The 140,625-nt window shown below is 41.5% G+C and overlaps 2 protein-coding genes and 1 long non-coding RNA gene across 4 annotated transcripts; 2 read left to right on the plus strand and 1 right to left on the minus strand.

Annotated features, from left to right (window-relative positions):
- Positions 1-316: 316 nt before the first annotated feature.
- Positions 317-84,926, minus strand: LOC118233009 (zinc finger protein ZFPM2-like). 2 transcript variants are annotated; one of them, XM_035428302.1, is made up of 8 exons: positions 83,953-84,926; positions 65,850-65,999; positions 60,761-60,853; positions 43,812-43,939; positions 33,053-33,164; positions 4,835-5,044; positions 4,087-4,311; positions 317-3,661 (listed from the first exon to the last, which is right to left on the minus strand). In XM_035428302.1, exons 1-8 carry the CDS (start codon positions 83,990-83,992, stop codon positions 1,188-1,190), a joined length of 3,432 nt encoding a protein of 1,143 aa, XP_035284193.1. In that variant the 5' UTR covers positions 83,993-84,926; the 3' UTR covers positions 317-1,187. The 2 variants fall into 2 exon arrangements, with proteins under 2 accessions (XP_035284193.1, XP_035284194.1); XM_035428303.1 differs by lacking the exons at positions 65,850-65,999; positions 83,953-84,926 and having other exon boundaries at positions 60,777-60,853.
- Positions 84,927-98,401: 13,475 nt separating this feature from the next.
- Positions 98,402-102,031, plus strand: LOC118232723. The gene is made up of 3 exons (XR_004766380.1): positions 98,402-98,501; positions 98,962-99,252; positions 101,692-102,031. It is a non-coding gene; the product is annotated as an uncharacterized LOC118232723 (long non-coding RNA).
- An 8,953-nt stretch (positions 102,032-110,984) lies between these two features.
- LOC118234130 (low-density lipoprotein receptor-related protein 12-like) lies at positions 110,985-125,335 on the plus strand. Its single transcript, XM_035430496.1, has 7 exons — positions 110,985-111,783; positions 116,954-117,010; positions 117,834-117,969; positions 118,867-119,069; positions 120,884-121,985; positions 122,972-123,104; positions 123,264-125,335. The coding sequence occupies exons 1-7, from the start codon at positions 111,708-111,710 to the stop codon at positions 124,167-124,169; spliced, it is 2,613 nt and encodes an 870-aa protein (XP_035286387.1). The 5' UTR covers positions 110,985-111,707; the 3' UTR covers positions 124,170-125,335.
- The last annotated feature ends 15,290 nt before the right edge of the window (positions 125,336-140,625 follow it).

The following is a 140,625-nucleotide window of genomic DNA, read 5'->3' on the forward strand; positions in this document are numbered from 1 at the left end:
TCAATCAACCAATCAATCAATTAATTGATAAGCATGTTGTGTATTATGGCATTAATAATCAGATCATCACACAGCTCTTTATAGTGGTAACTTTCTAAGGACAATAATGAAAAGTGTATCAATTGACTAGCATCATGCCTGAGTTTGATGATGACATACTCCTAACTGATTTTTCTTACATATTAACCACTTCCACATCTTCTGAAGTGCCGGGAGTACAAAATTAACTTCAGAGATGTATATATATAACTGGACATAACTGGATATGCAATCTTAAACTCTCACAAAGGAAAAATGAACAGTCCAACACAGGTCATCCTGAGGATTGGTATTTAATATGCCACAACATCGAAATAAAAATGTCCAACAGTTCCGGAATTTTATTCCACCCATATACATGCATAGCAACAATGTTTTCAAGAAATATTTTTATTCCCATTATTAGGATATTGAATGAATCATTTTTGCTCCCCTCGATCCTGCCTAATTGTTCACCAACGACCAATATTCAAAATGTATTTCATAGGGCCACAAATCAGATTTGAGTCCTTCATTTATACGTAGCTAATACTGCTTTTAAAAAAGACCTTTTTTTCTTGAACAAAATATTGGCGAACAGAAATAAGTACTTTACAACAATGTTGTCATCCACACAAAAACAGTCATTTTAGCGCTGGAGAAAAAAGACGGGGCAAATACATACATAAATACATACCCAAAGCCTTAAAAGAAATGCTTTCGCTGAAAAAAAAATTTTTTTTTTACACAGACATTACCCCAAAAACATTTTCAGAAAATGTGTAGTTATTCAAGCTACAAATTGTATTTATGCATATACAAAAGAAAAAAAGAAGTTACAGCAAAAAAGAATATACAAGTGCTTTTGCAGCTACGTTTTTGTCGGAACGCATACCGGTTGCATTCCGTGTCTATCGTTTAATTGACGTTACAATGTAAACAATGTGTGTTGCACAAGAACAATACAAACAACTCATATACCTTTAATTATAATTTAACATCACTACTCCTCTTAATACTGATTTAAAAATAAATAAATATGGCAAAGTGGCACAAATAGTTTTGTTTTTAACCTATGATTTTGCGCTGTTTTTAAATAACAGTAACTTGATTGTCCACAAGCAGCATGTAAAACAGTGAGACGCACCGAGGCAGAGGGGGGCGGAAGTTCATTTCACGCGATCGGCCGCGTGCGACAAGCAGTAGAACTTCTTGTGAGTGATGAAGTTGGAGAGGCTGCTAAAATGGATGTCGCACACGCGGCAGTATTTGTTCCCGCCGGCGGCCGGCGCCGTTCCGTTCGTCGCGCCCTTCGCCGCGGGGGGCGCCGCGTCCTCGGGCGCGGGCGTTTTCGGGGACGGGGAAATGTTCTCGTTGGAGTCCGAGGGAATCTCTGCGTCCCGCGGGGGCGACGGCCGGCCGTCCGGAGGCGGGGGGTCGTGGGGGAGGTTCTCCTGCTGCGGGGCGGCCTCGGGTTTGTGGACGCCGTTCACGCTCGCCGCCAGGCTCCTGTTGTTGGGCAGCAAGGGCAGCAGCTCCTTCCCGGGGTGGGCGAAGCCGTTGGGCGTCAGCCGGTCCTTCCCGCCTTCGCCTCCCTCGCTTTGGCGCTGCTCGTCCCGCGCGCCCTGCTCGTCCCGCGCGCCCTGCTCGCCCGCGCCGCCGTTAGCGTAATCGGTGGGCTTGATCCCGTAATACGGCAGAATGTCGTCGGCGCCTTTCAGCTTCTTTAGCGCCTGGGGGTAAAAGCAGTGGGGCAGGAACGCGGCCCTGCTCTCCTCTTTCAGGGGGAAGAGCGGAGTCTCGCCGGCGGCCCTGAGCGCCGACAGGGTCCCGGAGTGGGAGGGGAAAACGTTTCCGTTTTGCACGCCCGGCTTGGAGTTTCCGTTTTTATCGCACTTCGCCGGGCTCTTATCGCTATGCCGTTCGAATTTTACGGCTGGAAACACTGCCGGGTCCAGGCCGCCAATTTCAGGCTGCTGAGCGGCTCCAGGGCAGAAGTTCTGCTTGTGCGTTAGGTAATCCTCCACTTTGTTAAAGCCAATCTTGCACACCATGCACTCGTGGTAGTCCATGAGCCTTTTGGGGGAACTGCAGGTTTTGTCAGAATGCGGGGAGCACTTTTTGCTGAGATCGATGGGAGCATCTGCTACTTCCTGCTGATCGATCGCATTGCACTTAGACACCAGCGCTGACTTTGCAATGGCGAAAGAAGCTTCCAGGTGTTTCGGGACCATTCCCGAAAACATATTGCACTGCGGACTGAACGGGTTTTCGGGGCTGTCGACCGACTCTTGGGACGCACAGGGACTTCCAAAGGCAGGCAGCATCAGGAAACCGGGCGACCTGACCTGAGCCAGCTTCTGCTCGTGGTCTGGGAGGCACATCTCGTACAGCTTCTTCCGCTTGCGTGTGCGCAGCGTCCTCTGCGCGGCCATTTTGTTCCCGGCGGCCGCGCGCTTGGCAGGAGGGTCGTGGCGGGAGGCGCAGTAGTACTGCTTGTGGACGATGTAGTTCTCATGGCGGCTGAACGTGATCTTGCAGGCTTCGCAGTTCGTCTTGCCGGAGTCGCCGTCGCTTTCCGCGGGGGGGGCGGTCGGGCTGTTTGAGTTCGTCCGCACGCCGTTCGGCTTCTCCTCCGCGCCGGGGGGCGTGGAGGATTTTTTTACCTGCCCTGAGAGCTCCTTATCAGGCACTTTGACGCTCCCATTGATCAAGTGCGAAGCCGACGAGTTCGACCCTGCAGACTGTATGAGACGACTGTCAGCCTCAGACAGCTGGGGCCCATTGAGCAAGCTGACTGAACCGAGTCTGCCGTTCGGGCTTACGGTCCCCGTCACCTTGTCTAGGCCGCTGGGGTAAGTGGGCGACTTGGCCAAGTCCTGCCAGCGGCTGTTGCAGTAGTGCTTTTTGTGGATGAAGTAGTTGTCCAGATTATTGAAAGTGATGTTGCATTCGAAGCATGTGGCCCCTTTTGGCACGAGAGGGCTGTACATCAGAGGGGGGTAGGCGTTAGCTCCGTGCTGCAGTCTGCGGTGCACCAGCTCGGACATTTTGGCCAGTATCTCCGAGGCCTGCGGGGCCATCGAGATGTCCTGGGGGAAGGGGAACTGAGACAGGAGGGGTCCCACGGGAAAGGCCGGGCCCACGCTGGCCTGGACGGGCGAGGAGGCGGGCCGCGGGCTGGACGGCTCAGACTTCACCCTGGGGTACAGGAAGCCGGCCTTGCCTCCCGGGTTGCCGTCCTCCTTCTGGCCCGAGAACTTGCTCATCTTCTCCGCCCTTTCCGACTTGGCGCCGGGGCAGACCTCCTCGTCCCGCGCGATCTTCGGAGGCCGGAGGACGTCCCCGCAGCGCGCCAGCTCGGCCCTCGTTCGCCGCGGGCCTTCCTCGCACGCCCGCGGGGAGAGCTTTCCGTCGGCCTCCCTGTGGAGCCCGCCGCCGCCGCCGGGCCGGTGCAGATCCTGGTGCTGCGCGAGCTCCACGTGGCTCTGGAAGCCGACATGGCAGCGATTGCATCTGAAGGCCGTCTGTGACAGGTGAGAGAGGACGTGGTGCTGGAACGCGATGAGAGAGTCCGCCGTGTAGGTGCAGATTGTGCATTTCAGCCTGGCGCCAGGAGGGAGAGCCTCCTCCATTTTGACACCTGGGAAAAAGAAGAAAAATGACTTTTTCGTGTCCCTGTTCCGCGTTAATGTAGAGCAGTAAGGCTGTCAAAATGATAATAACGTGTTCATTCATTTGGCTGAATAAAAGTCAAATAAAAAGGCTACTTGTTACAGTAATACATGGATTACTATACACAAAAGCAATGTACATTTAAAACGACATCCCACTTTCAAAAAATAGGCTGTTGCTTCAGGGCATTTTAAATGCCAATTAAGCTAAATAATTCTGTACTAAGAACACCAACAGACTCGCACTTTTATATTAATATATTTTATCAAACAGCAATTCTTTTTCATATCACTGTTTCAAAATGCAGATGTCGGGTCTGTTGGTTCCTGTCAATTCCATAGCCCACCTAAACACTGAGAGGGCCCACAACACAATAATGTGAACCTCACTCACTGCTGTGCGTAGCCAGGTGCGCTTCCATGGCTCGCGGCCCCGAGCAGGTCTTGTTGCATTGTGGGAAGGGGCAGACGGTGGGCACGTGGTGCGGGCTGCCCTCGCCCTTCTCCAGCGAGGGCTCGGGGTTGGCCTGCCGCCCGCTGCAGTAGTACATCAGGTGGGCCTGCAGGTTCCTCTCGCTCCGGTACCAGATCCCACACGCCTTGCAGGGGAAGATGTCCTCTGTGGAGGCGGTGCTATTGTTAAACTTCCTTCTTTCCTTCTTTCCTCAAATGATGTCATTTGCTCAGCATGGATTCACAAAAGGCCTGTTTCTCCAAATGTACTGGCAACAAACACTTTCATCTGTCATTCAAGGTGCACAAAAACAGCACCATGAAATAATTCAAACAAACAGATCCAACCCTGTGCTGTAACTGTTCCTACACACAGCAGCAGACACCAATAAACTCCTTTTTACATGTGCTTTAATCTTGAAAACCTGACGGCTTGACCCCACGACCCTTTATCAAGTAAACAAACGGCTGTACATTCTTGATTTGCATTTGGCGATTAGCAAGATGAATGGTAGTTTGGACTTAATTTACACCAGAAATTCAAGGTCAGCTTAAACCACTAATAAGGTCCTTATCCCTGCCAAACAGACTATTCAAGCTCAGATGGCACACATATTAATCTGCCGTACAGTTTCGCCGAAGGTGTTACATTGTGCCCGTCTCCATGGTTGCGTGATGCGCGCACTCACTGTTGACGATGGCGGTGGGCAATATGGAGGCCATGGCAGCTTGCTGGGGGAGGAGCGGTATGCTGTCCAGGAGTCGCGCCGGGTACATTCCCTCCGTTGACGCGGACATGTGGCTCAACGTCTGGGGCCGCAAGTTGAAATCCACCACGAAAGCCACCAGCTCCTCGCCATCCGCGATGTGTTTCGTCACTGTGCACCAAAGCTGACCACCTGGGAACAGATAATTAAAAAAAATGTTTTTCAAACATATCCATACAAAATTTCAATTTCAAGTTTTTAAAAATGTTCCGTTTGGAACATTTTGGATAGAAATTCAATACGGAACCTCAAGGTTTATAGTAATTATCAACTTATTCTCAGCTCCATATGAACACCATATTGAACATAGATTTTTTTGCTGAAGAGGCTATACTTTCTCATGTTCAAGGAAAGAAGATTTGTTTCTTTCAGAGTACGCTGATTATTACACATCACTATGCTTAGTGTTCATGGTAAATCCTGTATAACACATTTTTCTTCAGAAGGAACATTTTTCATATACTGCACGAAGCTATATTGGACTTAAAACTACTTGCTACAGTTCTTTGGATGAGTGCTTATATTTGTAGAATATTTCAAGATTATGTCTTGTTTGTTGGACAGTAATACAATAACTAAACGAAAGTACTACAATATTTTATGTACAGTATATCTCAAAATGGACATCTTGGGAATACAAGTCATATTATTAATTACAGTGTTCTGGATTAAACATTCCACTGGAATCTTCACAACACGTTAATTAAGCAGGCAGAAGAGATAGGAATGGTTTTAAGCTTAGATAATATTTATCTCCCTGAACAACAGGCTTTTCAACCACATTTCATCTTCTACTGAGAGGATTAAAAAATTTTAATATGACTATTTACAAAAATCTGGCTGGCAAGATAATACAAATATGATGATATTTTGGTGTTAAAAGATAGATTTAAGAACATTGTTTCAGAGGAAAAAGTTTGACAATTAATTAAAGCTCACTGCAAGCTTTCAAACACGCAAACAGGCAGAGAGTGGTTATCAAAGTGACCAAACAGTTTGGCGTAAAAAGGGCAAACATGGAGGATGAAAATTAATAAATGTTGAAACATGAATGCCTCATGAAAGGCATGGCTGCTGAATGATTTTTCATAATAAAGTAAGCATCTTTGACATGCAGTATTCATTTTAAAGGTGCAGAATGTATGTTTTTTAAATCATTTTTCTTTGGTTATTTGGTTAGATTTTCTTCACATTGGGACTGATATCAAAAAATTATAAGCTCAAAAAAAAAAAAAAATCCGGTCTCTCTGACTACTGTTGGCTCTGAAATCAGCCACTCTAAATTTCACCTTGCCTGAATCTTGACGACCAAACAGGACAGCTCACTGCAAGGAGACTTATAGCTGCCAATCATGTTTCGCGTTCACAGTGCCCTACTTTAGGCAGTGTGCATTCATGTGTTTGGAGGGTGGGGCTTTGGAAGGTGAGCCAAGGGGAGGGGGTGAAACGTTTAAAAAAAAAAAAATCTAGCTCTCTCTCGCTTTCTTCTCCAAATTTGCATACCGCACCTTTAAGGTATCCCTTGAGAACAAACCTTCCCACGTGGAACTTGATCCATGCTCGGAAACTGGGAAACCGTTCCAGTAGCGTAGCTGCAGTGGCTAAGAAAGCATCCCTGGCGGGATAAACACTGTTATTGGAACAGGGCTGATTTCTGCCAAAACGCGGCGGCGATGTCGTTCCTGTACAACGCAGACCTCGTACCATGTCCTCAACGTGAAGCTCACTCAAACAACAGCCCTGTCGCAGCGTCCCTTTCACATGATGGAGAATACAACAGCTGATCCTGCCCACGGTTGTTTGAGTGCCAGAACATCTTGCACTGCGGCGGAATAGGTATGGTGCCATTGTTGGTTACTCAAAGTCACTGAAATAAAATTAAATATTTTTATTAAAACAGTCAAATGTACCACTGTGTTAAATAATTTTCACTTTTGCAATTTGCAAGTTTCACAAAGTGAATTATTCTGTTTTTGTCCCAGCTCAGCCAACTCCGGCTGAGTCACTCATACAGACGCAACAGGCATTAAAGAGATTTTCAGAAAGAGCCGCACGCATTTCCAAAAACAGAGTAGTCGCCGTTCATAGGCGTCCCCTTTGTGCATTCGGAAAGTAATTTCGTTGTCCAATTTGTGCTATATTTTCCTAATCCAGAGCTTCTGTGGTAATGCAAGGCTTTGGACTCTGTCCTATTTTAGCTGGGTTTAAACCAGTGAAATGCGCAGAATTTAAAGTCACTTTTTTTGCAGCGATCCATGTGCTGTGCTATACGCCAGCTGCCACTCCAGCAATTATCTTGAGAATGCACAACAAAATTATGGCTGTTTACAAAATGTGGTGTTATTTCAAATGATGAGATCAGTAATACAGTCATCTTTCTCCATTCTCCACCTGCTTGAAATTATGTACAGCCAGCTGTTGAACCATTACTGTGGTATAGCACTGTCCTTTACTCATAACGTAGTGACGGAATAATACAGGCGTTCTGGCCAGAGGTACCATCTTTGATAGAAAATGAAAAGGTTCTGAGAAAGCCCAATGCGCCATTAAACGACTGCTTTCCCACCAGGATTAGCATCACAGTAAACTTCTTATTCATATGACCCAGTGCCTCCAAAAAGTGCTGTTTGTGGCTTTCGAATGTGTCATTAATTCACTGTACAATACATCATACCCTGTTTAATGAGCAGTTCATTTTGATGACTTGGCTGATTTTCTTCTCCTTTTCTCTAAAGGCCTCTCTGAAAGTCCCAGTGCCCCTCTCCTCAGCATGGCGGAGTATACCCATTTAGTGAAAAACACTAACACATTTTATTTTTATATGTACACTATTATATGTACATTTGATTATTTTTATAAAGCGTGTGAGCGAGTTTGGAATCGAATGCTTTTATTTTTCAAAGCAGGTTAAAGCTAGAATTTAAAACAAGCCGTTCCGTTGAAGTGGTGATGTTTTAGTAAGGTCAAGCTCTGGCGAGGACAGGAGAAATGACTGTATACTTCATATGCTTGGGATCTTAAAAGCTTGTATAATTCTGAATTTATAAAGTGTGCAAGGTACAGGTTGTGACGTGCACTGCCGTGAGCCTCCTTTGCGTGGTGGCCAGAGAGTCGGAAAGCAGGCTATTGTCTGCATTCTCCTGCGGAGCACCTGATAAAGCCACAAAAGAACTATGACATATTACAAAAACAATGGAGGAATTAAAGACGGACAATAGCCGGGCCGCTTCATTAAAACCATCAAAACAACATCCAGTCCACGGTCCAGATAAGTGAAGCACCTTTGGTTTCAGAAAACCCTCAATAAAAACAATAGGCACCTCTCATGCTAGAGCTTTTAGGGCCAGAATGCCCTTTTTCTTTGATTAATGACTCTTAAAACACAGACACACACACACACACACACACACACAGGACACACGCACGACACACAAAGACACACACACACTCCCACTCTCTCACACACACACACACACACACACTCACGTACTTTAAGACGTACACATAAAGGAATTTAAGAAGCCAGAGTCGAACATGGGGCGATGAATTTAATTCAAAGTAAAAATGTTCTAATATACTTCTCCCCCAAGCAAATCTTAATGAAAATCCAAACAAATTTCTCTTGCCAGCAATGACAGAAGGGGGCCGGTAATGCAACTGGCCTGGAGATATTTTTCTGATGTTTGTGTATTAACAGCAGAACTCTTTAATAGTTTGCTGTGAAAAGCGTAGTTAAGCATGGCAGCTCCTGACTCCACCATCTGTGCTAATTTTGACCGCATGTTAGGAGGAGAGTTACAGTCGACAGCAAGTTAATTTTATTAAATGAGTCTTCAGAATAGCTTGTGTGCTTTTGATGTATGGGAAATAAATACTCCCTTGAAACCTTTTAAAGCAAAATGTCTTACAATACTTATTTTATGGAATAACTAACCCCCTGTTATCATTTCAAAACAAACCAAATCATTTTATGTGAAGGAGCCTCAGTTTACCAAGACTGACAGCCTGTTGATGGGTGTATTTAATGTACTGACTCATGTACAAATGTAGTGCTCAAATATCTTGATATCACCATACTTTACTACCTTCCCACAGCCTTAGTAACAGACAGGGTTCGTTCAAACCGCTTATTTTTTTACCCCTTCCTTTCCTTGCCTCCTTTCCGAGTATGGAAGGCCAAACAGGTAAAAAAATACATGAAACTGACGTCTGGAATTGTCAATGTCCATTTTGGCATGCTAGCCTCTAAATTTCTAGAGCTGATTGAGTCTGGGAATAGCCAGTGAAGTAAAGCCATCCTTCCCAGGGCAACGTTGGGGCTAATTTTATGAGCCACTGAATTCCGTGTCACAGTCAGCACTGGCATGGTCACTCTTTAATCTGGTGGCACACCACAAACAATGCATTGAATGGGTCTACAATATTTCACTCGACTTTCTTTTAGTAGCTTAAATGTTTCGACTCGCCAGCCTCATATTTCTAATTTCTCACATTTTACTATTATGTAAATATGTACAGTATCATTTGAATCACTTTTAGAACAAACAAAAACCTATCACGAAAAAAAATATTCTGTGACTTTTGCGGTGAAAAGCAGTTCAGTGTGACCTCATATGGCAAACAGTCTATTACTCCTGTTCTGTTCTTGTGAAATCTGTCTACATAAATTAACCAGAATTTGATGTACTTATATCAGAGTATGAATCAGTGCAGGAATAAATTATGTTTAGCAAAAGACGTCCTGTGAATATAGCATTAAGTCAATCATTGATGTTCAAATTTCTTTCATTATCAGACATGCCTTTTTAGCCCTCAGTTCACCCCTTACTGGGTCTTATAATAAGGTTTCATGACTATGTAGTCTGGGTCTGAGCAAATGGCTCCTTACCTGCATTGGCTAGGAGCCCTGCATTGAAGACAAAGGAACAAATAAACCTCTCGCTCTCCCTCCTCCTTTCTCCCCCTCCCTTCCTGTGAATCTCTGCTAATATTTGGATGAGTTGATGAGGTTCTGACACATCTGAGTTGAAAGAGAAACACAACTTGGGCTTGGGGCACTTTCAGCCTTACATGAAAGACAAAGAAAAAAAAGGGAGTAAATTACTGAAACGAAATAAAATGGAAGACAGTTTCGTAAAGCACAATCGGGGCGGGTAGTTGAATTGGGGCCCAGGGTACCTTGTGACATCAAAGCAGTGACAGGCTAGCCCCTTCAGTCCGAGCTGAAAATTCTCCAGCCAATATTTTACAGTGCTCTCACATGGCCTCTAGGTGGCCCTCTTCCATTCATAAAGGAGAGGAGCTGATCCACAGAAGTTCAGCACAAAGCCGTTTTTGTTTGTGGACTCCTCTTGCCCTCGCTAAACTTTTAGAAAGAAAGCAGGGTGTAAACACAGGTGCCAGTCAGGGATTTGCAGGGTTTCTCAGTAACTTGACCTGTCATAATGTTTCCAGTTCATATAACAGATCCAGCTCCATGCTCGTGTCCCTCAGCAACAAACTTTCTTCAGCAAACGGCAGACAATCATCTTTATAAACAAATTATATTAAAAATGCAAGGTCAGTAAGTTAGCCTAAAATTGTGGTGTCAATATCTCATTGTTTTTAGTCTCAAACTAAATCCATTTCTGTTTAAATGATTTAAAGAATTACAGTGCTTCTTGTATAATGCTTATTTACAATTCTTATTGATAATATTAAAAGAATAAGCCCCCTCTCGTGCATAATGATTTGCAAATTCAAATTTATGTGCCAACAAAAAAAATTAATTACTACAAATATCCTCCACTTTTCTGTATCCCCTAATGACTGAAATATGGAGCACATGCTCACAAACATTATTTATTTGGCTGAACACTTAATGCATTTAATTTGCAGGAAAAACAGCTCAGACACTCTCTAACCATGGTTGTCTGTCCCAAGGTTCATTCTCAAAATGCTATTGTACAAGTGCTGAATAAATGAACACGAAAGAAAATTAAATCAGCTAAAATATATAATTATGTATGTGCAATAAATAATTGTTGTTGTTTTATGGCAAACAAGATGTAAAGAAAACAATGTTTTGTGACAATGAATTCACTATGCCTCTCGGTATGGGTTATTTGACTAAATAATTGCTCACATTTTAATAAAAGAAAATGCATATCTGTTAAGGGAATTTTTTCACAGACACATTCCATATTTCATATGTTTGTTCACAGCTGACACACACACCTCATGACACACGCAGGGATGTTTTTTTTTCTGGGCAAAAGACAGAGCTGGAAACTCACGGGTTGCCCTGAGCAAATGGCACACAGGTCAGAAGGCACAAATGAAAGAGGCTTCACTGGTAAACCTATCCCACAATGCACCTGACCAAACCGAGCAAGACCGCCCCAAGACACTCGGCAGATTAAAATAAATACTCATTTGCCTTAAACAAGAATAGATTTGTGCTGAATCAAATGAAAATATGAGTATGTACCTGTTTCAGTGTGGTGATAATAAATTGTAAGAAAAATCTAATATTTTGTTTAAAGTATCAGAGCCCACAACAGTGGGGAAATGGAGCTGAAATGAAATGTTCAGAAAATGTTCAACAAACATATTCAGGTAATTTAATTTAATTTAATTTGAGCAAATAATCACACAATTATTATTTTTTATGAATGTGCATCATGTTGAAAACGTTTTTTTTCATATGTTGTGTTTTTATTCTACCATTTCTTGTATAAATATTATATATAATATAATATTTTCTAGGTTTAACTATAGGTTAATGCAGGTAATTGTATATGTTTTCCTTAGAAATGTTAGCAAACACTTAATTAGCTATGATAAAACAGCAACAGTAACACAGAGTTTGAACAGTAACACTTATGTGGCAAGAGAATGCTTTGGTTTACTCCACAGGGTTAGCAGTGAATGGTATAAATGTCCCAAGGGTGAAACTTGGCTTTCTCCACAAAAAAACCATTATGCAAAGTACTGAAAATGGGGGTGTGAATAATTGACACATTTCTTGAAAAAAAAAAACATTTTCTGTGAATACAATTTCCCCATTTCTGTGAACGCACAATACAGCACATTATCTGCATTGTCTATACACAACAGCCTTTGCTCATCAAGGGTGTGAATATTATCGGAGGCCACTGTCCATGCGCCCACTGAAGCACTCCTTGCATGGGCACAGGTGGCACAGAAGTGGTGCAGGGATATCGCTTATAAAGCAGCGTATCAGAGAAATGGCCGTGAGAACAGAACAGAGGGCCAGGAGAGCTCTTAATGAGAGCAGATTAGCATCGTAGCGCGTCCCACACGACCACATGCCCGCGTACGCGAGTCGCTGCCCAGGGCAGGGACAGAGATGCGCACGCACGCCCCTTCCAGGGCGCAGACACCAACTCAGTCACTTTCTAACAGGAAGCAATCGCCAAGTTATCACTTCCGCGCACTGCGCAAGCTGTAATAACTGCGGGTCAGAATGTGTACGGATTGGGGGAGGCGACAGAGAGAGCATCTGCCAGTCTGCGTGATGATGTCACTCTATATGTTTGAGATCCCTTTGAAATACTGACTAGTGACTACCATCTATGTATGTGCTCAGTGGCATGCATCCCCCTCACACAACAACAACAACAACAACAACGACAACAACAGAACTCAACCGAAGCTGCTCGCGCTCACGCCGCTGAACGCACTCTCTGCCAGTCTGCTGTAAAAATGTGCTGATGAAGGGCCAGGCCATCGTCTCGTCGCCCGCTGGGGAGAGAAGTGGCGTCTCTGCCCTCGCTGCCACTCTGCCATCCTGGCAGGCCCTCGCGCCGCCCCAGGTAGCGCCGCGCCGCCATCTGCTGCCCACATCTGTCTGCCCATCCATCAGGGAGGTTTAGCGCCGCACCGAACGGGCCATGACAGGAAACGGCTCTTTCGCCCGCCGAAACCCGGCCCCGTGGCCTGTGAGGGGGCGGCGGAACCGTGCCGGGAAATGGGCTTTGGCACGAAGAGGCGGGGAAGGGGGCCGCGCCCGCGCCTGCCCGGATCGCTCTCTTCAGCCCCGCCCCGTCGGTTGTGCCAGAGTAGCTCATAACAGGTAAAGGCCGCTAAATGTAATAGTGTCTAGTTCTTAAATAATACGCTTTTTTAAACGAAAAGAAAGGCTTTGTTCCGCACTGCGGGATGCACTGTTTTAGAGGAACGGTCCGTGTGCGTGACACTGGTTCCTGTGAAAGATCTCCCATAAACCCCTCACTGCCCCGCTCCACTGCACAGCTCCACTGGCGCTCTGTGAATCTGAGCCTGAGCTGTTGCTAATATAGCAGTGGTTAATAGATCTGGATGCTTGTCAGGAGCGAATATGCAGCTTTTAAATGCACCAGATGGCTAATGTTCAACTCATTTGACCGTGGAAGACAAATGTTACACTGATGAAAAACATCACCTACAAGGCCATCATGGAAAACATTTAAAATGCCTGTGAATTAACGAATAAATTGCCACAAAGTAGTGTCATTCTTATTTTCAACTAATTATACAGCACAATTCATTAAAATGGCTGAGATGCAATGGTATAGATCAGAATTGGATCTAACTAATTTGCTAAGTAATTTCAGGATCCTACTTTTCCTCTCCACTGTACACTATAATAGGTTAATGAATTGCTCAGTTCGGTGACTTTATGGTTAATATTAGTATATCATGCACTATATCTTTGTAAACAGTAAATGTATTGAAGTCTTGCAGTGAATCACATCTATATTTTCTTCCTTGTTAAATATTTAGCTATTCCTCTGTATGAGGGGAGTAAGATCTGTTGAACTGGGAGTGGGGTATACATTGAATTTATAACATGGCAATCAACTCTTTGGACTAGTGGCACAGCTTATAGCTGCTCTAAGAAAGGACAGAGAATGGGGGGCACATCAGTGGTGTTGATGTAATACCTGAGAAGGACTGACAGCAGCCGTGTGGAGTGACAGGAAGCAAGCATGATCTGGTCACATTCCTTTTCTGTCACATCTGAATGCCTGCACTACGCTGTATTGCTGTGGAACTAATTTGGGAGACTACACCCACCCTCAACAGTTCCCTTACCCTAGCAACTCAGCAACTCAACAGAACGCCACTCCCCTTATGCATATTCATACAGACACAAAATACGCATGCATGCACACGCACGCACGCACGCATACGCACACGCACACACACACACACACACACACACACACGCCACACACACACAGCATCATGTGAGGTACTGGCATTCTGAAAACGAGCAGCTCATTGAATAACAAATCAAAATAAGGAGGGGAAGACCAGGACCCGAGGATGTGCTACAAATTATCACCGAGTGTGTTTTCCTGTTTGGTTTTAATCTACATTTAATTAAATTCTTATCAGCTGTGTGCTCATGCTTTCATTTCGACGGGAAGTCCGCATCATGAATGGGGAAGACTGAACTTATCACATTGTGTGTGTCCTAATTAATAAACAAGACTTATTTCAAAGCATGCGCAGTGTCTGAGACACACTGAGAAAAGTAAGTCAGTTAAGAACAATCTTTGAGCTCCTGCAGTAACACAAGAAAGGAGATTTGAATTTTGCATTTTCTGGAACATAATCTTGATAGGACCAGAGTGAAAAAGTCAACAGTATTAAACTCTTCATGACAAACATAGATACAGTAAAGAAAAAACTTAATTTAATTGAGTTATTCTGTCTCATGAGAGATGTAGTGATTGCTGCTTAATTCTACCGAGAATAGTTAGAATTTGGAGTAAAATATATGCTTAGAGACATCAAAAGATTAATTTTATAGGCTTCTGACATTTTCGACAATGAGTTATCAACATGAGAATTCCCTTTTTTGTTTCTTTTCTCCCACGCAGCATATCAAAACACACGGATGACTTTTTAAAACTGACATTAGGCGCAATACAATATGATGCTACGATATAGGCTTTCACAACTCTTAAGCTTGATATCTCAAAACTATACTTTCTGCAGATAGAACCCTATAATTCCAAGCTCTTAACATGCAGTTAGACTGGGTGGTGACCCATAGATAAAGGACATGTATAGTATCACAAGGGGTCAGGACAGCAGTAGCTAATCGATCCAGCTACAGAACTGCTCCTCTAAAACTCCAAAGTAGCCAGTTCTCTCCAAAGCATACGCAGTTTACTTTTCAATACTTTTGTTTACCAAAGGATTGGCATTAAAATACTTAAGAAACCGGGCTGTCCTTTAGGATTAGTTCTACGTTTTGCAGAATGCAGTTTGACCGCTGAACACTTGCCTCCCACATATAAAGCAACATTATATCACATCAAATGGGCTGTGGGTGAGGTTCTGCCCTCGCTACAAGCACCACAGCGTTCCCAGTTGATTTTAGTTCCATGAAAATAAATCAGAGCTCACCAAAGCATGTACAGTATGTTATATTTATAAAACATTTTTATTTTCATATATTTAAATTGTACTTAAATTTAGCTTTATACCCTAAAACACACCTAAAGGCACAGTGAGACAGAATAAAGGGGGAATATGTTAGCTTCACCATACTGTACCATGCAGCCACACAAGTATACGTTGATAGAGTACATTTAGGTGTAATCTTGTACATAAGGTCCCAGTTGGATTCATACAAACTGTTGAGTTGATTTAACATTGAGACTTTTGCGGTGCATGAGGTAAACTGCAGATATGCTGTTTATTTCAGATTGCTTGCCTTTTCACCTATAAAAGGAATGCTTTACATGCCTTTAACAGCTGAGGTTCTGAGGAATGATTAATTTCTCTTTCCGTGTCAATTGTCCTTTTAATTTCTCCATCTTACAGCTGTTGGCTGCATCACTTGCTCCTTATCACACCCTCCTGTTAAATGCCCTTGAAATGATGCCAAGACATCAACTCCCATTTAATAGCAGGTCTCTGAACTTCTCATGGTCAATGATGAGGGCTGGAAATTATGCTAAAAGCTAATTAACATCATAAAGACAATTTCAACAGGATGTTGACATCTGCAACCTTAATTTGCACATGCTAAAACAAAATTATCTGTGTTTTTGTTTTGGAGATAATTATGCAGAATATAGATTTTCACAGCATCACAATGGCTAGGTCCTGCCTCTAGGGATTTTAATTGTATATTGAATATGATTTTAATAACTCCGGAGTATAAATACATTTATAAGTCCTTTAAAAAGCAATAAGCAAAAGTTAATGGTAAATAATGCACACCAGTCAGCTGTGTCTATCCAAAACAGAGGAAAAATACCCTTTCACTTTTCTAATACTGGTTTAAATATTAAACATTTCCCAACAGTCACTGGCCCAAATAATCAAGTCTGTGCCACTTGATCGGGCTGCTTGAACTAAGCTGGTTTAGACTGACATTCCAGACATTCTAGAATGCTGCACTAGCAGTGAGTGTGCCCTTCCTCACACTCACTTCATCCTCTGATTCAGCCTGTGCATATGCACTCGTTACCTCGTCTGTATCATGCACACAGGAATTCTCTGGATTGTCTGCATTAAAAAGATTGTGAAGTGGCATTCACACACTAACTAATGTATAAAAATGCAACTGAGGCAAAGTCTAGTAGTGTGTTATTAATGGGCTCCTTGAACTACACTGAGCAGAACGCAGGCTAAATCTAGTGTTAATGAAGGTTTAGGCCAGGGAGGTACAGACTTTTTCAGTGGCTATGCAGATAACGTCCACCCAACACCATTTTCATTTCCCAGAGAAACAAACAATCGGAAGCTGTTTGTTCTGACGCTCAGCGCAACAAACACCAAACAAGGTAAACTTGAGAAGACACCTCCAACCTCCCCCACACCCCGACTTCTTTCTCTTAATAAGAAGCAACATCTCTCACTTAACTGAAGGACCCAGCCTTTACTCACGATGGGGACTTTTGGCTGTTTATTAATGGATTTGGAATGTTCGTATGTGGAATGTTATCTGCTCCCTCACAATCCGGCCGACAGTCCTGCCCTGAGCCGGGCTCCTCATTAGCAGAGCATATTTAATCCAGAAGTTTCTTATCAAATGTCACACCTGCATCTGCAAATGGCATTTTCACATTCATTGGCATGTGTTTTGGAGACAAGGTGCCAAGGTGCTCGGCAGAGATTAAGAAGGAAGGGAGCGCAGGCATATTTTATCATTTGGCGGGTCTGGACTGAATCCAAGGAGTTTTTGTCTCGTCGTTGTAATTAGTAAGCCTTTTAAGTGATAATGCCTCGCATAGGAATATGAATATGCTGCATCCAGGCAAGTTCACCCCCCCCCCACACACCCCCTTCTTTTTTAATTGTAAAATGCTGATTTCTGTTTTGAATGGATTAAGTCCAACTTCAGAAGTTGAATGAAAGTGTTGAAAACAGGAAAACATTTTTTCTTCAGGAATTTTAGTGCTTTTGTATGCTCTCGTTCTCCCTGGAACTTCCTCTGCAGCAGGAACAAGAGCCGTGTTAACACTAGGCCCTAAAACCCTGCCCCGCGGCCTCCGTTCTCACCACGTCACCTTAACAACCGTACCCCTGTCATCATGTCATTACCGTGATGTCACTGAAAACCTCTGATACACTGTCACAAGACAAAAACATGGATTCTCATGCCATCAAGTGCACCCTAATGAATGGTTTAAAAACCTATAGCAAACTGAAACTTAAACATCCTACTAATTACAGTAAATAATGTTTGGAGCATCAGCTACTGGAACTCAGTATAATGAGATATTGTTTGAAATTACTGTTGAGATTCGGGTTTTTGAAAAAAGTGAAACAAGGTCCCAATGTGTTCCTATTTTCACATAAAGCCCATCACAAAGGGCATGGCATTTAGATGACAAGTGAATGTCTATATAACCAAAATAAAAGGGAATTAACACACCAGCTCCTGGAAAAATGCATTGTCTGCCACCCCATCATTTCCAGGTTGCGAAAGAGTCCCTTAAAGCACACCCAGGGATGTTCCCTCCAAATGAAAATAAACTGAGGTTGAGAATTTCATTGGGTGTACCAAGCAATGAATCTATCAGTCACTTAAAGACCACAGACTTTATATGTGCTTGTTATTCTCAACCAAACACTGCCCTTGAGAGTAATTTTAAATGTTTACTGAGTTTGGAATAAATGGTCATTTTAATGCTCCAATCAGATGTTATATGATTGCAACAAGGTAGTATATACATAATAAATTCTTATTATAATAAAGTTCTTCTATAATAAAGAAGAATTTTATTATAAGTGGTCTAGAAACAAATGAAAATGAATACACCACATGGGCTGCCCTGTTGTGGTATTTTTTTAAGAGCACCTGGGGGGAAAAAAGAACAAAATGACAGGCCAGAGATGGAGTAAAATGGAGAAATATAGATCCAGTAATGGAAGGCTGTGCTCTGACTCTGATACTGTAACCCTGAAGACAAAATGTCATATCCTCTTATCCCTCCCTCTCAACGCCAACCGACTATCTCCTCCAAGCTGTCACCTTCGAGTATCACGCTTCTAAAAGCCCTTCTGTATCACCGGAAACGCCGTGCTTTCAAGAGGTTATTTATTTCACCACTTCTGAAAAGTTCATCAGAATTTACAGTACAGTTTAAGCATGTGCCTTTCCCTCTGTTTTTTATTTATTTCATAAAAAGCTGCGATTCGCCTCCTTCCATTGTGCGGAGCGGCACGCAGCTCTGACCGCGTCAGCTCGGCGCGATTGTCTGTGTGCGCAACGCGTGACAAATACACTTCTCCTCCGCTCCGCTCGTCGCTCCCGAACGCGCGGCGGATTAGACGCGCTCGTTAACCCAAAGGCATCGCTGCGAAACCGCGGTTACAGCCTAGCGGGTGTGAATAATGCCGCGCACCCTCCTAATTACCGCGCGTCTGGGTGTGTGTGCCGCGCGCCGCCCCGGCAAACGTTCGGAATGCGCTCTTATCCCGGCAGAATCAGGAGAGTGAGCGAGTCAGGCTGATGGGGGTACCTGGGAATAATGTGTTTTCCCCCTGTTCCTTTCCACCACATCTGTAATGACCGGTTGTGCCTTTCGCCTCATCTCTGTGCCACCTGCGCCCGTGACACGGGCACAGCGGCCGAGGCCTGTGCCCTCCTTCTGCAGACCACGCACGCGAGGCGGTGCCCCTCTTACTCCCTACAAGCCGTGCATAACACTGCGGGGGGAAGTGTACGGCAATTAAAACAGATAAATCATTAATGAACAATTTAACTATCCCAACTAGCGGTATTTTGACATCCGTCTGATAGCGTTTCCTCTGCTTTTCTTCCAGAAGGTTCCGTAATGATGTGCCCCATATGGGCCTCGCCGAAGCAACGATGCCAAATGATGACATTCCGTGCAAACCGTGTTTATTATCTCTCGAGCGGCTCCGATATCGCCTCTCGCATTCGGCTGCTCCCGGCAACACCCAAGCAAGGCTTATACACAAGGGCTTCTAATGAGCTCTCAGGGGCCACGGTTAGCTCAGTACTCCGCACAGCAGCAGTTGGGAAGCTGCAGATAAAACTTGGAGGGCTCCATATGCTACCCGGGAGGCTTTGAAATGGCTGCTGCTGTTTGCCTCGGTGAATTCCGGCACTCCTTCCTCAACAGCCCTCCTGCTATTTTCCGCGCGGCTAAAGAAAGGTAAACTGAATTTTAATGGTTTCCAAGCGCGCACAAAAATAATTCACAAATACCCCTGAGCAAGAGGATGAGCTGGGGTTTTTTTTTTTTTTTTTGGAGGGGAGTTAAAGTTAAACAATGAATTATTGTGTATGTATTTGTGTGTGTGCGCACGTGTTTGAAATGACTCCCTTGCTATTTTTTCACAGCATGACAGTTGTGTGTTCTATCCAGGAAAAAAGGCCTGGACATGATTCAGTGTTCACGCATCATAACATCCTGTTGTTCAAATGCGGTGAACTCATTGTTTATAGATCCCACTTGATATTAAAATCGTAATTTGCAAACCTGAATTATATATTTTGGCTTGTAGGCATTGCTGGTAATTGATAAGAGACTACACTTTCACAGCATCAAATGCAAATAAAAGCCAATGCAAAATGTGCCACAGAATTTATCTGCAATCAAATATATCTTGTATAATGTCCTTCCAAATTCTTTCTCTCAAATTCTATCTCCATGTTTGCCATTTTTAAAAATAAAAAATCAGATTTGGACAAAATGTCTGCCTCATTAAAAGAAAGCACCACTGGCTCACTGTTTCTTAAACAATATAATTCCATCTTTCTTGAGCTTAACATGAATTAAAGCGACAAGGATCTCATACATGCCGTTACTAACAAACAATATTGTTAAAGCTGAAAAATAAGGCTCATATCTGATATCTGACACACAGATCATCATGAGGTCTTATTAGCAAATATACCTCTGGTTAGTTTTTATGAACTATCCTCTTAGCTTTTATCAAATATCCCCCTAGATAGTTTTTTCCTTCACACAGTTTCGTGATTTATCTTCGGTCTGACGCAACTTGACAAACTGTGGATGTGAAGAATAAAACAAAAAAGTTTGAAAATCAAAATGAAAAACGAATGTCGACTGAATAAAGACCTATGTCTGCAAAATTTACACATGGCCAAATCACACCTATTCTGAGCTTGAACTATTTTTCTGGGACACTCCAAATTTTAACCCAGCACCCCCCAACTTTAACATAATTTTGATTATTACAAATGTCCATGCAATATGCCTCATGCATGGTTGATACCAAAAACCACACCCCCATCATGTAAATGTCCCGTATCTGCAGGCGTAAATGGGCGTCTATGGGAAAAAAGCTGAATTTTAAGCCTGAACACGATGAAAAATATTGAGGGGAAATAAAACAGGCAGAATCCTAAACAAACCCGGCCGGATGGCCGAGGCCGTGCCAGCCCTGCTGTGCGGCACCGCCGAGGGTCCAGAAGGGGGAAGGATCAAAGACCGCGGGTGGCACGCCTCCACCAATCGGATCTGCGCTGATGTGAGCGCCAAAAGACGGGGGTCAGGTGAACTGGACATGCTCCACAGCTTGTGATCAGAGGGGGTTCATCTCTGACTGCGGCCCTTACCAAATAATTTGCCAATCACTCGTGCAAACTACAAACAATCTAGTTGGTCTTCAAAACGCCTTTATCATCTCTAAATAATGGCAAGAATCTATTTTCATTCAAAATGACTCATTTGCCACTGTATTTCAATCACTGTATTTCACATTAATCATATGCCACAAGTTGATTTTTCACTTTACAGTGAAGTATTTACAAGCAGAGTGCATTGTAAAGCACTGCACGGCATTTGCTCAGGTGCCATGTATCAAGAGCTACATCAGCTGTCCCAACCCTGTTCCTGAAAGTGTACAGTCCAGTAGGTTTTCACTCTGACCATAACAAAGCACACCTCATTCAACAGCTTGAGATCTCATCGAGCAGCTAATTAGTAGAACCAGGTGTGCCAAACTAGGGTTGACATGAAAACCTGCAGGACGGCAGATCTCCATGAACAGGGCTGGGGAACCACTGAGCTACACTGTAACGTTAGCACTGGTGGCGCTGTGAACGTTAGCTGGGATATCGCACAGCCAAAGCAGAGCCGAAGGACGGATGCAGGAGCGAGACTCCCTCGTGTCCCGGTTTCACCCCGCTGAAAAACGGCCAAACTCAGCAGATGACCCGGTCATGCTACACTAATCAGAATGATTTCTGCAAACAGGGCCATCCAGTCTGGGCTCCAATTAGCTGTACACCCAACCAGATCTGCAAAAAACTGTATGAACAGCTATAGTATAAGGTTCATGTTGTTTCATGTTTTTTATCCCCTTATTCATTTTTTTATCATTTTGTTTAGCAGATAGTTATTCAGGGTGACTTATATAATATAGCAAATAACAAATAAATACAATACATACCATATAATGTTGAAGAAACATTATTTTCCCATAAAGCCAAAAACTTATAATGAATGGAGAACCAAAGTAATATATTTTTCTCCTACAGTCATTAACGGGCACTGTGTCTCCTGTTGGAGATCACAGTGAGAGGAAAGGGAAGGGCCCTGGTGAACCTGGCATGGTGCCTCATATCACTTCCAGGAATGAAAAATTGGTACGGCTTGCTTTCAGAGCACAAAACTCCAGTGAATTTACATACAAGACGTGATACAGCAACATGACTTGAATTCCCTTTTATGTTATCAGAAATTTCAGCTTTCTTCTGCCCAAATAGCCCAATTTCTCTCTTTTTGCTCCATTTCCTACTTCAGCAATTTTTCCCCACCATCAAATTTTCTGCCTGTAACCACCACTCACAAAAATGTACCATTAATTTCCAACAGCAAAAAGCCGACTGTCCACAACTCCCCCCCACACTGTAGCAACTTCATGAGTGAACACAGCCCAGTCTTTTAGTACTACTTTAAGCCATAACTATTCTCTCTTTGAGACACACACACACACACACGCGCGCACGCACGCATGCACGCAGACACACACACATTTTAATTTTCTTACATTTTGCATCCCTTTAAGTTTCCCACTGTCAAAAATATACACGACACATTATATTCCCACAACCAATTATGAATGAAATGAATGACTATATGTAATAGTAGGTCAATGCTGAATGCTCCTAAAACAGCATCCTCTTTATCTACCTCTCCCTCCTGCCCCCCCGTCTCTCTAAGGGCAGAGCCCCTCCACCCACTCTGTCCCTTTCATCTCCATTCTGAGGACACACAATGGGCCGGGGAACTATCGCATTGACACAGGACTTACAGTGCTGATGCACATCATTACGGGCGCCAATACCAAATTAGATGGTCAGACAGCGCAGTCACGTTGTTAAACTGAACCAAACCAAGTATTTCATTTTATTTCATTTCAGCCATATGTATTTATTACCAGTGTTTTGTGTCTGGTAAGATTTGTTAGTTACGTAATAGAGTTTCTGAATTTTCCAAATGTGAGTGACAGAAAGGATCATATCATTCATCCATTCTTACAGAAAATCCCTCATTTAACTTTTTTAACATTTTAACTATAAAATCATTTTAAGAGCTATTGAGACAGAACCGCAATGCTTTGGGAGAGAACGAACACCTTTGAATTTAGTGGAAAATTACATTTGTCTTTGTCTTCAGTAAAGAGAACCAACCGTGTATTGTTTATAAATTCACCTGTTCTGGATTTCAAATTTTGTTTCTCTCCCACATCAGGTAGACACACTAAAAATGAGATTCTAAAACACAGATTTATCCTGCCAAGTTTCCACAGCATTCTTTATGTGACACTTGAGTGACGGGTGGGACAGGGGCTTCAAGCTGCCAAGAATACAATGTGTATTAATATTCAATTTAACAAAACTTTCTTTATTTTACATTCACTGTAATTTTTTTGCAGTACTTTTAATAGATTGGGATTCAGTTTTCTTTCCTGGAGCAGTCTTAAAGCAAGTGAACAATTTGAAAATAATACATTATGCAGCAAACTCTCACAAATCAATAGGCCCATGCCAAGTTTCCCCTAGGTGCCACGCAAAACAGCAGCAGAACAGGTATGGCAATCAGGCAGCTGTACCCACTGGAGGATTTACAGTAGCACAAACCAGACTTGCCAAGGTGAATAAAAAGACAGTAAAAGCCTTGGGGATCCCTGAGGAACATGTCCTGTGTGAATACGGTTTTTGTCTGCCTCAGTCCTTCCCTCTCCATACGGCCTGTCTGTTTTGCCTGCATGTCTGCCTGCCCCCTCGCCCGCACGGTTTCGTCTCTAATTTTAATGAAGTTCGTCTCTTTCATGTGTCCACGAGTTCTGCGCCCAAGTTTCCGATCCCTCCGAGGACAGAAAAAAAAAACGATTTTTATCCACGGCCGTACCCTCTCTAAAGTCTTCGCTTTTTAAAAAAATAAATATTTCTTCTTCTTAACAAAGAAGAAAGCGCTGCTTCGTCAACACGCCTCTCGGGAGAGGCAGATTAAAAACCTTAACACCGCCAACCCTTCCAACGATACTCCCAGCCGGGTTGTGTAAAACTCAATTAAAGCGCTCCCCTCAGAATTTCGCATTAAGGGTATTAAAGAGAAGCTCTTCGAGCGTGATGACAAATGCCGGTCCGGCCTCGGAGCCTCCGTCTGAGAAATTTCCCCGGCGTCCTCGGGGCATTAGCCTCTCGCTGATGCAAAAGGGTGAACAAAGAAGACTAACTTCTGCGATTAATTTTCTGTGCTGCAGAAAAGAAACCCAGCGCTTTAAAAACAGTCACAATCCTACTGCTTGTAAGCAACGGCACTTTGACCGTCGAGGGTAAACGTTTCCCATCACGTCAGCAGCACGCAAACAAGATGGGGTCTGGTGTTAATCAGTGGAGGTTAAACAAAGATGGCTGTCTTAGGGGAATTTCCATGGCCAGCCAGATAAAGAATATGCGAAACTTCACAGGAATGTGAGAATGTTGGGTGACATTAACAGGTCATTCAGCTCATTGAGTCCCATCAAATGTTTTTAGCAAAAGCACTGCCTTAAAGTAATATATCATGTTATACTAAATTATGCACAGCAAACCATGCTAATTCTACTCACAACTTGTCTACGAAGGGACCAGGTAATGTGTGGAAGTTAATAGTGTTCTGTAACTGAGGTCATCACATCATAAGGGCTAAATTCACCACAATCCAATCTTCAAACATTTCTCCTTAACTTAACAGATGATTAAGTTAAAATTGTTACAATCAATCATTGTTATAATCTTACACTCTAAAATGCTTGTAGTTTCTGTTTGTTTTGGTGTGAGCACGGGAAGGATCACAGTAATGACACTCAGTGAAAGACAGGCTGCTGTCTGGACTGGTGCTAGCTCTCTCCTGTAGTGCTGCTTAGACTACAGCGTGTAGAACAATCACCAGCTCCTACATAAGTGCATCAGAGGAGTGTGCTAGCATTTGAGTGCGGTTGGCATAGCATAGCAACTTGAGACATGTTTCAAATTTTGAAGAAAAAGAAAAGAGGGGGCAAATACATGTTTTAAAAAGAAGCGGGGAGGATGTAGCTCGGTGCTGTGTCCAGTTGTCCCTATCGACAGGGAGAACGCGGAGAAGCGGCGCACGCTGCCTGGAGGGCCCTCCCTCTTTCCCAGGAATGTGGGCCCGTCTCTGAACCTCTGCGAGCTGAACCTGGGCGTTTCCAGCGCCATTGTCTGCAAAGCCCTCGTTCATGGGGTGCAAAGGAGGGAACGCGTCTACAGCGACCAACCCATCCTCTCAGATTAGACAGGCCAGACGTACCCTACGCATCACAGACAGATATTAACGCGCCGCGTGCCCGTCCTCTGCCTCAGGGCTGTCTTCCTCGCCCGGGCAACGGATCAAGATTCCTCCTCCTCGTCTCAGACACTTCCTTTCCAAAATTTCGAACACAGCTGTCGCCAGTCACAAGATTTGCCCTGAGAGAGTCAGAAAGTTTTGCGTTGGAGAACTCCACAGACACACACACACACGCACAGACACGTGCAGACAGACACACGCAAACACACGCACACACACACAAACACACGCACATGCACACACACACATGCACACGCACACACACACACACACGTAAAACAGAAACCGTTTGAGTGAGCTATGATATGGTGTAACTCACAGGGAAACTACTCTTATTGGTGCTTTGATTTAAGATAATGAGGTGAGTCCCCCGTTGTGAAATCTGCACCAATCATTTCATAGTGATTGTGAATGACATACGTGTTTTCCAAAAAAGGAGATTGCTGTATATTTTAAAAAATGAAGATCCGTTAACAGTTGTGCTTAAAGGACCTCCCGTGAACAAAGAACAGTGTCAGGTCAGAATGACCATCCTGTACAATGTCTTCTTATTGGTGAACACAGCTAATGGCTACATTCAAAAAGGCATCACTGTCATATGGTTGGCTCAAGCAATATGAGAAAAAGTTTGACAAAATCCATGTGGCATTTTAAACAATACAAGTAAATTATCCGTTTCTTGAACCACGCTCAAAGTCAAATTAAAAGGAAAAGAGAGCAGCAGTGAAAACAAATCTTCTCCCACGAAGATGATAGATGTCGTGGCTGGGCAATGACTGGAGAAAATAAGAGGCGCTCTTGCCTAACTCACCACATGAAAGATGACCTCTACCACTCGACAAAGCGCATCCATTTTGGATGCCATAGCAGAAAGCATCCATCCTCTTTGTATTTAAAAAAAAAAAACAAGAAAAAACAACAACAAACCAAAGCGCCTCTCACCTTTCACCCAATAAGAGAAGTGTACTGATAAGCCGGCACCGTTCCCTTTTCTCTTATTTAGTGAATAACGTTCGCCTCCTGTTTGGCCCGGGTTCCACCTTTCAGAGGCCCTGCCCTTCCATTATTACACACGGTATTGGCTGCCAGCCTCCCGTAGGCTTTTTAATATTTCTCGCTCGCGAAGGTGGGGGCGCGGGGGGAGGGGAGTCTGGGGGGGAGGGGGGGGGGGGTGAGGTGATGAATCTTATTTAGCGAGCCGGGGGCCCCTATCTCCCGAGCGGAATAAGAAATCTGGTCCCAAACACGGCCGCGCGCGTTATGAAGTGGTGGATTTAGGGCTTGTCCACCCCGATCAAACCGGGATTTATGAAGCGTCGTAACTCCCCGACAACATCCAGCAGCTTACCCGTTTTATATATTTCCTTCCACTCACTGATATTCCCCGCTTTGACACTCACTCAAGATAAGCCCAGAAGGCCTCTGACAGGAGAGAGAGCGCTGATCGCCTCTCACTGTTCTTACAGTCGCTTTAAACACAGGCCTCGAGTGCGCAGCTGGGATTTTCCTCCCTCACAGAATGCAGTTTATTTTTTTTTGGTCAACTCACTTGTTACTTTTGTAACAACCATCAGATCTACCGCGTGTTTGGAGCATTTCAGGAGGAGGAGTCATCTGAACAGAGCAGGTGTGAAAGGAATACACATGAGATCTTTCACATGTGCTGATATCAAATTCAAGTGTACCCCCCACCCCCCTCACGCACCCTAGTCAGACGCCTGTAGGTGGGCTAAGTGTTGAAACAAATCTCACCACATAATGGCCTGGCAATCTTTTGCCACTGTCAGATGAAGATATAAATTCTGGCTAATGAATGCTGTGCAGCATTTCTTTGTGGAAATGAGCTTGATCTCTTGTATAACACCCACATATAACACCCTCATACCTGCATCTGTCATCAGAGAATATGACCTGTCAATCACGCTGCACAGTGTTCCGCTCATTATAACTCATCTGCTGAGAAGTTCCCAGTGTTTTATATCAGCCCAATAAAATACAAGAGTAGCTACCAGACCTTCTTTCCAGTGTCTCCACAGTGCCATGCTCAAAATCCCAATGTAAACATTAATGAGTTGTGGAGGGTGGGGGAATACGCAAAGGAAAGCTGATTTGAAAATGGTAATGTTCGTTAGCAGAAAAATTATGGCAGCTTAAACACATCATTAAAGTTAAATCGAACGGAGAAGGTGATAGCTGGTGTTCCTGCTTATAAAACTGATACATGCAGTGTTGCAACACCTCTGTAAGTGGACCCAGTGACTGAACAGTTAAGCAAGGCTTTTTAAACCCCTTAATAGATTTCTGTGCATTTAGAGGCTAGCTATCATGTCCACCAGTGGAAGAAGAACCTATATAAATGCCTCATGTGGATGATTACAGATCAGAAGTGTAAACTTCACAAGAGGAAATGCATCACCAGCATGTGAGTCATGATTCTTCATTAACAGAAAAATAATTGAAGCATGCTAAGTGATTGCAAATGTATTATAAAATTAAATTATTAATCAATAATGAAAATTGCAGTAAATTACATAAACATTGTACAAATGATTTCCAAACAGTGAATCAGTGACTGAATATTAAGCGGGTGTATAATGTCATCAATTTCAATGCCAGTGTTCTCAGGAACAATAAGCACTGCTGCTTCACATGGACAAAGATGAATTGTGATCTCCACTTTCTCACGAATGTTTGCTCCCGCACCAGACATTGGAACCATAAATAATGACAACGCGCACAAAATATCTGATACCCTTCCTCCGACCCCGGCAAACAGAAATAAAACAAAAAGGCATTTTAAACAGCCAGGCCATGCTGACACATGGAGATGGAGGAGGTGTCAGACGGCGCGTGAGTGTGAACAGAGAGCAGTACCTGCAGCACTACACTGCCACTGCACAGTCAGTCACACGGCTAGCCCACACAGGAGTGGGATGTAATCTCTGCTAACATTTGATACAGTAGGTAAAGGGATTTGGTGGTGGGGGGTGGGGTGGGGTGGGGTGGGGGGAGGGATTAAACTGGCAGCAGCAGATGTAAAACGGATGGGACTGTGGGATAGCATCGGAGCAGCGGGCAAACAAGCATCACATCAAAGAGGAGTGGGGGGACTACAGGAGAAGTAATGAGGGGTTCCTCTCGGAGGTATAACCAAAGACACTACAGAACCCCCAGATACTCAACTCCATGGTAACAATGAACGTTTTGTCTCCACACCATTGAAAGTGAAATATTCCAAATATTTCCATATTTCCATCTTAAAAAGCATTCATGAAGGAGTGTCATGAAGTACATTGCAGTGGCAGTGTGTTTTGCGCCAGAAACTCATTTTTGCTTTTGTTATAATGCAAGAGATCTGGAGGAATAGAGCAAACCATCTGGTTGGTCCATCGAATCAGCAGTGTCAAATCCCAACAGCGGGAAAACTCAGCATTCGTCCCTCTATCGCCACCATATCTTGGCCAGTGGGCGGACTGCTCTTTCACCCGCACTGGGGTTGGTAGGCCCAAAAAGCACGGCGCGCTCTGTCACAGGTTGAGCGCGGCTGCCCCGAGGCGCGTCCTGAACTCTTAACACCCAGAACACCAGCAGGAGACGCCCACATACTGCGCAGTAATGCATTTCTATAGCGAGCGAGCGACTGCTCTCCTTAACAAGCGCATTGCCACCCCCGATTAATTCATGCTGAGGAGGTACACTGTAACGTGCTTCCCCGTAGAGTGATGGCTGATTGTTCTCAGGGGCATTCTGTCTCATTACGGCAGCTTTTCAGCCGTATGGTATAGAGTGCTCCTGCCGTGCGGATTCCCTGGGTTCAATCCCCGGTCAGCGTTTGTCTCTGCCCCCCCTGGGACGCACAACCTGCAGAGTCTTCATAAAGGGTCATGGCTCCTCCTTGTAGATCGCGCATATTCAATGTAGATACTCGTATAAGTCATTCATTTGTGGTGGTTCTCACATTGTACTGGATTATACCTGGTATGTGCTGCTATATTTTAGATAAACTCACAAAGAGATGCTTTGGCTGTGTCACCATTTAGACATGAGACCGATCATGCCCATAACGTACCGTGACATAATATATAATTTGTTCATCCAAATGCCAGCGAATGACCCATAATAGCTCAATGTTCAATGGGATAAATGTACCCCTCTGACCAAAATATGAATTTGTCCAATCAACCATAACAGAACATCCTTCCTTGAACACAAAGACACACAGAGATTTCTACAGTGCCTCCCCTGATTCAAGCCCATGCCTTGACGCTACCAGGAGCCCCAGATGCATCATATCACCCCCCCAAACTGCATATTAATCATCCCTTCAATTGGAATTTATGCTTTACCTGCTAGTTTAACACCTCAACTGCAATCTTAACCCACTGCATTATTTGCTGTGATAGATGCTGTATAGCATTCCCGTTACACCCACTCTACCTCTACTCTATAGCCGAGTTTCTCTCGAGATTTCTTCCCATTGGGGAGGTTTTGTTCACTACAGCTTCAGTGTATTTTCATCACACCAGGGAGTCTTTTTTACCTCACTACTTGCTTTTTGGGGGCTGGTTTTTGCTCAATTCTCCTTTAGTTATTCTGTAAAGCATCTTTGTGACAGCTCTCTGTAAAAAGTCCCATTAAAATAAAACTGATTTGAGTTCATTTTATTTGAGGAGAGATACAGTAAACACTGTCATACCCTTCAGGCATGGCCAGTCGCACTATGAATGTCCATTATAACTAAACCCCTTACATTTTCACTTCATTTGAAAATCACGTAACTTGATCAAAAATAAACTTTAATTTACATTCTTATAATATATTTAAGTTAACGGGCATTTATCATTTACCAGGAAATTTTAAAAATGTTTTAAGGATTTGTTGTTCCATAGAGGAATCCATACCATGTGTGCAGAAAATGATGAAGCAGAACCAGTCAGCAGTGTAAGGAATGTGAGGATTGTTTTGCGGGGTCTGGTGTTCAGTAATAAATTAAAACAGATTAGGTGCGGCGGCACATATAAAGGTGAGCAGTCAGTTTCCCGACGTGACTGAACACAGAACATTTGCTTTTTAGATACACTGTAATTGTTACAATTGCAATTAATTGCCATGGCCATTGTTCCGCTCAGATTAATACTGAATGCCTGTTCATAATTTCAGCCAAACACCATAGCACTAATAAATATTCTTCCTGAAAACACAAGAGCCATTTTATTCCAAGAAAATGCAATTACACCTTCAGTCACACTGAGAGCTTCTCTCAAATCATTAGCTTCATAAACACTTATTATGCAGGCTTACTGTACATGAGTTTCTGTTAGTGCGAAAATGTATCCATAAATTACGGACAAGCATTGGAAATTAGCATATGCTATAAATGCTGCGATACATTTAATTGGATTTTGTTAAACAATAATCTATGTTTAAATGTATCTGTCCCTATCAAATAAACATAAAATAAAATAAATGAAAATAAAAACACTTTTGAATACTCAAAATTCATCTTCTCTGTTGATGGTACTCACTATGGACCTGTGCTATGCAAACCAACAGTACCTATATACACCATCCCATACGAACTACTGGCACTTTGATAAGATAGCGAAGATGCCACAAGAGCTCAATACTTCCCTTCATTAGCCCCTTTCAGACACAATGGTGTCCTAATTAATGGTTGTAGCAGGATTTAATAGTGCTTTGACAAAGTGGGTCTGCTGTACTTAAGATTTACAAGACATTAAATATGTAGTGTGAATGGCATATTCAAATACCTCCAGTGTAAGACCATCCCACACAATTTCACTCTGTAATCCTTATTAATAATGAGACATCTTCTGTGTCATTCTTTCAAGGACAAAGCAATGTTTTACATTACAGCACTGAGACAATGACAAATTTCTGCTTGATTTTAGTATCAAATATTGGCTAGTTTGAAAGAGATTTATGAGACTTTGCAACTGTTCGAAAATTGTATTTGGCCTTTAATTGTTTATCTTTTGATATATCCGCCCAGATATTTTCTGGTATTTTACTGTTTAATCTGCAATTATACTGAGTTTAATGGCTGAGGGTCCCATTAATATATTATTAATACAGGAAAATATTAACCTGAAAATACCTATTATTTAGTTGCTCCTCAGTTTGTCTTTTCTGTGTTCAAAAATAAACATTTACCATTTAAACTGTGGATTTTTATTTGTAGTTGTTGGTTTTGAAAGTACTGTACTATAGATTTCAAAGGAGAAACACACCAGGCCACAAAAAAAGTGATTTGTTTCTGTTTCATTTGAAGAACACCAGAGAATGAAACATGAAACAGTGGGTAAGCTAACCTTTAATCAGGAAATGCAGATGCATAATTTTGTGAACAGTGGGGAAGTGGATGATCCAATATACCATTAGAAAGAAGTTGAGACAATAATAACAGAGTAATTCTAATCAAACCCTGAACCAACTACACATAATAGACACAAAGGAAGATGAGAAATTATAGTCTTAACAGAACCGTTCGCTAAATCCTATTATCACCCCTTTCAGCTTAATATAGTCTCTCTCCCAGTTAAAAAGATTAGACATTTTAAAAGAACTGCGTAATCTGACTTAACAGCTTATCAAAACTTTAATGATTGCACGATAAAGAGCACAAAGTCAAGGAGCTGGTTAAGGGATATGGCCCCAGAGCAGCACACTGATTAGCCTCAGAAATGACAGCAAAGTCCCGGCTCTATACCTCAGCCCTCTCAGGGAGAACAAACTCGATCTCCACCTGCGGTTTAGTTACAGGGCGATAACTCTCAACCACTGACCGCCTTTCACTCACGTTTCAGATCCTGTGAATTTCCAGCCAGACTTGAGTGACTGTTTAAAAAAGTTACCGCTTTGGAGTGATAAAGCCGCACGTTCTCACTAAGCCATGTTAACAGTCAGAAACAGGCTTATGAATGTCTTTAGTTCAGGACAGAACGCCACACAGTCAGCTACCTGAGCCAGGGTCACAACATTACAGATAAGATGACAGATCAGTCTGCTCCAAATGTTCATGTTTCAAAATACTGTTGTAATATGTATTTATTTATGTACCTTTATTTAACCAACATCAACCGAGAACTCATTCTCACTTGCAGTATAGCTAAAGCGGGCCAGGAGTTTAGGGGATTGCATAAGGCCAGATGTAGAGTCAGGACAGTGGTATTACCACCCCTACTCATTTCTGGTCCAGAGTGTAGAGTGCCCTATACAGGACCACAAGCACCACTTCCACAAGCAACCTGATCTCCCATCATGTCTGAACCAAGCTGCAGCCCACTGAGCTTCAGCACTTAGTGTAAAGCCCACATCACACAGCCAGCTTGTGCAACTCCAAAGGGCTGTTAGTTCACTCTGCAATGTTTGGTGATATTATTAATTGGCTAATTTCATTGGTTATCGGTAGTTCCTCAACAGTAACCCAACACCAAACAATACACTTCAGAACTACCAATTATTGCAGCTCCAAGGACAACTGCACGTGAAATGATATATCATCTACATGGCACCATGTAAAGTTATTAATCTAGGTATATTTCAGATAGAAAATGCTATTTTTCACCAAGAACAGCAACAGACTTGAAGCAAATTCTCAAGAGCAACTGAAAGAGTTAAGTCAGGGAGATAGCCATGTACGAGGCCTTGATACCATCTGCACCAGGCCTTAGTGATGACATACACTAGAGCAGCTCCCAGCGCTCACACCACCTTGGATGCATCTCCCCGTCGTTCCGGCGAGGAAGGCCTTGGCAGAGCGAGGGGCTCCATTTCGCCTGCGGAACTGCTGGCGGACGCGGGCGCCTACCTTTGCTGTACACCACGCAGTTGTTTTTGTTGTCCTCCGCTCCAAGCCAAGTCAGGTCCTGCAGCCACCTGGAGCCCTCCGCCAGAGCCAGCGGCACCTCTCTCTGGGTCCGCTGCAAGGGGAGAGATAACCGCTAATCACTGGCTTTATTCACACCATCAAAGGCAAAAGCCCTCCGCCGTTCCGCACCCAGGGACGCAAAGAGGACGTTTTAGATTTTACACACCGAAGGCCCGAGTCGTGTGAACTTGCTGAGAGGGCCTGGATTGTCTCATGGTGGTAGTAGTACTGTGGGGAATGGTGGTGAATTGATCTGAGAGCATTGCTGAGTTTCCACAAGCTCGCCCAAGCTCAGTCTTGAACAGTAGGGTTATTATTGTGGGTATTCCAGATGATACCGGATCAGACTGGACCTGCCTATCTGGGGGACGTGAACTGTAAGGAGGATGCGGATGACTTTAGGAATGGAGAAACAGGGCAGGGGGGCTGGGCGAGGTTTAGCCTGAACTTTAGGTGCATTGTGCGCTGATATCGACAGGATCTCGGCTGTTTCCTGAAACTGACAGGAAAGAATTTGAAGGGTCAGTATCCATTTCCGAGGGATACACAGGTTGCATTTTATCATACAGTGGCAAATTATTCTGAATGCTAAATGGCATTTTTCTTTTCAACTGTGACAGTTCTTTTATTAAAAAATACACCACAGATCACACCCTGACAGAGTCCACAGAAGGATGGGCTGTTCCCCTCAATTTTTCAGAATATTTGTGAATCTCCTTGAATTTTCATATGTCTTGAAATGGTAATGAAAGTGCCAAATCTTGATTGGCCCACATCTCAGGGAAAGTAACCCATCTCAGTAACCCATTATGATCACACAACTTTTGTACTTCTATACAACCACAATTTGGCCCCAACCTCTCAGACAGATTTGCTGAAATAGAAATAAATTACAAGGCAATGCAGATACTGTTTTAGGCACCCAAACCCAGTGAAATCAATAACTACAAAATGCCAATAACTATGAAATGTGACCCAGTGTACACAAGTTTTCCCCACTGGATAAAATCTTCATAGGTGAATACCAAATACCATAGATGCCATTAAAGCGAAGAGGACCACAGTTCCTCATCCCAATTTACACAACAGCAAAATCCAATGAGAAAACTGGCTGCATGTCTGTTTCCCTCATTAAGCTGGTCCTTGTGGCGTCAGGACTTGAATGATACTTGTTCTTTTTCCAGGATGTTTGATGCATGGTTTTTTCTTGTTAGATTTTCTCTCCCCCAGACTCAATGATTCCCCTCCAGGTAGATTGTTCCTGGGCCCTACTCTGGGCACCACCACCATTTAACATGTAGAAGATACGGTGCAAGCCAGCAGAAAGCGATTACAAACCAATGTTCCAAATTCGCAGTAAAATGAAAATCGATAACTCCGCAAGTTGCCGCAACAAAAAAAGATAACCTTCATCGATTTTTTTTTTTTGGGGACTCAGGCCTCGGTGATTAAATCTTATATAAATGTTCATCCGCAGCATTTAGAACAGCACAAAGCCAGCGTGCGGATGATTTCTATGGTCATTCGATTTTTTTCCTCGGCTATCGTTGGCACAACTGCACCATTAATCATAGGCCCCGTGTGACCAAAAGCCTCCATCGTGAATCCGTTTTAATTTTTTTATTAATAGCGAGAAGCCAAATCTAAAGCTTGTTCCAGATAATACGCAGCTGAGGGCACAGCTGGACTAACTCAAGAAAGGAGCAAACCTGTAATAGCCTCTGCGGCCAGGGTGATTAAACTCTGGCATAGATGAAAGACCCCGCTATCCCGCCGATAAATTAACCAATCACACAAATCCCACGGTCCCTGCTAATCCTTCCTTGATACCATGATCCTCTGATTGGCTGAAGGAGGTAGGGAAGAAAGTAGCCCGTGACACTTGCTACACTTGCTACATACCTATCCTATGGACTCCAGATAAATAGTCGGCTAATAACAGGCCGTTTTAGGACCGCTGGCTACTCTTAACCCTTATCGGTCAACGTGGGTGAACTGCAAAGCTGTTTAGATATGGGGGAATATTTCTTACATTTTATCTCCAGCGCTCTATCCTCTCTGCTCAATTTTCTGTTCTCTGCCTATCCCCGGACAGGCCTTCTTAATCTGGAGAGAGTAAAAAACTCTTTATCTTCCAGCATTTCCCCATAAATTAATGACACAAGAACAGCACGTTGTGGCTGTTTACTTTCGAAAAGCCCAGCTGCTGTACCCTTGTGGGAAAGTAACGCAGCTGTTGCATTTTTAAACGCAGAAGACTAAGAATTATCATTGTTATAATTAAATAAGTCACAATGATCACATTTTGGGGGACTGATCTCAAACAAGGCAGTATCAACTCCATCTTCTCCTGTCTGCTCTCTTGGGATAAGCCAAGTTTCATTGTCGGCTCAACCTAACAATGCAAGGGTGACAACATTACTTCAATGAATGGCGTTCTACCCTTGGGCAAACAGCCCATCCCTGATATGCTGGGAGGGCTTCAACTGTCAAACATCCATGATATCACAGTTTTGGTACAATCTGAAAGGATGGATGGATGAAATGAAAGGACATGGGCTGCATGCTGACATGTCCCTTTTCCTATTTTTTGAAAATATTTGAATTTAAGAATCCATGAGCTCAAAAATGGGAGTGGCATTGGTTCAGTATCAAAAATAAACTACACCCAGGCATACATTTATGACACACGACGGGCTGTACCAATTATCAATTCGCATTCCATTTTCCAATACATTTCACACACCGCATCACACCACCAACATCCAATGGCTGTGAGCAGCATTTCTGATAATGACATGCAAAACCCTTGTTTTGTTTCATTGGTTTTACACAAAAATGGGTGAGCTTTGTGTATTTAAAACTACCAGCTCATTTTTAAAAATACATTTTCCTATTTCATTTTATTTTTCAGAACGCCATTTGTTTCTCCTGCGCAAATGGGAGGAAAAAAAAAAACACCTCCATACAGCCATTTCTTTCAAGCCAGCATCTGCTGCTGGGAAGCTAAATAACTGAAATATGCAAAAACGGCACCCTAATTCCCTTCAGAGATAGATCTTGGCTGCCGCTCTGTCGTAAATCAGAAAGCCGCGATATGAAATGAGGCAAGCTCCTCTAATCATTTCTGCATTTCAAATGGGATCACTGGCTCAATGGCTTGGCTTTTAAACTGCTTGCCTAAGAGCAAATGTGAGGTGGGAGATAATTCAGGAGAGAAATTCTCTTCCTTGTGCGGTGCCACAGCTAGTTTACTGCTTCACTGCAACAGAATGCCTCTCTCCCTGTCCCCATCTCTCTTTTTTTCCCAGCTATGTCAAATTTGCTTTCCCTTTGAATCGATCAAATTGTGAATTCCCTCACTGTCACGGACTGTGCCATTAATCTGCAAGGCAACACCCGTTCAAGGCTAACACTTCTTACTTTAAACTTCAGTTGCTGCTGAAATCAGGGCTGGTGCAGCAGGGAAATGCGATTGTTTGTACATAATTGCGCCATACAGAAGGAATGTCTGGAAATGCAACGGAAGTGACTGTGTTTACTCTGTATGTTAGTTTTGCAGCAGCTTGCTTTGAGATGAGAGATGACACAACACTGACCTGTTTCATTTCGTGCGATTGAATAGGTAAGGCGAATTGTCAAAATGTGAAAATTGTTTAAAAATGTTAAGTGAAAGTTTCAGCATGCTGTTACAAATCCGCTGTTCACATTTCTTATTCATTTGATTGCTATTCATCTATTCTTACTGAGGTTTGTTTTACAGTACGCCATAAGATGAATTTGACCAACTGACATGCATTGTCAACCACAAGGAATCCATTATGTATGTTTCATGATGTAAAATACAAAATACTCAGCGTTTACAGAACATTATTGCATAACCTCCAACGGTAATTAAAGGACAGGTCAAATCTGCAAGGGATTTTCTCTAAGGAACTATCGGGACGACTGTTTTGTTATGCCACAGTGTCAGTATAAAGTTACAGATTAAACACAGCAAGGCACACTAATGATTTTGAATCAGAATAATTTCTGACTTTGTAAATATAACAACATAAGGCTTTCCAACAGCAACACTTGTGGTGAAAAATAAATAGCTCTGGTGTTTCGTTAGTTTTGGACTTATCTGCACCAGTGCAGACTGATGAAAAAAGCATTTAGAGTCCTGTCAAACAAAGATACTTTATCCATAAAGGCACAGAAAATGACTAATTACTGGCAGTCATAGCCTTCCCCCTTTGGCATGGTAAAACTGTGTAACTTCTGGCAAACCTAAAACAAAATTAACAGAATGCGTTCTGTTAAGCATTACGTTAAGCAAAAAGTCCAGTTAAAGCATTTAATGAAATGGAATTAAAATACTTTCATGTATTATGTAAAGAAGGTTAATACAGAATAACGCCAACACACAGAATCAATGCAAATCAAGAACACTACACAAGTGTACAAATTTGAATTCTGTTCCGTATCAAGGAGTCCACTACCAGTGTGCGTTTGAGACAAATGTGTCTTTTGTAAACCTACATTAGGATAGATAATATTTGCACTGAGATGTAACATATCAATGTTGAACTTGTGCCGCTCTGTGCATTAGATGTGAAATCCCTTATCAGTGTCTAAAGCATAGTGGCAGCTAAAAGACAAACTCCCTGTGCTGGGAATGGTCTTTGTTACCCAATTAGTTCTCCAGTGACCCTGGAACACAGTGTTCTTGTTTGACAGAATCGTACACACAACTTGATGTCTAGGACCACCATAGGGGATTCCTGGCAAATTGCAAAATTGTCTTTTTGTGGTATATTGTAAGACTACAGTCAAATACCAGCATGTTTTGCTGAATTCTTTCAACTTCTGTGCAGCTCATCCATCTGGGCTAATTTCACATGGTTCATTCTGTCAAAGGATTTTCATTCCAGGATTTATGAGGTCACAACAGGTACTCATCTCATATGGCAACCTCCTTAACAAACTCAGTTTCAACATACACTGCAAGCAGCACCACAACTATGACAATATTTTCAATATTTCAGCATTTTCGTGGCACATTTAAAATTCAAGAATATATGTTAGTTATAATATGTTCAATGATATGCTGACTGATATGTCCCATATTTTCACTCTGAAACTTTGCACACTGCTTCCTTGCAATGAAACTGTTCCCTGAAACTGGAAGACTGTTACACAATCCAGTCTGGAGACTGAATTATATTTAAAATCACATTTTATTCAACTTTGTGATGCTACTCAGTCAAAATGTTAAGTGCTAGATAAACTCAGATAGAGTAAACTTGGGTCTGTGATGTTACTGTGTACATGTTACTGTGTACATCACAGCTACAGAACCTCCAGTGTAGAAACTGTATGTGTTTTTTGAAAGTGATCAAGGCACAATTAGCTGTGTTTAATGAAAAAAGACCATTTATGCCCACGAGCATATATAAAAAAATAATAGTTTTGACTTTGACTAGGCTACATGCTTACAGAATTTGACAGCATATGTCATTTTAGTTTAAAGTTGAGTTTAGTTTAAATGTCTCATCAATCTGTCTACTGTCTATTGCCTAAACACACTGCCTGTAATGAACCAAATACGCAATTTGTATGAATACAGGTCCCAACAACACACAGTGTACCATGTGTGGTCTGATGTTACTTGTTTGAATGGATCTAAGGAATTTGGATAACTAAAGTTGCATTCTGATTTTTTGAGCATCGGGCCTAAAGTACATTCACATTGGTTGTCTGCCTGCAATAGATATCATGAAGGTACATACAGATACAGATATATAATGTGAATATATATGTGTGTATGCACATGCGCAAGACTCATCTGTACTCCACTCTCAGGTCCCACTGATTCTCCTCAGCCATGTTGAATCCTCTTTGCCTTATCAGGCCAGCGCAGGCCTGCGTCAGGCTCTCCCTACTCTGACAGGAGCTACAACAATGGAGCTGCGATACCACTGCTCACAGCTGCGTTTCAGAGGGGAAACCTGCCACAGGCACAGATTAACTGCAACACACACACACACACACACACAGGCACACAGGGACAAACACTCACACACACACGCACACATGCACACACCAACACAAACACACGCACTCACACACACACGCACAAAACACATATATAATCATGCACACATATGTACAGACAAGTACGTCAAGACACAGACACATATGAACTGCAACATGCACTCACACACAAGCACAAACAAAAATACGTACAGGGAACAAACATCCACACTGAAACAGGCATACATACTCACAGTAAACAAAATTAGAGAATCAAGCTCCCACTCAATTAAAGCTGCAGTAGGCAACTTTCTCAACAACTGCAATGTTGTGAAAACATCTTGAAAATCTTAACACTTGATGGCCCTGCCCACAGATAAAGAGACATGCCCCCCTACCCCCCTGCTTCTCCACACACCTCATCATGAGCATGTATCAACATTTATAGCTATGACTCCTTGGCAAGCAGAATTACAGGATTACAGACTGCCATAATACTAGCAACACAAAAAATGTCTGCTACGTGAGTCCAAGTAAAACAATGGAACCTTTTTTGTTTCTGCAGAGCTTGCCGATAACACAATAAAGCATTTTCCATGTAGTTACCATTTAGTTTAGTTGGGTACCTAATGAAGTGATGGTTTAGAAAATTCCACTAGCTAGTCTAAAGTTAGCTATCTATCTAATAGCTGACATTAGCAAAATACCTTTTATACATGTAAATTCTTGTACAAGGCTACTGTCAATCCCAGACTAACAGTTACCACAATTCGGTACTCTGCTGGATGTTTTACAATAGGACTTTTCTGACAAAAGATGACAGCAAGCAGGGTCCTAGCTGGTTCTAACTAACGTGATCTATCTGACAGGAAACTTTAGCTTACCTGGCTAGCCTAGGTAAACTCCCTAAGGCTAGCTAGGTAAGGAGTGGTGCTTTCTTCTGGACTTTCTGTCTGGTCCAATGGCTGATGTGGACCTTTGAAGAATACTTCTTTTGCCCTCCCAGCTTTTCAAAAACCTTTTGTTTTTTGTCATTTATCAGTTTTTAGAGACATTCACTGTGCACGGCTTCTCAGTGCAACCAATAGTAGTGTATCCCATGATCCCATGCCATGTATACAAAATGACTGCCCAGTATGCACTGCCATTCACAGTAAAAAACAGTAAAATAATTTCACAGTACATACTGCCCAAAATATGGTGCAAAAATGTACTAAAATTGCTTACAGTGTGTTTCGACTTACCTGGAGTGCTATCTATCCATCCAGATAGTTTCGCTGAGTTTTCTATATATTCAGTCACCCTGATACAACGGACCTCCATGGGATCAAGATTTTGTGGTGCTCAAAGAGCCATTCAGAAAACTCAACTGCAGTGTCTCTTTCTGAATAGAATGCTACAGTTACTCACAAACATCCACAGACCTTGTTATGCACGGTTTAATCGAAAACTACTTTCTGCAGAAGAACAGCGACTGTGTATATGCATGCAGTCTCAACCAAAGCACAGCAATATTTTGGGGTGTAGTGCCATTGTTGTTTTCAAATGTTTTAAAACAATCTTAATAGGTTGGCAAGCAGAAAGTCTCTAAGCATCTAGCCATGTGTACTGTTATGTGAATGTGCAACCTCATAGTTTATTGGTTTACAACATGAACTGGTCTCTCTTTGATTGGTTCACGTTGTAATCCACATCGTTTTGTAAACAAAAATTTGGGCCAAATCCCAGGTTTTAGGACGCAGAATTTGAGGGTATAAACACAGCGTAGGCCTACAGTGCTGGAATTCACTCACAGCCAGTCTTTCTATGATTGCTACCGTTCCCCGATATCTTTCTTAAAAAAAGTTACCAACCGCAGCTTTAATGCAGTGACCATGAGAAAGGGTATATATATACAGTACTTCCAGTTTTATTTGAGTTGAGGAAGTTAGTACTAAATATGCTGACAGGATAGTATATCTGTGTGTGTGCTTATCTGTGTGTTTGTGGATGCACATGTACAGTACAGTCATGTGTGTCCATGTCTGTGTGTGTGTGTGTGTGTGTGTGTGTGTGTGTGAGTGAGAGAGGGAGAGAGAGAGGGAGAAGAGAAGGAGAGAGAGAGAGGTTTATTAGATGCCAAATGAAGACAATCACAGTGATGCAGATGAGAAGTCTAAATAATAGGCAGACTGATATGGCTCATGATTTAACTAATTTAAATCTGCATTTTTCATTCATGTATTTTAGAGCAGTTTAATTACCAAATATAACATTTAAAATACAACAATGTTCTTTAGCTTGCCTTCTGCTTAAATAAACATATTTCTACAATTAAATAAATGACATTTCACAAATAAATTACCTTTTGATGCATATTTGAAGGATGACTCGCAAGATGTATAAAAAAATGAATGCGGTACAATAGTTCCAGAAATTGATTTTAGAAAATGCAGAAAAAGTAATGCATGCAATAAAAGCTCAAACAGTTGCCTATGAATTTTTAAACACCCTATTCATACTTGTGTGAAAGGACAGAGCCGTTAGCATTAGATGAGTGTTGATGGCCACTTAGGCATCTGTGCTTTAATAATCTCCTCACATTGCTGAAAAATATGGAAATGGAAGGAATTGGAATTGAAATGCAAACAAAGAAAGCCATGGAAAGATGGCGTGGCATCAGCCCCGCAGTAGGGATTTCCTGGAGCCACACTAAGAGGCACAGGCAGGTGCACCACTCTGTGCTCTAAATGTGCATCCATTGTGTACTGTGTGACAGAAATGGCGAACATGCTGACCAATACATTTCAAAAAAAATAATTCACATTCATGTGATGAGTTCTAACTGGGGATTAATACCAACTGTATTTTCACAAGACTTCCAGCACAAAAGCATACTGTAGATGGCAGACAGAGCAATACCACTCTTCTTAAACCAAAATTACTGTAGTTCCTTCCCACTGCTGAAAATATAACTGTGGAAGCACAAAATAATGACAGCTTAAACGTAGAAAAGATCAAATTACAGAAAAATATATGAGCCATCCGCTTCTATGAGGCTATGCTTTGGAAAAGAACAGTTTTAAAGGTACCTGCTATTGAATTTCAACAAGCCAGAGTGATAATTTAGCCATGCTTGCATGTCTAGGTGTCAACACAAACTTACATTAATTTGGAGATGATGCAGCGAAAGAGCAGGGAATGGACATTGTGTAATTGGAATCTAATGGCCCGGTTGGCCTGTTGGGGTTGTCAGTACCGTGGCAGGTCCATCACTCAAAGGGAAAACTGTTGAAAGATGACTTGCTGACAAGCCAGTGAATGTCTTGCTTTATTATCATTTGGGGGGAAAGTTGCTCATTTTGAAGTAGCAACAGCAGAAAGCCAGAAGTTGGAACAGCAGTTTTTTTCCCCCCACAAACCTACGGGTATGTGGTGCCAAGAATTATGTCCCCAAGCGATACTAGCTATGTCACCAAGTTATACTACCACTGACAAAAAAAACTGGAGTTGAAGTTAGTGCACTGTGGAGGTGCTATAACTATGGAGATTCTTAAATTTCCAGCACTGAGTCTCCCTGCCTGGGCTACAGTGTCATTTTATTGCAACACATCCACCAGCAGCCTGGCGTACCTGTGTTTCTAACTGGACCCAAACTACCGCAGTATGATCCCAGACGACTGATTTCTCAGCCACAGCTCTGCTCATCAGCCTACATCCATGGTTCCACTCCTGATATATAGTTCCTCATTACAGCCCACAGTAGCCCTCATATCTCACATCTGTATCAATTTATTATAAGTGCACCTGAAAATTTGGAATAATGACTTATTATTAAAGTTCAAATTCCCTCTCTTAGTTGTCCCCATGATATGTTTTTGGATTTATTAAATAACTTGCACAAATCTTATTAATCTAAGCTTCATGAAAGCACAGACAATAAGCCATTTACGATATATCAGGATAGAGGCATCACACAAAGGGTCATTATTTATCACATTCGGAATTCTGAGCTTAAGAGCTCCAGTATGTGCAATTCAGGCAGCTCTATGTATTTACAGAGTTTAAAGGCAAAGGAAAGCATAATATCTAGATTGAATAGCTTAAGGAGGTCATAATTCATAAGAACGACTGTATTCCCTCCTGGGAAAAGTGCAGACCCGTGAAGCATTAAAGGTTTAAATCTTCTTCAAATGCTTTACTACACTCACTGACCCTGTAGAGAGATATAGATGGGCCTGACATGCATCAGAAGGCATCTCTCTCTCTCTCTCTCTCTCAGACACACACACACACACATTAACACACTCACACACTAGCACATACAAAGGCACACACACACTCTTTGTCTCCATCTCTGTTATAACTCAAACAGGCTTTCTCTTCCTGGTGTCCCCTTTATCATTGGTAATATGTTTTGGAAATGCCGCATTTAACCTTGTTTCAGGTTGAACACAAAACAAAATCGTACCACTTTGCCGAGGTAACCGTGATTGCCGTGATTTTGACGTCCCCCGTCCATCACTTGTAATTATTTGGGAAACTTGCTCATTTAAATCAATACGTTTTTCAGGATGTTAAAAAAGCACACTTACAGTAGAGGGTCTGAATCAAAGTTTGGTTTGAACAAAATGCAGACACCACAACAGCAACAGGGCAAAGTACAATGAATTCCACAACAAGGGAAGATGTGGTGACCTACCAGACAAAGACTATCGCCCCTGTTCATAACGATCTTCCCCTCAAAGGGCCCCCATGTCATGCCCACGGGCAGCTGCTGTCGACTGTGAATCCGCCGCTCTCCGTCTCTCTGAATCACCTCCAGCTCCCCTAAAACACAGCGAATCAAACACCGGGACACATTAAATAGCATCAAGAAAAATTCTGTTCTAAGAAACATTGCCTTATTGACATCAATTTAATATGTGTTATTGTTATCAATTCTTAATAAAGCATTTATAATTGCATTATACACTAAAAATGATAAAAATACATTTGTGGTTACTGAACAGAAATAAATGTTAGCAAATATAATGTTAAAAAGGCTCACTATAAGCAGTGATGCCCAGTAACATATATGAATAATATATCACATACATCATAAAATATGTCATAATAGTGCATATTCTTGTGCAGACATTTCTCAAACTATTCATCTTGGTCTATTTCTTAATACGGCATGAACAACAACAACAATAATAATAATAACAATTGAAAACATACAATAAAGGCATCAAAACATGTTGAAGATTCTCCTTTCGCTTATGAATTTCAGAACTGACTACGTGAAACGCCTATTTCAAAGTGTCAACTTCCATCTTTTTTCCCCTCTCAGGGTGCAGTATAAAGTACCTGACATGAGACTAAGGTTAATTTTCTAGGCCCCAGACTGGAAACAGGATCCAACTGGAGTTTGGTTGTATAGGGCAGGGGTACCCACAATTTTTTTGTGTGCAGTCTACTTTTCCAATGGCCAGTACAACGTGATCTACCAACCAGTATATTGGAGATATTGGTTCATATAGGGTTGACCGGAGGAGGGATATTGAAAGTGAAATTTCCTGCATAAAAATGGGCCAGATTTATTGTGTCACCACCAAGACTGCCCTGCCCCATATAAAATGCTCTGGCAAAGTTATTATGTTACTAGTATTGGACATTTACGTGACTATACCATGAAAGTGTGAGCGCACAATCATGTCTATATCATGAATGGGCATGATTAATGTAACAAAGTTCTCAATGGCAGCAGACTGGCCACATATCATGTCAATCAAGTGTACCTGCCTGTCAGGCAGAATCTGTAGGGAAGAGGGATAAGAATGTGAAAGTTCATAACGTGAAAGATAATGTGAAGAATTAAGAGTCTTAACTGTTGCATTTTAAAAAATGACACGCAATCTACCAGCATGGCCTCTGCAATCAACTGGTCGATCATGATTGATGTATCGGGCACCCCTGGTATAGGGGTGCCTCTCCATGGGGAGAGTCTATAGCTAGTGTTTCAGACCGGTACATGTTTTCCCATCATTTTTTATTACCACTCGGTTGTCAACGGTGTTTTCATCTGAGAACTGACAGTTTTTTGGCAATTAATTAAAAAGCCTGGCAAGCTACAAACAAGAGCACTGGCTGCAAAAGAAGTCACACATGTAAAATGGATGAAAATAAGGAGAAGACAGGCATAATTAAATTATCTGCCTTATTTAGGGGTTGGACTTCACATCAGTATATTGAAAACCAAGGGGACCAGCCTAACTAATGGAGCGCCCCTCCTGTTTGTGCTCAGAGCATGCACACCGGGTAATGTGACAGCAATGTACATCAGAGACATTAGAATTATAAACCTCACCAGAGATGGGCTAGCAATAAAATTCCATAGCAGACAGATATTTTAGGTACGGAGTACAATAGAGTACTATAGAGGATGAGTCGCGTTAAAGATCCCATGGTAACATCATACTGGAAAAACACAGATCTACAAAGACCTCAATATTTTAACAATGGAACACGACTGTGTTTTGTAAATCTGTGTTTTTCCAGTATAACATTACCATGGGATCTTGAACGTGACTTATTAGCACTTAGTTATTGTCAAGTATACTGGAGTATTTTATTCTAATTCAGTGATTACACGTGCATTGATATTTGTAATTGCAATGAAAGAACTTCTTGCTGCTGACATTTAGCATTTAACTTTGTCAAAAAGGATTTTAACGTGACCCACGGCCCACGTACAAAAGGAGCAGGATCAAAGCATGATTTCAGGATGATGCCATTGTTTAGGGATTTTGGCAGTCCAGTATTTTCAACTGTGGTTCAAAATAAAAATTACATCATGTAACTCAATGACAGTAAAACAGAGTCTTACTAATGCGAAACCAAACAAATTTCTCATACGTATCAGAAGGTAATAAGCGAGAAATCACCGCACCTCATGTGTAAGCACCCTCAAACCCTTCACTCTCATACAATGCCCTGCAGCTCTTCAATGATTCTGCTGATCTTTACATGTTTGGAATGTTGAAGGAAACTGCTCCTATCACACCCCTCCTCATCTCACTTCATTGGCTGCCTGTTACTGCTGTCAGGTTTATAACCTTACTGGCTACAGAGCAGCTTCACCTTACATCTACTTTATCCGACTTCGTTCCCTATACCCCTTTGAGATCACTGCTTCGCTGACCGACTGGCGATCCCCTCCCGCTGTCGTTGCTCCTCCCAGTACAAACTTCCATGTTGGTCGGGACAGCAGAATCATCTCATCTTCAAACTCAGACTAAAGACCCACCTCTTCAGACAACATCTTGATTCCCCCTCCGATGCCTACCCCGTAACACCTTTACCTATTGTACCAGTTCAACTTCGGTATTTTTATGGTTTTAGGTTTTTCGTCTTAATGCTTGTTATGGCTGCAATCTGTATGTGTTCAGAATTTGTATTGTTGTTGCTTAGCACAGTTAATTTGTGTTAGTGCTTTAGTGATGTTACCTATATACTCACTGATGCGGGAATGTTGTTAGCCAAGCACCATTACTCATGCATCAGGTGAATGCACTTATGTTCTCCTACACTGAACAGATGATAAATGAATCAAACATAATGTAACAGTTATTGTTCTTTTTCTCATTGTTCAAGTGTTTTCTGATATCAGGAGGACAAAAACATTGCGTAGCACAGCTTTAGCTCTATGCGTATCATTTCATATTTCATATCAACATTACATTATTGGGATGGCAAGTATACCATCCCGCCAAGTTATGGCTTGGTGGGGAGGCATGCCCCCTACCTATACAGCACAGATAGTTTGGCACTTCTCAGTGTTTCCTACACAAATAACCACAATGCCCACAGACTCTCTGCCCTTATGAATATTAACTTTTGTACCTTCTGACCTCATGTCAAGAAACAGAATTCACTAACAACTTCACACATCCACACAGTATAGCTCCAAACTAGGGTTATTTTGCGTTTTTTCCTTCTTTTTCTTTTTCCTGCTGATTACATCATTACAAGTGTTCAAGTCCCACAGTCAATAATTCCCCCCATTGGAGATTCAGCTGCGATCTACCAAAATCAACACTTGATCAAAATAATAAAATCAAAGTAGCCAATTGCAGGACACTCGGACACGCAGGTAAAAGGATGTTGCAGAAATCTGTGGTTGTCATCTTGGTTTTGTATGGAAGCTAGCTTGCTTACTAACTAATAATTGTCCATATACTATTTTATATAAATTACATAGATAATTTATATAAATATTATATTAACTATATTATATTAATTATACAAATAGCTCACTTATATTTCACTTAAATGCATTCTCTATTTTTTCACATGCAAACCCCACATAATGATAGGCCATAAAGCCTTGGACTGAATTTGTAACCATTAGACTACTGTTAACAAAAACATGGTGTAGCCAGCTACATTGCTATGTTTGTTTCATTCACACAGCTGGCTGGCAACCAGCTAAATAGCTTCATTAAACCAGATGCATGGCTAGCTAGCTAGCAAAACTCAGTTCAGTTAAAATGAAAAATGAAACCAACATTACTGAAGTGTAGCTAGTTAGCCAGCACTGGCATAGGGCATCAATGAAACCACGAACATTGGCTGGATGGCTAACTAGCTGCCTGCTTAACTAGTAGCTACCTAGCTATTCATTTGGATGTGTCATTACAACAGAACACTAGCTAGCTACCTTCTATTCTGCTAACTTATAAAAACTAAAAATACTGAACAAGCCAGCTAGCCAGTGACATTAACTATAGTTAAAACTTAACTACAGAAAGCCAGCTAGCTGCTAGCAGTTTCACTTGCCACATGTAACATTGAGATTAGCCACCAAGAAGAAAAATGCTAATTTCAGGGGGTAATACTGGGGAGTTTAACATCAGCTAGCTTACTAATGGCACAGAGCGAGCATAAAGTTAGCGATGAAAAGGGTACTGAAATGAACTTTCAAAATCTGTGTTGCTATTTGGTCTGGTATGTAGACCATACTGCTACTGGGTTTCGCTAACCAAGCCAATTCACAACTCATGATTACAATGGAAGTCCTAAAACCGGTAACTCCTATTTCAGGCATTGCCCAGCCATGGGCTTGTTCTGTGGTCCTGCAGGTGGGTACTATTGGAGTCAATTTGTTACACGTAGCAATCAAAGTTCTCAAGGCAAACAGGCAAGATAAATGATGGTCAATTTGACCGTTCATGGCCATTTAAGTAAGTAAGGGTTTATAACTTTTTTCCTTAGGCAATATTGATTTTCAAATCATATCAGAACGTTCAATACATGTGTTTAGGAAAAGTCACAAAGGGGGAGCCATATGCATTTCATGATTTATTGATTTTCTGAAAGTTACAACGGTCAAAATGACCATTGACCGAAATGTTGCTAGGCCTATAGATCATCTGTCGACTTACAAACAATTAGTAGATCTATCATTTATACAGTAACCCATTAAAAACAATCCATTTAAAATACAATGTGACAATCAAAGTCACTTTCATTTATTTGTAATTCATGGTAAAGGAAAAATGACCAAATCCATTCTTTGAGCTACAATGTATGTGAGTTTGCATGTATGCATGCGTATGCATGACTCTCTAGATTTAATTATCTTATGGTTCATAAAGGTATATGCATTATTATCGTCATTTACTCATAACAAACACAGTACAAAAAGAAATGATATCTCAACAATATATGTTTTCAACATACAAAATGCCACACTACTCATGCATACAAAGCACTGTCTGTATGTAATTTATTAAAACCTGCTAAATCTAGGCCTACTGTTAAAAGTATTTATATCAAAATGAGACCAAGTTACAACAAACAATATTGGCTATCTTAACTCACACAAATTAAACAAGCTCTATTACAAAGCAATGCTACCCAATGTTTCCTAAATTATTTCATTTAACTGGGCCCTGTTTTTTTCAGATAAAAATAGACTGTCGTTGAGTAGGGATTTTCTTTCTGCCAGACTATTATATGCATTTAGAGCTATGTATCATTGAAAGTGAGTACATTTGTTTAAAGGTTGTTTGTGAATGTCTGTGCGATTACTATTGCTAAATATAGCAGTCACAATATGATTGTGCTTTCCAGGGCTAATCCTCTACCATTAGTGGCCACAAATGTAGTCTGTGATAAATCTACCCTTGTGGCATACTATTGTTTCCCGACTCTCAACAGAACATAATCCGCATCACAAAATACTAATCAAACGGGTAGTAACACTGATCCCACTAATCAAACATCGTATAGACGATCATAACCTAAGCACTGCGCCATGCGTTTCCCGGAATCAGAAGGAGCTGCTGCTGGTAAATACTTCATTTGTGAATGTTTTTGATCATTTACAATCCTGACGGATTTACTGACTGGCAGCTATCTCTTTTGTTTTCCTGAAAGCAGCTCTACTGTTTGGGGCAAACACAAATGTGCAGATTTTATTCTTTCGCCAGCAAGCCGGGATGGGCAAACGAGCATCTCTCTCCGAGCATTAGGGATGCGGCGGGTTCTAAACATTTCTGCCTCTCGGCCTCGGAAGTGCGGCGAGGTCCTTGGTGTGCCGTGGCAGGAAGGTGGATAAGCTCATTAAAACCAAGTAATTAAGCGTTCAACCACAGCTGGTATGTAAGCATCAGAGACAAATCACTCAGAGTACAGACACAGCCAGATGCATTCTGTTTCTCCTCTGATAAGGCTACTCGTCCGGAACCAATTGGAACTTAAGTTTCTGTGTCGCTCTGCCCGACACTTTGGGACAACTTCTTCGGTGAGGAAGTTTTGAGAAAAATAAGGGGGGGGGGGTTGTGGGAATGAGGTGTGTGGTGACCTCACTGCCCTTTCTTTGTGTCCTCTCAGACATCCTCCCACAGGCCCATGCATCCCAGCATGCTGCTCTTTTCCATAGTTGCCGCTTAAGCCAGCAAATAGGATCCAAGACAGGAAGAATGGGAGAATCTTACAGACTAATCTGCAGACGATGAACCCTTTGAGGCAGGAAGGAAATGATAAACCAAAGGACCCAAGAAATAACCCCGTGAAGCACCAAAGTGAATGTGTGTTTGTGTGTGTGTGTGAGCGAATATTTGTGCATATGAGTGTGCATGTGCATGTGCGTGTGTTTTTGTTTGTGTGTGTGTATATTTGTGCATGTATGGGTGTGTTTGTGCATGTGGTTGTGTGCATGTCAATATGTCATCAGAAAAAATGAGAATACATCTGTTGACACAAAACACTAAACATTTTAACCAGACATTATGAAATAGCTAAAGAAAATTTCTACAGATTTTTAAACACACAGGATTGGTTATTTCCTCTGGTTCACCTTGCAGTAATTGCGATTTAAAAATGAATTATTCCTGCAGGCTTCCTCCCTTCTTGGCTGCTTCACACTTCCTGCTCTGCTGACTAAAGCCTGTGGCATCTCTCCCGGCCCCTGACAGCAGCCTCGGTAAGCTCTGCCTCTCCCTGCCTCTCCCCTTTCTGCTTTCATTCCCCCTGTCTTTCAAAGGCCTATGGCAGCCCGCCTCAAATGGGCCTGGGTTTGAAACCCACCTGACCTGCTTGACATTAGCCCCCGACCCCAAAACCTGGAGCTGCTCTCCCTCTTAAGCTTGCTCGGGTGTCCAATCATCAACCTTTTTGATCGGCTGTTTTTCGACTGATCATCCCGGCAATCTCATGTGGGAACCTGAGAAACGGCTTAATGTCTGACAGGGTCTTCACATTTTTGGAAGGATTTAGCAGTCCAGTGACATTGTATGTTTTTTAAGGGCTCCTTGCTGCGTACCCTCAACAGCGGCAAAACCGCGATCGTTTACGACAGCTGTCGGCGCTTACTGATGCAGAGTTATTCCCCCCCCCCTCCCCCCCCCTTCCTTTAATTGCTTAAGCTCTGTGCTCTAGCACCTGGTACTGCAGCCAAGCACAGCCTCAGCTACCATCCACTGAAACAGAACGCATGCCCAATGTAGCGGCGGAGCTTCCCCGAGCCTCTGCAGTGCAGATATGCAGATTCTGCAGCGGAGGGAGAGAGTCACGCATGTGTTTTCTTAGGGAGCTTATCGAATAGCATTCCACATGACCGCATGACTTGCTATTCTTCATTTCCCAACTGTTTCCCACCAGGGCTCCTTGCAAATAGCCTCAGGGGAAAAGACCGAGCAAAATTATTCTCTATCATAGGGTCCCAGTAAAAACAAGTCTGACCTCAAGCTGAACTAACGAAAAAGCCTTTCATAAATTTACCCCTGCCATCACAAATTCACTGGAGGGAGGCGTCCGCATTTAACAGGGCCTCTCCGTGTCTGAGCCGATTTAGAAGAAAACTTGGTAAAAATGGTGATGCAGTGGCGCAGACCAAGAGTCCATTTTTGATACTTCAGACATGACTGAACCTAATGAATCACATCTTGCCAACTTTGTCTGGAATATGATACCTTACTTTGTCTGAAACGTGAAGTTTTACCTGCTTTCCTCAACCATCACTCCAAACCTACTCCAAAGTATACCGTCGAGACAAAGCAAAAGGATTTCTTAAATCCCACCACTCCCTTATTCTCTGTATGTTCAAGCAGCCATCATTCAGCTTTTGCCATCTTACAAATGAATATTTTAACACCTTAATATGCAACCACTCCAAATAATCTATGAGGCAACCCATTATGATGTAGTGTAGGCGTTCACTGGCAGATAAACAAGATTCCAGGGTTTGGTACATCTAGTCAACGTCCATTTTAATGGCATTGGGATACGGTTAACCAGGCACTGCACACAGGAGCTGTCCTCATGGGAGAATGTATCTGGTCCAAGCAGAAAACCAATGTAAATAGAGTACAATCCACTTCTTGGATGTGTGAGAAATGCAAGCTTGAGCTTAAACGTACATGATAAGATCCTCCTCATGTGATACCATGTTCAGGCCAAGCATCACTATAAACTATAAACTGAAACTTTTTGCTTAGTTGTGATGTTCTTTAATATACCAGTGTGAACACACAAATAATTATTTAAAATGTCTGCCATCTTAATCATCTCACATAACATTATGGCTGTAAGCTCAATTAGCAGATATTAAATACAAATATAGTTATTTGTAGCATTATCATCAATATTTCAAGACCCTTATCATGGGTCAAAAATATTTAAATATATTCCAAATAATTCATATGTCCCACTGTTCTATGAAAATCACTGCAATTGACAAAGCTGGTTACGTGTCTAAATTAAAACATTGTATGAGTTACACATCAAAACTCTGTATGGCAAAGCTCTACTATGGTGCTTCAGCTTTTAAAGCTTAGGTTGAAACGTCACTGTGCTTTGATAAGACAGCGATGAACTTTTCCCCTCCTCCTCAAACTGCTGTTATCATGCTGAGAGAACAGAAAGCATCATTTATAACCCAGACTCATAGTGTTATCTCTCACTGAGAACTACAGTTAAAACACAGATGAAAGCCCTCCACCACACTCAAAGCTTCTTAGTGAGAAGAAATTTGCAGAGAAAGGCTTCCCGCCACTGAGTGTGGACTAATGCCTTCTTTTCACTGGCCATATTCAGGAGAAATAATAGTAATGATCATAATCAACATCATCATTGTCATCATCATCTTCACCACCACCATCATCATCAACAACAACATTGCAGTGTGGAAATTATAGCTACAGTAATACATCTCAAACATGCACGCTCAGGCACATACAGCAAAGTATTCACTGAGGTTGTCAAATAGATATCAACTTCTTGATATACATTGATCATCATCATCATCATCACTGTCCTCATCCTCATCATCATAGTGAATATAATTTTAAAAACATCTTTAATGGATCTGAAAAGATTGCACCAGTAATTCTGCAACAGAAAGTTCACCAATATCGATTTATCTTGCTAATTGAACTGACAATTTGACCATAGCACTGAGGTATCCACTTGACTGCTCTGTTAACCTGCCTCGTAGACTTTTAATGAGATTGAAACCCTTGATTTAACATTTCACCTGGAAGACATAGTCTTCTAAATAACACGGCCTCCATCAGGATGCTAGTGCACTGTTTCGGTCTTAATCCAGAGGGAAAACCACAACTGGTCCACCGTCACCACCTCCAGCTGAACCAAGTTTTCCCATTTTCTCCATCCAAGTTCTAACCAAGCCAAGGCCAACTATTCGTGCATCAACAGAAGGCTACAAAGTGGTATGGCTGCAGGCCATTTTGTTGTAAAATGTATTTTCAGTTGCTTTATTGTAAAGCTCAGTAGATGTGGCTACCATAGCAGATTTCAGGCCCCTTTTATAGATTTACCGAGCATCAAGGGACTGAATCACTGATGGAGATTTTCTGGGAGACTGTGAGTTACTTTTAGCCCAAGCAGTAAGACAGTCGACAGATATAATGGATTAAGTTTCTTATTTCTTTTTTGATAGAAATCATGAACTTGGTCACATCATGCTGTCTCAGGAATATTTTTGGATATTTTTGCAATGTCTGCAGACATAATGACACTGTAGATAAACTGTGGTCTCCAGCTGGGAAGGTCAAGGTTGGGTCTATATGACAAGTGACCAGCCATCTCTCCCTCAGGACACACAATGCTCTGCAGTCCTGCACCCAGGTTGGACATGTTCCTCAGGCCCATAGTGAGAATTTGTGTGTGTCCCTTTAAATGTAGATGAACAGAAATGCAAATTAAGAACATGTGTTACATTTTTGTGGCTGGGGAATTCTCAATGTACTACGAACAATGAAAAATGAAATACCATCATTGTGAAATGAAACAGCATCATCATTTTACTTTTTTGGTCATTTGAGCCAAGAAGTCGCAGTCTCTTGTGTGATCCCACCAACCTTTGTGAGTGATCGTTTGAGGTTGGCTCTGTGTGACCATCAGCGAATGTGTTCAGAGGTGTTCAGCGAAATTCCTCATAAGGCTAGCACTGGGGGATTGGGGTGTGAGGTTGAACATTTCAGCTCAAAATGTGTGTATTTGTGTGTGTGTGTGTGTGTGTGTGTGTGTTAGGAGGGTGATATGAGCTTCAGCGTTCAGGTGGGAAAAAGGGGAGCGTCTTGAGCTTTGGTGACTCACTGGCACCTCCTCATCCCCCCTATCCCCTCGGCTTTCCCAGGCTGACAGAGGAAAGCAGTCCCGTACACACACGCAACCATTGTGAAACGAGACAGCCAGGCTCCTTCACTGCGAGTGACCAGATGCACCTCGCCCTCAGCCCTAATCTGTAAACGACTTAAAGGGGCCTTATCTCCCGGCTCCTCTGCTCCATTTCATGCTTGATTTACTTTAAATTGTCTGATAGGGCACTAGGGTTTGGAAACGGGCCCATCTCTGCACTGGGAGAAAAAAAATGTTCTGATTTCTCTCTGGCATGGTCACGCGGTGGGTTTTTTGACATTCTCTTACTCTCTTCCTCAAGAGTGAACCTCCTTGCGGTGCGGCAGTCTGTTTGAGTGCATTTACATTCAAGTGAATGCCTCAATGGCCGAGCCGGGGATTCTCATTGGTCACAGTGCAGTCGAGTGCTTTAGACCACAAAGATCCTGTATTTGAGTTAGCGCAGGAGTGGCCCCCAAGTTTACACACAGTGTGAGTGGTTGCCACTGTATCCCACTGAAAGAACAAAGACAAGCAACCACATCTACAAGTGCGTATGGCTTCCTCCTGAAGATTGAGATATATACAATGTCCTTTTTTGCTGCTGTTACCCATAGGCTTTATTAGGTTTTCTGTTTGGGTGAGTACCAGGGAAAGCAGTGATCTACACTGCAGTAAGATTCAGTTTCACTCTTTAAGAAACTGTGAAAAATAGTTTTCATATTTTTCAAAAGTACATTGAAAAATATGGAAAAAAAGAAAAAGTTGTATCATAAAATAGGTTGTCGTTTAGTTAAATCTGCAAATAAAGAATGTTCAATGAAAATGCCAGTAAGCAAGTAATAGAACAATGGCTCATTTTTGACACTGGTTTTTGGTCTTTTAAAACAGAATGGAATGTTGGGGATGTTTAAAAGGCATAAATACACTGCCCACAACCACCCTTTCCCCAACCCCCCCGCCCCCCCCCCCCCAAACATACAAACACGCACACACAAACAAACATAAATAACATAAAGGAAATAGAAAAAAAAGATGAAGAAGAACATTGAAATTCATCTCACAGCGGAGAATGCAGTGAACCGCGGGGCTGCGCGGGGCGATAAACGGAGTGATGATCCGGCGACACGTCTTTATCCACACACCGCTTTAATTAACGCCGGCTTGTTTGTTGAAAAGATGATTAATATGCCAATGAAAACAGTATAATTGAATACCGCAACACTCGCACAATCAGGGAGGAACACGCCGGGAGTTTTTTTCTCTCTCTCCAGATTAGCCTTTTATCGTGATCATTGTTATTATTTGGTATTTTAATTCAGCTGACAGCAAGACTCCCTCCCTCCCTCCTTCTCTTCCTCCCACCAGCCCCCCCCCCCACCCCCCCGCTACAAGTGAGTAAAACAAGAGCCCAAACAAGCACTCTTCGGGGCTGCTACTGCTTTTGTGACTTCCTTTTGTGGCAGGCTTTACCCTGTCTAGCAGTGGTTAATGCCGTTGCTTTGAGGGCAGCAGCTCAGTCAATCAGTCCGTTGGCCGGTCTCTGAGTGAAATAAGGATGCTGGTACCACGTCTGTTCCCCTTATTTGCAACCGAAAAATACCGACATAATAATGTGGGGCTGCGTCCTCCACAGCTGCATAAGACTGGATAAACTCCATGATTAGAGGGCCTGAATGCTCTCTGATCCTGACAGTCTGCACAGTCCCTGGTCTTACATGTTCTCCTCTTTTATTTCTCAGAGAGAGGATGATTGAAGAGGAGGAGGAGGAGGAGGAGGGGGGGGGCGGTGTCAAGTTAAGTTCAAATCGCACCCCCGTGATCCCTCTCTCATCGTAAAACAAACAGGGTGGGAGAGAGACACCACCTGTGAAGGGTGGCGTTCTTACATGGGCCGCAGTGCTTTGAGTCTGAGCCGCTGTATAAGGCTTATCTGCGCTGTACAAGATACAAAGTCTGGATGAGAACTCACTTTCTTAGCCCGAGCACAACAATGTCTTTGTTTCTTTAAAAAAAAGAAAATCCTGATTTATGAATGTTTATAACTATGTCCACTGGCACTTGGACAGTAGATTGTAATGTGAAATACTAATGACATTTTCCGACTCGTGGTACTGAATTAAAGTGGTACTCATCTATCCAGCACAGAGCTCTACCCTATTAAGCAACTCCACTTTAAATGATGGAACACAAATGAAATATCAATGACCCACAGTGTGTCTTATTCCAGTGCCTTTTTACTCACAATATGATCATAAACAGCCAATGGCTGAAAGCTGTATTGTCCTTACCTTTAACAAATATTACTTGTAATTACAAATCTGGATATCAGTGAAAATAATAATTGTGATATCTAACCAAAGTGGAGCAAATCAAGCACGTCTTTGCCTTTTTTAACATTACCCTTTTCAGTCTGATTCTAATTAGGCATTAATATACTTTTAATACCGCATGTGCCTTTGATAGTACGTTAACCCTCCAGAAAGTATTACCATGAACCTTACAGGAAAAAAAAATGGAAGTGTTTGCGCCTTGATAAAATAAACAACTTTCAAACGAGGTCTCGTCAAAGTTTGCGCTTTGCATAAATAAATGTCAGACACATACGCGTCTTCTTAAAATGCTTAGTTATCAGCGGCGCCTCAGACATGCTCGTCTCATGATTATGTCAAGACAGGGGTTATCAAACCTTTCAAATGCATCTCAAACTACATTTCCAGCAACAAAAGCCTCGAAAAGCCAAAAAAAAAAAAAAAAAAAACGTCGAAGAGCTCGTCGCACGTCCTTACACTTCCAATCCAATTTGACTCGTGCCGTCAGTGCGGTCTCAGAGCAAGTTTACCAGCCCCTGCTTTCCAAGACGGCGGCGCTAAAGGCTCGAGGGGTTCAATCAATGGCGCTTTGATCTCGGCTGGAGCTGTAATTATTTAACATTGTTACAAGGATTTCTCTAATCCATGTGACCATTAAATCCCTTTTACACTCTCATCTTCCGAGGCCTAATCTGTATCTGCGCGCTCCACTTGTCTCTACCTCATTCGGGCTGTTCCCTCCCTTTCCTACAACGCCCCGACTTAATGGACTTCAGGATCAAATTAAAATTCCCTGTTGCGATTCCCGAACTTGGCAGTTGTCAAAGTGTCTCATTTAGTCTAGCGCAGGAAAAGGATTTTCAACCCCCAAACACTACTTCCCTCCCTATTAATGATGATTTTTTGGTGCTCGGCTACTGCTTGGTTAAGGGCCAGGGTTACCACAGGTCATTATGGCTCAGACATTGTACGAAGGGCTGTGTCTTAGCCTTTTTAACTATGATGCTATTTCAGGACTTGTTATTGCCTTTGTTTTCAGAGTATTTACAGTGCAGTTCATATCAAACCGACATATACTGTAGCCTTCTCCTATTAACACGTAATCGCTGCATAGTTTTGCAGAGCACGAAAGAGGCATTGATCTAAATCATTCACAACAAAACCGGCAGGAATGATTTGCATTACTGTGCCTTAGGCTTTGAAATACTGCATTTGGACCTTCCCGTTTCATAGTGATGCAACAACAGACACCATCTGTGGAACCACCTCCAGAAACATCAGAAGGACATGCACATTCATGTAACATGAGGAACAACCATAAAAGAGGCCGGTTCGTCATTTAACATGCATGGAGGGGGCGATGAAAACCTCAAACGCAGACTGCATTCTAAAGAGAGGAATGGGCGGGAGGGGGCAACCACGCAGTAAAATATGATATTTGATATGTTATGTAAGCACTGAAATGGATAGGGACACGCCGTTGCTGTAAGACTGTGAGCTTTGCCCGCAGTTGTGCCCGCTGTCCATCAGGGACTGACCCCTGCCCAGCTGGCACAGACAGCAGGGCTGGGCTGTGTCCGACAGGCGTCTCTCTCTCACAACGCCAGAGCAATGGAAACTCCTACCAGCAGAGTGCTGAGGCTTAGCAAAGAGATTAGAAAAGAAGGTACTGACAGTCCACTGCAGACTCTTCACCATTCACTGTATTTCTAGCATTTTCCATGAAAAGTTACATCTCAGCCTGCATGAACTAAGCAGAAAAATGAGACTGAAATAAAAATGGATTTATTTACTATCAATGCTGCTCTTGAGTAGGCAACCACCTTATCTTCCACTTTGGAATGTAAAAAAGTCATAATATTCCGTTAAGTAGCTTTTTGGCTGGCTATTAGATCGCAGGCGATGATTCATCTTAAATCAAGTTAATTATCGTAATTAACATTCGCCATGTTCATTTTTCTTTTCAGCGTGGAAAACGCTAATGGCGGGGCATCAAAATGAATGAAAAGACCGTACAGATTAATGAACGCTAATGACGGAAATCAAATGAGATCGCTCTTTCGCTCCCAGCTCCCTCACACGGTGGTATGCCCCGGCAAGGCACTTTGCATCTGTCTGCACCTACCACAGTGCAAAAAAGTAAAGGGTCTTCAAAGAGCGGACCTGCTGCTTGTGATGGGCGAATATGGTCTTTATTTCCACATCAGATAAAACACGCTGAAGCTCATTAGCGAGACGTTCGCGGTCTTGTAGAGCCCCGGATCGTATTCGGCCGGAGGAGAGATTTTCAGATGCGATCATCGCCGCGGCGATTAGGAAATATCAATCGGCTGTCACATTAGGCTATGCGACCAGGCACGCGCTTGCCATGATATACTGCGATATGAAAGGCCCGATCGCGTACAGTGAGGCTGGACGTGTAATGCGGATCATGCAGAGCAAGGTAGATCAGTCCTGAAGGAGACGCTGGGGAAAGTACAACTGCTGTAGTACAAGTTACAACTTAAAAAATTTAAATCTTAAAAAAATAGTTAAAGTAATACCATTAAAAAGCATATGATAAAAAAATTATATGAAGTGGTAAAAAAAACAGACAATTCATCGATCATTTGGGCACGTCCCAAACATGATTCTGCTTCATGTCGGTTTAAAACGGCCAGTGTTTCTCAAGAAATTGCTGCACTAGGGGCTATAATCATCACTGGCCTGCTCATCAGACAATTGTCCAGTCAGAAATACCATGTGGGCCTCAAGTTCTAGCTGGGAAATGATATTAACAAGTCTTGATATGAACCTACTGCAGTGATATCACCAGGGTTACAGGGGAGCATCCATTTCAGCAATACCATGGGGGGTGTGGGGGGGAAGGGTGGGGGGTGGGGGGGGGTTCGAAGGGTTAGGGGGATGTGGTGTAACAGGGAACACCTGAAACTGTTCCTGGCAGGGGGGCGGGACACAAGAGCTCGTCTGAAGTCGTGATTCATTGCTCCAATTTCATGGCTCGTGCCACGCACTCAAAATTAAGAAACAAGTGATTCTATTTTCTTTGTTTATCAGTCTTTTGTTCCCATGGTAATGGGAAGGGGGAGCATAATTAGCCTGTCACAAAGCCCACGTTCCCTCTTTTAAGCTCTCCACTCCCCTCCCTTCCTCAAGAAAAAGCCCCTTTAAATGTGATACCCACCCCACAGTTCACTGCTGACCCGTTTGGCCCCTGTCTACACACCAATCGCAGACTCTGTCTGTTGCAGACATCTGAGAGCTCTTATCTTCGCCCCGCAATTCTCATTTCCTTCCGAAGACTTCCATGCAAATGTGAAATTTAATGATAAATGCATTGTCCGATAGGGCAGATAACACTGATTCCCTGTCAGCGTAGATACACCCAGAGGGGGGCCCCCAGCAGAACTGGCCCCCGAGGCCATTCCATCTAACCGCAGTGACACTTTCTCCTAACTGTGTAGAAACAAATGTCAGCACAAGTTACAATCTCTCCCTTTTCACTCAGTATTTTCTGTTCATTTTTGTTACCGACATTTTATGATGTGTACTGTTAAAATGACATTTGTATAAAACTGTAACTCAAAGTAAAGGACAAACGGTGGGACTGGGATGAATATGGGCAAAAATTGAGCATATAAATTCTTCCACCTGAATATTTTGTCATTTTTAGCTATGGACCACCTATGATAGCTAGGAGATTTTTAAATTACTATATCTCTGCACAGCAAAATGTACAATTAACTGATAGGATACAGTACGTATGATAGAGTGCATAATGTTCTTATTGGACTCATAGACATTGTTAGAGTTGATATAACACTAGATACACTGATGTGCATCATGATAAAAGTATTGCATTTATTTTTGAGGAAAAGTTGGACAATTGATTGAATCCTGGCAACTGTATTTGTCTGTTCAGCATCTTGTCGTTTGTTAGGAAGTGGTTTCGTAAGATTTTGTCATTACAGTGCTAAGCCACTGATAGATCAATTTTCCTCCAGTGCTTTTACAGATTGCAAAAGGAATTTTAAAAAGTAAATAGCCTGATATCACTATACATAGAAAGAGAAGAGCAGCACCAAACGTCTGCTACTGTACTTGTGCCACACACACACACACACACACACACACACACACACACACACACATTTGCCCTTCAGGGCTCTTAATCACCACTCAATGTCTGTAAATTCAAGTATTAGCTTACTCGGTCCATCCCAGACCTCGGGTTCGAGTGGAGGTGGCCTGTATTTCCGTCCAACACCATTCCCATCCCCCACCTGAGAGGCAACATCTTCACCTGCAGAAAAAAACCATAGATCATAGTCAAGTTTAATAAGCTTTAGAACAGAATACAGCCATATCAGAACTGTATGCAAATGGTCCTCATAATGCATCCAATCAGTGAAAGACAGAGAGCGAGAGAGAGAAGGTGTGTGTGAGAGAGAGAGAGAGAGAGAGAGAGAGCGAGAGAGCCCAAGTCGATGTCAGACGAGACAAGCAGGAAACTCTGCAATCAAATTTGTTATGTAATGCATTGGAAATGTTTAATTATAGTGCCAGAAATTAAACACAATGATTTCTTCATTAAATTGAGATGAGCTATTTTGTCTTATAATAGCAAATCTCATATATTTTGTCTTCTATTGCAGGCATACAACAAATCGCCTACAATTTTGTGATATCAATGAAAATTTAGCCATTTTAAAGAAACTGGGCTTTGGAAATACTGGTAAATCAGTGGTTAGTTGATTCTTTGCTGGTAGAACAACATTTTGTTCTCATGTTTGGTGTGCTTCAGAAAATATATTCAAATGTTTGAGTAAATAACATTAAAAATAAAAAGATACACCTTTGGCATGTCTATGAAAACAAGGAACTGTGCAGTTCAACCGTGCATTGTTTTAAAAACATTTCTATTACTTAATTTACAAAACATTAAGCTCAAATAAAACCACAACAGGTAATTATATAATTCACAGTTTTATCCACAATGTATTTCAGCATAATTTCCTCAAACGTTTTGATCCACCTGGATCTTGCTTTCCGTACTTTAGCACTGCAATACACCCTTGAGACAGTATTCTTGCAATGCAACACAAACCTAAATGTTCATTTCATTACATGACATTAATGGCATTTATCAGAAGCTCTTATTCAGATTGGCTTTTCATGTTAGGATAGAAACTGTGAAGACAAAATTACTATTCAAAAATCGATAGAATAAAAATGTAAACCTCTAGCAGCTAAACAGCTAAATGAAGAAGTGTAGACATGAAGGGACATGGATGTACTGTCAAATATTTTATATTCTCTTGCCTTTAACTGCAGTCTCTCAATGTACTTTGACTATGGCATAGATACAACACCCAATGTTCTTCTATTCATTGACATTTTTCATTGATACCTCATTCTTAATGTGCAGACTTATCAGGAGGCATCAAACAGCCAATGCAGACCTCCGTGTTCACAGGGTTGTAACAACTGAAATTTCATAACTTATGGACTTCCAAAGTGTCCTAACTCTCCCAGAGTTTGTGGCCATTTCTCAATATCAGGGGGAATGGGGCCCATAAACTCCCATCATTACAACACTGGGCCATTTTCCTGCGGTCCGAGGAGCTGTTATCCTGCTCTGATTGGAGCTCAGGGCATGTAGATCTGGCCCAGTCGGGATTGCCATACTTAACAAACATGAATGATTCATTTCCTCCACAGAGTCAAATGGTGCTAAAAGGACGTCTCAATTTGCCTTATCGCTCGGCAAATTAGCATTTTCCATCTTCTCCGGGTCAACTTTGAATTAGAATTCCATTCCGTTCATCTGAAGCGCTGAGATCATCTGCTGGCGTGAACTCCTGCTCCTTCTCTAACGCTCAGATACTTTCACAATTAATTTGCACACTTCCTGTTTATTCCTTAACCATAAACATTTTATGCAATTCAAATCATTCATTCTGATGTTACAGATAGCACATTTCATGGCTTTTTTCGATACTGGGAAAGCTAGAAAAAGTTTTTTCTTTATTAGTGTTCACACAGAGCTGTCAGAATATAACTTTTATAAGAATATAAATGTCAGTATAAAACACTATTCTTGGTCAATGGTATTAGTTTTCTATTGCAGAATTTAAAAGGCAAATGTTGATGGTTAATCTGAAAAGTGCTGTTGTTCTCTGAAGAAATGACATGTTGAGAGTGACAGTATCTGGTTTGGTTCATGCAGTAAAAATGGTTCAAAAGTGTAACCATGGGAGCCATGGGATCGTTATGTCCATGGATAAACACAAAAATAATATCCGGGTTTCCCCACACAGATTTTTCCAAGGAGAGAAAGAATTCCTTCTGCAAAACTCTGGATCCCAGGACTGTGATTCTAATGATATAAAAAAACTTGCTAAGGTAAGACCAGATTTATATTTCAAATGTAAAAACAGGTGACACTTGAGAGAGAGGAGAGTGAGAGAGAGAAAGAGAGATAGAGTGGGGGGGGGGGGGGCATGCAGAGACTGCAGGACACATTCCTGAACAGAACAAAGACAAAGAGCTAGCTGCCAAAGGCCAACCAAGAAGCCCATGCCAAGTCTTTAAGGCAACCCAGCCAGTGACCGGTGGCACTCTTTCTTCCTTTTAAAGTCAGATTCAAAGTCAAGAAACCCAGCAACACATTGTGGCACTCGACCTCTTGACCTCTGTGCCTTTAAACTCATCCACTTCTTCGCTGCGCTCCGATCAAAGTTAACGAGAGCTTTGTACGCTAATGAAAACTAGCAGCCTTCCTTTGTGCCGCTACAGTGTTTTAATACCCACGACAGGCTGTGACTTTAAATGAAGCTTCTAACGATACCAAGCCCATTCCAGCAAGTGACCACACAAATATGGCATTAAGCTGGTGATGAAGGAGTAATGAAAGAGCTCTACTGAGGAAAGTTACACCCAAGATCACGTTCCAAGTCTGAGTGATGAGCAGGTGTGTTTAAAAAAACCCACACTCATCTTGAGACTGAATTCATTACACAGAGCCATCAAAACTTGGAGGAGTTCTTTCATCAAGACCCTCGTTATCTACCCTTTTCCAGATCAGGACCGTGTTTTCGATGCCACTGCCACTTTGGTGTACTGTAAGTGGAGGAACGCTAAGCCACCCAGACATGCAGCTAAATGAGTTTTTTTTAAAAGATCCACGGTTGAGCACTTGAGTAACGGAGCAAGGCCACAAATGACTACACCTGATGCCTTCTTATAAACGGGAGCCAGATCCAACCTTTCACAGTCCATAGCTTTTGAACTGCGATGGGAGATTTAGAGGCTTACACTGTAGCAAAGATAGCAGCGGAAGTCAGAAAGCAGCCTGGTATGCTGAAACTTGTTTGGGTAAGACATGGGTAAGATTACAGGATTACAGAAGAGCCAATATTTTTGATACTTCACTGTGTATTTTTGTATAATGTTCATCCAATTCAACTCATTATATTTTGCCAGTCCATAGCTTTATTTTTTAATCTAATTATTTGGATTTAATTGAGAGCAGAGAATCATACACACTTCATTCTGCATCCATGTATGTCTGCATGGCAGCATTGGCATGATGCACTGTATATCGACTTTGTGTTCATTAAAATTTTGTACAGACTGTTGAAGAATCAAAGGTTTAAACTGAAAATATAATGGATGGCACATACTGTACGTATAGATAAATACTGTACCTGTGGACATCTTTTAAAATACTATTTGAGAAGCATAGCGATATAGTTAAAATGGATAAAAAAACAATATAAACTAAACTGAACTGCTGCCAAAATTAGCATTCAAATAAACTGTACAGTGGATTTATGCCATTAACAGAGTAAAACACAAAAGACATTTTTTTTGCATCCCAACTGAAACATGAAAAGATTTTTTCTATTAAATATTTCTCCCCTGTGGGGCACTCCTGACAGCTTATAGTTTACAGGTTCAAAGTGAGAAAATAAGAAGAAAGAAAAAAAGGAGGAGACATTCAAAGAGTAAATTCTCCATTTGTGAGGAAAATGTGGCCCCGTCAGATGGCTCTGGAATCTGGGAACACCTGGGGCGGAGGAATCAAAGCGGCGGGGTGCGCGGGGGGCCACGCGGCTCCGTCCCCCGCGCACCGTAACCCCGAGCGGGCCCCCGGAACCGCTTCCTGTGATGTTGGCGTGTGACCACGACAAATAAAGTGTAATTGAATCGGAGTTCAAAGGGACTGCCGTTTGATGGCAGTCAGCGGGTTTGGGCGAAAGCCTTCCCAGCGGTTAACCAGCCTTGTCGTTAGCTATGACCTTATTGGTAATGTGAAGGTATTGCTTTAGCAAAACATACGTGTATTCGTACAGAGAGATAGATAGATAGGTAAATAGAGAGAGAGAGACAAGGAAAAAAACTGAAAAACAGACGTACTGCAGATGGGGTTGTATTCCAAAGCACCAAGTCTTGAATTTTCCTCAGAAACTTTTTAAGATAAATATACATACAGTGCTCAGAGTGTTTCAAAGCTAAATTTAGAAGCTGTGAGCCAGATAGATTAATTCCAACCTGACACCAAATTTAGAATTTAGAGTTTTGTTCTCAAAGCTAAGCATAACTCTCCCAAAAAGCACCACAAAGGATATAGGAGCATTTGAGACATCTCTCTTGGTTTAAAGTGTAAATCTTACATTCTGTGAAGTTTGAAGCAGCCAAAACATCAAAGCAATATCTAGGGGTCACGGACATCAGGTCACTCTGGCCCCAGTTTCACAAGGTACTGGAATACTGAGACCTCATTTAATGCCATAACGGTGTGGTTGTTTCATTATCATATCATCATCATTTATTAGCTAATAGGACAGCTGTATGCTGGCAGCTTTCATGACTTACATTTTATGATACGTAGGCCTACCACTCAATATGGATTCAAACAATCTAAGAGAAATGCTTTATTCAAGAGCAGAACCAAAGTGATCCTCCAAGGATTCAAAATTCTTAGATGGCTTCCACACCAGTGGGCAATTTTCACAGGCTTAAACAAAAATCAAAGTCAATATTGTCTTCCACAGTGCCTGTGATCTCGGTAGCTGACCCGTCCCTCAGCCATTTCCACTCTTGTCACACCTCTGCCTGGGCATTATGAGATTTCAACCCAACCAGTGTGCTGCAGGAATGCATTCAGTAGCTTTGCATGCCAACCCACAGACCCACCCTAAAGCCAGGTGAGCGGCAGAATTGCGATGTGGAAAATAAATGCAGTCACTCTAAATTCACAGTGACAGGGGTCTGGGGGCATGGCGAAGACTCACCTTGGTTGGAGGAGTACTCCAGGTCTTTTCCATTTTCAGGCTCAAAGTCGACAGAGCAGTTCTCCTCCATGGTAAAGTCCTTGTTGATGGCGAGCTCGTTCTCCGAGACGCACTCCTCATTTTCCTCCTCCCGTCCATTATGCAGCAGCCCTGGGAAAAGAGAGAGAGAGAGAAGGATGGAGGGAGGGTTTTCTAGTGGGAAGCAGGGTCAGAAGAACACAGCAGTGAACTATGGGCCAGTGTCAGTCTCAGTGTGAGACAGGAAAGTAAATGTCCTAGAACTGCTGACCTACATTATGGCAGTCGAATTTAAATTTCCACACGTTTAAGGCTTTAATTTTAGAACTTTTAAACAACTAAATGTAAACATACTTCAATACAAAGCATTTGTCATGCTCTCCCTGTCTGTGTGTAACACACTACTCTCTGTCTGTGTGCAATATACTTCTCTATCTCTGTGTATCGAACTCTCTCTCTCTCTCTCCGCGTGTGTAACACTCTCCCCTCTGTCTGTGCGTAACACACTGTTCTCCCATCTGTATAAACCTCAACCCTTTCCTGTTTCGTCTGTGCTATGGAAATTATCCAAGGGCTCAAATTCTATGATAGTGTGTGTATCAGGGTATTGCCCCCAAGAACTGCGATTTATTTGCACATCCAAGATTACTGAAAATATCTTTATATTTATGATCGGCTCTGCTATCTGACCGACTGCTGCTTGACATCCGGTGGCCAATATTAGTCCCGGTAATATGTGTAAAATGTCATTCAGCCTCAGGATTTTTACACAACATTTCTGCTGAAGGTTGTGCCACCAGCTAAAAGGTCACACAATTCCTGTCAAAAGCATCCTGTAGCACAATATTTCTTTGATTCTATTACTTCACTGAATAGATTCATGGCTACAGCACCTGTTGTTGCAGGGACACTTCACACATCTCAGTACCCACTGAAAGCTGTAAAAATAAGCTTACATCTGTTTAGAAACTTTGAAAGATTCTATTAAACAACATGTTTAGAAATGCACAACAAAAAATCTTTTAGCATCATTTATGGTTATATATAGATGTAAAGATGAGAGACCTGCTTTTGGATACAGACTTTACCAATAGGAACACGTTGTGGTGTGTAGAACATTGGACTTGTGGCTCAGTTATACGGTATGAATATCATTCAGGCTTTTTGTTTTGGATAACAAATGTGTACTACACCGGTATTTCACTCTTACGGGTATTTGCACAGCTTTTTCGCTCAGAAAGGTATTTGCAAATCTAAAAGACAATTGTAGTCTCAGACTAATCCAAAAGATTTCTTATTTTCATTTTAATCCTAATTTTTATGAGTTGAGCAATGAGCACTGATGAATACGAATGGGCATTCCAAATGGGAGAGAAAGTTCAGATTCAAATTTTCAGATTCTTATTGAAGGAACGAAGCAACAATCACAGACACATTCTTGGAATTTGCAGTGCAAAATGAAAGGGCGAACATTAGCAGTCAGACGCCAATTTAAAAATGACATTACAAGCCGTAAGCCTATCTCTGGTTCCTCTACAATGTTGACCTTTTGCTGAGCACCTACTTTCAAGAGGCCTATTTTTTTTCCAGCCAGGACATAAATAAACATTTTTAAAGCGAGTCTGCCCCAGAGCTTCCTTTCACGGGAATTACTTCCTGTGAGCATACATGTGTCATTGCAGCCTAAACACAGTGCGTCTGTGTACAGACAATCGTGTCCTCCCAACTTCCTCTGAGGTGCATCGCTCATTGTCGCCCTGACAAGAACTCCTCCCCCCGTAAAACAAAATTCTTTGGTTCATAGACTCGGTCCTGACCGTCTTCTCTGATATTCCTTTATGCGAGCGCAGGGACGCTTACAAAAGGCCCTCCAGCTGCACGAGAGCCGGGCTCTTTTCATTAGCCCAATGAATCAGCCCTCTGTGTCTGCCCGACCCGCGCGCCTGAAAAGGGGATTTGAATGCCCATCTTTCATGGATCCTCTGAAGTGAGACGGAAGCTTTAAATCGGGACGTGGTGTAATTTGGGTTTATCTGATGCCTCCTCGCTGCTTTTCAGCGGAGAAGGGGCTGCGTGGAACCTGAAGTGACTCCTCGGTACACAGCCACTGTTGTCGGACGCCGGGTCGTGAAACATGCAGCTATTAGTAGGGGCTCAGACACAGAGCTGCAATAACTCAAGAGGAAACAGCTGATGCTGAGCATTGGATGAGAATGGCCATCTATGCAGCTCCACATGTGTGTGTGTGAGACTTGACACAATACAGTCACTATAACTACACATACAGTACACTGTATCATTGCATATGGATTCTACTGTTACTGCGTTATTGTACATTGCATACAGTGAGCATATACAGTGCAGTACATAACGCATAGAGGCTTCATGCATAAATGGTAAATGGACTGCATTTTTATCCAAAGCTTTTATCCAAAGCGCTTTACAATTGATGCCTCTCATTCACCCATTCGCACACACACTCACACACCAACGGTGAAAGGCTGCCATGCAAGGTACCAATCAGCTCACTGGGAGCAATTAGGGGTTAGGTGTCTTGCTCAGGGACACATCGACACGCCCAGGGCGGAGGATCGAACCGGCAACCCTCCGACTGCCAGACAACCGCTCGCCCCCAGCCAGCCCATTTTTTACCACAAGAAACACTCATGTTGAACATTATCTAACATCTTAATTTCCTCTAAGAAAACTGTCATTTGGGTGAGAGCAATGGGCTAATTGAAATAAACCATTTGGGATTATTGTCCAAACCCAAAGTGAACTGCTCTTGAAACTATATAACAATCTGTATAGTTATGAAATTTACTAAAAATGAATGACCATTCTATCCACAATGCTATCTTTAGGAGTTCCCAGTGTTAGTGTGACTATTGTATTGTGTTTCATTTAGTTTATTATCATATAGTATTTGCTTAGAGAAACTTGAAATAACAACAGATGCAACAATGATAACAATGCCACTTCAAACAGCGCATCCATAATTTCTTATCGGACAGTAGCCATTTTCCTACTATATTTTGTTGAAACATTCTTAAACTGATCTTCACATTCAATTAAATCCCCATATTCTGGATGCATTTCAATGTGACTAACCAAGGGGGCCGAGAAGAACAACCCTAACCCTAACCCTTTGGCCTTCTGTAATATCTTAGTTTTTAAAAAGTGTTCCTTTAATAGCATTGCTGGTGCTGAGAGGATTTATATAGCACCAATATTACACCATAGAAATTATTTGAAATACTCCATGATACAGCCGTGATGCTACTGGAATGTTGTATCATACATGTAGAGTGAGTTGAAGATATTAAGGTCTATTGAAGTTGGCATGCCAGGTCTCTTTTGAAAAAAAGCAGAGTCAGTACTCTAGTTATTCCCAGTAAAACTGAATAGCATTCAGATACATATTCACTGTCTTTGGTTGGAAAGTAAGCCCACGATCTCCAAGGGTCAGGGCAAAATACTATGACCACAGGTCACACATATATACAATATAAAGATATGATTATGGAAAAACTGCCTCATAGGCACTACAGTTAAACACGCGCACCACACATGCATGCACACATACACACACAAACACACACACACACACAAACCCCAGGACCACAGTGGAAAATCTGGCTTCATAATTCACACATGCAAAAACATACGTCCACACTAGAACAAGGCTAGGACATGGCAACTCTTTTCTCATAATTCCTGTCTATAAAGTTACAGAATGGTATGAGATGAATGAAACATGCATTAAACTAAAAGTATCAAATTTCAGAATGGGCCAATAGCTTGTACTGAGACTTTAGAATTAGCTGAATCAGAATGTGCCCACTCTGGAAAGCTAAGAAGCAGGGCTTCGCAAATTAAATACACAGTTCAGCCAAAAAACAAACAAACTGGGTTTGGAGGATTTCACAGAGAAAATCCTCCTTCAAAGGCCCCGGTGAGTCACCTTTTAACATTTACTTCTAAAACCATCCATTTGTGGACACAGCCATTTGAGACATTCAGAATTATCGCGCCAAGCACGATCCCGTCACCGACTGGCTCGACTCATGAGCCATACCTAATGACCGCCTCCTTTCTAAAAAAAAAGCACTTTGAAAGGATTTTTTTTTTTAAATGAGGAAACCACAAAACACATAAGGGCCTGACTTGAGCGACATTTAATTTCATGGCTCGCTCTTCCCCCCTGTGCGACACGGGGAGGCTTTGGTTGGGCTCCGATAGGGACGCCAGGCATTATCAGCCGGCTGCAGAGTGCCGCGCCCGGATCGCAGACTGGGCCTGCTTTATGCTTCCTAATTAGAGGTGAGGTAATTGAATCTGATCGAACAAAGCAGCAAATCTCCGCGAGTGTGGAAATTGTTCTGCTCCCACCTATATGTCATATTTTAATCCGCTTGTCGGTGGCGCACATGGACAGGCCTAGGGGATGAGAAAACAAAATTCAGCACCTGAGACTGAGCGCAAGCACATGGTGTTGCCTATAACCTGTAGTGCAGGGCTCCTCAATTACAGGGGACCTTCTTCTCAAAAAAAGATATTTTTACAACAATTTAACCTTTTTTCACCAAAATTTCAAATCACTAATTGCGTCTTTCAAGTCACTGCAAAGTCACCTCACCTATGCCTGTAAGGCTGCCTTTGAAGCCTGTGCACAGAAAAGTACTCAGCATTAATTAAACTCTGATAGAGTACATATTACACTGATAGAGTGCATTCCATTTGGGGTTATATAATATTGAAAAAAAATTTAATTTTGATATTATATAAATGTGTATACTTCTCTGACGACTTCACAGCAAGCCAGAGACCAGTCTGCAACCATTCTGTAGTGGGATTAAGGGCAATTTAATCCCACTTTACTCTTGGTGAGATGAAGACCTTTGTATTCCACCACTGCACACTCCCAGTACATAGTTTCTGACAGCATATTCACACACACTCACACACATATCCCCCCGACACACACACACACACACACACACACACACAAAGCTGTTTGAGGGAGCCTAGGTTTATACTGACTGTCCTGTCATAAGAGAGCCATCCCATAATATAAACCATGATCACCACGACAACACGTCAGTAATTTCTGCTCTTCTTACAGTTTAGCGTATTACAAGGGCATTCAGTGAGCACAGCAACTGTATTTGAAATTATTCATTCCTGAATACACTCTACATTGAAGATATTTGAAAGTTATATATACAGTGACCAAGTCTAATCTGATGGTGTTGAGTATATTCTGTTGAAGAACACGTCTAATTTGTAGGCTTTAGCCTTTTGACAAATATTATGTCTGGAAATGGCGGAAGCAGTGGAGGGAATTTCACTGATGTGATCCTTAGAGTAGCTACAGTATCTGAGACTGAAAACAAGCAGAGGCATATTGTTTAGCTAACTTGGTTTTTCCTGTTGCTAGGCAATGTAATTCCAGTGATTAGAAATGCCACTTAAAATAAACAATACACAAAATGTTTCAAATGTTTGCAAAATACAAAAAGGCTTTACATTTAATTCAAAAGAGGACAGTTAATCTGACACTGATGGATTCAATCCTCCTCTTAGGAAAGCTGCCATCTCTCCTGAAGACAACATGGCCGCCAACTGATGATGAAGACTGGCTGCGCTGCTGATCCCACAAACGCAACCCAAACAACAATTTAAACCAATGAGGTGACTATATCCTCCTTACGATGCCTACATCTCACTGCACAGCCTGACTTGCTTACTTCTTATGGCTTTATGGCCTGGATTCAAATATTCATCCCTGACTTTGACTCAAATAAATAAAAACATCTCTTTACTTTACTTCATTGCAATTTAATTCCGCAGCCTGCCAAAAAGTGTTCCCAAAGAAGGACTGATTTTTATTGAATCAAGGCCTGTATCTCACAGTTTCAGTACAGTTTAAATAAACTTTAACTTGTGAAGTTACTGTAATGTCCCCTCTAGTAGGGATAGTCAGTATCCCACCAGGGTTATGGTTTCTTGTGGTAGTTATAACATGGTCTATTCAAAAGCCCATAGCAGAGATATAAACTAAGTAAAAATCTATTAAATGAATATATTGACTTCAACAAGAAGTGTTAAAAGCAAACCCCGGTTTGAAATTTCTTCTCCAGATAGAACAAATTATTAATACCCTCCAAAAATAAAATACAAACTAATCTGTGTCATTACACTAAGGATACAGAGGACTCTGAACTGCAGCTAACATCTAAATATTACAATTGCGATAACGAGGTGTGACGTCTGATGGGCATTTAAAAAAAACGATTCTTCATGGAACAGCTCAATCTTTTCTGCTTTTTAATTAAAAGTAAAGAAAATAGAAGCTCATTATCCCCTTATAGATTAGCTGGTGGGCATCTTTCTGCAAATGAGTTCTAATTAAAAGAAAATTGTCAGATGACATTCAAAGTGCTGTCCTTTAGATGGAGAAAGCCACTTTTCCTTTATTGCACTCTTGACCTGGCTTTGCTTAGGGTATTGCTCACAGATTAGAATTCTCCCAGTGGTAATTCCACATTGGTGGAAAGACCAAAGTTTCTTCTCCACAGACAGCAAACAGATGACAGAAGCAGCAAGGATCATAACTACTTGAAGGAGTGAACTTAAATGTTTTCCATATCTATAATGAGTAATGTGCATATATATGTATTAACACTATAACACAGGGCCTTCCTGTTCTACCTTTTTACTTTTTAAGGTGAGGCAAATTAAAGACAAGGTATAAAAAGGAGCAAAACATCACACCCAACAATGTGCTTCATGTTCTAATTTGTAAAATGCTATGTTTCTAAAATAAAAAGTTTTCTTCAAATTACTTAAAATTAATTACTTAAGTTAATGTCTGCGACTTCCAAAATATGTATTTATTGACAGAAGATCTGACAAAAAGGTACACTGAGAACATAAAGACGCAAACGATACAACTTCTCATTTGATAAATGTTATCTACGTTACAAGGAATCCTTTCGTCCCCTGTTTTATGGAAACAACTGCCAACGAAGGCTGGGCAGGCATAATTATATCTTGGCTTGGGTCCCCTGCGATGGGAATCTTTGTTCCAGACGGCGTTCCTGTGAGGGACCCTGGCATTGGAAGCGTAGCCCAAATTATTTAACGCTCCCTTACAGAACGCCGCGATTATTACATTTAATGACACATCATTACAGGATGCCGTGATTATTATATTTAACAACGCATCATTACGGAGAGCCGCGATCGTTACGTTTTAATTTTCCGCATTACGGCAGGAGCGCCGCTCGCACCTGCCCGCCACAGACGGCGGGCTACGCTCGGGTGTCTGCGGCGGATTTAAACTGGGTCAGAGAAGGAATACATCACCACCAACCCATATGCGCCCCTCTTCTCTCTCTCCCTCTCTCTCTCTCTCTCTCTCTCTCTCTCTCCCTCTCTCTCTCTCTCTCTCTCTCTCTCTCTCGCCTCTTCTCTTTGGCTCGGAAGCTCGCGACTGCGGGAGCACGATACGCGCAAATCACATTCGCGGGAGAAGCCGTTTAATATTCACACGCTTTATGGGACCTCGGCGCCAGCCCGTCTCAGGAGAAGAGCGAGGCCCGCCCCACCGAGGGTCCCTTCACACCGCTGACAGTTTAGATACGTTTTTCCACAAACGCCCAAAAAAAAGTAAAAAACACGCATGTACTGGATCTGTCGATGATGAACAGGGCTATATTTCATTGGTGTGCTGTTGATTAGTTTTGGAGTACTGCTGAATTAGCGTGGTTGCCAGGAGACAGAAGGTCCCATGACCCTGACGGTCTCAGTCGACTGCGACACACCTGGGTGGCGGGGTAGGAGCATCTGCGCTGCTAAGTGATGTCATCCCGGACTAATCCAGGCCGCCTCACCTCATAAGCGCGTATCACCTCTGGTATCTGCCGGTTTCTGCTCAGCACCAGCAGCAAGGGCTGTTTTCAGTTTGGCAGAGAATGCAGATGACTGTGAATGAAACCCGCTATAGACATAATCTCCTTAGAAATGCACCATTATCCCATACTTTGCTGCTTCCAGAAGCTGACTGAAGTGGGTGTATCTGTACTTTACTATCCAGACAGGACACTTTTTCCATGAACAATGCATGACACCACATTAATGCTGTCCCACCTCCTCCTCACTTCCTGACCACATGGCCTTAGTCAAAACTGTCTCCACATCATTTCAGTTACAGCTAAATGCCCATCAGCAAAAATGATGCTATGCAATGACCAACAAGGCTTGGTATTGGTAATACAAAGACTTCTGATTGAATAATTCAGCGTAAGAGAGCAATAAACTAGCACATCGGGAGTCACTATCGCAATTAAGAGTCAGACGCGGTGAATCACGGCCAGAGCCTATCAGACGGCTCTGGAGTTTGGCTCGGCGTGCCCATGTGGGACTGTAAAATATTCTGGAGTGCAGAGATACGAGCGTATGGTGTCCTGGACGTGCGCAGAAGGTCAGAGGAGACAGACAGATTTGTCAGCTTTTTTTTTTTCCATCCGCGGAGTCAACTCTAGGTCTGGCTCCAGCCGCACGGTACATCCCTCATATCCTCTCAGCCTTTTCCGGGACAGCTTGGAGACAATGACTCCCTGGGCTTTTCCTGCATCCGTCAGAGAGTGATAGCAGGGCTTCGGGCTCGAGCCGCGGGTTTGTCCGAGGCCGCCGTCACAAAAGGGGACGCTGCCGACGCCCCGGCATAATTTTTCCGGCGAGACCGCTCGCAGATGGGGCGCAGTTATCAATCCACGCAGGCACGCGGGTTCCGGGCCCGATGTCACTTCTCCTCGTTACGCTAATGGCTAATACATGCAAATGGAAACATTCTGGCAACTTGATTTCCTCCAAGATCGTTTGCTCATTGTCTCACCAATAATGACAGCGCACTTCCTCCCTACCCTGCAAGGGCATTTGGTGCCTTTTTTTCTTTTTTTTTTTAATCAGCCCTTCATTTCATTTCTATGGCTACTGGAGTATTGCATTCCACTTCACTCTTGTGTTTTTACGCTCTAGAATAGAATAAAAAACCCACAAGCAGCCTTTTCATGCTTTTGGTTTTTTCCCCCATCAATTAAGATACCGATACATCCTCCCCCTGCAAATCTGACAGAACAGAAAGGGCTGCAGGGGGCCTTGATGCGGCTTCCATTAATTAGAAAGCACACCTTTGTCTGAGGGCTTTAACGAAGCTCCAATCTAAATGGCTATCAAAAAGAAGAAAAAGAAACTGAAATAGAGGAACAGATTGGGACATTGAAAATGATAATAAAAACAAAAGATAAGTGGAACACACAAAAGGTATGAAACCCTCCTTCATAGCTCAGCGATTTCACAATTGCCAATTTTGGACACTGTTACTTTTAACACCTTGATTCTACCAGCAGTGACCCAATTCAAGATTCAAGCAGTAACCCAATTCAAGGTTCAAGCAGTAACCCAATTCAAGGTTCACGCAGTAACCCAATTCAAGGTACAAGCAGTAACCCAGTTCAAGCCCCATGAGATCAGGTCCAACATACTGAGGTAGAGGAATTCTTCATATTTAACAAAGATTAATAAGTGCTTTAAATAACTACTTTAAATTATGTCTTCTTGTTGGTTTTTTGTTCGTGTTTGCGCCCTTAATTACAAGATCTCTCACTTCTGAGTTGACCTACCTGGTCAAATAAAGGAAAATAAATGATGTTTTAGCAAAAGAATAGTAAGATGTTACAGTTTGTTTTACTCATCTTTCTGTATCTTGTGTTACCAATAAAAGCTGCACCTACAGCAAACAAATAACCATGAATTGTGTGGATTATCTGCCACAGTACGATTTCTCTACTTCAGATATAGAGGATGAGCGGGATGTCTAACACTATTACAGCATTGTCCCCTGTTAAAGCAGATCTGTGAAACTGTCAGAACCTGTTGTGCTGTTGAGACTCGCTGTTACAACTCTGATCACAGTTTCTGAATCTGACAGGGACTGTACGACTCCAAAGAGGATTATGGCCCATGTCTGCTACATATTTGATAAATACAATATCTCAAGACAGACTGAATACCCGTCAATGCCAGGAAGTGAGAAACAACATCTGTAGAATATCAGGTTTTGATGCAAGCCTGACAGAGATGTTTACGCAGATGAGGAATGGGCAAATAAAAAGATACATCTATTAGTGGTTATCACTATAATTTGATAAATGATCATATCAAATTAGCTATGATTATATGATTCTTATTATAGTTGTGTACTCTTTGGAATGTGATTGGTAACTACTGATTCCTACTTGTAATGACAAGATAATTTAATGTAAGTTAAGGCTCAGTCAGAATTTCAGACAGAGTCAGAGGTAGTTTGGACAGAGCACAGAGAAGACACATATGTAGCTGCTAAATGGACACAGTGGACACACATTGCTAGCACTTAGGCTGCTAACACCGGCAGGACAGAACCCATGCTGGAGATGTATCATATCCCTGATGGGCACCAGAGGCACAGGCACAAAATCACACAGCAGAAATGCAGCATTTTGTGTAACATGCCCAAACACAACACACAGCTAATAGGCCCAGAGGTCCACCTCCAATGACTTCACAGAACGACAGTCACGACGCATAGCATGTACAGATCTTAACTCCAAATTACAGCAAGGTGGTAGAATGTTCATATCAAAACTTAGGACCATGCGATGACAGGGTCATTCCTTTGAGGTGCAGATGTGAGGACAGCGTTGCTTGAGGACAGGTCCTTAAGTGTCATTGTACAAAAAAAAGCAACACCCTAGATTTCGGATGGCTCTGATTCTCAAAGCAGCACCAAGCAATTATGTGATCTGAAGTCACAAAATGTCAGCCTCAAAATCTACCCGATAAATACTTAAAGAGCCCACTCCACATACATGATGGATGACTTTCATGGCATCCTTATGTAAAAGAATATTTCATGAGATCAGCATGGAGAGAAGAATAAAAATCTCAGCACCCTTTTTGCAGGCTGATTGTCATAGAGGCAGTGAAACATTTGTATTACAGAATGAGGGCAGAAATCTAATAGAAAACTGATATGTGTAATAAGCTCTCGAAATATCACGATTCTTTTCTCTGAATCGTGTAGTCTCCCATGAATACCCTCTTTGTAGATAACACAGAACTCACGCTGGAATTGGATATCCTTTTTAGATTGCATTTCAACAACCACCAAAATGATCACATTCTCAAAATTGTGTCCTCTTTTGTGCCTTGCATATGGACAAAATCTCATGCATGCATGGTAAGTTGAACCCATCCAATACTAGCCTACCTAGCCAATCCTGGCCCAGATTCTATTTTTGAATGAGTATTTTTTTAAATTATCTTTTGCATTATAAATTCTTCTTATATTATATTGCATTATAAATTGTTAATGACTCAAAACATATCATGTGCTCAAAGCTGAGCGAAATGTGTGTTCAGGCTAGAATGAAACTGGACATTTATTGATGTCTTATCTTCAGAAGAAGGAACAGAAGCTAAGCAGAGCCAGCCAGCCCTGCTCCTCACAGCCAAGCAGGGGGAGGGCCTGGAGCTGTGGGCAGGGCCTGCAGGTCCCTCGGTCCAAAGACCTCCAACAAATTCCCCCGCTGAGAGCCAGCAGGAGTCCTGGACACACACACACAACCAAGGGCATCCGTGAGCCCAGGCATTCGTGCCATCCGGAGGGATTTGGGTCGCGTCCCAGACCCCCGCTGGGAGGGTTTGGATCAGAACCCAGCTCGGGAGCAAGAGTTTCCAGATTTCAGCGATGGGTTGAGACACTCTGCATCACTCTGTATCGCAGTAAGCTTGGGGGAGGAGCCAATTAAGCCATGAAGAAGCAGGCACATTCTCACACCATGATATACATCACTTAGACAGAGGACAGATGAAGTTGTTTTGCAAACAAAGTTCAAAGCCCTGGTTGGTTTTTCCCAATTAAAAAATTGAGAATATTTTACAAGTGGTGTCCACCCCTGGTATGCACCAAAGACAAAACCAAGAGAGAGAGAGAGATAGAGAGAGAGACAGAAGGAAAGAGAGAGACAGAGAGAAAGAGAGAGAGAGATAGAGGGAGTGTGAGAGAGAGGGAGAGAGAGAGAGAGAGACATAGACACAGAACACATAGACATAGAAGACAATGACCTTTTTTGTCCTTCAGATTTGCATACCATCACTCCTCCTCAGTCTGAGGAGTGGAGTCATCTGATCCCTGCTGGCCATCTGTCAGCTGTTTGTGATGGAGGCAAAGCCAGACATCAATCAATCAGCTGCTATCTTCTTCCCTTATCAACTGACCCCGTTGTTATCCTGGGTTCACATGCTGAAGAAACTTGAAGATGGTCATGTGTGTCGAGCCGATGGACACTACGCTCAGACAATACGGGGACAAAGGGGTCTCTTCTGAGATTGGTGATTGCAAACTCCTGATCTGGAGAGATACTAACGGAATCAAATGACTACTCAGGAACCAAATGATGATTGAACTGTACGCGAAAGTACACAAAGTGCCATTCAGTCAAATTCTTTAACACAATAACACGGACATGCTTCTTCTTTGATACATAATGCATACTGTGTACAAACAGTATGTTTCAGTAAGTTTCAGTTACTGTCTATACTGACGACCAAGCCACCATTATAACACGCAATAACACATTGTAACACACAATAATCACCAATAATAGGAAAAATTGAATAATGAACAATTAAAACATATAGAACAATGTACATATAGGCAGAGGCACAGATAGAGTTGATAAATCTGCTACACTTCCACGTCATATCATATCATATCAGCTTCTTGTCACATAGGCAATTGTTTTGTCATGTATCATTCAAATCCAATCATTTTACAGTTGCCCACAGACAAATACAATGAGGCAATAACATACAAAGTACAACTGTCAGAGTTCTCAGCGCAGTGGGGTTTATTTAAATCTAAAAGGGACCATATGTTTTCTATTAGAGTTGAAAGCACTACAGTAGAGTTTATTGTGCACTGGACGTTTGACTGTGTAATCTCTCCCCAGAACCCAACGGGCTACATGCATTCTGGGGTACATGATGCTAGTGTGAATGAACAGAGAGTACTAAAGCAATGAAATTGGGCTAGAACTATGATCGAGCACTGAAACTCTCAGGATGTGCCACAGTAATTTTTGCATTTACAACTGTCAAATGGTTATGAATTAATAATCCATAATGATCCACCTGACAGAATTATCAGCTTTCAGGTGCAAACTCAAAATGTGCTCTTTTTAACAGTATATATTTGGAAGTATATATTTCAAATCTGTACCGCATTAAAAATGGGTCCAAATTATGACTTCAGTTCAGTTCTGGAGTTCTGTCATCAGTAATTTTCCACTGTTATGCTGTTTGGCCATGGATGTGCTGATGTACAAATTAAACTGAAAGGCCTGCTCTTTAATCCTCCGCGTTGCCTTTTACCACCGATCCCACGACGGCGGTGTCTGCCGTCTTTTGTGCTAATCCAGAAGGAATCAAAAGTGCGGCTTTGCTCCTCTCCTTACATCCACAAATAATCCCTGCTGAGAGTCTGGCCTAAACATTATCAGATCAACAGAGCCCTTCTCAAGCAGCTCTCTTGATCAGTAATAATACATTAATCACTGCCTTTTCGACACTGTTTGTTAAGAAGGAACCGTATCAGTGCCTGTCTGAATGTTTGTGCCTTCAACAACTTCTTTAAATATGCATTTGACGTTAGGCGTCTGATGAACTGCAAGCTGACAGTTTTGGGGGTTCGACTTAATGACACAATTTCAGAATTAATAATATGAGGAATTTACTATTTTTAGCGGTTTCTGTTTGCTTATGCGAGTTGCCATCTCCTTCCCCTGTCATGGCACCGCTAAGACACTGTCATAAACCAAGTACAGTTTAAGGACAAGTGTATGTCCCTGTTCTGGAAATAAATATTATGAGCTGTCTGCCTCTTATTAAGAGCTGTCTGCCTCTACATTACAGTGCATTACATTGCTGCAGCACAGGACAACTTAATGAACTATAACCACATTAAGAAAGTTCATTTTCTTGAGAAAACCAATTGACACTTGATACTGTACTTTTCATTTCATTTCAGCATGAGGAAAAACAGAACACGAAAGACTTTCATTATACTGAGGTAAAACAAGTAGGCCCTAAAAATTAACTTCAGTCTCTTAGGCCAGTCATCTTGATAGAAACAATACAAGCCCTAACACTAATTTACTGCTTTACATTAGATTCTGTAGCTAAAGCACTCCCAAACAGCTGGCTGAACCAGCCTTTCCTCCTACCAGAAAACAGCTTGAAGAGAGGGGCGTGACTATCTGCATTCATAACATACACAGTGGATGCACACAGCTTGAGAGAGTTATGAGAAACAAGAAAGTGAAGTCACAGTGGAAGGAAGAGAGTTTTTGCAGTCAACATGATATAATTTACAAAGAGCTTTAAATTGTTTATCTATGTGTATGAAAGAATACATTTTTAATCCTGAAAACAGAACGAGGCAGATTATAAAATGTAATCTTATGTAAGATTCAGAATCTCTGTAGACAGGGAAAAGATAAATTTCCAATACACAGAGTATATCAAAGGTTTTCTCTAATTAAAACGCCTTCTCTCTGAGAAATTGAACAAGAAAATTCCAAGATTATTAAAATGAAAACAAAGAATTCAAGAAACTCTTAAATGAAACATTCATACAATTTTTAATTAGACATACCCTCAACAACATACCTGTGGGCCTACTCTCTATATTGATATTATGCTGATGTAAAAAAACTAAAATATATCTTTTAGCTTTGTGCTGAATAAAAATGTGCCCAGCCCCCTTTCCAAAAATATAGCCATGTAATAATAGTTGTGGGAATTCATCAATGGGGCTGTGTGTGACAGGCTGTACACAGGAACCACTTTGAAGACCCTGTTTCACACCAGCTATTTTATGACTTCCTGACGTGTTAAACACCACACAATATCTTCCCAGCACAGCACAGGTAAATCATGGGCAACACCAACAAGAAATATGTGAGTGGGGGGGGGGTGGAACAAAGCACACGCTAACGCTCGCTAATCCCAATACGGAGAGCATCCGAAATTTCCAATAATTCCTGGTGTGGCTTCAGCACCCCAGATGCGATACGGCTAACGGTCTGGGAAATTTATTGGCATATTGGTAGAAGGTGATAAGGCCAAGAACAACAGCAACAAGGCTCCAGGAGATGGGCTGATAGCATTGATAAGTAGACCCATACATAACACCTATATTTAGGCATCAAACGCGTACAACAGAAGTGCACCTGGTTTTTTTTTTTTTTTGGGGGGGGGGGGGATTATTTACGAATGAATATTCTCATACAGAGAGAGAGAGACAGTGTGAGAGAGAGAGAGACAGAGAGAGAGAGGAGCAGACAGACTGAGAGAGAGAGAGAGAGAGAGAGAGAGAGAATACCAGGTGCAAAACACATAATATATGACTGCATTATCAGGATATCCAGGCAGACTAATCAAGGGGCACAGAGTGACTATTTTTTGCCTTATCATCCAAAGTGATGGAAAAAGAGGGGGAATTATCAGGCTACTGCAGACTGCTGGGCTGAGAATTTAACGGCAATAATCTGGTTTTTGACAGTATATCTTCTCTGTTTATCCTCCTCTTTATCTGTCCTTATCTCCTCAGTCATCAGACCAAATTAATGGCGTTCTTTCAGCCCTGCCTTTGCATTCCCACACAGAGGGAACCCGGAGGGGGAAAGAGTACGCAAAATATTAAAATATGGCACAGACCGCTATTTCAGATAGCCAGGCGATGTGCGCTAGGGTAAGACTGCGTCTGGTGACCTGCCTGTCCTCTCAGACTGACTTTTCCTTTCTGCACTGACTTCCTGTGCCCTGTCTTCACACACTTTTTTTAACTGTGGCGTGAAGCAGCCAGACCCAGAGACCTTTCTTAAAAACCAAACAAAGAAGATTTTCACTCGACACTGGACAAGCACTGAATCCACAAGTTCCAAGTGTTTTGTACATTCATTTTTTTGTTCTAAGGCTATGTTTTTTTTTTACTACAATCAGAAACAATGCCATTATTATAAAATAACAAATATTTATTATACTCCGATACCCTTGCCCCAGCATTGTCAATGTGGATTATTTATTATTTAAATATTTCAAAAAATTATATCGCCCAAAATCCAAGATTTCAAGAAATGCAGTGTTCCTAAGCCACAGCCACTAAGAAAGGTAGAAATAAAGACAGCCTGCTTATAGAAACAATTACGATGTAATTACTGTACAGTATAACAATTTCCATACACTGAAAATTGTTTTGATCATCATCGTCATCATATTGGCACATTCATCAGGATTCCACCGTCCATGTGCTCTCTGGTACACAATATGTGTTACAGCAATGTTTAATTTAATCCTATGTCTTGCACATGGACACAACCTCTGATTTCCAAGCCCAAATACAACACAAACTCAGTTAAGGAAAACAAATGCTGTGGCTATATAAGCAGCTTCTTACTGCACGTACAGTTAAAAAATCTGCTTCATTCCTAACAGCTTGAAATGAATGAAGCGCTTTCATTTTTGGCAGCATCATTCACCTTTCATAATACCCTAAATAACTATTAACAAAAATGTTTAAAGGTATTCAGCGAGAATAAAGCAATAATTGCTAAGTATACGGTAACTATACAGTTGTTTAAGATTATACACTGTTTCTTATATTTAATGTTACTGTTCTGATCACGTACAGTATATGGACACAATTCTACAGCAGCAATGAATTACTGTCACAATATAGAAGAAACGAAAATGAAAAGAAAACTGACAGTTAAAGGATTAATGAATTGTTTCCTGTCTACACAAACTACTATATAATCAATTGACAAGACACACATACAGGGCACACACAAAGCCCCAGGGGCCCATAGACCTTTTGATTTCAGAAACAAAGCCCAGTATCCATTAAATCAGTACGAGCTTGCGCAAGACTGGGTCAGCAAAAACGCAAATAAATGGAACTGTTGAAGTTCAGACAAGCAAACAATATCTCAATGAACTACTGCCCAGTAAAGACATTACGGAGCAATGCATGTCTGAAACAAGATACTGTACTGCAAATACACAAATTTCCTGATTTGATGGAACGGAATAATCATATGTAGGTACCAATGCTTTAGAGATCAGCCAACTGGGAAATTGGGTAAAGAATTCAGCTGAATTTAAACTTTGCTTTTGTTTTAGAATGCGTTCTCCTTAATTGGGTGTATTCTCAGAACTCAGAACAACTGGTGTTTCTGAAACACTGTAGGGATTCTATTAAGAAATATACAGCAGGTAAAATTCCTTAAAGGAATCAGTAACAGAATTGCTTCCAAATAAACAGAACCTATTATTCACATAATTATAGCCCTCTGAAACACATGAGTTGATTGTTCATAAGAATGTGTCATAATCTAGAAACTGTTTTTTTTTTTGGGGGGGGGGGGGGGGGGGGGCATATAACTGCTGCCAAAATTAAAACATATCAGGAATTATTATTATTATTAGTAGTAGTAGTAGTAGTAGTAATAGTAGTAGTAGTAGTATTATTAGCAACAGCAGCAACAGTAGTCGTAGTAGTAGTAGTAGTACAGTAACTATGGTAGTTCTAGCTGATTGCCATGTTAGTTTTTTCTTTTTAATGAAGAAATTACTTTTTAAAAAATCCCTTTGTCCGTAAATATTGTCCATTGTCCGTCTCCCAGAAATACAGAGTTGTATGTTACATAAAACCTGGTATTATTCTATGTACAGCATCGCCATGCACCAGGAAACTTGCATGTCTAAGCGTAAATATAACAAGAAGGTAATAGCAGTTCTTCGGAATAGCAGTACGCGGAATCAGAATATCAGAGCACACTGCAAAAAATGTTTAGTAAAGTCTGAAGTGGCAGTGCAATACAGTTTTAGTGCAATGTTGTATACAATGTGGTTTTACAAACATCATCACAGCACCTTCAATTAAGTAAGAAACAGACAACACTGGAAAACTTACGTTTGATTTGTCTTGGGTTACTCTGTTTCCTGCGGGACATGCCTGCTCCGAGATGGTCAGTGGATCCAGGTGTTACACTTGCTAATAGAGAAGTAGCGGTTCATCCAAGCGCGGAATGATGCATTTGGGTTTAAGATTAAAATAAGCAACGAATTACTGTCACACGTCTTCGCCTCTCAGTCCGTCTATTTAGCCTCACCGTTTCTTCTCTAATGCACTGTTGTATCTCCGGCGTTCTCCCAGATGAGGCTGCACTGAGTAGCGATCCGCGCAGATTGACTGGAGAGGTGAAAGCGTTTCGCGCTTTTGTTTGAAGATAAGGGTTGTGCCTCCCCGGGTGCCGTAGCCATAGCCGCAAAACTTGAATGACCATGACAAAGATTTCTTACGGTACAAGAAATTGAATTGTTTATATTTTACTCATATTAAATTTAGGTACGGCACAGAAAGATCCATCAATGTCACTCAATGCAACATTCTTACCTTCAAAACAACTTTTCAAAATTAACTGAGGTAGCTAGATGCAAAGGATTCTGATGTTCACTGTTAACGGTCTCTCACCGTTCTGCTGGCTTCTTGGGTATGTTTAAAAGATGTCTCATTTAATGTAGCTAACATGGCTCACGTTTTTGTTACGATTGTAACAAGATGCAGTCTACTATTGCTGTCAGTTGAACAACACATAGTGAACAATAAGTCTTGTTTTTGTTTCGGGAACTACTGAACTGTTCTAATAGAAAGACAACTAGAAACACGAATTATGCCAGTATTTCATTTGCAATGTTTCCCAATAAAGTTATTCAGCGGACAGACGTGGGTAACAAATACAAGAAACGCATATTGTTACAAATTGCTTCCCAATTAAATGTATTGGTAAACTACTATCTAAATTAAGGAGGTATAGGTTACTTTCCTTTCAGGCACAGAGGTATAAATTATACAAACGAACGTACTATATAGCCTATGAAATACTTCCATGCAAATACATGCAAATCGTCAACGCTGATAACTTATTTTTAAAATACATTATTTTTATTTTTTTAATGTATGTTAGTTTTGACCAGTTGTTTTGTACTTTTGACTCCTATCGTTCTACGTGTCGTCATTATATAAATGCCACAGAAATGGATATAGAATAGCCTAAACAAAAATTAGTTTAGGACTAGGTCTGAAAAGAAGACGTTGGTAGGGTCACTTAAACAGTGACGCAGTTTTATGAAACTGTAATTTGCCTCTACTTACATTTGTCATGTGTAGTGACGGAAAGTTTCCTAAAAAAAAAAAGTGCTGCCTTTCCGTTAGGACTTGTGGAGTTTTTACAGAAAAATAAACATGAAAGAAGCAAAATACTACACCAGTGCGAAATTATAAGACCAAGGAAATTACAATTACCCAAACCGTAGCCTACTGATGTTTGATAACTGCGTAGCTAATGCGTAATGTCCCCAGTGTTCGAAGCAGACGTGATTACAGACTAATTCGAATTGTGGAATTGTGTTCTACACATTTCTGGTGCTAAAAGGGTCTTTTGTGTACGCTTGTTACTAGCAGGTCTTACAGGCAATCGCATTCTGCCTATCAAAATCAATGGTGTGTCTAATTTATCATAATGGTGTTTATCATTGCAACATTAGACCCTGATGGGCAGTAAATGGAAAAGTAACATAAAGTTGATTTAGTCACCCCTTCTTTTGACATATCATCTGCCATATGGCTATGTGTATAATAGCTTTTTTTCTCAGAGGGCATCTGTATCAGTGTTTATAAGATGTCTTTTGATCTCCCCTTGCACACATCAACTCTGGCCCAGTGATCAAGAGAATCTTCACCAAGTCACATCTGACAGTTCTCTTTTTTCGTGGGGATCTTGTAAGGAGCGTCGTCAGTAGTCGTGTACATCAGATTGCACTCCACAGCAAGTAATTAAAGCTTCAAAAGAATAAGGATACTGTAAAGACGGAGAGGAGGAACTTTATTAAAAGAATTGGGACTGAAAATAAACATGTCACTGCTTCAGCTCTAATGATCTACAGTTTTTTTCCCACTTGACTTTGAATCGAAAACATTCCAGCTCATTTTGAATTTTGATTTTTAAATAACTTACACACCACTGTGTCCACTTTGCCATCCTATTTCTACACAGTAAAATGGCCAGTGATAATTCCAACAGGGACCATATGTGCACTGTAAGAATAGATTACTAACACTAAACATTTTCCTGTGTATTACACACTTTCTATAATTGTCTGATTCTTTTTATATCTGAATGTTTTAGGTTTTTAATATACATAGTAAAATTCAAATGCATGCATTGTACAATAGTCTTGAGATGAAGTATACTCTCTTGCCGCAGTCTCCAGCTGTAACAGTGCAGGTCACTGTAGACCTGGAGAATACTGTAGAACTGTTTTGTTCGACCCTGAGATAAGCTAGCCCATAGTTCCCATCGTAGTGCATCGTTAGCAGTGCAGCTTGCACAAGCAAAGATGCCATGGCACTGGGTGCATGGGTGTTCTCAGTGGTGTTGGCGTAAGTCCAGGGGGAAGTGGGGTGCATGTGGTCGGGGTACACAGCAGGCGGGGGGGAGGAGGGGGGTGGGGGCCTGGCTGGTAAACAACCAGCTAGGAGGCCACCACCTGTCCTCCCTCCTCAGGGTGAAGGGCTTATATGGAAAGAAACACTAATTTTCAAGTCCTCCACGACTTTAACCATGCCTGATATGCTTTAAATCACGTGTGACAGATTGAATTTCAGTACCTATACTTCAGATTTTACTTGCATCAGAAAATGTCAAACATTTATGTGAGTGATGTCAGGCACCTGCATTTGGTCAATTCAGCATAAGGAAGGACTAGAATTGTGTACAGCTATTGTGTGTACATATGTTCCTTTTCTTGATTTTGCACTGATACCAGTGTAATAATAAAATAATAGAGCGATGAAACATTATTTTCCTGAAGCATTTCAACACAGATGTTCCCAATGGAACTGCGTGAAGCACCCAGCTGTTAGAGAGAGAGAGCCAGTATTCCACTTACAAAATCATAAATATCTGAAGATGCCCTACTCCCAACACTGCCTTTGGGGTTTTGATGGTATCCCCGGAGATTTAAAATAGTGTCAAAGATGGTGTTTACTTTTTACTGTTACAGAGAAAAAAAATCATAAACACTCTGTCTATCTACCCTACAAGTGAGGTAACAAAATCACTGCTGTATAATTTTACCATCCTAGTCCATTGCTTTCAGCTGGAAAAACTTGGTAAATGGAGGTTTATCTGTGAAAATTAGACATGAGAGAAGTGTGAATTAGCACACCTCACAAGGTAGCATTAAACCAAATTAGCATGCTAATTGGTGTAGCTGTATTGCACAACAAAATGTTAGTGAGGTTCCTTACATCAGCCAAATGAATCATTGATGATAATGTATATGTGCAGAAATAAACTTTCAAAAAATTATTAATCTTTTTAGAACTAAAAAATACAATCACCTTTACGCAGCAAAGGAAAAATAATTCATTTAAATCTGCCAGATGTGATTCAACTGACAGAATTTTTCCCAAGTGGAGAATATACATAGGTAAATTAACATGGAACAAATTCTGTATTATGGAATTCATTTGACCGAATATTAAAGGTGTCCTGATATGGGATTTTGGAGTTATCATGCAAATAATTAAGGCATTGAATTAAACCATTTTATCAAATCACATCAATTTTATGTGTATACAGAAAACAGTCACAAAGACATTTTACAGAGTAGCAGAAAAATGGCAAAAACCAGGCCTGAACCCCTTAAATAATAAACAAATTTTATTCAATGCAAATGGTCGATATTGAAAATCAGGACATAAAAGTATAGATGCATATGCATAATTTGGGCCTCAAACGGAGACACAGCAGAGACAGTTTTGCAGTTTTTGCTTAGTCTCCCTTCCTGTGTGAGATTCCTTGATATCTACCAAATGAATCCATATAATAATCAGTGACTTAAATTAAATTAATTCTTTTGTGTATATAATTTCAATGAGCTGCAACTGAGGAGAGGAGTCTTTAGCCATTCAGGTATGTGTGGGCGATAACGAGCGAGCTGGCATGAAGAGAGGTAAAGATGGATTAATTATGCAGCAAACACGGAAATTCAGCTTATCATCACTCTGCAAAAGAGCCTGACTCCCGCAATCAGAAAACGAGGTTGGAAGGGGGGTGGGGGTGGGGTTGGGATCACAATGCCACCGTACCTCCCAGCCCATCAACTTAGTCCGATTTCTTTCTTTAATTAAGAAATAACACACTACTGTCCGTATCTCAAATATAGCACAGAGAGGGGGGCCATGCTGAATGAATGCAGTGGGGGGGGTTAAGGGTGGGGCAAGGAAAACAGGATTTGGTGTTGAGATTTAAACCGCACAAATGCAATTACAATTTAATTTCAGCAGAGATAAATGGGATACAGGCGGTAAACAAGCAATATATTATACTGGGTGATGCTTTAATAATATTGATTATGGCTGTAGAATGATGAATGCTTTGTGATTTTGATTTAATGGTAATTATATTTGATATTGAGCGGTTCTGTTACCTGGATATTCAATGTTCTTCACGCTTCATTAAAACAATATTTGGACTTCTGGTTAGTGTTCAGGGGCAGCACAGTGGTGCAGTGGGTAGCACTGTCACCTCACAGCAAGAAGATTTTGGGTTTTGGGCCTTTCTGTGTGGAGTTTGCATGTTCTCCCCATATCTGCATGGGTTTCCTCCGGGAACTCCAGTTTCCTCTCTCTGTCCAAAGACATGCAGGTAGTTCGATTAGAGACACTGAATTGGCCATAGGCGTAAGTGCATGAGAGAATGGTGTGTGTGCCCTGCAATAGATTGGTGGCCTCTACAGGGTATATTCCTGCCTCCTGTCCAATGCACGCTGGGATAGGCTCCAGCACCCCCCACGACCCTGCTCAGGATAAGAGGGTATAGATAATGGATGGATGGATGGATGGTTAGTGTTCACCTAATATATTGGCATGCTTCTTTTTTCTGTCATTCCACAAGCCATTTTATCATTTCTCAGTGTTGGGACACACATAACTGAACAGTAATTTTAATGGATTCATCAGAAGCTTATCCTCTTTGCCTGTCTTCCTAAACCTGTTCAAGAATAAAACACTTGCACTTTTTCAGGAATTAAACTCAATATGATCTCTGAACAAATGCTGATGGTTCAACCTCAGACTTACTGCTCAGCTAGAGGTGCAAACTGGCTGATATGAGGAAGATCTCCACGCATCCTCCCGGTCATCCCTTTGTATATATTTATCTCCTTATTGTCCCTGAAAAATTGAATTATCTGATGATGAATCCTGCTATACAGTACAATGTGTGCTTTCTGGGTGCATTGAGCACCTTCCTGCATGTGTACTAGGAATACCCCGTGTTTCCTGTTTACTGTATGTGGTCATGCCCACATGCTCCTTGTTGGAATTACACCCAGATACATCACAGGTGTATTTTATTGGATGGCTGTACTTCTTCTGTGACATACAAGCTCTATCAGCTTTTTAAAGTCAGATTTGTTATCTTATTTCCTCAGCACTGCGGTTTTGGAGAGGTTTATGAGGTTTCACATGGCCTGTCAAAGTGGCTGTTAGTTGAACACTCTGATATCATTGTTATTTGTCGCCTGTAGTTTGGTGGCATTTTTCTTGGATTCTTTTGCATAGTATTTTGCAAAGTATATTTTTCTTGTCATGCCCAGCATCATTTTATCATCACGTTCATTGTTTTTAATTGTTTAATAAAACACCCAAAAATGTATTTGTCCAAAACAAACTAGCACTAGTTTAATGGATTTGAAGCTCCCAGTCATACAAGGTTGGGAAAAATCCTTTCTCTGAAAAGTAATGCCAGAGTTTTGAATCCTCAATTAAATAAGTCGCTGTCAGAGCAGGCTATTTTGTAAACCATATTGTAATCTGCATATGCATGGAGTATGAATATTCATTTAAGTATTTCATCTGACACTTAGAAATTAGCATACTGTCCAGCATGCAATTTTGTCTAAACACTGATGGGTTATTTCTGTGCTTCCAATGGTACAGTATGATCGCAACACTTCTTAAATATGTTTTATCAATCATAATTACCATGAAGTGAACACACCACACACCCTTTCTTTCCAGCAAAAACCTTTAAGAACCTTGGTGGAGGTCAAAAGTCAGAAAGGGGATTATTTTAGTACTAAGAGTTTATATTAATAATGCAAAAGTCAAACTACTGAAAAGTTATAAAGTAGTAACTACGACCATTTACTAGAAATGTTTCAGAAAGGTTTGAATTATTTATTGATATTACATAAACCAGAAAGAGTGCTTATTTTCTCAGTGCCTGTAGAGATACTTAAAGGTGAATACTTGAGTTCACTTCTGTGAGTGGCCTTAAAATAGCATCAAGGCTCATTGGTGCAATGACTACACGTGATTGAGCAGGCCATCTGAAACATTAAATGGCAGGCTTATTTTAGTTGTCAGGGTGATGGATATTTTCTAGAAAATTAAGTTTGAGTAGAACCTGAAATCTCAACCTCGGAGTGGGACTGGCCATTTAACCAAATGCAGCATGAATCTGGATTTAGCATATGCAATTCCGTCTTACCAGTATCAAGTTATTTATTATTATTAAAGGGGAAAAAATTAAAAAATCTAAATACATCCTAAGTTTAATTCTAAGTTTGAGTTAAATGTATTTAATATGTATCTTATATTTAATATCACCACAGATTAGTGCTTCCCCACCATTGTCCTTGAGGGATAGTTAACAATGAAATCTAGTCCCAAGTTACCATTTTCAAAGTCACTCCAGACACATGCCAGCTAGATGTTTTCATACTGATGTCAATTTCTGTGATTTTATATTAAACGATAGGTGTCTCCAGCTCATGGGTCTTCAGATCTGTTTGCAGACAGAACTCAGAACCAGCAATGTTCAGACATAGTCATGCTAAATACATTGGAATGAAAGGCTGTGAACACTATGAATACTGATGGAACTTTAAGGCTTTAGAAACCCCACCATGGCGTGGAGCTGCCAAATGCAGTCAAGCACTGACTTCCCTGGACCAATTAAAAGATTTACTGGGTTGTGCATGGCACTTGCTAGCTCCAACCATTCTATAGATCCATCCAATAGATCATTTATTTATTTCCTTGGGGTTTTTTGTCTGTCTTGGAAATGTTACAAGTTGGATTGAAACTCAAATTATATGCTGTTTTACACAATCAACAGTGTGCTGTATCCAAAACCGTGCAAGCACACATGATGTCATGAGAATATAAGAATACAAGGAGACAATGCCCCATGTGTCTGATTATGCTCTACGTGACTGGCCCGCCACTCCACTCCACTCCCGTCCCTGGGATGCCAGATTGGCAGAGCAAATGCATTTGAGATCCCCTCAGATATGACCGATGAGATCTGCGTCTCTGGGTTCGACATGGGACTGCAGGTGATGGGCGTTACACGATAAGGACCCCGGCGGATTCTGCCTTCACCAGAGCAATCTCGCTATCGCATGCGGCCATCTTACCATACGTCCTCTCACCACACTTACGCAGGAAAATGGCAGGCATTGTGAGGGAGACACGGAGAACTTCAATCTCACCCCCCATCTGTGTGGGGTCTCAGGTGCGGTGATCTTGGACCCCAGCCAGCTCAGCCTTCATGCCACTTCTGAAAAATGAGAAGAAAAAAAAACACTTTGGTGTTCAGTTTTAGCATGTTCTGCCAGCAGGCAGCTGGTTGCTGTCATGCAGTAATGCTGACATTGTGTTTTTAGTTTCCTTCATGGACGAAGTGCACTTGGCACACATTTAAGATTGACACTGCACAATTTATTGAGGCAGAAAAAAGAAACATACTTTCTGTGAAAACTGATGATAATAAAAAAAATATGTACCTGCATAAGCACATTTTATTTGCATTAAACCTTAGCATAAGTAGTGGTAGTGGAAATTAAATGCAATTTTATTGGTCTGAGCAATTATATAACATTATTACATTATGATATATATACATATATATTGCACTCCGTAATGTTATAATGTTTGTGACAAAGCCATATTTCTGGCCCTAATTTGCCATAATTTAGCTTTTGTAATAGAGAAATTCATATGTGGTTAAAGTACAGATTCTCAGCTTTTATTAAAAGGTATTTTAATAATTTTGGTTTCAACATGTAGTACTAACAGAAACTTTGATATATAACCCCCCCCCCCCCCCCATTTCAGGGTGCCATAAGGGTTGGAGGAACAAGTGGCTTCACAGTTGTGAAGGTCGAACCTTAGGCTTACCAAAATTAACTTTTTGGAACATCATTGAGAAGAAAGGGAGCACTCATGAGCTCAGTAATCCCAAAGAGCCTGGTAGGCCAAGGAAGACCATTACAGTTGATGACCAAAGAATTCTCACGTTAATAAAGAAAATAGGCAAAACCCCCGCCACCATGTTTTACGGATGAGCGGACATGCTTTGAACCTTAGGCAATTCCTTCTGTCTCCACACTTAGCTGTTTCCATCACTCTGATACAAGTGAATCTTGGTCTTGTCTGTCCACAAGAGCTCAGCAGGCTCTTATAGGTGCTTCTTAGCAAACTAGATCCTGGCCATTCTATTTTTGTAGCTAACTAGTGGTTTGCATCTTGCAGTGAAGCCTCTGTAGTTTTGTTTCGTAAATCTTTTGCAGACTATAGTCATTGACACATCCACACCTGCCTCCTGAAGAGTGTTTCTGATCTGTCAGACAGCTGTTTCATTGTCATGGTGTGAATTCCTCACTCATAAACTGTAGAGTTATTCCTTAACCTACCAGGCCCTTTGTGATTACTGAGCTCATAAGTGCTGTCTTTCTTCTCAGTGATGTTCCAAATGGTTGATTTTGGTAAACCAAAGATTTGGCCTATGTATCTGTTTTTTTTCATATCTCTCAAACTCATAATGGCTTCCTTGACTTTCATCGGTACAACTCTGGTCCTTATGCTGACAAACGCCAATAACAGACTCCAAAGACAATCAAACGCATGGAATCAAGACTAGATACTGAAAGCTCTCTTAAACTTGCACTAAGAAAGCAATTGAAAACATCTGACACATCAGAAACACCTGTGAAGCCATTTGTTTCAAACATCAAGGCACATTGAAATGGGGGACTATGTGTAAAAAGTGCTGTAATTTCTACATGGTGAAACCAAAATTTAATAAAATACCCTTTATTAAAAATAAAGAATCTGCACACACACCATTCACTCATCATTCACACACTCAAACCTATGGGCAATTTAGAGTCTCCAGTTAGCCTACCTGCATGTCTTTGGACTGTGGGAGGACACCGGATTACTCAGAGGAAACCCATATAGACACGGGGGGAACATGCAAACTCCACACAGAAAGGCCCAGGCTGGGATTCAAACCTTCTTGCTGTGAAGCGACAGCCCTACCCACTGCACCACCATGCACCCCACATGTGCATTGTTTAATTTCAAATCTAAAATTGTACACAGAGCCAAATAAAATATATGAAATATATATGTTTGTGTGTGCACGTGTACATGTGCATTACAACTTTTACCACTCTTTTATACCTCCTTAATCAGATTCTCTAAAATCTGTTTTTTAATCTTAGCATTGAGCCAGGGCATGCACACAGCCCTTTGAGGGTTGCATTGAAAAGATGTATTTTGGTTAAAAGATTCTGACGGACTTTGCTCTTCTCATTCCATGCCAGCATCAGATCTACCTCATTAAGCTTCACCTTACTTAATTACTTTGATGTGGCGGGTGAGCAGTTTTCCTTGAGATTTCATATTAAAGTAATCTTAAATGCCTCAAAGTTTTCAGCAGTACAGGAAAAAAAAGCCTATAGTGAAATCTTTTTAGTGGATTGATTCTGTTCTTAGTTTTATATCAATGTAGCCAGCATCCATCTGGAGTAACTTTGGCATAATTCAGTAATTGATATAAACAAACAAACAAGCAAAATGTGTTAGAATTTAATGAGAAATAAAACTCTTACACTTTTTGTGCTCCCAGCCCTCCCCCGCTCTCTTTGATTGCCTCTCACACTGTCAGTTGTTGTCTGTTACATGTCGGCAAGCAAGGATTGTGGCTCCCTCTCCATTATTATTTTTTATACACCTAAAGTAATTGCTGTTTTCATCTTCAAAGTCTTACAACAATGTGCCTGAAGTGAAAATGTAAGACCATGTCTCCTCTTTTGCTGAACAAAAACAAAATTGCATTTGATTTGTTTGGATGTCAAAAAAACATTGTTGTTTAAGGTATGTAATTAAAACAATGCTATCCTTTTTTAATTTCAGGGATATTACTGGGGCATGTGGGACCTTTGTGATAAAGAGAAAAGCCTATGAATGCTACTGCCTGGTACGGTACCTCTGATGTATACATCTGGTTTTAATGTGGTAAACGATGTAGCTAGCGCATTGGGCTTTTTGAGGCTTTGACTAATTGAAACAGACAGCAGATAGCCTGCATAGCATCCATGAAATGATGCAGCCACGTCCAGATTGCTCTCTTCAGAAGTCTTCACTCAGAGAGGAGCCTGGAGTCAAAACAGAAAGGGTTTAGCTTCTCTGTTGACTTCCTCTCAACATGACTCTTGGACATGCACACAGAATTCTTTAGACATGATCTATTGGACAGCAACTGGGTTCTCTTATTTATGAAGGCAAAAACCAAGAGAACATCACAATCTGGACTTTGTATTTCATCAATTCATTTTGTTCCTGACATTGCATCCCTCTAGGACCAATATTGAGGGTGCACTGGTGTTGGATCTGAGATGTAATATTAAACAGTGCTAAAAAGCTACCCTCCCTTATCTAATTTACCGTGTGGAGCTGTCTATGAAAGCTTTAAATTAAAATGGAAGTCGTTCAATGAAAGAAATCCCTTCACTGTTTTTGCTGCTTTCATTTCCAATAGATTCAGATTTTTTGCACCCACACCACTCATCCTATACGCTGTCGAATCTGTGAAAGTCTTAGTTGAGGGGACTCGATGGCTGAAAGGCCTGAGAGTGTGTTTTTGTGTTCCGTTAGCATTGCTATGTGCCAGATTGGGGATGGAGACAGCTGTGAAGGATGGCCAGCCAACTCGCCTTCTGTGGGTCTCACGCCTAGTTGCACAGAAATGGTGACAGACAGGAAAATGCGCTTTCCTGTAGAAACATTAATATGAAAAGTCAAATGCGTCCCTGCAGGTGCTTTTTGCTCCAGTTGTAATGATTTGTTTTTATAATAATATATCTGTTGCAGCGCATACGGTATTTCCTGAATATTAAGAGAAAGCCACAAATTTAAAAATAAGGAACTTCAGCTCACATAGAATTTAGCTCAAAGCTACATGCTGTAAGCCAAAACACAACCTCATGAGCAGCAAAATTGAATTTTCATATTTTCAGTTCATCACTCATGTTTTTCAAAAGAATATGCACCTACATTTCTCTTTCTTACTTTTTCATGTTAAAGAATATTAATAATTTATTATTTTAGAATATTAAACAAGCTTTTGCAAGACTACATTTTCTTATTATTTCTCCTGTCACCGAGATTACCTTGGGGAAAATACTTTTAAAAACGAAATAAAGTCGAAAAAGATTGTGTATGCAACTTTAGACATGTAAGGCTATGTTCATTGGTGAAGAGTTTCCCCAAGAGCTGGATCCACACCAATGCTTGGTTGAGTTTGTGAGCATTGCATAAAGATGAAAATATTGGATCAAATTGCATTTTTTAAATTTATTATGATGGAGGTTTACTTGAAAACATGATAAGCTCAAGCATTCAACATTGATATTGGATTGGTTCGTCAGCATCAGGTTTGAAAGAAGACACAGTGTTTAGTTAACTTTTTCTTGACTGGATATTATGGTGAATCAACATGGATTTTGCTAGAGCTTATTGGTGTGACAGTGTTTTAAATATCACCTTAGCTGAATTTGATTTGAGCAATCAATTGCACTAGCAGAATATATGATTTTACATTCTTGGAATTAACAGTTGTAGACTTAATTTCTTTTTTGTGTTTAAAAAAAAAAATACAATTCCTTACTTACTGTAATGCAAACTATGTACAGAAAGCTAATAAAGATAGACCCATATACTGAATAAAAATATATATCATTTCTCAAATAAATATCCTTATGAATATAAATCCATTTGAACATACCACAAATTATTATGTTTACATATAAATCTGTGCATACTGTACATACAGTACACATGCCTACTTAAAATAATATCAGGTCATTGACAATCTGAAAAATTCTGGCCAGGACTTAATTTTCTTCATAATAGCTCTGTTCAACATCAACTGTCAGAACACATCCTTTCTAAATACTGTCACAGTGAATGAATCCATTTTGAAAGGGGGTTAGGGGCAACAGTCAAAGCGACTGCTGTGCTTTGAATAGCTGGTTGAGGAAATGCCTGCATTATATCCATTTCCTCCCCTCTTCCTGACAACTGAGATAATCTACGGGTACAGACTGCACACGGCTGCCCTGAGACAAAACAGACTATCAGCTTCCTGCTGTCAATGGCAAAGCTGTTATCAGGATATTTACATGGGTGGTAATTAATTGTAGCTCTGATTACATGGATTAGATCTCAGGTCTGAGATTACATTATAGAAAAAAAATACCCATGAAATGTTGACACCTGAGTTGTGATTGTTTTTTTCTCTGTTTTTTTTGCCTCCTTTGAGACTGTTGGGCTGTACAATTACATTGCAATGACCCTTCCTAGCTTGAAAAATCTTGCTAGCCATTTGAAATAAGGAGATCACTGATTATGCAACAAGTTTATAATCAGAGGGTTTAACTGTGGAATGAGGGAGGACATGATGACCTCACATTTGAAATCTCTGTCCTTTCACACCTACAGTCTAAGAGTAATGTTGTTACCCTGGTGTAAGATTTATTCCTCTTCACAGACCTTTCAGGGCTCAGGGGAATGTGCTCTCCAGTTCATTCATTATGAAAAGGCCCATAGTGGGACACACTGGTCTTTATTCAGAACCATTGACAGCAACTAAACCCCTTGTCATGTGTTTATTTACCCCCTTCACAAGGTGAAAAGAAGAAATAAACCAAGTTTTTTTACATAGCAGCAAAAATATGCATATCTACTGAATATTTATTTTGACATATATCATAAGTTATTGAATAATTCTAAAAATATATGTCCCCAACAAGTTGCTTCTAAAAAAAAAGATTGCTTCCCTTTTATACAGAACTATGCTTAACTGTTTGTCCAGTGACATGCGGCTTGCATGTCAGGTCTGAAACCTGTGTCAACTTTTCTTCCCTGACTATTGTGATATGGGATCCATATAGGTACTGTAATATGCAAATACAGCACTGTGTAGAGCCTTCATTAAATGTACAGTGGAGCCGCTGGGCTAAAATGCGTACCAGATCATCTGTGTTGCTATAGACACAAGCATCCTTAGCGTTTTTGAAATTCAAATGAATTCATGCTCAAGATGTGTAAATATTCCAGTTGGAACATGTGCACTGGCCCTTTACAACCACGCAGAGGGCTCAATTATACTGTTCACAGCTTGTGAGAGTACATGGAAGAAACCTATTTTCAAATCCCTGCCAAACATCCCCCTGACATTAAGGAAGGATGTACACTCAGTCCAGTAATGAGACCAGAGGGCAAAGGAGAGGACACACGAGGGGAAGAGACAGCGGGGTGGAGCAGGGTGAGGATCCATGGAGTAAGAATCGGGGATCTTTTATTTTCTTGGTGTCCTTGCGCTGTAAAATTATTAGCCTTGAATTAAGTCTGTATGGCTCCAATAGGGACCAAATGTATTCTATTTGAGATTTAAACAATAATACTAAAATTAAAAAATTAAAAATGCTGTCGATTTTACTTAACATTTTACTGTTTGACCCCAAAACACCTGCTGCTTTGTTTAGGTTACAAAATATAAACAAATAATCTGCTTTCGAACCGTTTAGCACATTATAGGTGTACAGAGCTATTAGCCTAATTTGCAGATGTTTCGGGAGATAATGCAGTGTACATAATAGTACACAAATAAAATTAGATAAACAGTAAGCGATTACTATGTACCTATTACATGAAGCCAATACAGTTGGAAAATAGAATCATTTTGTTGTTCCTCTCTTTTTGGCTTTAATTTTAAGAGAAGTGAATCAAAGCTGAACCGCACGAACTCCACATACTTTCAAGATGAGCCAGTGCTGTGGGAAAAAAATGACCACCTCATTTTGGTGATAAAGTTCTCGCCAAAATGTGATATCAGCCTGAAGACGCGACTCCTTAGAAATCTGTGTGCGGTGCGCAGCCGCGCTTTCCATCGGGAAGTGCTTGGTTTGCCCACAGATAAGGGCCAAATGCAAATGTCATGATAAGAACTGAATGCAAATATTTATGATGGGATATTCCCGGTGAAACACGAGTGGATGAAACCGAGCATATTATTTTACGGTCGGTGCCTAGTCCAGGTTTGTAAAATGGCTTTCATTCTGGCTTTTGGAACCAGCATTTATTCTAAATGCATTTATCCCGCTTATTTCGCTGCTTCTTTGCGGGGGACGGTAATTAGTTGCTGTAATTACCGCGATGTCAGTTGCTAAATAGTTTTAAAAGTGTCACAGTGTGTTTGTGCCAGAAGACTTTGGTACGTATTCTTGGATTCAATATATTACTGGAAAACGTCCATTTCAGTGAGATTTTTAAAAAATGCTAAATGACCCTGACCTAAGCAAAAATATTTTTACAAATGCCTGCTGATCTACGCTAATTACTTGGTTGACTATGATGCCATTTTGGCTACTGCATGTGCAGAATATTTACTGCTTGGAGACATTTCACTCATTATAATTTTTGGGCATCAAAAAGGCTTGAAGTGTGTATTCATGCATTTGTTTTCAATAATTGTTTCTTTTGTTTTTGTACACACAGAAGAAAAAACAGGAGAGAGGACACCACAATCAATTAGTTTAACCTGGACATTTAGTTTCTGATGATGTCAAAAATGTGAATGAAATAAGGAACTAGACTTTAATGTGGGATATGTGTGGGATATTCACACTTTAAAAAATTATGAGCAAACAATGGCACACTAAAACAGAAGTTAACCTCATCCAAAGGCATGATGAAATCTACAGTTGGTTAAATGATTTTATAGTATCCTCCAGCTACAACCATGATGCTGCAACAGGGCACAGTTGGCTTTGTGACTCCAGGAGTATGGTGAGTTGATGTTACTCAGGCTGCTAGAGTTCTTTTGGGTAACACGTTGTCATGAGTAAGGTTTACCGCTTTCCCAAAACTGACACTGATTAAAATTTTTTATTGATTGCATACGTGGCATCACGTGGCCAGGCACTCATGTGTGTTGGTGAACTTGTAATACTTTACAGCTGTCAGAGTGCGCTGGTCTGCTATTTAAGCCTTACTCTCAGTCTAGATTGTCTAGGTCAGATCCAGAGTCTAGGCTGGAAACAAAGTTAGATCTATCCTTCTCAGCTAAGGCTCCTAGACTCTGGAACGGCTTTCCATTAAGCATTAGAACTGTTGCATCAGTCATAGTTTAAATCTCATTTGAAGACTCATTTTTGTCTTGCTGTTCTATACATTGCTATACATTGTTTGCATTAACTGTGTTTGGTTTTATTGTTTTTTTATGATTTGCTTTAATCCAGTTTTGTTTCATTATTCATATTTTCTGTGGTTATTTTAACTTTTTTCATCTACATTCCTTAATGGTCTTATTCTTATTAATGTTCTTCACCTCTTGTAAAGAACACTGGCTCGAAGATAGGCTTTTCATAACATTTTAACTTCCATCCATGTTCACTTTCATGACTCTCCCCATATTAGATAAACTAATTGTTTTTATAAATGTCTCAATTAGAAACTCAATTGTATAATTAGTCACTTGTCTGGGTGGTTGGAGTGTCTGTTGGGACCCCTGGAAGATAACCATTGAAATACACCAGTTTAAATCCCCACAGGTCACATGGTGGGGATAAAATGGTGGCCCTAGTTATGAGTTATGAGCAGACACGGGATAACTGGCAAACACATGTGTTCCTAGTGCACATTGATGACACTTGATTGTTGACTGAATGGATCCCCTTGTGGTTCATATACAGTTAAAGGCACGGTTGAGTGATGGTGTATGCACAACTCCTGTCACTCCCACAGCAACAGGAAAAGAATGGGTTTTTAGGTTTACCATAAGCATGGGACAGATCTTTGAAACCACTTCTAAAGGGATGTGCAGTGAGTTCCTGTGTCTTTTGTTCCTTACAGTTAAGGCATATTCCTTGGTACAAGGAAGGACAGTAAAGCTAAACATTCACTAGATAGGAAGAAATTATCATACTTATTTCAGATTTAATCAAATATACTACTGTGCCCCATGATTGCACTATCTACACCATGTATAAATAACTCAGATGGCCTAGGTTTGTTAACATTCGCCAGCTATTTCCCTCAGAACTGTCTCGTTTCCAAGTTGCAACAAATTTTTCTCCCTTATTATACTTTTTCTCCCAGTTTGACGTGCCAAATGGTTTTTGTGTGCCCATCACTTAAATGCTCTCCATCGATGCTGGAGAGCACAAGCAAGCATGTTCTCCACAGCATGTGCCACCAGCTGCTCCTTCCTCTCACTCCAAAGTCCACCAGCTGAGCTATGCTGACATTAAGCCAGAGGATTGGCCTTGGCTGGTGCAGGCAGGCTGTAGATGCGAAATCTAAAGAGCTGTTAATTCTCTGTAAAGTGGCGGACATGTTGTTGTCTAAAACCCTCCTTCCCTGGGCAAAGTTATGGCTTGTTATGCGCTGTCTTGTGGGAGTTCCAGCCACGGTCAGCTCTGGCACGAGCAGGGCTTGATGTGTCCTGAACTAGATGCGTCACTCGACCTTTAATTGGACGTGCCACCCAGACTGCCTCGTTTATGTTTTTTATGTGTTCAATTAACTTCTCCAGTAATAGAATCTTCTATAAGGATTTGTTTATCCACTATGAAGATTACTTAATCAACTTAGCTTTCCTCAGTTTTGTGTAGAATTTATATCAACACATTTCATAACATCATTTAACCTTAACATCACATGTATTGATCTGCGTCATGCTTATCAAACACCAATCTGTGTTTAGGCAGCTAAGCTGCGCTGCTGGCAATTTGAATTAATTGAAACAAAGTGATCTCCCAGCCCTCAAGATTTCATTTAAAATGTTTTTCATAGGGATTACTTTTTTCTTTAGGGTATGATATTATAATTTTGTAAACATGGATCCTTCTTATTGGTTTAGAAAAGACATTACAGCACAGTAGAAAGAGGTGAATGGGGAAAAAGACAGAACCCTGTGATAAAGCTTTTATTATAGTAATATAAAAGAATGAGGTCTCACTAGACAAACCATTAATTAGATATTTGCTTTGTTGCGACTGAAAAGATACAAGGCATAGACACATGTACGTATGTTATTCAAAATGGTAATGAGTACTTTCTGTATATGTGCTTAGCTCCAAAGAATATCCCATAAAGCACACAGGTGCAAATGAAAATACTTAATTCATACACATGCATGCTCACCCATTGCACAGTTCTCTTAATCCCAAGGCTGTGTTTTAAAGCTGACTTACTTCAGACTGTTCTCTGTATTGTTTAATGTAGGAAAGCCAAAGGCAACGTACAATGGGAAGAGAAAAGGAAGACATGAAGAGGAAGGAGGAAATTCAGAAGCTGGCCCCCAATTTTGAGTTGAGCTTCTGACATTGCTAATATTGAAGATTGAAGCTATGCGTTCAGGTAGAAAACATGAAATATATGGCAATACTATGGTGATGGTAATGTAATGAAGAAATATTTACTGTATTTTTGTGATGCTGCCCTGTTTTTGCCACCCAATTTTCGGTTGAGGATAAATATTCTAAACTGCATACTAACAGAGGTCACAAGGAAGAAATTGTTCTCATATTTATGATAAACACTGGTAATAGATTTGTTAAATGTCCAGGCAAATACTATTTTGATACAATTTGTCTCTGAGGATCTTTAAAAAAAAAAAAAAAAAAAAAAAAAAAAAACAGAATTACACACAAGCATTTTAATAGAATGTCTGATTCAAAGCAACTCGGGCCATTATAAATCATTCTGTATCAGTTTTACAGAACTGCTTTCACTCTTGCCCACATTACAAACATCGAGGTAAAGCTGTAGCAGGCCCCGATAGGAGCTAATAAATTACCCGGATTTCAAAGTTAATGGCTGCCAGCCTGCTCCTGGGAGATATCATTGTGTGTCATGAATATTTTGATTTCCTGATTAGATCAAAATGCAGTGAATTCCTAAACAGCCGTGCCCACGCACATCACGGACATTTTTTAAAATAGATTATATTCCTGGCAAATTTGCTGATAGAGAGTAATTATAATGAGCCCGTCTGCATATTTTTTTGTCGTAATATTTGCGCAACTTTAGATCCTACCCTTCTGAACCCGAAGCAGAGAGAAAATGCATGTTTTGTGCCACTTTCCAAATACACCTTGCCTGCTGAGATAATGGGCCATATTGTGATGTTAAAGAGGTTTGTATTTGCGAAAGAGAAAAAAGGAGTGTCAGTTGCCAGTCCTGGGAGACATTGATTAGACGCTCTCTGCCATTTCCATTCAGCCACTGTATTCACTGCAGTGCTGTATTCTCCCTGTCTTCATGCAAGATAGGCAGTGCTTTAGCTGTGAATAAAATAGTAGATATATCCTAATGGGGGCAGGGTGGAGCAGGTATTTAATTTCCTTATTTATGGCAAATTTGAGGCAGGTTTGAAATGATGGAATTTAATAAACTGTAAAGCAGGCATGGATACTGTTTTATGGCACATGAAGGCTACTAGCTTGAGATATACTGTAAATACTGAGAGATATGAGCCTGAGAGTTTTGGACTGACCAGTGAACCAAACAGGGTATGAGGTAGTGAAATAAATTCTGCTTTCTTTATTAAATAACACATAGATTACCTTGTTTATTATCACTGATGCAAGCCAGTGAGCAATAAATGGAATGAGCGATTGGTCCAATCAGTGAGCTGGGAACAAGTTACTAAAAAACCAAATGTGTTTTAACATGTTTCTGGACACATTGACAGATGCACTTATTAATTTTATAGAGCCGAAAGCAGTTTGAGCTTGGGCGCTAGTATACAGAAGTTCCTATGCCAATGCTAGTTTTATCTGTAAGTCAAAATGAAGGGTCATTGTTGATAGAGTCCAGGGCTGTGTGTCATAATGTCCACCTCAGTTATTTCCCATGTTTTGCATTGTTGCCCCAGAAACAGTAGCTTGGTCCTTTTCTTTACTTGAGCCTGAAGTTTTGACTGCTTACTGAAGGAAAGAATTCTGGTTAATCAATTAACCAGCGGTCATCAATCACTGATCAGCATCAACACTGATGAATGTGCATATGACTAAATCACGCCGGGCTTTTATTAGCATCCTTCACTTCATAAAGGGAAGATCGTCTAAAGTGAAGCTACTCTCTGGAGTTAAATTATGTTGACCTGGGTTAACAGCCTTAAAAAGCTTTCTCACTAGTATGATAAGCAGGTTATGACCCACATAAACATTACAACAGCATGGTATGGGCATTGTACATTTAGGCTGAAATCAAATAAAGCAGCATCTCGACTCGTCTGAAGGCCACACTAATGTTTTCTCTACCTCACTGAAAGGTTATTAGATGAAATATGACATAGGTTTTCTTATGATTACACTGTAGTTTCATTAACTGTTTACACGCCAGGGAACAATTTAAGGTACAATGTTGCAATTATCCCATTAAAACAACTACGCATCGCAATAAATCTGACAGTCTTTCACTCCTTAATCCAACCCCATACCATATGCAGACATGAGAGTGTAGCAGATTCACAGACTGACAGCCATGATCTTTTTTTTTTTTTTTTGCCTTTTAGGCACCATTATTTATTTACAGTGAAAAAGTGTTTGCCCCATATGTCCTCTATTATTGCATATTTGTCTTTAGACAAAATGTCATATTAGGCAAAGGGAAACTGAGTAAACATATTTTTTAAATTATTATTTCATTTATTTAACAAAAGTTATCAAGCACCCATATCACCCATCTGAAAATTAATTGTCCCCTTAGTCAACCAATTAACCCAGTTTAATTCATAATTAGATTCAGCTGACTGAACACAGCCAGGCTTGATTGCAGCCAGCCCTGCTGAATCTAAACCTCACTCATATTGAATCTTGTCATCAGGGTGAAGTAGTCACCACAGATTCTACATGCACATTTTGCCACGATCAAAGAAAATTCCAGAAAAGATGGGGAAAAATGTTTAAAAATGTTGAAATATATCAGTCTGGAAAGGGTTACAAAGCCATTTATTAGGCTCTGGGACTTCACCAAACCACTGTGACAGTCATTATTTCCAAATTGATAACACTTGGAACAGTGGTGAATCTTCCTATGAGTGGACGAGGAAGATTCATAAATGGTGCAGCAACAACTCATCCAGGAAGTCACAATATATTTCAGAAGAACATTCAAAGAGCTCTAGGCCTCTAGCCTCAGCTAAGGCGGTGTTCATGATTCAGTAATAAGAAAGGGAAACCACTGCTAACCAAGAGAAAGCTTGTCTCAAATTTGCAAAAAAGCACCTGGATGATCCCCAAGACTTTTGGATGATGTTCTATGGAGAGATGAGTCAAAAATGGAATGTTTTGGACAACACAGGTCCCATTATGTCTCTCATAAAGGAAATACAGCATTCCACAGTAAGAACATCATACCAACAGTCAAACACGGTGATGGTAATGTGATGGTCTGGGGTCGCTTTGCCACCTCGAGAACTGGAACACTTGCCATTATTGAAAGAACCATGAATTCTGTTCTGTAACAGAAAAGTCTTAAGGAGAATGTGCAAGTATCTGTCGGTGAGATGAAGCTGAAGCAAAATTAGTTTATGCAGCCAGACAATGGTCCAAAACACAAAAGCAAATCCACATCTGAATGGCTTAAATATATTTAAAGTTTTGGAGTGGCCTAGTCAAAATGTTTATTTGAACCTAATACAGATGTTTTGGCAGAACCTGAAATGAGCAGTTCATGCTGTTTTGTATTTAACCAGGTTATGTTTATTTAATATTACATTTTGTCCAAAGATCTCAAACCATTCATTGTGACAAATATGCAATAACGGGAATGGGAAATCAGGAAGGGGGCATTACATTTTCACAGCACTGTATTATTTTTTAAATTATCTGTGCAAGTTGTTGACCACTCAATGCAAATTTATTTGTTATACCACAGTGTTTGATTTTGCATGATATTTGCAAAGCATTCATTCTCATTTCATCTTTACAAAGGTGCTTTTCCCCCTCTTTTGAAAATACAGACTGAATGACATTTGAGAACAAATGACTGTGATCACTTTGTTTTGCTTTCTCTTTTGAGAAGCAGGCTTAAACATTATCACAGAATTTAAGAGATCACAAAATGTCCCCTTTAATCTGCAGATGATAAGTATTAATATCACCTAGTCTATCCTAAACAGTCTATTATTGTGCAATATTAGATAGTATGTATTTCATAGCTTTATTTAGGTCTTAGTTGTTTCCGTGCTTGTTTATAAGAAAGAGTGGATAGGAAGAAACTAATTGAAACTATTGAAGCTAATAAAATATTCGTTGTTAGATAAGTCCAATATTTTATAGGAGGCTTTGAGGTGACCAAACACTTGAAGATACTGAATGAGAAATGAGAGGGCAAAGTCAATAAACATGGCCCAAGTTATTTGAAAAAAGACTGACAGGGATGATTCTAGAGAGTGGCTCTGGGGCAATCTCACAAATTGGTTAGAGATCTGGGCTTGCAACTTAGAACTTACAAGTTTGATTACCAGCTGTATTGTTGTACCTTTAAGTAAGGTACTTATTCTCCAAAAATTAGCCAGCTATATAAATGGACCATATGTACAAATGTAATCTGTATGATTTGCTCTGGATAGGTCTGCCTGTTAAATGCCAATTTAAATTTAGTGATCATTGTCACTTTTTCTGTTGGAAATTCTAAAAAGTGCCAGTGCTGTACATGTAGGGGACATGCTTCACCAAGGCGTAAGCTTGTGGATGGCATGCCTGCCTTCCAAATACATATTTTCTGACAAATAAAATGGATGAAAGCATCCAAAACCTTGCTTAAGAGCACCATCTGCTGGGGTTAAGAGGAAGAGCCAACTGTTGTCTGAAAAATTTCTCCCATTTGTGTCATTTCACAAATCATAGGAAACCAGTATTGCCATTGAACTCGGACTCCTTTGTCCGAGTTATCCAACATCCACCATATAAATGAGCTACCTATTTAAACATCTGATTTCCAAACATTTATAAATTGCAAGGTAAATATCCAGACAATTACTTATACATTCAGCTTGTTTTTGTTTACATTCGTACAGTGTTTGCATTTGTGACAACTTACAATTTAAATATAAAAATACATTAAAACATACATTTTGATAGGTCTTGTTTTGAATATTGATGCAACTATTGAATGTGTAAGTGGAAATATGGGTTTTGTCACCAGAATTAATATATTTTCTATGTGATACATAGCATAAATAGACATAGTCAAACAGTATTGCTGCTACAGAAAGTAACTATTAAACCCATTAAGTCCAACCTATAACAACCCTGTGAATGTTTTCTTTGACCGACTGACTTGATATTGCACTGTTGTCAAATACCTACTCAGGACCTACAAAAATTTTGAAAGCCATATTGTACATAAAATGATATTTCACTGGACATTTGAAGAATAATGGGCTGAAAGGGATCTTAACTCCTCTTAATCATAATAATAAAAATAACAATAAATGCCATAGTTATTATTGTTATTGCTAGTAGTATGAATAATTGTTATTGTAAGTATAGGAACAATTCTATTCTTGTATGTAGGAATAGAATTATATTCTGTCAAAACCCCGAAAAGTCATTTATGTACTCCTGCCTGGTTAAGATGAGTTTTCTCCACACCTCGCTATTTTTCAACAATCTTCAGATAACCGGCTATTTATTCTTGCTGAGGGTCTTTGTTCGATGAAACCCTTCAATGAATCTCTTGAGTGAGTTCAAACACTTGACTTCCAGACTGCATCAATAATCTACTCTTTCCAAGGTGTGCCATACAGAGACAATCATCAATAATCACAGTCCATGTGATTATCTTACCAGGAAGACCAAGAGTGAGCAGCTTGGGGTGGCATTTATGCAGGTGAAGACATACCAGACTAACTCTGAAATTACCCCACATTCAAAGCAAGGGCATGCTTGTTATTATGCACCCTTCCAAATTAACAAGCATAAGTGTACCCTCTTGTGTTCCGTCACACTGTCGTTTTTATGACAATTTTCCCAACTTTCCTAACTGTCTCTAACTTACTTTTTGGCCCTGTCCCCTGCATCTATTGACTCCTTTTCCTATCTGTGTGCCTAATTTACTTGCTGCATCCACTGTGTGTACTCTATTGTTTGCTTGACACTCTCTGCCTGCCATTTCTGGTCCAATTCAGCGCAAAACTTTTCCTATAAACCCCATTGCTTTCCACTGCAGTGGACGGGTCTGTCTCCTCCCGTCTCTGCCCCATTAGCTGTGCCGAAAATATTCTCCTTTCAGGCAAAAACCCAGGCGGCTGTAATAACCCTCACAAGCTGATCTCAACCTTTGCTTCCTTCCTCTCTTCTTTTCTTTTGCCTCTCACTATGAAATGACTTTTCAGTATTCAGTGAAGACAAAGCTGCTCACAAAGCAGCTCCAACGATGCCAGCTACACAGTCTTCCTTGCACCTTGCCCTCACCAGGTCTTCCCTCTCTCCTGAATCTGTTATTTCTGCCCATAGTTTTTCCTTCTTACTTGGTGATGACAGAAAACTCTTTGTTGTATTTCTTGCTCCCACAGGAACTTACTGTGCAGGTATCTCTGTGCACAAACAAATGCATAGAAGGGATCTCTACCTGCATGTCAAAATGGAAACAAAATCTCTCCACAAAAACTATTGTTTCACTTCACTGTAAGTTTCACTGTACTATTCCTCACCTATCCAAGACCTCAAAATAACTCATGAAATGATCAAATGATTTGAAATAATTGTCTTGCAGAAGGGAAAGAACTTTGGCCTTATACTCAGTAGCGTTGTATGGGGAGAGGGGGTTTGGGGGAAGTTAGGACAATTCCAAGAACCTTGACTGACAGGGACCCACAAAAAATGTTAGAGCATAAGATTAATAACTTTTTATTCGTCAGGTTTTGAAAATGACATTAGAAAATAGAATATTTTATTATTAGGTTCTCTAGGTGTGGATACAGTAATTGTGCAGGGATGGGATGGCCTGGGGTGGTGGGGCCCAATGTGAGATCTTGTCATGGGCCCAAAATCTCTGGTGGCACCCCTGCTTATACTCATAAGATAATGAGTGTAGCACACAGAAGCAGGACTTTGATAACTTATATCAGAAAATGTTTTCTCAACAGTTTAACTTGGTCATCATTATATTTCCCATGCCATAACTGATACACTCCCTCCCAAAAACTAAATCTGATAGTGTAGAGTCATTTTTTCACTATGTTGGTCACTGCAAGATGTACAATACTCTCATGGAGCATTATTTGGCACCGTATTCATTATTTTTTAAGTTGTAATTGTAGGCCCAGAGAATAGTTTGTTTATCTTTGGATAATCCCTATTCACATTATACATGCTCAGCAATTACTGTTGTTGCTGAAAACTTCTAATTTTGCATTTTCAGCTTGATGATGCTTGTGTATTGTGTTCCTTGGGCTCTTTGAGCTGTCTTGTGAGTTGTTATTTTTGTTGTTCTTTCAATATGCACTGCACGTATTTACCCATATTAACTTTATTAATTGTGTCTGGGCATTAGAAATATGACAGATCAAAGTATCCAGTTTTTCAATTTTTCTTCAGGGGTAAAACTGATAAACACAGACAGTCCCAATACCCAGATGGAATGTCACCCGAGGTTTGTTTCAAACAAGTTGCAGAGCACAACTTTAACCTGAAACTGCACAGATAATGTATATAAAAATGAACACATATATATGTAACAAGAAATTAAATATTAATGTTTCTGTTATCAATTAGTGTGCATGATTTCCTTAATAATGTGTTTTTTATTGCTGAGGAAACCAAAAAATCTATTTTAACATTTATTTAAGTAAAAGAAGTTTGACCAAGAGCTGAGAAAGCCCTTGGAACAATGAAAAGCAACCAATTAGATGATTGTATGTGATAGGACCCAGGGCTCATTACCTAATGTAATGTAATGTAATTAGACCTGTGTTTTGTAGTTGTTCCAATGACCTTTGGTATGCAACTATTGTATGTCACTTTGGATGAATGCATCTTCCAAATAAATGTAATGTAATGTAATATAATGCATTACAACTGGAACAGCTACTCCATACTTCATAGATTTGATAGCTGTTCCATTTGAAAAGTATTAATTGATCGATACGCTCAGTCAATCTATCACAATCTATCCCACTGTCTTTATGACAGTCCAGTATGACAACTCTTTGGATGGACTTTGGATGTCTATAGCCCTATGGCATAAATCAGGTGTCATAATGGCTGCTAAGATATGGGCAGATGGACCAGCCGCCTGTTGGTAATTCATTAGCAGACAAAGACTTGGTTTGGACATCCATGACAATTCATTAGAATTGATTTGTTGGAGCATTATGATTGGTCATATCAATAATCCTCTACTGTATTCAGGAACCTACAGCCTTCTGCATACTGGTGGATGGTAGCTAGGCTATATTATTTATTCTTCAACAATAAATTCAAACTTCTAATGGCAATTTAGGAAGTATTTCAATGCCTGAATTTAAATGTTTTGTTTTCATTTGACATATTCCGATATATACCATATTCAATATATAATAAATAATATTTGGTTTTTATTTTTTATTAGAGCGGGCATAGGAGACTCTTTGACACGTCACAATATACTTTATTTACGCTGAAGTCGTTTGATTCATTTGACTCATTTCATGCCCCTTTTTCCCATGCTTTTCGTTTCCAACTTTCATTTGATTTTATCCGATTATCTTGTATTTTTGTACAGAGACGATCTGTTATGTAAAAGATCATGCAAAGATGGAAAAAATGTTACATAACTCCCGGCGTATATTCTTTAAGCTAATGGAAACAGTGCATAAAATTTATAGGACCTCCGCTGTCCTTCATACTGGGTTTGGTACAATCAGAAAACGTATTTAAATTATAATAAATCGTAGTTTGATACCTCATACTGGGATATATTTAGCGCCGTATATCTCATTACACGTTAGCAAGCCCAAAAGAGGCATATCCGTGCGCAGCTGACGTGAGACGACCTATCACCCTGCTGAGAGCATGGAGGGGGAGGGAGAAAGACAGCGGGGGCTGTAGATACCCGGCTGTAACAACATACGTTCACAGATAGTCGTGGCTCCTGCTGTTTGGGCCCTGGTTATCATGGGCTCGTATTCTTATGAAGGATTTTTACCGAGAAATGGCAAATTTTCCTGAAACCTTCGAGGAGAGTATTATTTATTGATTTAAAAGGACCCGGTAACGGTTACGGATAGTGTTTCGTTTGATTACGGTTAGCTAGTTAGTGCTTTTAGTTGGCTATTCGGAGCCTGTAGGCGTTGCAGAAAATGGGCAGAGCATAACGTAGCTGGCTTTAGCTAAGTTTTATACAAATTCGAGAAAAGAATGTTTAGCTAGTAGAGTGGTTCACTAAATCGGTACATTTGCCAAGGTGTATTTCAGAAAGTGTGTTTGTTCTCCATCATGACAAATCCTAGCCAACTAGCTAGCTAGAGCTGAATAATAGCTAGCTAGCTAACAATACCCATTAAGAAAGTAGCTAGCTAGCTAGCTAGCTAACGTTTGGTACTAGTCTAAGGCAATGCCTTTGTCTTTTTCATTAGCAGGGCTAGGGATAGCTGGTTAGAATGAATGACACAGCGGTTAGCTAGCTGTTGTAGCACTGTTTTCACATTAATGTTGATAAGTTTATTTGTGATATAGTTACAGGCTAACAGAAATATAATGTACTGTTGGCTAACGTTAAATCAGGCAGTCTGGTCGCTCATTTAAGCATAGACTAGATATTGGACGTAGTCGTCCGTCGGTTAGCTACATCTTTTGTTTTGCACCCAGCCGGCTTGTTCGTTACAATAGCAAGTGAATTTAGCTAGCTAACAGCCGTATATCAAACTGGAATTATAGCTATCTGACTGCGCATATTTTCTTGGGGGCAGAAGAACGATGAGACACCAGTAATAATTATAGCTATCACGTTCACTGTTAACGTTACAGCTTTGAGGGTCTAGTTAAGTTGTATGGTTATATTCTGGTATCAAAGGGCAAGTTAGCCCAGTGGAGTAACGTTAGACACGACACGCATCCATACATTTAAACCTTTGCCTGTGATGTTGCCTTGAATCTTGTGTTGGTAGCTCCATTTAGGTCTTTGTGTTACTTTTGTTAACGTTAGCTTCGTTAATATTCATTTGTCAGCCGCCGACTAGCTAGGTTGGCTAACGCAACTAGCTAGCTGTATAGGGACGAAACATTTTTGTACCATCTGTTGCTATTATGGCCTGCAATTTTGGCTCAAATGGGATTTTGTTATGGAAATTTTTGCACTGTGTCGTCATCTTCTCTTTTATTGGTAAGTAGTTAACTTTACCTATCGTCTGTATACAATACATATTCATATTGGAGCATTAAAACTCGTGTTCTGTCATTGATATTGTTCTATGATGTTTGGATGTGTTCATGTCATGTCAGGCGTAATGATTTTAGAAAAATGAAAATAAAGTTATATTGGTGTAGAAAGCAATTTGAGCAAATGCACGCACGACAAGTGATTGTTAATTGGTTTGAAAGCCAGTGACACGAGAGGCTAGCTAATAAGCAGGCCAGCTGGCGCAAAATAATTTTGAAGGTAATAATATTGATGCTAGATTCCACTTGTCACATCGCATTGCTCGGTAATTTGTTTTCATTTTCGAGTGCTAATGTTGTCTATCGGTAGTACAGCGTCGTTTCCCATTATGTCGTGGTCATTCCAAAGACCTTACACCTTCATTAATTTAGCGACAAATGTTATACTGTAATCTGAAATATTTGTCGTAGATAAATGCATCTTTAATACAACAATGCGGCCAATTGTCTGATAATTGGTTGCATAGAGGGGATGTGGAGCCAGGGGATTAAAAGTGTACTCTGCTTGTTGACATAGATCTTGCCATTTCCTAATTAAAATATACTCTCCAGTGAGAATATTGGCTCAAGGAAAATGATTCAAATATTCCATACTTTTATGTATTCTGTAGTTTATAGAATTCTGTAGTTTTATGTGTTTGTTTTGTACAATTAATATTGAACATCTTTAACTTCTAGGTTATATCAAGGCCTTTCCCTCCTCATCATAGCTACAGTAACGCTGAGACGAAAGTATGTCTCAAGTCTGTCAACACTAACCTGCGTGGTTGAGACCATGGACAAAAAATGTTAGGCCTTCGTCTGTACCACTACCCCAAGTGGACCACAAAGTGATAAACCTGAGCCGCTATCCCAAGTGGTCCTCACCATTCTGTACCTCTATTTTCATGTCTTTAAAAGCTTATCATGCACGTTCATGCCTATCCAATGACCACTATCCCTTGAAGGTGCTGTGTCATTTAAAAAAAAAAAGAAGATAATTCAAACAGTTTTAGGAAATGTAATAGTCAATAAAACAGGTTTCAATTTAGTCAATTTTTGACATATAAAATGGATGGATTGATGCTTAATTTTTTTTCATTTTATTTTATCAGATAAATAAAAGTTGATTTCATTTGAGTTCTCATCTCATAGTTGGCTTTCACAGTAGCAGTTTAGTCCGAATCCGGGAAGGGTTTGCCTCAAAATTTGGTAATGTGAACGCTTTATCTGAACCTGGGTGCGGACCAAGGAACCATACCCAAATTTGCCTGTATGAGGTTGTCTGAGAAGGATTTAAATCGGGCTGTGGTACGGTTTGCCTCTAGTGAGAAAGCAATCCGTTCTCATGCAAGTAGAACTATGATGTGCACATGCCATCATTAGTGGCGATCCACTTGCTAGCCAAGCTGTAATTTTATTAATAATCACATGACTGCATGTGAGGCGGACAGGTGGAAGTGACATTCAATTTTCCACATTTTGATGGTTGGTGAGCTGAAAATGAATGGGACAAAAAAGTTCCCTTTAAAATGATCATTCGTCTGAACCTGTTTCAATTAATTTTCCTTCATTAGCTAGCGTGCCAACGATCCAAACAATCAATTGGCAGGATTGTTCATATCTCTGAATAATCTATTGCCAAGTAAACACACAGCTTCCTTCACATTGTCTTTGGGAGATTAAGTAATAAATTTAACTAGAAAAAATCAGTTTTAATCACAAAGTAGTTGCCTTGTCATGACAAAATAATATACACCACTCTGTTAACTAATGTATTACCTTTGAGCATAACCTGCAATAAAAGCTATATAACAAAAATGGCGATTTAAGATTAAGATTTTAAATGACAGAATCTGCCCATTGCTCTTTGTCACCAATATTCTCCCAATGTTGATGCAGAGAATGAGGAGTACGCTCCCCACAATTTAAAATAATATCATGAATTTGTCCACAATAATATATATATATAGTATAAATGAAGACTGGTAATGTCTGAAGGTATTGAATGTTTTGTGAATTGATCTCTGTATTGATAATTAAGGAAAAGTACTGAAAACCGGTCAAGAGCAGTTTAGAGGGAATTCTCCTGCCCACTGGTAGTGACAAAAAATAAACAAAGGCATAGCCAGAACCGCGAAGCGCACATTGTTTTCCGTTTCTACTGGTAATCGCAGGTCTTCTTTCAGCTGGCGAGCCGATAAGCTCTGCACATAAAAAACGATAACCAAATACGGCACACTCTCCTCCATGCCTTGTTGCCTGGCGCCGGTGGTAAACAGCTGCGGGTAGTGCTCACATTGATGATGAAAGTAATAGGCCCGAAACCTACCCTAAAACGTACTAAAACACAGACTCTTTGAACCGTGCAAAGTCGGTTGCACGTGTTTTTGCGTGCTAAAACTCATCGCCTGAAATTCTGAACGCAACACAAACGCAAGCTGCGGTGTCCAGTGTCACAGCGAGAGAAACTATAGCAGGCCACACCAGGATTACGCCATCTTCTTTGATTCATGCTTTCTGCCTATCTGTCTTTCACAACTGTCCTGGTTTGTCGCCTTAAGGACTCAAGTTTATTTCCTCCACAGGGACATAAGAACGCATGCTGAGTATGTACAACCGACCTGTGCATTTGCCACACGTACTGGCTGCATAGGGTATGTTTTGGGCCTTAAGCAAATGAACCAAGTGTGAAAACACCCTTAGTTTATGCACTTATATATGTTTATGCATTTTCAGGGACCCTCATGCAATTCCCCATGATCTTTTCTTTCTTTTGTCTTCCCAGAATTCTTCGTAAAATGTTCTGTAAAATGTACCTCGCTGCCTTATGTGTGTTTGTTCTGTGCTGGGCTCACGGCGGTAGCAAGCGAAGCGTGTCGTTCGTGCTGAGTGGCTGTCCCCTGACCAGCCTCCCACCATGCATAATTTACAGTCAGCTGCTAACAGCCAGCAACCCGCACACAACAAAGGCTGGGGCACAGCCGAGCTGCACACGCCGGCGCACGTGCGCCTGTGGAATTCTAGCCCCGCGTCCGTCTGGGCGCGGAACGCACGCTGTTAAATGGACGCGCGTAGTCTCCACCGCTGTCGCTGCAACGGCACGGCACGAATATCACTCTGTCAGCTTAGAGATTAGTGAGAGTTACCAGCTACCTCGCTGTTTGAAATCTACAACCGAATGACTGTGGAAATTTGTCTTTAGCTTCACCTCAAGCTAATGACATTTACAAACGTTAAGAAGGAACTTGGCCATTAACGTTGTGTGTTAACTGACTGATGTGCTCTGCCTTGCACATACAGTATGTATTTCCGATCGTTTGTCTTTGTGGTTCTTTAAGGCGTAGTATGCTTTAATCTTTGGTTTTGGCCAAACTCTTTGCTAGCTGAGAGCAGAGTTGGGGTTAATTCCTGTTAATTCCATTTCAGTTCAGATAATTCAGGAAATGAATTGAGAAATCCCTTTAGCAAGTAGCCTATTTATTAGCCAGCTAGGTTTTTATTGTGCCTGGTTCACTCTAATTTCGTTGTCCTCTGCCAGCCAAAAACAGACCTATTTTTGGCTTCATAATCTCTCAAAGTCTTGGAATAGCTTCTAAAACCCTGTTCTTGCTTTTCTCAAAAATAGGTAGGCCTATATGCTTTAAATCATTTCCTCTGTGGGGGATTAGTGCCGACCAGCTGGTGACAGGAGACCAGTGTGCTCGATCCGTAGGTTTTTTTGTAGAGGTGATTAGCGGGCATGAGTTTGTCCACGGGAGCGGTAGTGTTTTATTGATATGCTGACAGCGGTGCCTGCATTTCCCTCGTGTTCAGGTGAGAATGGGATGGTGCTGTGGTGGCTGAGCCTGGGGTTTGTGCTTGTTGGAACACGCAGTGGGTTTCTGTGAGAGCTGTTTTTCTCCAAAGCCTCTCCCAAAGCCGCATACCCTGAAAATGAAGCAAATTACACACTGGCACAAAGGGGGTAAAAAAACCACAGTTTGGGATGGGTAAATTACAAAACACTGACATTTTATCAACCGTCTTTCATGATCCTGCGGTCAGACTCTTATTCAGTGGAAAAACTGTTCTAAATATGTTGCATTGAATTGTTTATTGACAAACGTTTTTTGACATTTTTTCTCAATCCTTTATTTATAACTTGTGTACACATTTATCATCACCGAGTAGGGTAGTGGTTTTACCATAAAGCTAAACTGTGAAACTTATATCATTATCACTGAATTTCAGGATATTTCCTATTAGCGTGAAATTATTTCCCTAATCCTCCATCAATGTGGACTATATAGCCTAACTTCTGAATACCATCCTTCTGTACCGCATGCTTTTTGGCATCTCCAATCCCACCCGAATTTGGAATGCCCAGTTTCCAAACTGTGTGCAAGTGTGCTCATATACTCTACCTGCTGCCAGCTCAGGACATTGAAGACAACTTGTGGTTCTCAAAAACATGTTGTGCCAGCCAGATGCTTCTTTTCACGCTTCAGCCATAAGCTGCACATGTGCAGAGATGGGGGTGGATACCCAGTCATACACATGCACAAGAGAGCAAGCCACAGACAGCCAACAGGCATCGCTTGAGCAATGAAACCTGCTATCCCCACCTACTGAACCCTTCCCATATATCCCTTGGGCGACGTAAAGCCAATCGTGCACAGTCGGCAAATTTGATCCGAGACTGTGGCGCTCGCTCATGTGCCCCAAGTGGCACTCTTTACCACATACTCATTAATGCCTTTTCTAATAGTCAAATATACCAGTAATCACAGAAGGTCATCCCCATTTCAAGGAGAAAGAGGCCAGTGTATTTTCCTCTGTCCACTTTGAGTTTTTTCATAGTATCATTAAAGGCAGTTTTACGTTTCTTTTAAAGGTTGGGCTATATCATGCATTGTCATTGGTCCCAGAAGAACACAGCATTAAGAACACAGACAGGGGATTGCCACTGAGATAAAATGTATCTGTACTGCGGTAGAGAATGCAGAATGGCTTTTTGCCGAAACAAAACTCTGGAGTGTCTTTATTTCATTGAGACAGACCAAGAATGTAACCTGTTCAAACGCATTTGTGTCCTGCAGACATCATAATTACATTTCTAAATGACATTAAATTGCATTTTTTTTCTTTTTCAGGAAATGCAGTTTGTGCCCAGCATAACGAAAATGTGTACGTGTCAGGGATGTCGAACGGTAAGTCGGCTGCGCGTGCTTTTTGGTCAGGCTTTCGAATACTATCTCATGGCAGGTGTCCAGTCACAACAGTTATATAAAAGCGTTTGATTTGCAGCACATCTGTTTCCCAGTCAGCATGTCCCTTGCGCCTCCATTTTGTTTAGCCTACCCTGGCTTTCCTCTACAGCTTAGTTCCTTAGAAAGACCCGGCGGCAAGTTTCCTATAAGCTTGCTATCCTGTCATTGTTTAATCAAGGTTAGCAGGCTGTGTAATAATCATAACTTGAAAGGTGTCGTTTATGAGAGGAAGATTCCGTTTGCATTGCGAACGCCAGGCACCAGGGCGGTGTCAGAACACATTATGGGTTCACACAGGCAGTCAAAGAGGCTTTTCAAAGGGATTTGGGAGGGATCAGTCTGGGCATTACCTGGAATTGAAATGGTAGATTTTAGCCAACCCCCACCATCTTGATGCGTGATAGTTTTGCTAAAGATATTTTCGGCACGTTGGCTGCTTTTGAAACGAGCTGTGCATTTAACATTGCGCCTGCCTTTTTTTTTTTCTGACCGACAGTTTGGTCTCAAATGTATTTTTGCGCCTAAGTTTGATTTACTGCGCAGCAGAACCTTTTCATTTTCCAGTGTTCTGAAGAGCGGTTTACAGGGAGCGAGTGACCCGTTTCTATAGCGCCGTGGGCTTCCTCCTGAGTGCGCTAGCTGTGGAGAAGGCTGTAAACGCAGCCGTGCTAGCTGTGCGCTGCGCCGCTCGGCTAGCGCGCACTTCTGTCTGGTCGCCCACCTCGTGGCGGTCACTATTGACGATGGCGGCTCTCTCCTGCAGCTTGCGGCGACATGGCCGAGCAGATCAGGGCTTCGAGCGGGGTCATCACCAGCCCCGGCTGGCCGTTCGAGTACCCCTCCCGAATCAACTGCAGCTGGAACATCAGGGCCAGTCCTGGAGAAATCATCACCATTAGGTACGGGTCGACCCTCTGCACCTCACCCACCCCCCTCCCCGCCCCCGATAACACGTGACCCAACACGTGACTCCCACTTTGAGGTTTGCTCTTGACCGGAGACTGCATACCGCACTTGGATTTTCTGTGTTTGCTCAAAGAGAAGGGCCTATTTTTGTTTGCGGATGTGCGTCAGTGTCCTAATTGTTCTGGGGCCGTGTATATTCTTGCGGCTCAAGCTCGAGTTGTTCGGCTGTCTGGACCGAGTGTTGACAGAAACCAGCCACCGGTATTCTTCTTCACTCGCATGCGGTGACCATGGTTACCGGACAGAAATAGTTTCGCCGTCTTTCATAGGATGTGATTTGTGGCGAAGTGTAATTGAAAACATAATGTTACTGGCCAGAGATGAACTTTTTTTCTGCAGTGAAAAGGAGGTTGCTGCTTTGTGGAAAAAAAGTAGGCCCACTTCGACCCAAAACGAATCAAAAGAAAATGCACATTTATAAAAATAAGGCCGCTGAGGCCCCTAATTGATTTTTCTAAATGTGGCGTTGATTATGCGTTTGACATATTCTCTAAATGTTCCGTTAATTTACAGTATTCCAGATAAAACAGGGGAAAGGTGGTCTTGAAATAATGTGCTTATCCCTTAGTTTGACAGAAATGCGATTTTTAAAATTTATTATTAATCACTAAACGCTAGATTTCAGATGCTAAATGTCTCATCTGGAACCTGAGGACTATGTTATAAGCACACACGTCATCAGCTTTTGCACTCTTCGACAGCTCCTTGGAGGAGAGAATGTTCAGCGATGTATTGAACGCTAGGATCTGAAAATCGGTCGTCACGCTAGCCCATAATTCACATCCCCGGTTTTACGTCAGAGTGTTTAAACCGTGAATCCTCTTCTTCAGCTTTCAGGATTTCGAGATCCAGACGTCTCACAGGTGCGGCTCGGACTGGATCTCCATCGGCACGTACAAGAACCTGGACGGCTACCGGGCCTGCGGCTCCTCCATCCCGGCCCCGTACATCTCCTCACAGGACCACGTCTGGATCAAGTTCCACTCCGACGACAGCCTGACCGGCAAGGGCTTCAGGCTGTCTTACATAACGGGTAGGCCTCTGCTGCTGCTCTGCGGCCCCCTGGTGGGTGCGCTAGCTTCAGCAGCTGTGATGTGGACATGGTCACATGACCCCCCCTGCAGTGATGCAGCGGGCAGCACACTCCCCTCCACACTCGCCCTAACACACCCCACCCCTCCCTCCCGCAGTCCTTTATCTGTTTTCTTTTTTGGTGGCTTTGCACCTTTGAGGCCCTGATTATAGCAAATTTAGGTTAACATCTGGAACTCTGACTAGGAAAGTTCTGCGGCAAACGGTAAATTGGAGAAGCGAATCGTTGCTCAGAGTCCCAGCGTGCTCTCGCGAGTCTCACAGCGACCTGGAAGCCTTGCTGGGAGAGAGGCGCCGTGCCGCATTACGGGTTTTTTTTTTTTTTTTTTTACGGGTTTCATGAGAAAAGGGATGATGACAGATTGGAAATTACACGCAGCTGCGACTCCCGCGCCGCCATCCATTCTCCAGCGCGGCCGTCGGTCTGAACGCAGGCCATCTTTTATCTGCCTGGCAGTTTACGGCCCTATTTTCCCCCGCTGAGGTATAAATAGCGAGAGAAAAATACAGTCGGCGTCGAGTTCTGTGTCGCCGTCGCGGTGGCGGCCGTGGGAGAGACTGGAAAAACAGACTCGCGAACCGCTTTTTTTCTGTTCGCATCTTTTAATTGCCTCTTCCTCTCCGTTCGCCTCAGTGGTAATGATGCAGTTATGAGTCTACCCGGTGTAATTAAAAGCCAAGTGACTGGTAATATACTATATCTTAGCAGAACGCCACATAAAAACAGTAATAAATGCTCTTAGTAGACTTGTATTGTGTTTATGATTTGCCATTATGTAGTGTTTGGAATGTTGAAAATTGGTCTCTGAGCTCGCTCTGTTAAAATGTCCTGGACATATGAGCAGCATTCACGGTGAATACTGCACTGTCCTTGTCCTGTAAATAGACAATAGACTCATCGGCCTGTAGTTATGGCAGCCTCCCAACCACATTGGCTCATACACACACAAACGTGTATATATTGTGTGTGTGTGTGTTTGTGTGAGAATGTAAGTTTGCATGTTTGCTCGATCCATCCGCAGAGATGCACGTCTATCAGTAGCGAGAAGCAAAGACGGAAATGAATTGGCAGGCAGCTTGTCGTAAATGGTAATCGTAAGAGTCCCGAGGTAATGTTCCGCACTTCTCCTGGCGTGCAATCTGTGATGACACACCAATTTCAGAACAATCGTTTCACAATCTCCAGCTCATGGTGTGTCAGGAGCACTCGCAGTACACTCCCACGTCATTAAAAAAAACAAATTGGACCGCGTTTCGTTTTCGGCAAGTGTGAGCAGAGAGTGGTTTGTGATGGCACCGCCTGCCCGACAAATGGAAGAATCAGACTTGGGTATTGCAGTTCATTATTCAGTCTTGTTACTATTGTGCAATGCAATTCCCCAGAAACGGTTTCAGTCAACGGATAAAAGTGGAACTACCTCTAAGCTTCACAAGCACCCTGTTGGAAATAGAAATGTTCTCCATGAGCATCTCTTGACTGAAAGTCGTGATCGCGGAGTCTGTCATTCAAAAGCAGGAAAGTAAAATCAGGAAAATCACTGGGAAACATAGCAGTGTGTAGTTGGCAGTTTGCTCGTATGACATGAAAACTTTGAGTCTTTTGGTGAAATATTCCTAGGTTATGTGAACGTGGCCTCACTGCAGACGTGTGTAGACACATCTTCATTCGCGCATCATAGCCTGCCTGATTTTTTTTTTAAGCCCCGCGGCAGGTCATTAGGCAGTTGTAGCTCACGGCGTTTTTGTGGCTTTCAGGGAAGTCGGAGGAGATCAGCTGCGACTCGGACCAGTTCCACTGCGCCAACGGGAAGTGCATCCCGGAGAGCTGGAAGTGCAACACCATGGACGAGTGCGGCGACAGCTCGGACGAGGAGCTGTGCGCTCGGCCCGACCCCTCGGCCTCCTTCTCCTTCCAGCCCTGCGCCTACAACCAGTTCCCCTGCCTGTCCCGCTACACCCGCGTCTACACCTGCCTCCCGGAGTCGCTCAAGTGCGACGGCAGCATCGACTGCCAGGACCTGGGCGACGAGATCGACTGCGACGCGGCCGCCTGCGGCGAGCGCCTCCGCACCTTCTACGGCACCTTCAGCTCGCCCAACTACCCCGACTTCTACCCGCCGGGCAGCAACTGCACCTGGCTCATCGACACGGGCGACCACCGCAGGGTGGTGCTGCGCTTCACCGACTTCAAGCTGGACGGCACGGGCTACGGCGACTACGTCAAGGTGTACGACGGGCTGGAGGAGAACCCGCGGCGGCTGCTCCGCGTGCTGACGGCCTTCGACTCCCGGGCGCCCGTCGCCATGGTGTCGTCCTCGGGCCAGCTCCGCGTCCACTTCTACGCCGACAAGGTGAACGCGGCGCGCGGCTTCAACGCCACCTACCAGGTGGACGGCTTCTGCCTGCCGTGGGAGATCCCGTGCGGCGGGAACTGGGGCTGCTACACCGAGCCGCAGCGCTGCGACGGCTACTGGCACTGCCCCAACGGGCGCGACGAGGCCAACTGCAGCGCCTGCCAGGCCGACGAGTTCCCCTGCTCGCGCGGCGGCGCCTGCTACCCGCGCTCGGACCGCTGCAACTACCAGAACCGCTGCCCCAACGGCTCGGACGAGAAGAACTGCTTCTTCTGCCAGCCGGGCAACTTCCACTGCCGCAACAACCGCTGCGTTTTCGAGAGCTGGGTGTGCGACGCGCAGGACGACTGCGGCGACGGCAGCGACGAGGAGAGCTGCCCCGTGGTGGTGCCCACGCGCGTCATCACCGCCGCCGTCATCGGCAGCCTCATCTGCGGCCTGCTGCTCGTCATCGCCCTGGGCTGCACCTGCAAGCTCTACTCCCTCAGGATGTTCGAGCGCAGGTGTGCAGCTGCTCTGTGTGCCGTACAGTAACCTGCAATACAGAATAGTGCAATACAATGCAATGCAATGCAATGCAATGAAGTACAATGCAATACAATGCAGTGCAATGCAATGCAATACAATGCAATGCAGTGCAGTACAATGCAATACAATGCAATGCAATGCAATGCAATGCAATGCAATGCAATACAATGGAATGCTATGCAATGCAATACAATGGAATGCTATACAGTGCAATGCAGTGCAGTGGAATGGAATGCAATACAATACAATACAATGCAATACGATACTCTGCAAAAACAACATGATACAATATGATACTCTGAGAAACGGTACACTTCAGCGCAGTACCATACGATACTACACAGCTTCACTGTCACATGGGGCAGTAATAGCAGGGACCAAGCTGAACAAACACGAAACTTTATAATATGCATACCAAAAATACACTCCGCAGCCGAAAACGCTGCTTTCCTTTTATGTCTGAGTTTTTGTAATCATTCACAAAGGGCTTAAGATAAATATGGAAAGGTTTTCAGTACACGGTTAATGTCATTTCATTTCATAAATGAAAAATATGCGCACATCCACAGCATCACATCTTGCGTTCAGGGAGTTAAATAAATACAGCATTAAGGATGAAATCCCAGGCTAGATGCGTTTCCATTATGCTCAGCTAAGTGGTTATGCAACCCTTTTTTACTGCTCTCCAGGAGTGGAGCTTGGAGAATGCTTGTTAATTTTCCCCTCTGTGGAAATAAATTTTACTTTTCAATTATGAATTATTAGGCTGTTAAGATCGTGCTTTTCAAAGCTGTCCCTCAACTGTAGTTGAGCTGTGAATTCATCTGAATGTTTAATAAGTGGAGTAATGCGCTAGCACATGCTGTCCCTTGATTTCTGTTCTGAATGGAGCCGTAACAGAGTTGTTCCCTTCACCTCCTTCTGAAAGGCTAACCGAGTTCATTCCTGTGCGTTTCTCCAGGTCATTTGAGACCCAGCTGTCCAGAGTGGAGGCGGAGCTTCTCAGGAGGGAGGCTCCGCCCTCGTACGGTCAGCTGATCGCCCAGGGCCTGATCCCCCCCGTGGAAGACTTCCCGGTGTGCTCGGGCAACCAGGTGAGCGTAGCAGCCCCCCCCCCCCCCCCCCCCTCCCTTAGCACTGAGCGCGCTCACATGGCTCAATATAAGCGCCCCATCTGCTAGCTTTAGTTGTGTGAGTTTGGTGGAATGGATGGGTTATTAAAGCGCCGTCTCTGTCCCGTTTGCGTCCCGAAGGCGTCTGTTCTGGAGAACCTGCGGCTGGCGGTGCGGTCCCAGCTGGGCTTCACCTCCATCAGGCTGCCCACCTCCGGGAGGCGGAGCAACATCTGGAGGCGTCTCTTCAACTTCACGCGCTCGCGGCGCTCGGGCTCGCTGGCGCTGGTGTCCGCCGACGCCGAGGAGGGGGCCAGCGGCGCGCCGCGGGAGCCCGACCGGACCGGCGCCCACCGGGGCCTGCTGCCCGTCGACTCGGACGACACGGACACCGAGAGCGAGCGCCGCGACGCCCCGGGGGCCGTGGGGGGCCTGGCCGCCCCCCTCCCCCAAAAGACCCCCCCGGCCTCGGCCGTGGAGGCCGTCGTCTCGGTGTCGGCGTCGGCCGGCTCCGCCCAGCCCGCGGGAGGGGACGGCGGCTCTGCGCCGGCGGCCGAGGCCCGTGGAGAGGGCGGGGCCGCTGAGCCCCCGGCCCCTGCCCCCGCTCCGGACCCCACCCCTGGGAGGAGCCAGCTGACCAGCGCCCTGAGCCGGGTGACCCGCAGCCTGCGCTGGGTCCGCCTCTCCCTGGGCCGGGCGGGAGGCTCCGCCCCCTGCCACAGCCCCCTGCGGCACCTGGACCACTCTGGCGGCGGCGGCGGCAGGGACGAGGAGGACGACGTGGAGCTGCTGATCCCCGTGTCCGACTCCGCCCCCGACAGTGACGCTGAGAGCTCCAGGCCCCTGCTGGAGAACGTCCCCGCCCCCGGCCCTGGCCCCGCCCCCAGCCCCGCCCTCCCCCCGCCCGGCAGCAGGGCCAGGCTGGCCTTCCGGGACGGGCCCTGTGAACACTGTGGCATGGTCCACACCGCCCAGGTGCCCGACGCCTGCCTGGAGGCCATCGCCAAAACGGAGACCAGCGACGACGAGGCACTGCTGCTCTGTTAGGCACACGTTCATCCGGAGTCCCTGTGCCCCCTGCAGACTCTCTCCATTCCGCTCCCCTCCTCTCCCCTCCACCAGAGACAGAGTATGTGGAAAAATACCCAAGGTGTTACGAAAAGGGTCTATTGTGAGTAGGTCTCACGTTTCATTGCGGTACATGCACTACAAGTCGGTACGTACACAGAAGTCAGTACATACATTTCAGTGCGGTACGTGGACTACAAGTTGGTACATGCACAAGTCAGTACATACACTACAGCCTGGTACGAGCACTACAAGTCGGTACGAGTGCACCTTCACCACAGCAGCATTTCCAGTCCTCATTTTTCTGATTCTTCTGAGACGTTAGTTTCAAACCGAGTTCATCGCGTTCTAGCCTAGAAGAAGTGAAATGGGACCTTAATATAAATGTACCCGTGACGCCTGCAGTATGTACATAGCAGTGTTCAGCTGCTGTACAGGGTGAGAACAGGCCGCAGTCGTTGGGGCTGCAGCTGCTTCTCACAGCGTACGAGAGCGGAGCCAAAAACAGAAACGGTGAAGGTTTGAATTAACCTTTGACCTATTTAAAAAAACAAAAAAAAACTGCTTGCGTTCAGTCATTTCAGTTCTTCGTTATTGATCCTGTACCTTTCACGCCATTTGTTCTTGTTCATTTTCTGTTCTTTGTTTTTTTTTTCTTCCTCTTCTTCCTCGTTAATATTGAATTGGGGTTCTTAAATGGGAATGCACTAATTAACGCTGGCTTACTGTGTTGTGGTGGCACATTCTTGTTAGTCCAAGGAAAAGCTGTTCCTTGTTTTCTAGAATGGTGCTTGGCTACTTTCTCAAGGAGCCTTGAGAGACAGCTGTTAATTTGCTCACGGAAAATGAATCATTTAAAAAATATTTGGGTCTGGAAAACTTTACCATGTGTAACATCCTCCAATGTTTATTGTATTTATTGTTTTAATACTGTTTTGGTAACCTCATTGTTTTGGTACCGAGGATATGTGTGTGAGTGTATATTTATTGTTAATTTTAATTTCGGTAGTTATTTGAAAAGCATGTTAAAATGCCTTGTGCTCTCTTCTTTTTGTTAAGTGGTATGACATTGGAAAAAATATATTAAAAAATAACTGTTTACTGCACAGATAATGAAAATAAAGGCATATGTTCTGCTAATTTATTGTCTGGTGTTGGTCAGACCTGGTTTCCATGGCGTTATCTAATGAGAAGGCGTGTCCTTTGTTTGCTGTCTCATTATTGCAGCGGAAATGGCTGCTGCCCATTGCTATTGCAGATTTTACATACGCTGTATTATGCGTCGGCCGGTGTGTGAAAAGCGGAGTTCATCTAAAATGCTGTGTTCAGCCATTTCGATGTTTCCATCCGCACAACGTTTTGTCCTCAGTTTAGGGTGTAGTCTGCCCTCTAGTGGTTAAAAAATACAGATGTTTGTGGCGAATGTGTCCGGGAAAAAGCCAGTTCGTCCGACTAGTGCACAATTAACCTGTCTATAGATAAATTGCATGTTTTCTTGATAAGTGTTTGGGAGTCTCAACTCCCTTTTCACTTCTTGCACTCAGCAGAGGCCGTGCATCAGTATGCTGTTCAGATCTGGTGTACTTTAAAAATCAGTTTGAGTGACACGGACATGTAGTAATCAGTGCTAGAAGGGGCTGCTTTCATCCGAACTGAAATGTATATATTTTTGGGGAAAGAGTTGAACAACTATAATGGCAGAACAAACCGTTCACTGAAAAAAAGGTAAGGAATTGAAAATGTTGTCTCTTGAAATTGATTCTGCTGGATTCTACTATATTGCAGGAAGCAGCAACAGTTTGAGCAGTAAGGGATAAAGTCATAAAGGTAATGTATGTGTGAAAACGCGCCTGAAGTTTGTAGTTAGGTGAAATCTGGTTTGTGAGCTTGGCACAATCTTACATTGACCTGATGTTCTGTCATAATGAGAATCTGGAGCCTCTTACAGACCGTGGCTAAGTCCATCTGTTTGTATAGTGTTTTATAGCCCAAGACATAAATATCTTCTGTGTAGGGCTGTGCTGGTAACAGAATTTGCATACTCTGTTGCCTTACAACAAAGTACTATGGTACAGTGGGCTACCACCCAACATGTTTCAATGTTATTGTGTGTTGTGTGGGAATAGTACCTATACTAGTGCCTTGCTATGGTATGTGCTAAGTAAATAAATTACTGACCTTTTTTTTGAAGCCGACGGTTGTCATAAGGGCATGTTACTGCGGTTACTCGGTTAACCAATTACCTGCACAGCCCTACTTGTGTGAAATTTTATCTGTGAAGATTTGTTCTGCCGTATAAAGTCAGACCTTTTGAAAAATACACAACACGACAATATTGCAGGTAATTCAGTGGTCTATATTGCCTCCTTTTTTGTGAACAGTTTCCTAATGCAAGATGTGAGAGACTATTTTACACTGCAGGCCACACAGTCCTACAGGAGGGCTAACGCCAATCAGAGGATGACTCCTGGAGCCCTGCCAGTAACCGTTGCAGTGTTGCGTTTTGGGTGGAACTAATGGAGCAGTAACCGTTGGAGCCCTGGCCACACCTTTCCACTGATGGGACAAAGCCAATCATTTCTCACCCTGAAGCAGACACCTGGGAATGATCACCTATAGCTCAAATATGTGATGGTAGGTCCCAGAAAATAAGCAAGATGGACCTTTATCAATTTGACCTACTGCAGATTATAAAAAAGTTAGAATCTGAACTGTCTAATTGCAGTAATTGTCAGCATGCACTTTTCATTAAGTAGAATCGGAAGAAATTTTTGTACCCCATGATGAAATCATGCTATTATGGTCTGCTACTATGTTCCTATGCCAACCTGTTCAGTTTCTCCCATTTGCAGTATCTGTTTTTATGCCACATGAATGTGACATAATTTGCTGACACATTGCTTTGTTATATTTTTCATGACTTCTATTATTCATTGTGGTGACGAGTTATAATTTTCTGTAGGCCGAATGCTAATATAGCTATTCTTAAATAATTATTTTGATCTTTGGTTGTGTGAAGTAAATACTGGTTTGAATTTTTTTTTTAAACTCCTGACCATCAGAATTATTTTGAACTGTTTGTCTGAGGCTACAGCCACATGGCAAGGCAGGATAGGACTGTGGTCACCTGTCACTCGGCTCAAGGTTTAATTTGCTGTCAAATGTCTGGAGCTGTTGTGGTTTCATTCAGTATGTTCTTTGGCTTTGGTGAAAGGACAGAGAGAGGTGTTTCTATAGCTGTCATCAGTCATTACTCATCACTTGAAAACTAGAAAAGGTATAGTTTTTGCTGTATATTTGGCAATTCATTTCAGTATCCATTTCGCTTACTATAAAGAGTGCCCTCTCCTTTTGTAGTATCAGATGCCATCTAGTTTCATTTGTTTAGTCTTGTAAATTTGAGTTGCTTTGTAATCAGATTGTAATCAGTTGTGATTAGTGACATTTTATAGGGATTGCTTGTCAAGTATTTGACCAATTGCCACTGATATGAGCAGTTAAGATAGCCTACTCAAACTACTACATCTTGTCTTTCCTTTTTTGCAGAAGCAAGGGAGAAACCCCAAAGTGCTCCAAAACAAAAGGTGTGTTGTTTAAAATTGGCACGACAGAACAGGTGTCAGTAAATGAACCAATTGCAGGGCTATCCGGTGTGGAATTAGTGGCAATATTTAGAGCACCGAGCGAGAAAAGACATGAAGTGGCGACTGTCGTGCTGCACACACACAGAGGACACGTGAGAAGACGCCAGGTAATGAAACTAGCTGCAGTTCATACACTGGTATGTCACTAGCAAAATGTCATATATTGTGTTCTGGATTAATGCTCACATAAAAAAAATAGCCAGTTGATATTGCCATGGGTTTGTAACTGAAGTTCCAAGTCTGTTGGAAAGCCAAACCATTATTGAATGCCTCAGAGAGCAGGCACAGAGAACCCAGTGGTCACAAGAAATGCTTTTTTGTAGTGCTGATAATTATCTCTCGAAACCAGAGGGCACCTCTGTTCAATTTTCCTTTTGGCTCCATCCCCCAGTGCTAAGGATGATTCATCTGTGCAATTTATTTTTGTTTTTGAAGAAAAGCTCTGAAAGGACTGCCGAATAGGCAATTTATGTATGCATTTTCTAAATTTACTCTCTTCCAAATGCTATTTTGTTTACCTTTGAACTAAAACTCACTTCTAATTCGTACAGCATAGCCTTGTGGTATGACATAATTGAGATCCCTGTAGTGCCATTGCTAACTACCTGTACTGTTTTCACTGAAAAATGTTTGGGTACTTATTAAAGCACATTTCTAAAATCTTCTTAAAAATGGAACATTTTTAAGTGAGTGGCTCCGAAATAGCATTGTTTTGGTGTTACTTTTGCGAGCTAAATTTATTTCTGGACCTCTGCCTTAGATTAAGTGCATTTGGATTTTTTATGACATCTCCCATTATTTTTCAGTGTGATTCACATCTGTAAACTGTGAAAGCAATGCTAAAGCCCAAATATCATTCAGGTTAACACTCTTTAACTATTCCAATGGGTACAACACAGATCCACAGTTAGAAAGTGTTCATGCATTATGTGACCCTACAGGAGTGCATTATAGTGGCTCACAGCCGGTGCACTACCATATATACATCCGCAGTTGGCTGAAGAGTGTTCTCATTGGTAGGGTGTCTAGCTATTACTTGACTTCCTGCCCTCTAATGTGTTCCTGATATTGATTGTCAGTCGTGAGAAAATATATTTCAAGCGTGCAGTGTTGGGAAGTAACAGGTCGCAAGTCACTAATCAACCAATTACATTAACTTTTTGTAAAGAGTTAGTGATTACATTTTGGATTACTTCAAAGTACAATGTACACGCACACACACACACCACATGAAAACACACTCTTAATGCCACACACACCCACATAACAGGTACACATACACAGGAATATGAGCAGGAAGTGAGTGGAAAACACAGTCACACAAACAGCCTTGTCAGAAAGATACAAACTAATGTGTTTCCATAGCATATTTATTCTAGACTATACTTGGCTAAATGGAACTGAATGCAATCCAAAAGCAATCAGATTAGATTTCACCTTTTGAGTAATCCAATTGATCGTGTTGCTAATGACATTTTTAGCCATGTAATTAATCAGTTTACCGGTTCACTCGCTCTGAGTAATCCGCCTAACGCCGTGGGTGTATTCATTAGAAAAGCAAAGATAAACCCGCGGGTCATGTGCTTGTGCCCGGGGTTTGTGGCATGAACGGTCGCGCCCACCACTGCGTGGGCGTCCCTTATCGTTGGGTTGTCCGTGTGAGGACGGGGGCTATTTCAGGGGAAGCGGAGGGAGACCTGGTCAAGCAGAGGAAACATCCCACTGACAGTATGCTGTGTACAGCTACACCGAGCACAGTCTGTTCTTTAAGCTTCTCTCTGCATCCTTGTCTCCAAATGATCTCACTCTTCAGCCTTTCTGCATGGGAATAAAGGGACCAGAGCCAAACAATTGTGCATTGAAGAGCATTCTGGAGTCTTACTCTGTACCCAGAAGCCCCAGCTGTGTAACTGGGTAATGTGAAAGATGTCAAATGTGTAAGGCAACTTGGAAATTAGCCTCTATTGCTATGCAATTATATCAGTTAACAGGGCTCTGCTTCAAGTCCCTGTGGTATCCTTGATGTAATTGCGCATTGCGAAACATGTGAGGCGTACACATAGTGGATTGTGATAGCATAAAAGGAAGCACCCTTAATCTTGATTAATTTTAATTTTATAATTTATATGGACAGTGTGTAAATTGTACATGAGCCTGAAAGGAAGGACGGGAAGACATCGTGTTGTGCACTTACCCGCAGAAAAGATGAAAGGCATTAAATCTTCTTTCCCTGATGACTGGACTATGAGTGAAGCTGACTGAAGCTGAGGGAGCCCCTTCTTTGAACACTTTTTGATTGCAAGGTTATTTTAATGCATTTATTTGCTGATTTCTTTTGATTTTATATTCAACCACACAGACTTGGCCCTGTAACGTGATTAATGATGCGGTGTAGCGCTTATGCTCTGTTTATACGTCAAGCTTCGTGTGTGTCTTTCTATCATGCATGTATGAATAGAGGGACATTTCAATATTCAGCATTTTCGGTCAAAACAACGAGAGAGCAAAATAAAAAAAATTCTAAAAGAAATTTTCTAGCGCTTTGGAAACACTGGAAAATATCTTATGAACTTTGCAAACCTCATAGTTGCGTAACACAGCAGGATAATTATCTGATAAAAGTGCTCTCTCTTTTGTGACAGAAGAGATGTTTAATTTAGCGCACCGGTGACATTTCGTATTACTGTAGAAAATCAATTTCGACCTCAGCATGTAGGTGTGCTTCTCTGGTGATAAAATGCCAGGAAAGAATAACATACTGGACTCATAATAAGATGAGGAACGGCAGCGAGGTTCTGTGCCTCTCTCCCTTCGGAGAAGAGAGGATTAAGCTTGAACCAACTTGGTCGTAATGACTTAATCCTGTTCGCCAGTGTTTGCCTTTTGAACACAAAACTAATTATTTATAGCGAATCCTGTTTTCCAAGGACCTACCACACATTAGGCTCAACACATTTTTAATGATCTTTTCTTTTCCAAGGTTGCTCTGGCTGTCAGTTTCTTTAAAATAGAACCATTCACACATAAAATGCAGACCACATGTTCCTGAACTCTGTGTATATCCATTGGCAAACAAATTAGGCAAAGATTCAGGCAATGTCCAAATACATAAAGCTGAAAAACTTTTCTCACAAGTGGGAAGTTTTGCTGATATTTCCTTTGTTGCTACTTTATTCTAAATCAAATATGCATTAACAGTGCTGTTGAGTGGTGTGGCTGGCTAAAATGCCAGCTGTTGGTACAGTGATACACCCCATGGTCTAAATTTAGCCTAATCATAATAGCGTTTCCTTTGGCCAATCAGGCACCTGCAAACTAGAGCACCTACACAGTGCTGCAGTTCTCCAGCTCAGTGGCTGTTCAGCTGGTGGACTACAGTTGTTTACATCTTCGAGAGGAGTTGCATCTGGTCTCAAAAATGGATATTGGCACAGTGACACAAGTGTTTTTTGTTTTGACTCTCTGTACTCCAGCACATTTAATTTGAAATAAATCAATGACTATTAAATATTTAAAAATGTTAACACTATTGGACAGCAGTTATAGAGGTTTAACAACACAACAGTGTGTGTGGGAAACATAATGGGATTTCAGGTGGCCTCTACCAGGCCACTGGTGATGAGATAAACCTCTTTACAACCTCCCGTGATGTGTAAATGATTAAGAGTAGTAACTGTACTGTCCTGCCACCTGGTAAAATAAAGAAAGACCCATTATGTTTCTTACCCACACTGTTGTCTTGTTAAATATCTATAATTGCACTGTTCCATAGTGGTAACTGAGTCCAACTGAATTACCTGATTTTTATTGCCTTCTTGACTAATTCTACACTGAATTGTGCCTTAAGTAGCACTAACAATAATTAACCTTAATATTTCTGAAATTAAAATTCTTGATTGTTCCAGCAGATGGTGCACGCTTACTAAAAATAATGGCATAGTTATATGTAATATGTTCCTTAATTGGAGTTGTATTACTGTTCAGATTCAGGTAAGACTAAACAAGTAAGAATAAGAAATATATTTTGTGCAAAAAATATATATGAAAATGTTCTTTATAGAATAAATAATTATGAGTAGATATTAATTATACATTTGAATTAATTTTATTTGGGCTTACATTTAGATTTTTTGTTGCATATTCATTTGAATTTTGGTTTCAGAACTCTATAGTTATATCAAGCGATAATACCCATCATTTGTGTTTATTCAAAATAACTTAAATGAGCATATCACCCACCATGCAACTGTATAGCTAATACTAAGTTTCCCCTATAGTTCATTGGTATTCTCTGAATACTTTTTATGCATGTTTGCATATAAAGTCTGTAACTTATACATTCCATGCAAATATGATGCTTTTATTTTGCAGGATCAGAGGGCAAATATTAATTGGAAAAACACAGTAAAATAGAGTCTTGATTTAATAATTGGATACAAACCTCAAAGTTGCATTCATTAATGTGGAGGGAAATACTTCAAGAAATACACAGTATAAAAGTTACAAATATTCACAATAAAGACTATATAGCTATAATCAAATATTCCAATGTACTGTATACATAATGGTTTAATTTTCACTATGCATTAATATACTGTTTTTGATGTTATCATATAGCTTGCTTTGATCTGTGCAGCATAAAATTCAAGTGAATAAATAAAAAATGAATAGATATTACCATAAGTGGGTATGCAAATACAGTACATATACGTGAATTTCATAATGTATTATTCATATGCTTAGTTCATATATTTCATATAAGTTTCACAGTCTCCTGAATTATTTGTTATGGAGTAATTATAGCAGTGGCCTCCAATCCTGGTCCTGGAGAGCTACAGGGTCTGCTGGTTTTCATAGTGACTCTGCACTTCATGAATCAATTAGATCAGTTGATTACACAGTTAACTCAACTCACCTGGTGTCTTTGGTCTCAATTTGGTGCTGATTTTAAGGTGAAAACAAAAACCAGCAGACCCTGTAGCTCTCCAGGACCAGGGTTGGAGACCACTGAATTGTAGGATTTTTAATCCTAGTGTTCCAAATATAATCTCATATGGTAGATTTTTCCCAGATGTCATATTCTTAACAAACTGTATATGCAATAATGTCACATTATATACTGTACAGATCATTCATTTAATCACAAAGGAGTTAACATGTTTGATTTTAAAAATGACAGAAATTCACATAGCTGACACAGAAACTCTGGGTGGGTAATCTTTTTATAATTTATCATTTGAAATATGAATGATATGCATCAGTGGTTCCCAAACCTGTGCCTGGAGATCCACCGTCCTGTAGGTTTTCACTCCATCCCTAACAGAGCACACCTCATTCTACTGCTAGACATCTCACTGAGCTGCTAAGTAGAATCAGGCCTGCCAAATTAGGGTTGAAATGAAAACCTGCAGGATGGTAGATCTCCAGGTGGGACCCACTGATATACGGTATGGGTGAAATAGGCATTTTTAAGGAATTGCTCAGATATTGGTTACTGAAATGGTTATTTCAGGGGAAAATGAAAAGAGGGCATTTTCCTATGCCGAATACTGCTGCTGCTTACCCACGCCTTTACTGATGCACACTGGACTGGGTCAGCTAAAACAAAGCCTGTTGGCCATTTAAAACATCTAGTGAAGCGTGTCTTTCTCCTTTTCGATTAGAAAAATTTATTGTAATCCTCTCTCTCTCTCTCTCTCTCTCTCTCTCTCTCTCTCTCTCTCAATTTCAATTTTTCAATTTAAGTTGCTTTATTGGCATGAAATACAGACATATTTATTGCCAAAGCATACATATAATATGTAAAATAAGAGTAATATTAAAATAATAATGATAAATGTACATATACAATAACAGCAACAGAAGTAAATCAATAAGTATGTACAATATTTATATGGGGTGGGTGGTCACTCACTGTCCCTCAGGTTATGGCAGGCTGAAATGAACTGTGCTGCAATTGGGGCTGTTGATCCTTCCCCTAAAAGAATTGCACATTTTTCTTCTTTTGATTTGTAATTAAAATTATTTATAATTTGGGATAATTTTTGGAAATATTTTTTTCTAATTTGTAAATATTTTGTGCAAGTAAGGAGGAAGTGCATCTCTGTTTCTACCTCTCCTGTCTTACAGTGACCACATATTCGCTCTTCTTTTGGTACCCATGAGTTTTTGTATCTGCCTATTTCAATTGCAAGCGTGTGGTCACTGAGCCTGTACTTGGTCAGGATCCGTCTCTGCTTTGTATCTCTGACAGAGAAGAGATACTCTGCCTGTGCGTATTTTCTATTTAGGGCCCGATAACAATTCAGTTTATTTTGGGATTGTGTTTCTTTGTTCCAGTGGTCCAGATAGGAGTTTTTGATGTGTTTTATAATTTGGTTGACTCTAATGGGCTGTTGTGAAGCAGTGCTGGTCTGAAGCTGGTTTGCATTAGTATGTGTTAATGTTAGTCTAGAGAGGTTCAGAACCAGCTGACTGAGGGGATACTTTCCTGGGCTGAGCTCTTGGGTTTGGAGTGCCAAGAATTGTAAGGAGTCTGTTGGACTCATTTTTAGATGTTCAATAAAGTTTAATGCCTTTTTTTGAATTTGAATGAGAGTCGGAAATCTGCCTAATTCAGCCCTGCATGCATTGTTAGGGGCATTTCTATGTACTTTTAGTATGTTTTTACAGAATTCTGCATGCAGGGTTTCAGCTGGATGTTTCTCCCACTTGGTGTAGTCTTGCTGACTGAGTGGACCCCATATTTCACTTCCATACAGCATGATAGGCTGGATGACACAGTCAAAGATTTTTAACCAGATTCTAATGGGAATATTTATTGTATGGAATCTCCTTTTAATCGCATAAAAAGCCCTGCGGGCTTTTTCTTTTAATGCATTCACTGCTAGGCCAAAGCTCCCTGACGCACTGATTTTTAGTCCTAGGTAATCGTAGCTTAGTGTGTGTTCTAGGACGGTGTTTCCTAGAGTAAAGAGGTATCTGTTTTCCTGAGATCTGGGCTTTTTTTGGAAGATCATAATCTTTGTCTTTTTCAAATTTACCGTCAGTGCCCAGTTCTGACAGTATTGCTCTAGCAGATCCAGGTTCTGCTGTAATCCTTGTTTAGTGGGTGACAGCAGGACCAGGTCATCTGCATAGAGCAAGAATTTAACGTCTGTGTTGTTTAGGGTGAGGCCAGGAGCTGAAGATTGTTCCAGTAACACCGCTAATTCATTGATATATATATTGAACAATGTTGGACTCAAACTGCAGCCCTGCCTCACCCCACTCCCCTGCGTGAAGAAATCAGTTCTTTTTTTGCCAAGTTTTATTCCGCACTTGTTTTTTACATATATTGATTTAATTATGTCATACACTTTACCCCCTACACCACTTTGTAGGATTTTATAATATAGGCCCTCGTGCCAGATTGAATCAAATGCTTTTTTGAAGTCAATGAAGCATGCAAAGATTTTTCCTTTATTTTTTTGGTATACATGTTTGTTGATTAGGGTGTGTAGGGTGTAAATATGGTCAGTTGTGCGGTGTTTTGGAAGAAAACCAATCTGACTCTTACTCAAGACATTGTGTTCGGTAAGGAAGGCTTGTATTCTCTCTCTCTCTCTCTCTCTCTCTCTCTCTCTCTCTCTCTCTCTCTCTCTCTCTCTCTCTCTCTCTCTCTCTCTCTCTCTCTCTCTCTCTCTCTCTCTCTCTCTCTCTCTCTCTCTCTCTCTCTCTCTCTCTCTCTCTCTCTCTCTCTCTCTCTCTCTCTCTCTCTCTCTCTCTCTCTCTCTCTCTCTCTCTCTCTCTCTCTCTCTCTCTCTCTCTCTCTCTCTCTCTCTCTCTCTCTCTCTCTCTGAGTTTAATCCCAGTTGTCCAAACCTTCGGGATAAAAATTGAAAGTGGTGCATTTTTTCTCTCTCTGCTCAACAAGACCCTGACCTTGATGAAGGATGTGGAGGTCCGTGAATGTTAACTTACTGTGGAAGTGTGTGTGAATATTACCTTGCTGTGGAAGTGTGTGTGAATGTTACCTTGCTGTGGAAGTGTGTGTGAATGGTACCTTGCTATGGAAGTGTGTGTGAATGGTACCTTGCTGTGGAAGTGTGTGTGAATGTTGCCTTGCTATGGAAGTGTGTGTGAATGGTACCTTGCTGTGGAAGTGTGTGTGAATGGTACCTTGCTATGGAAGTGTGTGTGAATGGTACCTTGCTGTGGAAGTGTGTGTGAATGGTACCTTGCTGTGGAAGTGTGTGTGAATGGTACCTTGCTATGGAAGTGTGTGTGTGAATGGTACTTTGCTATGGAAGTGTGTGTGAATGGTACCTTGCTGTGGAAGTGTGTGTGAATGTTGCCTTGCTCTGGAAGTGTGTGTGAATGGTACCTTGCTGTGGAAGTGTGTGTGAATGTTGCCTTGCTCTGGAAGTGTGTGTGAATGGTACCTTGCTGTGGAAGTGTGTGTGAATGGTACCTTGCTGTACTGTGTTGGATTGGTGAGCTGTTTGCTTTTCCCTGCACCGATATGTCATCGTCTGCTCTGTTAGAGCCTATGTGGTTCACAGACAATAATATTCTTTTTATTCCAATTAGTACATTTGTGTACTAATTGTGTGATATTTTCATATCGTACAGGTGCGGCAGCTCAACAACAGAAATACCTTTAAGAAGGCACAAGCCAATATGCAAAGTGCACAACACCAAGAGGGAGAATAAATCCTTCTGATTTCCCAGGGGTCAGATTTATAAGAGAACAATTACGCCAAGGAACACCACAGGGGGAAACTTTACTGTAAAGAGGCATCCTGTCTACATATACATGTGCATATGACATATACATATAAAATAGGCCTAAGAGGAGGAAGTGCACAAGAAAAAAATCATCACAATTAAATGAATCACACTGATCTCATAAATTTGACAAAGGTGCATGGTGAGTAAATTCCTTGAAGAAATATTGTGTGTAATCACATTATGTATTTCAGACTGCTACCCAAGGGTATAACTTTAGTTTAAATATTAGGATTTTGGGGTAGGGGGAGGGGTGGGGGGGGGGGGGGGGGTGGGGGGGCAGTTGAAATACATAGACCCCAACAACTGCAACTTATAGAAATTTCTTAAAAGAACAGCTTTGTAATTACCATTCCTGGTGAATTCTAAGGGGAAAATGCTTCAGATTATTAATGAGGCTGGGTGTTGGCCGAATATTATTCGAAGTCACGGAACACTGTGGCACCACCAAATCGCGTCATCGGTGGGTTATTTGGCCTGTTTTGTAATATTGGGGGGGCAGAGGCGTCACTAGGCGGGTGTGGGGGGTGCGGACTGCACCGGGTGACACCGTCAGAGGGGGGTGACACCGAAATGACTGGCAATAAATAGTTTGTGCAGTGTTTTGTGTAGCGACAAGTTGAAACAGCTAGTTCCTCTGTTGCAGTTTAATGCCGGTTGATTTAATTACCGGTATTAATGTGACGAGAAGCGCTTTGTTGTTCGAATGCATAACACGCAATTCCTTGCGCCCACACCCGCCAGCACACGCCCCCCCCCGGTCAACAACATTCAACAGCACTCCCCCAACCCCACCCCACCCCCCAGTCGACAACATCGGGTGACACCAACGATCGACTGCACCGGGTGTCACCAACCCTAATGACACCACTGTTGGCGGGGGGGGGGGAGGGGGGGGGCTTCTTGGCTTCTTGGCTTCCTTGACATTCATTGAGATGCTCTGGTAAAGGCAGTAATGCTGAAACGCGTCAGCATTATTTTAATGTGTGCCTAAGAATAAATTGTAAAAAGTAAAGAATCTGTATTTTTCATTATTTTTGGATGTGCTATCTCACTCATGTTTATGAATTGTTTGATCAGTTTATGTATATTTGGGCTCAGCACTCCTCTTCATTTTGCTGGTTGATGCACACTTTTTTTTTCTCTAGCTCCAAATTCATTGGCACAACTTTGGTCCTCATGTTGACAAATGCCAATAACAGATTCCATTAGATCAGATTTGAATACGTCGCACTGGATAAGTGCGTCTGCCAAGTGGCTGTAATGTAATGTAATGTAATGAATAGGAAGCCCCACTGATATTTCAAAATGCTCACCCTGCCAATGAATTTTAGAGCCCCCTGACTATGATGGTACATTGTGCTCAATTTGGAACAGGTGTATCATGGTATTAAAGCTATTTGTAGACAAGAGAGAGGGCACATTATTATTTAATGTGTCAAATGTGATCTTGGCAAAGTAGTCTCCTAAGTATGAATATTGAACTGCAATGTAAACATTTGTGGAGGACAGCTAAAATAAACTAATAGCTGAATAGCTCAGAAAATGTTTTATTTACATAGCGGTTTATCAGTGCTGTCAGTGTTGTAGATGAAGACGGGCTTCTCATAGCTCTGCTGAGAATTACTTGTGCCTGAAAACTGAACAGCTGAACATTTTATCCTTTGTTATCTCAATTCTCACTGGCTATTCAAAGTACTCAAACCGAATACACAGGTGAACATTGTGACAGGTGCTGGTACAGGTACTGACATTTATTGAGGGTAGGATTTTGAGGGCAATAGCGAAGGTAACAGCATATAAGATGAACTAACAGCACCATCTTTTGAAGTGTCGTGAGCAGCTAGATTTATGAAGGAGAGAGGGTGAATTCCATGGCAGCCTGTGTTACCTGCTAAAACTGATCAAAGACACAGTAGCTCTTTGAAGCTGTCATTGCAGCCAAGGCATGTGTGGGGAACAGAAGGGTGGAAGGTAATAATGAAATGCACTTATATAGCTTTATATAACACAGCCTTACATTGTGTTTATTGCTCCAACATTTTTATACATGTGTAATTTATTACTTTATTTATAATCTTTGCTTCTGTATTGTTTTACAGATTTCTCTACTCTTCCACACTCCCATACTTTTTCATAAATAGCTTCTTCTCTAATACGAAACATCATGGGACTCTCATGGGAGACTTTCAAGTTCCTTCACCAACCTAGGACTACTTTAACTGTGATTTAGAATATAATAATAATATAGAATATAATTTGTAATAACGAACAGAATCACCCAAACAATTAAAAATAATTTCACTAACTGTAATATATTTTTTAAACTATAATATTAAAAACACGGTCTCCCCTCACCAGGAAGCGTAAACTCGGCCTCAAAATGGATCTTTCAGCAAGACAACGATCTCAAGTATAAATGGACTGCAGCAGGTGCGGCAAGGGGCAACTCAACTCCCCCGTCTATAAAAGGTACGACTGTGGGGGTAGAACTGAGAAATGAATAAACTTCCCCACTCAAGAATACGTCAGATCTAAATGTAAAGTGTAATTCATGGTAATACCACATCATCTGTTGCGCTATTATTAGCGTATATTTATGTATTTATGTATATTGTCAACTAACAAGTGAAGTTGTATATGCAATCAGTATTTAATTTAGAAACTATTCAATAATGTCAAGGAACAGCATGGTAACTTTGTATTGGAGATTTCCAGCATTAGTTAGATGGATGGATGGATGGATACTTTATTAATCCCAAGGGAAATTCAGTTAGATATGCAATAGGCCTAATGTACATATTACTTAAGGTAGAAAATGTGATGCGATGATATCTGGTAAAATATGCAGAGGCTGATGGCAAACCCCACCAGAAATATCAAGTTACACTTGGAGGCTTAATCCCATGGGATGAGACTGCTTTGATTTTATGGCTGGGGCCTGTCCAGCAGGAAAGGGCTTGTTATGTACCCCTTCATTTGAAATTTCCAGACTTCTCTGCAAGACCTGCTTTGGCCCAACCATATTATGCCTAATCCTGTTGTAGGATCTATAGTAATAAATGGCATTCAATTCAAATATATAGACATATATTTAAATACATTTTTGCCTCTTGTGATCGTGATCTCTGGTTGTCCAATTCTGCATCTTCTTGCATAACCAAATACAAGAGGGCACAGCTTTAATGAAGCTACTTCTTTGATTATTCAAATACATTCCATCTTTGAAACATGCTGCCTAGCCTATGAATAACTTATCAGGGTATGATGGACACTACTTTGACACTTTCAATTAAGTATTCAGAAACATTTTCTTTTCCACCGTTACATTACATTTTGCGGTAGTGTTATGAATTTAAATATCTGAGATATACTCAATGTAGCCAACAATTGGATGACTTCCGGCAAAAAAAAATGTCAATCTTTTTTTATTTTCCAAATTCACTATGTTGCAATATCTGTGAATGAAAAATGTTACCTAAGTCCAAGTAAAAAGAGCAACTAAATAGATGCAATAAATAATATCATTTGCTTTTTTCCATGTTGAATTCATTGCATCATGATTTAACCCAGTGCCCCAAAACCATAGAAGAAGTGCTACATTTTCCCCCTTACTGAAAATGTTCAATACATTGGAGGGCCCAGTTGGCAGTGAAAAGCTGTCATTGTGCTGATTTCCATTTCCTTTGCTACTTTAAATTTACTGTGTACAAACCAACGAGCTCCTTATGGATACGATGTGGACATGCAGTTTTACCTCAAACCTATGCTTGTAGAAAGCCTTTTTCAAACCTTGGTCTACTGACAACCACATACATTCCTTTCATTCAAGATTAGTGGTAGTCCAAATATGAATGATTGACAACATAATAGATTGTTTAAAAAGTCTATATTTTATACAATAATTATAAAGTAATTGTTTCTATATAAAGTCATTGTTCATGGCTAAATTCAATGAAAAATAAGGTAATTAAGTCTAAATGTCAATGTTATCTCATGGACAAATTAATTCCCAGCTTCCT

Source organism: Anguilla anguilla, chromosome 8 (genome assembly GCF_013347855.1).
Source record: "Anguilla anguilla isolate fAngAng1 chromosome 8, fAngAng1.pri, whole genome shotgun sequence".
Lineage (NCBI taxonomy): Eukaryota > Metazoa > Chordata > Actinopteri > Anguilliformes > Anguillidae > Anguilla > Anguilla anguilla.

Bases quoted from the DNA above. Each gene is read 5' to 3' on its own strand.
- LOC118234130 (XM_035430496.1), top strand. From the start codon at position 111,708: ATGGCCTGCAATTTTGGCTCAAATGGGATTTTGTTATGGAAATTTTTG. The intron at 117,011-117,833 runs GTAAGTCGGCTG...TCTCTCCTGCAG, and splicing joins CGTGTCAGGGATGTCGAACG to CTTGCGGCGACATGGCCGAG. The intron at 121,986-122,971 runs GTGTGCAGCTGC...GCGTTTCTCCAG, and splicing joins CTCAGGATGTTCGAGCGCAG to GTCATTTGAGACCCAGCTGT.
- LOC118233009 (XM_035428302.1), bottom strand. From the start codon at position 83,992: ATGTCCCGCAGGAAACAGAGTAACCCAAGACAAATCAAAC. The intron at 66,000-83,952 runs GTAAGTTTTCCA...CTCTTTTCCCAG, and splicing joins TAACCCAAGACAAATCAAAC to GGCTGCTGCATAATGGACGG. The intron at 60,854-65,849 runs GTGAGTCTTCGC...TTTTTTCTGCAG, and splicing joins GGAGTACTCCTCCAACCAAG to GTGAAGATGTTGCCTCTCAG.